The 119,807-nt window shown below is 37.8% G+C and overlaps 2 protein-coding genes across 8 annotated transcripts; one reads left to right on the forward strand and one right to left on the reverse strand.

Moving 5' to 3' along the window:
• Positions 1-8,389: 8,389 nt before the first annotated feature.
• Positions 8,390-89,735, forward strand: LIN54 (lin-54 DREAM MuvB core complex component). 5 transcript variants are annotated; one of them, XM_003414114.4, is made up of 13 exons: positions 8,390-8,529; positions 25,093-25,145; positions 31,384-31,507; positions 38,114-38,256; positions 68,287-68,503; positions 73,708-73,781; positions 73,938-74,135; positions 75,474-75,565; positions 76,315-76,386; positions 77,307-77,409; positions 77,556-77,693; positions 85,086-85,288; positions 87,445-89,735. In XM_003414114.4, the coding sequence occupies exons 2-13, from the start codon at positions 25,125-25,127 to the stop codon at positions 87,644-87,646; spliced, it is 1,587 nt and encodes a 528-aa protein (XP_003414162.1). In that variant the 5' UTR covers positions 8,390-8,529; positions 25,093-25,124; the 3' UTR covers positions 87,647-89,735. The 5 variants fall into 5 exon arrangements, with proteins under 5 accessions (XP_003414162.1, XP_010592397.1, XP_023409078.1 ...); XM_010594095.3 differs by having other exon boundaries at positions 8,397-8,529; positions 25,093-25,808; XM_023553310.2 differs by lacking the exon at positions 8,390-8,529 and adding an exon at positions 9,175-9,274 and having other exon boundaries at positions 25,093-25,808.
• THAP9 (THAP domain containing 9) lies at positions 89,687-109,866 on the reverse strand. 3 transcript variants are annotated; one of them, XM_064285659.1, is made up of 5 exons: positions 109,753-109,866; positions 103,377-103,572; positions 100,148-100,451; positions 98,987-99,137; positions 89,687-97,019 (listed from the first exon to the last, which is right to left on the reverse strand). In XM_064285659.1, the coding sequence occupies exons 2-5, from the start codon at positions 103,425-103,427 to the stop codon at positions 95,042-95,044; spliced, it is 2,484 nt and encodes an 827-aa protein (XP_064141729.1). In that variant the 5' UTR covers positions 103,428-103,572; positions 109,753-109,866; the 3' UTR covers positions 89,687-95,041. The 3 variants fall into 3 exon arrangements, with proteins under 3 accessions (XP_064141729.1, XP_003414163.2, XP_064141728.1); XM_003414115.4 differs by lacking the exon at positions 109,753-109,866 and adding an exon at positions 109,424-109,531; XM_064285658.1 differs by lacking the exon at positions 109,753-109,866 and adding an exon at positions 109,418-109,522.
• Between the last annotated feature and the right edge of the window lie 9,941 nt (positions 109,867-119,807).

Consider the following 119,807-nt stretch of genomic DNA (forward strand, 5'->3'; position numbering starts at 1 on the left):
TGGGACAGCTGATGCAATTGGAGTCACCACCTGGTTAAGTTTTTGATATTCCACTGTCATTCTCCAAGATCCATGTGTTTTTTTGTACAGGCCAAATAGGCGAGTTGAATGGGGATGTGGTGGGAATCACAACCCCTGCATCCTTCAAGTTCTTGGTGGCGGCAATAATCTCTGCAATCCCTCCTGGAATGCAGTATTGATTTTGGTTTACTATTTTCCTAGGTAGGGGCAGTTCTTCCACTTGGTTTTTCCTACCATGAAAGTCCTTACTCCATTCGTCAGGGATAGAATGTGGATGTTCTACCAGTTGCTGAGTATATCTATTCCAGTTATGTGTTCTGGAACTGGGGAAATCACTACGAGATGAGTTCAGAGACCCACTGGACCCTTTAGGCAAATCTGAACTAACACTCCATTAATACCCTGACCTTCATATACCCCTACTATGACTGGTAGACCACAGTGATGTTTTGTGTTTCCTGGAATGAGCATCAGTTCAGAGCCACTATCTAGTAATCCCCAAGAAGTCTGATTATTTCCTTTTCTCCAATGAACTGTCACTCTCAGAAAAGGCTGTAGATACCTTTGGAGAAGGTTGGGAGAAAGATTAATGGTATAAGTTTTTGGTAGTGTAGTGGCGTCCATCCTCAAAGGGATCCGGCCTCCCCCTCCCTCATTCAAGGAGTTGTGGGTCTGTAAACTGGCTCAAGTCTGGAAACTGAATGAAGGGCCATGACCTTCTGTTCTGGCAATTCAAGTTACACTGCCATTCACTTGACCTAGAAGTCTTCTGCTTGTACAAATCAAGTATTTAGTAGATTTATGATTTATTTCACTCCTAATGACACCATGACTAAGTAGTTAACAGCATAAGGCCATACAAGTCAGACTACTCTGATTACTGCTTTGATTCCACTGTGCATTATGGTAACTGTGCCCACTTTGCCTTTATTAATTGAGTGCTGCCTCTTCGCCCCTACCACCATGAGGTCCAATCAGCCCCTTTGTAGTTAGATGTCTTAATTCAGTTAGGGCAATTTCCACTGTCGAATTTGGTTTACATAAAATAGCAATCACAGCTGTCTTTAAGGACGCTGTGGCTCCCTTCACAAATTTGTTCCTCACTGTTCTGGCACAAGGTGTGTCCTCTGAGAACTCCATGTGTGGGTCTGTGGGTCTAACCTGATAAATCCACTGTAACATGCCAATTTCCCTAAGCCTTTGTATTCCTTTTTTTATAGTATACCAAAGCAGGTCTAGTACTTCAACTTGATTTAGTGTGGGTTACCACATATTTTTTGCTTCAGCGAACCAACCAAATAAACTATTAAATCCTTTCCCATCCTCTCAAACTGAAACATTAAATGAAGAATCTGTGCTTAGTGGGCTTATATCAATGAACTCAGACTGATCCAACTTTATGTTCCTTGCACCATTATCTCACACTCTTAATAGTCATTCCCACACATATTCCCCAGGTTTCTGATCATACATGTTAGAAAACTCAAGCAGCTCTTTTGAAGTACAGTGTACCTCCTCCTGAGTCACACTTTGTACTTCATCTTTTGGGGCTCACTGGGACTTAAGTCTAATTATAGCTAGAAGTAAAAATGGGTGGTGGGGGTGTGTTCTGAGAACATTCAGCAATGTCTTGTAAGGCACCTGCCTCAGGCGATGCCCCAGGCAATGAATCAGACACCTCCCCAGGGGGTAGCTCAGACAAAGGCTCTTCAGACACAGCGTATGGTGATGAAGGGGCTAATGATTTCACTGGGGAAGGTGGCTTCAATGGTTAAGATTGTTTGTCAACTTGGCTGGACCATGATTCTCAGTGTTTATATGTGATCAGTTCCATAATGGGATCTTCAATTTGTCATTCCTGGCATAGAAAACCATATGTCTGATTTAAAATGGCCAATACCAGTCCATTTCAGATCACAAATTTTCTAGGATATCAATTGTCATGGATTGAATTAAAATACATCACTAAGGTCAACTCTACTTTGAGGAGGCAGCTCTTCCTCAATTGTTTTTGAGTGCCTTCCAAAACCTAAGGGGCTCATCTTCCAGCACTATATCAGACAATGTTCTGCTACTGTTTATAAGGCTTTTACTGGCCAATTTTTTCAGAAGTAGATCACCAGCTCCTTCTTCCCAGTATGTCTTAGCCTGGAAGCTTTGCTGAAACCTGCCCACCAGGGGTGACCCTGCTTGTATTTGAAATACCAGTGGCATAGCTTCCAGCAACACACAAGCCACCACACTATGACAAAGTGACAGAGAAGTGGTGGAGCGGATGATAATTACTGAGAATTTTCCAAAATTTTGAAAGATGTCAAATCATACGTCCAGGGAAACTTAGAGAGCTCCTAAAAATATGAAACACCTGCCAAACATCAGCTGCTTTGGCACCATCACCTTTCTGGCCTGTACAGCACTGTTTGTCCAATTATTTTCATCTGCATGGCCCTTTCTCTTGTTATTTTATAAAACAATAAAAATTGGGGGAAAAAAAGATGAAATAGACACCTAGAAAGATAATACTCAACTGCTGAAAACCAAAGATAAAATCTCAAAGGTAGGCAGAGAAAAAAGACACTTTATGTAAAGAAGAAAAAAGACAAGAATTAAAAGAGACGTCTAGCCACAAATTATGCCATTCAGAACTCAGTAGCTTGGCATGTTGGCAGTGGAAGAGAAGATGTCTGGTTCTTACATCTTGATGCTTTTCCCTTGAGGCTTGCCTTCCCCTTGGGGATTATTCATTAAACACTGTTGACCCCATAAAACGGAAATTAATGGGACTGCTCTCCCTTAACATTTTGACACACATGTGAATATTCATCCTCCCCTTAGTTTACCTCAGCAGTGGTAAATAATGGGACCAGATAGCAATGGTTGCTAAGATTTTACTTAATGGTTGGGAAAAAAAAGAAGGAAGGAAATTACAAATACATGATGCAGCAGACTCAACATTGGTAGTGTACTCAGGGAAGGTAGGACCTTTCCTCATTCCCCAAGATGAGTCATGATAGGTCCAGGCCAGGGGTCTGTCACTTTTTCTGTAATGAGTCAAATAATAAATATCTTAAACTTTGTGGGCCACATATGGTCTTTGATATATACTTTTCTTCTTACTCTTCTTTTAACAATCTTTTAGCAATCCTATAAACACATTAAAAAAAAAAAAAAAACAACTCAGCTTACGGGCTTACAAAAACAGACCATGGGCTGGATTTAACCTGTGAGTCTCATTTTCGATCTCTGCTCTATGCCATTTGTGTAATTCCATTCCCTTTTGCTAGTGAGTGGTTTACGGAGAGATATATGGCCCAGGTCTGGCAATGTATTATAATGAGAAATCTGCTGGGGCACAGATTTAACCTGCTGATAAAAAGAAGTACAAAATGAGACTCAATGGGCACACCAGCCCAGGGGCAAGGACAAGAAGGCAGGAGGGGACAGGAAAGCTGGTAATGGGGAACCCAAGGTTGAGAAGGGACAGTGTTGACCTGTCATGGAGTCAACAACCAACGTCACAAAACAATATGTGTATTGATTGTTTAACAGGAAACTAGTTTGCTCTGTAAAACTTCTTCTAAAGTAAAATTAAAAAATAAATATAAAAAAATGCTTGTGGTTGTACACTAAGGAGAATTTTAAGATGTTTTTCCATAAAAACTCTACCCAGTTTCTAATAGCTTGAGGGGGAGATGTCTTCTTTCTCTTATTGGGCAAAAAGTGGGCACACTCCTTCAAACACATTAAAATCTTTGTGACCAGGTCCAAATGAACAAGGCCCAAAGAGAGGAAGTACTTTCCTCATTCCCCAATATTGAGACTCTCTTTCAAGATTTCATGCCCTATCCCAAGATGTGCCTCTTCTCAAAATGACTGACACTGGTACTATACTTCCTTCGAGAGGAAACCCCGTCTCCTAACCACAGGGATGATTATATCCCTAGCAGAACAAGTATATCAGAACATTACAGAGGATCTTTTATTTCCACCCTTTTAATTAAACAAATAAGCAAAAAAAAAAAAAAAAAACCAACTATCAGAGATGCAAAGAAATCTATTTACCAGAGGAAAAGTAAATAAACTCTGTCTGCAACCAACAGATAACTTAAGTGATTGATTTTGTTGTTTCAGTCATTTGATATCATTAACCACATCAAGTACCATAAGTGCAAAAATTTGGGTGTGTTGAAAGTGCCACAATCCCATATTCCTTATTTGAAATTCTTAAGACCAGATGTATTTTGGAATTCAGGATATTTTGGACTTTAGAAAAGAATATGCACCAACCATTTTTCAGACTCCAGTGTTTTTCTCTTTTAAAACAATGCTCATGGGGTATAATTTACTTACAATAAAATGCATCCATTTTAAATGGACCCAGTGAATTTAGACCAATGTCTACCCTCAAGTATCTACTACCAAAATCAAAGTTAAAAAAAAAAATTCCTATCACCCCAGAAAGTTCCCACGAACACCTTTTGGCTATACCATTTTTAAGACCACTCCTAGTGGTTTCTAGTGAAATATTCTATAGTCAAACACCTTCATACTTCTGCACTGACGCATAAGAATATTTATACCAAGTATAAAGTATATGAATAGCCTTATGTAATATTGGCCCAGGTTTTCCTGCCCAATGAGTTTGCCATAGCTTCCAAAACCCTTTCAGTTTTCAAAACATTTTGGATTTTAAAATTTTTGATAAGAGATTATAGGTCTGTTGTAAAAAGAGATAAATAATGATGAAAAAGAAATAAAGATGAAAATTACTCTTTTATAGATGTACACAAGTTGTTTGCTTGCATAAAGACATACTGGACTTCTAACAACATGGACTAATAAACATACGAACTTTGTGAATACTCTTTTGGAAACTAGCCTGTTTTTAAGAAAGTTTTATTCACTAGTGTACTTGGTGGAGTCCCTGGGTGGTGCAAACAGTTAGTGGACTCAGTTGCTAACCAAAAGGTTAGAGGTTTGAGTCCAGCTAGAGTTGTCCCAGGAGAAAGACCTGGCGATCTCTTTCTGAAAAGTCAGCCATTGAAAGCCCTAGGGAGTACAATTCTATGCTGACACACGTGGGATCACCATGAGTCAAAATCAACTCAACTGCAACTGGTATTGGCATACTTTGTACCTGGCAGTCTACCTGGTGGAAACCCTGGTGGCGTACGCTGCTAACCAAAGGGTTGGCAGTTCAAGTCTGCCAGGCGCTCCTTGGAAACTCTATGGGACAGTTCTACTCTGCCCTATAGGGTCGCTATGAGTCAGAATCGACTCGATGCCGCTGGGTTTGGTGGTTTTTTTTTTTTTTTTGGTCTACCTGTTTTATTATAGGACTTAAAAATAAATTTTACTTTTATTTTTTGATAGTTTTCACCACTTCACATCTCCATACTACAATCTTTTTATTATTCTTTTTGTATCGATATCATCTTCAGAAACCGCTTGTATTTATTTATTTAAATATTTCAGTTTTTTTTTCAACTTGTTTATAGTTTGCCACTTCCTCTAGAACTGTGTTGTCCAATATGGTAGTCATTAGGTACACATGGTTATTTAACTTAAAATTAGTTTACGTAAAAATAATTAATAACGTAGTTCCTCAGTTGCATTAGCCACATTTCAAGTGCTTGATAGCTACATGTATCCAGTGGTGGCTGTATCAGATAGTGTAGATGTAGAACATTTCCACCATTACAGAAAGTTCCACTGGACAGAGCTGTACTGTCTCGTTTACTGTGTTCCTAGTCTCTAGCACACTGCCTGGGATTCAACAGACAATCAAGAAATGTTTGCTAAATAAATGTTCTTAGACAATTTGAAAAAGCCATCCATGTAAATATACAGCTAAGTGTCTCTTTTGAAATACAGATTTTTTTTTTGTCTAAGCAAAATGTTTAGTTTTATTAATTGGGGAGATTGAGTAACTACTTTGTTGCAAGATCAAAAATACGGAAAAAAAAAAAAAATCCCTGACTCCAAAATTGCAACCATATTACACTCTACATTCCCTTGCTATATTAACCACTCTCTCCTAAAGTATATGATGCCATTTTGTTCTTCTTCTTTTTTTTTTTTTCTTTTGAAATATAGATGTTTGAATAGCAGTGGCTCTTAGGAGCTAAAATGCTTTCTTTGATAAAGTAGAAGATTATATTTTAGACTGTACTGTAGTTTTGATTAATAGCTTTCAGTCAGTGAATGCTTACTACATGCCAGGCACTATTCTAAGTTTTTTACACATATTACCTCATAAATCTTCACAACAACCTAATGATATATGTATTATTCCCAATTTAGAGAGGAAAAAACTTAAACAAGAGGAAAGTAACTTGCCTAACTTCACAGAGCTATTAAGTGACAGGGACAGGATTTGGCCCTGTTACAGACTGAATTCAGTCTTCCCCAAAATGTGTATCAACTTGGTTAGGCCATGATTTCCAGTATTGTGTGGTTGTCCACCATTTTGTGATCTGATGTGATTTTGCTATGTGTTGTAAATCCCAGTTTCTTCTTGTGGTTAATGAGGAAAGATTAGCATGTGTTAAAGAGGATTAGGGTAGGATAGGACACCCTTACTCAGGTCACATTCCTGATATGACCTAAGGAGACCTTCCCTGGGGTGTGGCCTGTATCACCTTTTATCTTACAAGAGATAAAAGGAAAGAGAGGCAGGCAGAGAGAGGGATCTCATACCACTAAGAAAGAAGCGGTAGGAGCGGGGTGTATCTTTTGGACCCAGGGTCCCTGCTCTGAGAAGCTCCTAGGCCAGGGGAAGACTGATGACAGGGACCTTCCCCCAGAACCAACAGAGAAAGAAAGCCCTTCCCTGGAGCTGGCACCCTCAATTAGGACTTCTAGCCTAGACTGTGAGAGAGTAAATTTCTCTTTGTTAAAGCCATCCACTTGTGGTATTTCTGTTATAGCAGCACTAGGTAACTAAGACAGGGCCCAATTGGTCTAGAACCCAAGGCCATGAACTTAAAATAACACTGAGCTCTTTGTGATTACTCTTAATGTGGATCATTTATCTCTTTTTTTTTTCAGTATTTATACCTCTTATTTTTCTTATTTAATTGCATTTAGCAAGGACACCCTGAAAAATGTTTAATAATGTCTGTGATCATGAAGCTTTTCTCACTAGCTTTGAAGGTTCCTCATAAACTGAGCTTACCTTACTGTTGATTCCCAACCACGCCTGTGTATCATTCAACTTTCTTACATTTCTTGCACTTGCCACAGATCTTCCCACTTCCAGGCCTTTGCTAAGTTCATGCCACTGGTCTTGCTAAATCCTAACAATTGAGTTTGGGATGGGTGGTATAGGGTGGTGGTGACTGTGGTAGAAAAGGAATTAACATCTGACACAGGACTGTGTAGCTGTTTGACATACCTCAGAATACCCTCAGAATCCTGGGAAGTTTTGTTATTTATATTTTATGGCTGGGAAAAGAAACTTGATGAACATGATACACTAAAAAGTTGAGGCGCCAGAATTTAAACCAAGATTGCTTGATGCCAAAGTGATTGCTGCTTCCACTACGTGTCTCACCTCCTCCATTGTGTTCCCTGTCTACTGCCTGTCACTTTGCCCTGTGCGTACTACATGCCCCAGGAGTAGTTATATAGACTGCACCACAACATTTAACATTTCATTACACTCTCGTGTTTTCTACTGTTTCATCTGTGTGCTTCTTGTCTCACACCGAGCAGTTATTAACTGAATAATCGCTCAGTGCCTGTTTATCAGACTCCAAATTTGGGTATTTTTTCTTTTATAATAAGGGGTACCGAGAAAAATAAAAGGGAAAGGTGAATGAATACGAAGAATTTTGATCGTGTTAATCTTAGCCATATACTGCAAAAAAGCAAAAAGTTCCTTTCAAAATAACTTTAAGTCTGTGTAGTGTCTCTGCGGCTTTTTAGCGATCTCTGAAAAATTAGTACTGAAAAAACGACGAGATTTGGCATTTGTAAGTATTGATCCTCCCCATTCTCCCCCAAGCACATCAAAAAGTGGCAAGATGCTGGAAATCGCACCTACATCACGGACTTCCTTACAAGGAAAGCTAGAAAAAGAGGGAGTCTCTTCCAACAGCTGGCACAAACCCTGACCTTCCCCTCCCAACCGCAGCCTGATGGAACATTCCATGCGAAAGATTTGACAGAGAAACCACTTGGAGTCACGTGGAGTTGGAGCGTACTCACGGCGCCTTGCGGAATGACGCGACCTTGGGTTGCCAAGGGGCGGGGCCAGGCTTCGCGGAAGGGGCGGGGCGAAGGAAGCCGACCGGGAAGGCGGGGCGGACGAAGTGGAGGGGCGGGCGAAGAGGGGCGCGCGGGCGGGGAGGGCCCAGCGTATTATGGGATGCGGCGGTGGAATGGCGCTGGGCGCGTGATTTTGAACAAACCCGGGTCTGTGTCTCGGAGGCGCCGCCGCCGCCGCGGCTACTGGGAGCCCAGGGAGCGCGGCGCGAGGAGGAGGCGGCGGCGCCGCCGGCTTTGGTGAGCGTCAGCCCCCGAGATGGGGGCTTTTGAGCCGGAGGGCGGGAAGGGAGCGCCGGCCCCGGCTGCGGGAAACGGCGGGGGCGGAGGGCGCCGGACCGCCCCCTCTGAGAGCCCGGGCGGGGAGCGGGAACCTGCCGGCTGTGGGCCGCGGCGCCCCATCCCTGCGGAAGGGTCCTCGGGTCTCAGCCCCTTTCCGCCGGCGCCCATAAGGGCGGCTGTCACCGGGCAGGGCCGGCACTCAACCGGCCGGCTACCGTTCCCGGCAGCCTGGAGGAAGGGCTCCCGTGGCTGTTGACACAGCGCGGCTAGAGAAGCCGGCCGTGTCGGCCCCGGGTTTCTGGGAACCAGTTTTGCTGCTGTGTCATTTTGTACCGGCCCCTCCTTTCTCTGCTGCCCGCCACCCCATTCTTCCTATGCTCCTTTGTATGCCACCTTCTTCCTGTGTGTCCGTTTTCCTCGCGAAGCCCACCAGCCAAATGTCATAATGTTCCCGAGGTGCATGGGGGAAGGGAGCAGACTGGGACTCAGCTTGGCCAGGCAACGGTAAACAACCAAGCGGAGTGCGAGTGGACCGGACAGCCGGTGGGGCCATAAAGTTTAAAGATAAAGAAACTAGGGAGACTTTACACTCTCAGCGTCTAGCAGGCTGCGTATTAAAAACGGCGATTGGGCTGGGTTGGTGGACAGCACTTGTTGAAGCTGGAATCTACCGACTTTTATACGGAGTTGCCATGCAAGCAAGGTAGGGAAATGAAATGATTTATTCAACATCTACCTCACTTTTCTTAAACGAACTTTTAAAAAAGGTAGTAGAGTGGCCTAATTTTCAACCCTAAATTTCAATTTACTCGTTTCAGATAGGTCTTCTAGATCTTAGGTTGTAGTTGAATGGTATGAATTTCAGCCTTTGAATGGATGATTACCAAATTTTTCCTGAAATTGACGAAGGTGGTCAGTTTAGTTTTCTTTTTTTATGCTCGTTTCATTAGAAGCCCTGTAGCCTATGCTTTCTTGTTACTTCTAAGATGATTAAAAAAATACCTGTCTATGTTCTGTTTTAGTTACTTATGAAACTGCATGATGGGAGGCGCTAGTGGGGGTGGGTGGTAACTCTGGGGTCTTGTTCCAAAGCAAGCTGTTTATTTTCACTGTATTGAACAAATATGTCAGCGGCAGATGGTTTTTTAATTTGGTGACTTGGATCCTAAAAAAGTTTGACAAAGAATTTTAGTTTAGAGCTATATTTTCTATATTTTTAGAAATTGATCATTCATGCATTTATTTCCATAATTGAATCAATACATTTTAAGCTTAGTTGCACTTTGACGTCTTAAACTAATGACAAATCGAAAGTCACGATGTTCCTGGACAGAAATTATCAGATAAAATTAAGTGAAGAGGAAAGTAGTTTGGAGTCTGTTTGTCAGACTGTGTGTTGAAATCTTTATTTAAAAAAAAAAAAAAACTGTTTTGACCACAGTAGTTACATGAGGATCAGTACCTGTAATTTAAAAAGCAGGTATCAGAGAGGTCAAACAGGCATATGGAAATAACTCATTCTGTCAAGGTAGTTCTGACGGTGGAGTAAAATGTCAAGAGTAGGTGAGTGACGTTAAAGGTCTCGATAATGTCTTCAGTGTCTGATACGGACATAGTGAAACGCATTCCATCATCTGTCTCCAGTTGTTTTTCCGAAAATGAAAGAGTTTAGATCCCTTACTGTCTTTATGCCACCCTCCGCATTGCGTTTGCTCTTCAAATAAAAATATGCCTGACTTGGGACCCCGCAGATGGCGGGGCTTCCTTTCGCAGCTCTGCGGGGCTGGCAGGAGCACCATTTTTCGTTCTGGGGTGAAAGGTCTTTGCGTAGGCTGTGTGTACATTTGTGTCTCCCGTGTGCATTTGAAGGTTGGCGGGGCCGGCGGGAGGTTTCCCCGGATATGTGGGTGTGTGCTTTTCGGGAGGGGAGGACCTGGGAGGGGAGGAGGAGGAAGGGGGAGGTGACTGGCGGCGGCGGCGGCGGCCCGGGCTGGGGCTGTCGGGGAAGCTGCTGAGCTGTGATGGTGATGACGAGGTGAAAATGGCGGATCTTTCGAAATACAATCCCGGCCCCTGACATACCAGAGGCGGCGGCTGCGGCGGCGTCGCCACACGGCTCCCTTACCGGTCTCTGGGTACCCTGTAGCGCTCCAGTTTGGGCAAACTGAGAAAGGAAGCGGCTGGCCCGAGCTATCTGGCAGAGGCAAAACAAGCACCGCCCGGGCTCGGAATTGCCCGGGACCTTCTGGAGCCCCCACCTTGGAGCCGGAGGGAGGAGAAAGCGGCAGCCGCTGGAGGTAGAGAAGAAGGGGTACCCGAGGGCCTCTCTGCCTTGAAATCTCTTCATGGGGGGGGAGGGGACATTTGTGTTGTGGATCAACTAATGACTTGTCTGTAGTGCAAAGAATCAGTAGCCTCATAATGACATCAACAGTATTCTTTGGGTGTTAAGAAGGCTCAAATTTGCTCTTATACCTAAGGCTGCTGCCGAGGCCTAAAGGAACCGCTAGCAAATATCTTGATTTCTTGATTTAATAGTTAACCTATCCACTCTGGTTGGTCAACACCAGATGATGTTTAGCAGTTTATGGAGTTGTACGTTTCTTTAAGGAGGCTGAGCATTGGCATTTTATTCTGCATTTTAGATCTGTGTGTTAGGTCATAGTCTATAACTTGTTGGGGTATGGACGGTCACATTTAAGCATATGGACCAGACCAGTTTTCTAACAATTAAAAATGTTGTCTTTTTTGTTTTTTTAATGGCTCTTTCTCCCATAGAGTGACCCGCTTTGCCCCTGCTATTTGGCAAGTAACAATTGAGATACTGTCAGTCATATTTCATACCCGTGTTTTTCAGAGAAACTCTTTCCTAGCCCCATCCATTTCATGAAGTCAGAGAATAAAAGTTTTTACAGTACATTTTATAATCCAAGTGAAATACAGTTCTGGGAATTCTGTTAGTCCCTTATTTTTACCTTCATTGTTAAGACGGGGAATTGCGATTATTGTTGAGGTACCATCTCCTTTGGCTTGATGCAAGCATTTGATGTGAGTACATTAAGTCGGTACATAGATAAATTGAGACCTCAGTTCTGTTCTAAATACTGGACTTGTTAGTCCTTTGTGTAGAGAGTTGAGAATTGCATTGACTGACTTTATGACCAAAAAAATAAAAGCCAAACTCATTGCTGTCGAGTCAGTTCTGACTCATAGCTTCATATTGTAGGTTATCTAAAGACACATGTATGTATTAGATTATTGTGCGAGATCTCTAATGAGTCTGTCTTCTTGCACACAACAGTTGTCATTCGGTGCTGTGGAGTTGGTTCTGACTCACAGCGACCCTGTGTAGAACAAAACGAAACATTGCCTAGTCCTGCAGCATTCTCACAATCGTTGTTGTTTGAGCCCACTGTTGCAGCCACTGTGTCAGTCCATCTTGTTGAGGGTCTTCCTCTTTTTCACTGACCCTCTACCAAGCATGATGTCCTTCTCCAAGTATTGGTCCCTCCAGATAGCATGTCCAAAGTATGTAAGACAAAGTCTCGCCATCCTTGCTTCTAAGCAGCATTATGTCTGTACTTCTAAGACGGATTTGTTAGTTTTTTTAGCAGTCCATAGTATATTCAGTATTCTTCTCCAATACCATAATTCACATGAGTGAATTCTTCTTCAGTCTTCCTTATTCATTGTGCATATGAGGTGATTGAAAATACCACAGCTTGGGTCAGGCATACTGTAATCCTCAACACACAACAGTAGTGTCCTTGAAAAGTAACATGTGAATCAAATTTTTATACATTAACTTGGGGCCCTGTTTTTTTCCCCCCAGCTCTTGTGGGAGAAGGTTGAGTTAGTGACTCTGAGTATATGAAAAGTGAACAGAGAGGTAAATATTCAAGACATGCCTACTGGTAATGTTTATAATTAGCAGTGAATAATTTTCCTTATCCTCAAATTGCCTACGAAGAGATGATGCCATAGCTATGTCATACAATATCATATATTTTGTATTCAGAGTATAATTGTTTTTTGTGTGTATAGCTTGCACATTTGGCTTCTCACCACTAAAAGAATAAAGGACAGAAAAAAAAATTAGGGGAAGTACCTGAGAGATACTTTAGATCTAGTTAATGAAGTTTTAAAAATCATTTGTCTGATGCTCTTGGATTATCCATTAGGAATTTGTTTTTATTTTACAGCATTTATGGTACAATTATTTGGGCCATAACAACCCAACTGTTAAATTAGTAGCAAGATTAAGAATTTTAAAAATAACTAAAATAAAAGATTAAAATCCCTTTTTATTGGTTTTCTTTTAATCACAGGGTTATTTTTGTGATTTTTTGTGATTGTCTTTAAAGCCAGTTCTCAGAATTATTGTGGTTAGAACAATTGTCTACTTCTTAATAACTGAAGCTGTGTTAGGAAAAAATGAAGGAAGATTCATGCCACTGGAGATAGTCTGGGATCTTTTTTTTCTTTTTGGAAAAATGTTACAGATTTTCATTACTTCCTTCAGGTACTTCTTTTGGGTGTCTGTTATGTCTCACATACTATACTAAGCCTCAGGGATAAAATAACCTGAATATTACTGCATCAAGAGAGCTTCCAGTTTAGGAATCACTGGAGGTAAATTTGGATGGTTGGATAGGGCCTAATGCAGAAGGCCTTGAGAGTTATAGAAAATTTTTGAGGAGAGTGACAGCCTCAGAGATGCACTCTAGGGAGATATATTCTGTAGCTGTTATGTAGGATGAATTGTAGGTGAGAGTAGATGGAGGTAAAAATACTCTAGTCTCTGAGGCTGTCAATCAGAAATTTTCTGTTAACTCTCAAGGCCTTCTACATTGATGGTGCAATGGTTAAGCGCTTGGTGGTTAACCAGAAGGTTGGCGATTTGAACCCACCACCCACATCCTGGGAGAAAAGACCTGGTGATCAGCTTCCATAAAAATTTCAGCCTAGGAAACCTTATGGGGCAGTCTGCTCTGTCCTATAGGGTCACTTTGAGTCAGAATTGACTCAGGGCATGCCACAGCAAGGCTTCAAGCTTTGCAGACTTGGCAGCTCTTGGTTGCCTTGGGGAGGAGACAGTTATGAAAGGGTAATTTGCACAATATATGACAGATTAATTATTTCTATGGAGAGAGAGACATCAAAGATGACAAGATCATAAACCTTGGTGTTTGATGAAATATTGAGTGCTGTTAAAGAAAAAAAAAGAGAGAAATCAGAGGAAAAGCTAATTTAGATAAAGAGGAAAGGAACTTACACTTGAATTACAATCAGAGCTTCCAACAGGTTTGAACTAGTATAGTCATGGCCAATAAAGCAAAACTGGAAAAGGTCCAAATTTTAAAAATTTGGGTGGTCCAGCACCATAGCTAGAACAGAAAAAATACGAGTCAAAGGCCTGGAATGGAGACTCTGGAGAGGCGTAGTGAGCCCTTTCAGGAGCCTAAGGTATGCGGTTGGGTCATTGCCATGACTGAGAAAAGCAACACGCTTTCAGAGCTGCGGGGTCGGCCGCCATCTTTGAGTGGGGCACCGCTGTTTTCGACTCTGCACAAAATCCCACCGCAAGGGATTTCGTTGCTGTGCAACAGTTACACTGCCATTGTTTTCTTGGGGGAAGATTGAGTTTCTAGCAGGGCTCTGACTCGTAATTTTTCCCATTCTGGTTATGGTTCTAGTGCACCCAAATTTTAAAAAAATTCGGGTCTGTTCTAGTGTCGCTTCCTTGGCCATGATTGAACTGGGAAGAACCAGTTTGAAGCCCTGGTTACAATGTAACTACATAGGTATCTTCACAGTAACCCGCAAGTAATCTGAGACAGATTGGTTAGGGTCACATGACAACTAAGAGAGCCAAGATTTAGAACTGGGTCATTTTGACTTGAATCTCCGTGTTTTTTCCACCATATTAGTCTTAAGCATGGATAGTGATCAAAACAAAACAAAACAAAAAAATCCATTGCCGTTGATTCTGACTCAGCGACCCTATTGGACAGAGTAAAACTGCTCCATAGGGTGCCCAAGGCTGTAAATCTTTACAGAAGCAGTCTGGAAAGTCTTTCTCCCTTGGAAAGAGTTCGAACCATTGATCTTTGGGTTATCAGCTGAGCGTCTAACTACTGCACCACCAGTGCTCCTTCAAACAATTATACGGTCCCTTTTTAAAGGAAAACCAAAATTACAGGTCATCAGTATCGGCCTCAATGAATTTTCTGTTGTATTAAAATATTTTATATAGAGAGAGGTAAATTCCATATATAGGCTTATGCTTATTGCTTTTATCCAAATATAAAGCAAATTAAATCAGGTTGATGGATGATGATGTTTTGCTGAAACTAAATCTTTCTTTGCATGGGGAATTACTAGTGTCTGCTTTAGCACAGGTGTGCTGTTTGTCTGTACTGTGATGACTCAATTCCTGTACCACTTTTCTGTCTAAACACTACAAAGCTTTCATCCTTAAATCACAGGTGAGGTGGTTTGGCTTTAGCTGCTGTAGAATCAGCCCTTGGCTCACGGTGGCCCCATGTACAACAGAGCAAAACAAAATGCTGCCCAGTCCTGTGCCATCTCTATGATCCGTTGTGGATGGAATCTAGATCACCAGGCCTTTCTTCCTAGGCTGCCTTAGACTGGAAACTCCAGTGAAACCTGTTCAGCATCGTAGCAACACACAAGCCTCCACTGATAGACAGGTGTTGCCTGTGCCTTGGCCAGGAATCAAACTCAAGTCTTCAGCATGGAAGGCGAGGATTCTACCACTGAACTACCATTGCCCTTCCTTGCTCTTTAGTGCACCCTAATTCTAGTACCATTGATTTGATTTTGGATATGCAGTGATTATCCAGATGATCCAGAAAACACTTTTTTTTTTTTAAGATTATCAGAATGAAAATGCAAACTTTTCAAATCTTCTTCAGGAGCTCGTGGCTTAAAAAAAGAACTCATGGCTTACAGTCTACTGCTCCAGTTTGAGAAATGTAATTGTGTACCTGTTTCTTGAGTTGCTGATGTTTGGTTTTAGAAATCAAAGCTAAAATCCAAATGGTGTAGTTACTAACCAGTTAGTGCTGGTGGTAAACTCTAGTTACAGAACTGTAGTTCTTGAACATTCCGATTATGTCTGTTTAAACCTTTGACATATTATGCTCCCATTTGTAATGTGATTGATCACCACTTCATATTATTATGTGCAAGAATGAAAATAATTAACCCAAATTGTCCTCCTCCTGTAATTAAGAACAGTGTTTCAGCTGTGGTAACATATCATAAGAAACTCTTAAAAACTGTAAAAGCATAGAGCATTTGTTATTTTTCTATTTTATTTATTTTATATTTAGTTCACGTCTTTTTATTGTCACCATCCTTAATTAGACCCTTTCATTTATCTGTATCTTGAACTAATTACTGTAATAGCCTTCTAACTAGCTGCCCTGCCCCCAACCCAACAAAATACTTAGATGAGGTTAATCCTCCCCAAGTACAGCTGTGATCGTGTCATTCCCCTATTGATTTCTAAATTCTTTAAGGCAAGGTCTTGGATTAATTTCCTGTAATGCCCTCCACAAAGTTTGGATGACATACATTTTTGTTAAACAATTGATAAAAATCAAGCTAGTTAAAAGCTAAAAGAACCTTGTAGATTTTAAGATGGAATGCAATTATAGTGGATGTTAGTTACAAACTAAATCTGAGTATTTAAAAAATTATTTGAAAGGGAGTTTCTTAGCTTGTTAGTGTGCCTTATGGTGATGTGGGCTGTTATTATTATTTTGAAGTGGTCCAGAGCATCATACTAAACCCATCCTACTCAAATATAGAAACAAAAGGCCAACATAAATAATTATGGAGTTTTAGATGACACTCCCTTTTCTGTGATTAGTTTATTCATTCTTCAGATTTGTATGAAGAGATTATCATTTTCTAGCTCTGCTCTAAGCCCTGGGAATAGGGGATACAGTAGTGATCAAGATAGACAAGTCTCTGCCCTCATGGAATTTACATTCTAAAGAAGTGGGAGAAATGGAATCAGACTATAAATAAATAAAAAAATTTTTTTCTGATTTTGAGAGCTGCTGTGATGGCTAAAATTTGGGTAATGGGATAGAGTGCCTGGGGCAGTGAAAGTGAGGGCTTCAATTTCTAGTTGCCGTCAAGTTGATTCCAACTCTTATGGTGACCTGATGTGTGTCGGTAGAATTAGGGTTTTCAATGGCTGATTTTTCAGGAATAGATCACCAGGCCTTTTTTCCAAGGTGCCTCTGGGTAAACTTGAACCTCCAACCTTTTGGTTAGCAGTCAAGTGCAGTTAAGTCTACCACCCAGGAACTCTGAAAGTGAGGATATGGGTGCTATTTTAGAGAGGTTTTATAAACTTAATACAGTTGAGCCAGATTTAGAAATCATTAGGCTTTCTGAAAGGAACGAATCTTTAATTCTCATTTGACTTAAGCCATTTAACCATGTTAAGCTGTAAGGGCAAAAAAACTCATTTTATTGGCTTCCAGGAACATATTTTGCCTTTAGAACTTTTGTCCTTTGAGTTAAAATATTAGAGACATAGAGAATGCATTATAGTCTCTGGATTCTTTCCCTACCATACCTTGACAGATCACCCCTCTTATAGGGGAGGTGAAAAGCTCCTTGGTTTCTTGTCCTGTGAAGGAGGGAAATATGGGATTCTCTACTTTTTTGGACATGGTCCTCAACACAGTGATGGTGATGTTGCATGTGCTAGTGCATATCTTCCATTCCTGAAGGTTAAAATTAGGATGATGATTCATGCAACTAGATGGTCAAACCCTTTCCTGCCATGCCACAAGCTCCTTTTGAAGGTTTTCTTTTAGCACAGGCTACCATGCCCTCCACGTGGCCCTGAATGAAACAAATATGGATGTCTAATCATAAAGCTGTCATTGTTAGTCTGTTCAGAGAGAGACCCTTAGCCCTGTAACTCTTTGTTTCCTCTAACAGCACAAATAAAAAGACATGTTCTTCCTAATAACTGAGCTTATGTATATATGAACAAAAGCAAAATATATGAAGTAGAAATAAGCCGAAGAGGAAAAATACACAATCATATTTGGGTATTTTAACAATTTCTCTCAGTAATTGATAGGACAATAAAAAGTCAGTAAGGATATAGAAGATCTGAGCAGCACTATCAACCAACTTGACCTAATTGACATTTACATAACGCTACCCTCAGCAACTACAAGATACACATTCTTGTCAAGTGCACGTGGAAAGTTCACCAAGGTAGATGGTATGTACACTGGGCCATAAAACAAGCCTTTAATTTCAAATGGTGGAAATGTTACATAGTGTGTTCTCTGACAGTAATGGAATAAATTAGAAACCAATAATAAGATCATTATAAAATCCCCAAATATTTGAAAATTAAATATCACACTTTATATTATCCATGCAGGAGGCTCAGGTTTGATTCCTAGCGAGTTCACTTCATGCAGCTACCACTCGTCTTGTTAGTGGAGCCTCACATGTTGCTATGATGCTGAACAGGTTTCAGCGTATCTGCCAGACTAAGAAGGACTAGGAAGAAAGGTATTTCTACTTGGTATTCTACTTCCAAAAACTAGCCAATGAAAACCCTGTGGATAACAACAGTGCGATCCCCAGTCACTCATGGGAATGGCGCGAGTCCAGGATAGCATTATGTTCCATTTTGCATAGGGTCACCATGAATTGGTGGCCAATGGCAGCTAACAACAATATCATACATGTGTCAAAAGAAGAAATCATAAGAAATTTAGAGAAGATTCTGAAGTGAATGATAATAAAAACCTTGAAATTAGTGGGATGTGGCTGAAGCAGTGTTGAAGGAAATTTATAATATTAAGTGGTTATATTTAAAAAGACAAAAGACTTAAAATTAGTGATCTAAGCCAGGGGTTTGCAAACTTTTTCAATCAGATAACAAAGATTTTAGGCTTTGCAGTCTGCATAAGCCTCTCACATATTCTTTGCCATTTTTTTTTTAACCATTTAAAAATGTGAAAACCATTTTTAGCTGGAGGGCCATACATAAACAGGCCATGGATCTGATTTGTACTACAGGCAGTAGTTTGCCAAACTCTGATCTAAGCTTCCATTTTAAGATTCTAGAGGGAAAAATTTAAACCTAAAGTAATCAGAAGGAAGAAGATTAAAAGTAGCAGTTGATAAAATAAAAAAAAAAAAATGGACAAATGATGGAGAAAATCAGTAAAACCAAAAATGGTTCTTTAAAAATATCAATAAAATTGAAAAATACCCTGTTAGACTGATTAGTAAAAGTGAGAGAGAGAGAAAAAGAGTGAAAACACAAATGACCAGCCTGAGGAATGAAAGAAGAGACATCTTTACAGATTTTACAGGTGTTAAAGAAATATTACGTGCAACTTTATGCTAATAAATTTGATAACTTTGAGGAAATGGAAAGTTCTTTGGAAGATATAAGCATTCAAATATCAAAGGTTATTCAAGAAGAAAGATATAACCAGAATAGCTGTATATCTATTTAAAGAAATTGAACTTATAGTTAAAAGTCTTCTCACAAGAAAGCTTAAGGTCTAGATAGCTTCACTGGTGAATTCCACCAGACATTTCAGGAAGAAATATTAACAATTCTACACAAACTTCCTGAAAATTGGAGAGGTGAGAACGTGCTCCAACTCATGAAACAATCATTATCCTGATACCAAAGCCAGACAAAGACATATACAAGAAAATTACAGACCAATATTCCTCATGAACATTGACAAAAATACTTAACAAAATATTAGCAAATAGAATCCAGAAATATATAAAAAATATAATACACCATGACCAAGTGGGATTTATCCCCGGAATGTAAAATTGGTTTAACACTCAAAAATCAATCGATGTAATTCACCATATTAACAGACTAAAATAGAAAAGCCATATGATCATCTCAATAGTTGTAGAAAAAGCAAAGGACAGAATTAACAGTGGCTCGATTTGACTCCTTGCCCCATAGGGCTTCCAAGGCTGTAAATATTTATGGAAGCAGACTGCCACATCTTTCTCACACAGAGCTCCTGGTGGTTTTGAACCGCTGACTTTTTGGTTAGCAGTCAAAAGCTTTAACCACTGCACCACCAAGGCTCTTACCTGGTAAGGGGAATCTATGAAAAACCTGCAGCTAACAGGTAAGATTGGGAATAAGTCAAGGATGTTTGCTCTCACTACTTTTATTTAGTGTTTTACTGGAGGTCCTAGCCAGTGTAGTAAGGCAAAATAAAGAAGTAAAAGGCTTACAGATTGAGAAGGAAGAAATATATTATTCATAGACAACATGATTGCCTTTGTGGAAAATCCTAAGGAATCTGTAGAAAAGCTACTAGAATTAATAAGTGAGTTTAGCTAGCTTACGGGATATAAGGACAGTATACAAAAATCAGTTGTGTTTCTACTGGCAACAAACAATTGAAAAATGAGAAAAAAACACCAATTATTATTTATCTTATTGTGCTTTATGTGAAAGTTTACAGAGCAAATGAGCTCACTCAAAAATTTATTCACAGATTATTTTATGACATTGGTTGTAATACCCACGATATGTCAACATTCTTCCCCTTTCACTCTGGGTTCTCTGTTTCTATTTGTCTAGTTTGCCCATTTAGTTTCATACAGATGATTGATCTAAGAAGCACCTGCCGTACATGTGTTTTTGATTGTTTTATAGGCCTGTCTAAGCTTTGGCTGAAAGGTGAACTTTGAGAGTGGCTTCAATTCTGAGTTATCAGGATGTCCAGGGGCCATAGTCTCAAGGGTTCCTCCAGTCTGTCAGACCACTAAGTCTGGTCTTTTTTGTGTATTTGAATTTTGTTCTACATTTTTCTGCTGCTCTGTCTGAGAGCCTCTATTGTGATCCTGGAAGAAAGACCAATTACAATAGCATCAAAAACCAAGAAATACTTAGGGGTATATTTAGCAAAATATGTACAAGATTTATACGCTTGAAGTACAAAACATTGCTGAGATAGAGAATATACTGTTGGGAGGCAGTTTTCTATGTATCTTCAAATATTTGCACCTCTTGCAAATGAGACAGACTGCTCTTGAAAATCTTTCAAGGATGCTTGTATAGCAAACAGCCTTGGATGACAGAGATTGTGTCTCCCATTGGAGCAGAAGGGCAGATTTGCTTATTGTCCAGTATAATAAAGGTAGTATTTTCATCTGGGCAAAGGGCAGATTTGCTTGCAGTCCATTTTAAAAGATTTGGGTTCCCTGAACTCAGGGTTCCTTAGTTGTGATGCTGGTCCACTGCATGCGCAGCATCTGCTTGAGTACCTCCACTTGACGCCATGAAACTTAGGGGCAGGATGGAACTGATATACACAAGATGCTCATGTTTCTTGCTGTGCTGTGAATAGTAAGCTTTTTGTCTCTGATCCGAGACTACTGTGTCTTCTGCCAGTACCATGAAATAATAGTACTGCTATAGGCAAGAAGGATATAAAATCACAGACTCCTCATGGCTCTTGACAGTTTTGGCAATGAGGATGGAGAGCTGACAGAGACATGGCTTTCTGAAAGAGAAAGGATGAGCGCCTTGTAGGCTGGGTTATAGGATATGTAAAGACTCTCTGGCATCCAGTAGTAAATATTGTCATTCAAGTGGTGGGCAAGGATGGGGGTAAGAGTCTCCCAATCTTCCCCTGTTAATGAATATTTAGAGGCAGGGTTGAAATAGGCCGCCTGAATGGTGGCTGAATACTCAACTCCGCGGCCCCAGCTGAAAAACAGTGTGGTTGTAGTTGCTGAGTCAAGGACTCCCCCTCCAGAATGGTGTCAGCAATGAGAATATAGAGCTGTGGGTGGATCAAAAATATTATAGGTTTGTTTGGTTGAGCAACAGAGGTGGGTGCTTGAAACTGAAAGTAAATGCACGACTGCCACTGTCTCCCTCCATGACCGACCTCTCCCTGCATCTACACTTTGACTTCAGGTACTTTAAGGACATAGATGAATAAGGGCTGGGCTAGGGTCTCCTTGTCCTTAAGGGGGACTGAAGGCCATCTAAATGTCTGAATACTCTGGGTAGCTTCAGGGAGAGGTAGGAGTCCAACTTGTATGACTCTGTTGGGTACAATGTCCGACTCGTCATCCTACCTGGTTCTGTGCGGGGAGGGGCATCCAGATTCAACTGATGGGGTTTGGCAAGGGGAAGGGAAGCCAATGTGACTTTGTGGGCGGGTCCTTTGGTGTTGTACACTGTTACTGTGCCTTCCATTGCTGAATGTATAACTGGTGTTAATGTTTTTACTTGCTTGTACTGTGACTGTCCATGGAAGTTTTTCTTGATCAGGAAAAGCCCCATGTAGAGAAGTACTAGTACTCTGGGGTCCCACAACCCTAGTGACTCCTTCAAGCTACATGTTATTGTGACTGATAATTTCGCAGCATATATAATTACTCATGCAATTCAACAAATAAGACAAAAAAAAAATCCAGTTTTTAAAAAAGGTCAAAAGACTTTAACAGACGCTTTGCAAATAGACAGTAGGCATGTGAAAATGTACTCAACATCGTTAGTCATCTGCAATTTCAAATTAAAACCACAATGAGATACTACTTCACCACTAACCAAACCCCAGTGCCGGCCGTCAAGTTGATTCCAAGTCATAGCAACCCTATAGGACAGAGTAGAACTGCCCCATAGAGTTTCCAAGGAGGGCCTGGCGGATTCGAACTGCCAACCCTTTGGTTAGCAGCCGTAGCCCTTAACCACTACGCCACCAGGGTTTCTACTTCACCACTAGAATGACTAAATTTAAAAAGGCTGACAATATCAGTTGTTGGTGAGGATGTGGAGCAGCTGGAACTCTCATACATTGCTGATGCATGCATGATATGGTATAGCCAAGTTTGGCAGTTTCATGCAAAGTTAAAAATAAACTTACCTGATGATCCAGCAGTTACACTTCTAGGTATTTACTCAAGAGAAGTGAAAACATATGTCCGTGGAAAACTTGACTATTCATAGAAACATTATTCATATTCCCAAACTGTGAACAATCCAAGTGTTCATCAGCAGTTGAATGAATGAACAAATTGTGATATATTTGTACAATGGAATACTATTCAGCAATAAAAAAAAGGAAGAGGACTATTAATAAGTACAACAATAAAGATAAATCTCAAAAAACCTGCTGAGACCAGACTTAATGGTCTGACTGAGACTGGAAGGACCCCCGTGGTCATGGCCCCCAGACCCTCTGTTGCCCCAGGACAGGAACCATTCCCGAAGCCAACTCTTCAGACATGGGTTGGACTGGACAATGGGTTGGAGAGGGATGCTGATGAGGAGTGAGCTTCTTGGATCAGGTGGACACTTGAGACTATGTTGCCATCTCCTGCCTGGAGGGGAGATGAGAAGGTGGAGGGGGTTAGAAGCTGGCAAAAAGGACACAAAAAGAGATTGGAGGGAGAGAGCAGGCTGTCTCATTAGGGGGAGAGTAATTGGGAGTGTGTAGCAAGGTGTATATGGGTTTTCGTGTGAGAGACTGACTTGATTTGTAAACGTTCACTTAAAGCACAATGAAAATTATTAAAAAAAAAAAAAACCTGCTGAGAAGAAAAACTCATTGTATATGTTTAATTCTTCTATGTCACCAGAACATAATATATGATTCAATTTATGTGACCTTTTAAAAGAGACAGAAAGGCAAAGCTAATCTATAGAGATAGAACAGATCAGTGGTTGCATAGGCTGGAGTTTCAAGGTGGGGTATTGACTGTAAAGTAATTGTTGTTAGCTGCTTTTGAGGAGTCTGACTCATGGCAACCTCATGTATGTAGAATAGAGCTGGTCTATAGAGTTTTCAAGGCTGTGACCTGGAAGCAGATCAGGAGGCCTGTCTTTCCAGGTGCCTCTGGGTAGGTTTGAATCACCAACCTTTCAGCTAGTAGTTGAGTGCTTAACTGTTTGCACTACCTAAGGACTCCTGTAAAGGAGCAGACTTGTTTTTCTCTATTTTTAAATGCCAGTGGTAAAAATTAAAGACAATATAATTTTATGATTAAAATAAGGAACTTTGGTATCCTGAATACGTGAGTTTGAATCCTGACTCTACTGTTTACTGTGTGACCTTGGGCAAATTCACCTTTTCAAGTTTCTTCATCTGTAAAATGGTAATGATAATGGTACCTATCTAAAAGAGTTGTTGTGAGGATTAAATAAAATAATGCCATCACTGGTAGATAGTAAGTTCTCAGTAATGATGATTAATTCTTGATAGTATTAGTATTTGATGATGCTAATAATTATAGTTTACTATTAAGGTCTGTTTCTTTTAGTCTTGGGATGGGTATTGAATTTTTTATATTTTAAAAATGGGAGTAAAAGAAAAAATTGTTAGATTCCTGTGCATCTTTGATGTTCTCTGGATAAATAACTTAGTGCTATTTAGTCAGTCATGAAGATAATGTGCTGTCTTTACTATGTGAAGATAATGGTATTGCTTCCTTTATTGGAAGTTTTGTATAACCTTTGGCTAAAGGTATTGCAGTCTGATTTGTCCATAATCTGCTTTGCTATTTTTACCATTTTTTTTTTTTCCCTTTATGTGATCTGGCTGTACACCTCTTAAATGATCCCCTATTTGACATTTTAAATGACTGAGGGGGATTTGCAAATCTTCTTTTCAAATGATGGTTTCCTTGGTATGAAGCTAATTGATCAAACTTGGGCCAAATAAGCCATTTGACCTGCAGTCACTGAGCTGGATTATTGTACAAACTCCTTTGACATTAATTTGGGTATTTAAAGGATTTTATAATGGGCATACCAAAAAAAAAAAAAAAAACCCCAAACCCATGGCCGTTAAGTTGATTCTGACTCACAGCAGCCCTACTGGGCAGAGAAGAAGCACCCCATAGTGTTTCCAAGGAGTGGCTGGTAGATTCGAACTGCTGTCCTTTTGGTTAGCAGTTTAACTCTTAACCAGGGTGCCACCAGGGCTCCATAAATGGTATAGTACCCTCATGTTAGGACTTAGCTCATTGGAGATTTGAAGATATTTTCTATTGTCTGTTAACATTTAAATCCGTATTTCCTTGTAAATCAGCAGTCTTCAGGTCTTTCAGTGTGGGGGAGAGACAAAACTGGAAAGAGATAAGATGGTCAGACACATCAAAGATTTAAAAGTTTTATGAGAGGGCATCAGAAAGCCATTTCCTATCATTACATGACTTATTGTTGCCTGAATGCAGTGTACTTTTGAGTTGAAACATGAGCAAATGAGAATGTTTGCTTCTAGTTTTGGGTCCATTATAACTTTATTTCAGATACTTGAATGCTGCGAATGTGTTAAAATGGTTTAACCCAAATAAGCATCAGGAATAGCCTTCATTCAATTATAGATCAATAAAAAGTGGTTATTTTGTCACTTGTGTTTTTCTTGAATAGTTTTTTTCTTTTAAATCTGTTTTGAACCAGTAAGTAAACTATTCATTTTCCAACTTTTATTGCAGCAGCTGATCAGCTTTCTAGCAGGAGAACGATCATGGAGGTGGTGCCAGCTGAGGTGAATAGTTTGCTTCCAGAGGAGATAATGGACACTGGTATAACGTTAGTGGATGATGATAGTATTGAGGCTGTTATTGTTTCATCCCCAATTCCCATGGAGACAGAACTGGAAGAAATTGTCAACATAAATTCTACTGGTGACTCTACAGCCACGCCCATTTCCACGGAACCAATCACAGTGTACAGTAACCACACTAACCAAGTTGCAGTGAATACCACAGTTACTAAAGCAGATTCTAATACCACAGTGAAACCAACTTTTCCAAGTGGCCTTCAAAAACTTGGTGCTCAGACTCCTGTGACTATATCAGCCAATCAGATTATTTTAAACAAAGTATCACAGACATCTGATCTTAAACTTGGCAATCAGACCCTTAAACCAGATGGACAGAAGTTAATTTTAACAACTTTGGGCAAGTCTGGTTCACCAATTGTTTTAGCATTACCCCATAGCCAACTACCCCAGGCTCAGAAAGTTACAACTCAGGCCCAGTCAGGAGATGCAAAGTTACCACCACAGCAAATTAAAGTAGTTACCATTGGAGGGAGGCCAGAGGTGAAACCTGTCATTGGTGTCTCAGCATTGACCCCAGGAAGTCAACTGATTAATACTACAACTCAGCCCTCTGTGGTACAGACCCAACAGTTAAAAACAGTACAGGTAAAAAAAAGGAGGCTTATTATTAAAATGCATGTTAAAAAATTGAATGGATTCATAGTTGTGTTTGTAGGGTGATTAAGTGCGTAGCTGTTACTGAATTCTTTTGAATGATGCTTTTAGTAATTGTACGGATTTTTTTAAAGTTTGATTATGTCCATTGCTTATGAAATTTTTTGCCAGAGAACTTATAGCAAATAGAATTTTGGTTCATTTTCAAATTATTTTCTGTATAGCCTTCTCCTTAAATCCATTTTATTTATAGTGGTAGTTTGATTCCATGGATATTTTACTGGGATGAAGTTGCCAGAATTGCTGCTGTGCTACTAAAAAATCACTCGAGACAAATTTTTTTTTTCAGTTAACAAATGGCCCAGGCAGGAAAACTTTGCTGCTTTGAGAAACCCTTGGAGCCAGGAATAATGCATATTAGCTAGTGCGGGCACATCTTTGGAGTTTATTGTTTATTGCCATCATTTATGTTTGCAGTGTGGAAAAGGCAGTACCATGTGATACAACGTAACAGGCTTTAGAGTTGGACCACCTGGGTTTAAGTTACCTCTGTGTTACCCTACCAGCTGTGGAACTTCGGGTGGTTTACTTATGTTTGAGTTTGTGACTTTAGCTATAAGATGGTTATTTAATCATAATGAAATATATGGTAAATGACAAGTATCCAGTATTTTTCTTAAAACTTCGAGGATCCTTCAAAATGCTACCTATTATTAGTATGAATAGGCCTCTAAAGTAGAAGGTTACCAGAGCATTTATTAAATGGGTCCCAATTTTTCATGCTCCAATAGGCGTTTTTAGGTTATCACTACTCTTAGAAATATAATTATCCACTTGATACCAGGGAACACAAATACCTGTTTGAAAGAGTTACCTCTTTGAAGAAAGAAGGCATGAGTTAAACTAATAAAAAGCCAGTTATAAAAGGAAGTAGGAAGGTTTGGGGAACTATATCCACTGTCAGCTGATATTTTCTTACTATATGGCAAAAGAATTAGAAATATTTTTCAAGAACTTGGTATTTAGAACTTTGTAAGATTTCTCAAACCTTGTAATTTGCCCGTGTCCCTTCAGCCACTGGCAAACATTCTTTAGTGCCCTTTTCTTTCTTGTTCATTATCATCTCCCACTTATCTCTGGCTTCCTTTTATTTCTTACTTTTGATGGGGGTCTCTTGACTGAGATACCCTGTCACTGTCAAGCATCTTGCCTCAGCTTGATTTTTATCAGTTTTGAAACTTGTTTTTATTGGTTTACCAGAAGTTTATCTGGCTTTGGCAGTGTGGATCATAACCGTGTTCATAAGAAACAAAACAGAAACCAGATTGTCACTTTTTTATTTATAAGAGCATTGTGTACATACCATTTTAATGACCAGTGTACTTGTGTCCACTAGTTTTCTACTGTAATCCCCTAAATACTAATAAAAACAAAGACTGGGGTCTGATTCTTATAACTTGTTTTATTTTTGTTACTTTTATAAAACTGATTCTTTTCGTATAAAAAAAAGAACTTCTATTTAACAAAACAGCAAAAACAAAAGAAACCCCAGTTTGGCTATTGTTCTACTTGTCCAGTTATTTGTAGGCAACTCAGATCTTTCCAACTCAGAAGTAACCTGCAGAGCTCTGATACACTGGGGGGAAAAAAGTGAAAAGCTACACATGTGTATTTTTCCTTTTTAGGCACCAGAATATTTGATCTAATATTACATGGTGTATATGATTCTCTGATTTTTCCCCCTAAACAGTCCTCAGCATTGTCTTAAGTTTAATCAGAGTGTTAAGATTGTTAGGGTATAGACGGCAGGTAAGGGTGGAAGGAGACCCATCTTGAAAAATAAAAGATGTGGCAGTGGAGGCCAGAGGCAATAACAAAGAGGTACGTTGTTGTTGTTAGGTGCCATTGAGTCAGTTTCGGTTCGTAGTGACCCTGTGAACAACAGAATGAAATACTGCCCGGTCCTGTGCCATCCTTAAAATCGTTGCTCTTTGAGCCCATTGTTGCAGCCACTATGTCAGTCCATCTCATTGAGGGTCATCCACTGTTTCACCGATCCTGTATTTTACCAAGCATGATGTCCTTCTCCAGGAACTGGTTGGTCCCTCCTAATAACATCTCCAAAGTACGTGAGACTTAAGAAGAGGAAGAGACAAGGTGGTAACATTCCTCAGTAAGATGGTCCCTACATAGTTAAACCTTAAACCAAAGAAATAGTCTCCATAGGCAGTCCTGTCCTGGCTTTTAAATGTTAACAGAGACAGATGAGAGACAAGAAGGGTATAAAACCGTAAGAGAAGGACTGTCGGGGCTCTCAGATTTTCTCTATATCTGAGTAGCCCGCTTGACGCTTCCTAGTCAAGTGTGCTTTTACTACTAACCCTCTGCTTGCTAATAAACCTCTGCTCGCTTGGCAAAAAAAAAAAAGTATGTGAGACAAAGTCTTACCATCCTCACTTCTAAGGAGCATTCTGGCTGTATTTCTTCCAGGACAGATTTGTTCCTTCTTCTGGCAGTCCATGATATTCTCAGTATTCTTCACCAACACAGTAATTCAAAGGCATCAATTCTTCTTTGGCCTTCCTTATTCATTGCCCAGCTTTCACATGCATACGAGGCGATTGAAATACCATGGCTTGTGTCAGGCTCACCTTAGTCCTCAAAGAGGTGTTTAACAAAAGCAAAAACCCAATGTCCTTGAGTCAATTCCGACTCACAGGGACCCCAAGGACAGAGTACAACTGCCCCATAGGGTTTCCAGGAAGTGGTTGGTGGATTTGAACTGCTGGCTTTTTAGTTAACAGCTGAGCTCTTAACCACTGCACCACCAGGGCTCCCAAAGAGGTATAACCTGTTAACCTCTTGCTGTTGAGTCCATTCTGACTCATAGCGACCCTATAGGACAGTGTAGAACTGCCCCATAGAGTTTCCAAGGAGCACCTGGTAGATTAGAACCACTGACCTTTTGGTTAGCAGCCGTAGCACTAAACCACTGCGCCACCAGGGTTTCCCAAAGAGGTATAGTTATACATCATTACAAATATGTAAACAGTGTCCTGTGTTTCATGTGCAAAGTATATAAGAAGAGTCAATGACTAGGAATCTGGAACAACAGGTCTTGTCCTGAATCTGTCCAACACAGTGCCAAAAAACACCTGAATGTGTTATTTGATGATATATTTGTCTACCTCATTTGCGAATCTCTTTTTTTGATTTGTTTTTGTCTTAATCAGCTGATTAGATAAAATTGTTAAAAAATAATCCTTTATGCTTTGTTTTACTTAAAGTAATTTTGTTTTAGGGTAGTTCAGCATTCATAATGCAAAAATTTATGGTTCCTGAATGGAACTGCAAATTGTTATTTTCAGCAGTGCTCTTCTAAAGAAACATTAAATACAAGGGTAAGATGAGATCGTACATTTGAAAAATTAATGTGCTTCTTGGCCATAATGTTGAAGTTTTTTTTTTCCTGCTTGGTAAGTATTCCTGTAAGTCATATAACTGTGAAAACAATTAAGAATGGAGGAATACTTTAAGCTGTTAATGTTTATAGCTAAAGTTATTCGGATTTCTAAGAACCTTTCTTGAAATCACTAGTACTGATAGACGAAATTCTAACTTTAGAGTTTTAGACCTGCGAATGCACTTGGGAAATATTTTTCCTGTATGTCTCCCTATATTGCATCAGCTTTTTAAAGCGGTATTTTGGATTTGTTTGGGTATGTAATAGTTTTATAAGCTGGGTGTTTTTAAATATAGTAATGATTCTCCTTGTTTTGTTTTTAAAGAAGTGATTTGTGTTTCATTTACACTTTATTTTGTCAATAATGTGTTCTGAATGTAGGAAACTAATATATTGTGAGTTTACAAAAATGTGTTACTTCAATTTATGATTTGAGCACAAAGAACTGATATTTAGTTAATTCCGTGATCATCCTTTATGCTTTGTTTTACTTAAAGTAATTTTGTTTTAGGGTAGTTCAGCATTCATAATGCAAAAATTTATGGTTCCTGAATGGAACTGCAAATTGTTATTTTCAGCAGTGCTCTTCTAAAGAAACATTAAATACAAGGGTAAGATGAGATCGTACATTTGAAAAATTAATGTGCTTCTTGGCCATAATGTTGAAGTTTTTTTTTTCCTGCTTGGTAAGTATTCCTGTAAGTCATATAACTGTGAAAACAATTAAGAATGGAGGAATACTTTAAGCTGTTAATGTTTATAGCTAAAGTTATTCGGATTTCTAAGAACCTTTCTTGAAATCACTAGTACTGATAGACGAAATTCTAACTTTAGAGTTTTAGACCTGCGAATGCACTTGGGAAATATTTTTCCTGTATGTCTCCCTATATTGCATCAGCTTTTTAAAGCGGTATTTTGGATTTGTTTGGGTATGTAATAGTTTTATAAGCTGGGTGTTTTTAAATATAGTAATGATTCTCCTTGTTTTGTTTTTAAAGAAGTGATTTGTGTTTCATTTACACTTTATTTTGTCAATAATGTGTTCTGAATGTAGGAAACTAATATATTGTGAGTTTACAAAAATGTGTTACTTCAATTTATGATTTGAGCACAAAGAACTGATATTTAGTTAATTCCGTGATCTGTTACAGCTTCTGGGATATTTCTGTTGCTCAAATCGGTCATGTTTATTCCTTTTGAGTCACTGTTGCCAGTAATAAATAGTAGTAGTCAAAGTCTCAGTTTCCATATCTGCCAAAATATGATATTTAGTGTCCGTGTTGCTCTAAAAGCCTATGGTTTTTATCAGAGCTAAATTTCTGCTTCTAATTTTTAGGGGAAGCTTTTTCTTTACATACTTCGATAATTTTAATCTGAAAATGCAGGTAACTCTACCTTCCTTGACTTGCGGCAAATTTTAGTTCAGGTCAGCAGTGCGCCAGTATATAACTTCAGATCAGAGGTGAACAATAAGGACTTTATAGCGTAGTAACAGTGTTTCAGTAAATAATATTTTAGAGCTTTGCTGTTAGAATAGCCTTTGTTCTAACCAAACTTGTCTCTTGGTACCAGAGGGCCCTAATTTGTACATTTCTTCCTTTATCTCCTCCTGATGTGTAGATCTGAAGTTGAAAATCTAATCATGAATTTATCTTTCATTTGTATTTATATTTTGCTTCCGGAGGCCAGTATGATTATATTTACGGATAGTTTCATTATTTGTGCAATATTTTCTTAAATAACTTATTCTACTCCATCTTTTTATTATTGCACAGTTTACTTTGAAAAAGGATATTGCTATGCCATAGTGTTCTGCTTATTATTATTAGTTCAGTTTTCTTCATATGCATATATCCCAGAAATTAAAAACAAGGATTTACAATAAAAAGCAGAGGTATTATATGTGGGCTTAAGAGTGGGATCACACTAATTATATTTTGATGAATGGCTACATTTTAAATGTTTTTAATGTTAAACCTTAGATATATTTTGTCAGATAAGCTGGTTTCATACGTAGTTTTGTGTCTGGATCTTCTGTCTAATTTGGATTGAATAGGTATTTTATAAAAACAAATGGTCTTCATGGTTATTTATATGTTTCAGATTGCTAAGAAGCCTCGAACACCAACCTCTGGTCCAGTAATCACGAAGCTGATCTTTGCAAAGCCAATTAATAGTAAAGCAGTTACAGGACAGACAACTCAAGTCTCACCACCAGTCATTGCAGGTTATATTTCTTTATGGTTTATTAAGCCAAATATTTACCATCCTATTAGGTTTAAAACAGGCTGTTCTGCCACCTTAAAATGTTTTAGTGCAACAAGCATAGCTTATCATAAACCAAACTAGTTAGTATTACGCTTACTAAACGTGTATTTCAAACAAAATGCCTTATCTCAAAATCAGTTCATTACTCTAGTCTTTTTAGTTTTTAGTAGAATTTTGTAATGAAAATATCAAAATTTTAAACTCTAAGAACACTAAATAAAAAATATATATATATATTGCTATCGAGTCGTTTCCGACTCATAGCGACCCTATAGGGTTTCCTAGAAGCGCCTGGCGGACTTGAACTGCCGACCATTTGGTTAGCAGCCATAGCACTTAGCCGCTACGCCACCAGGGTTTAGCTAACATTTATGTAGTGTTTACTGTGTGCCAGGCACTGTTCTAAGCTCTTTACACATAATGACTCATATAATTCTCTGACAATCCTGTTACATAAAAATAATAATATCCTGATTTACCAATGCGGAAACAGAGACGCTCAGCTGGTACATGGTGGAGTTGGGATTTGAACCTAGGCAGTTTGTCTTTAGAGTGCATGTGCTAAGTCTGGTAGATTTAAATTAATACACATGGGAGTAGAGTATTCCGTGGTTTCTGTTTGAAATTTTGGTTTCATTAATTTAATGCACACCATATGCAATTGTCTATGAATTGAAAATTGTTCCAATGATAGTAATTTCTTAAGTGATAACAAATTTTAGCTATATTACTTTTTCCAGCAAACTACTTTGGGTGGCTGAATTCTTTTTCATTATATACTTTAAAATTTGTCATCACAAATAACTACAATACCTCAGAAATCTTGACTTCAGTTTTCCTGCCCTTGGACTCCCAATCCAGCAGTTCTTTGACTTTGAAATCTCTGCTCTGTTTACCCTTATACTTTTTCATTAGTAATCACTCCCTTCCTGTCCTCAAATCCTTCCACCTTAGAGTCTGTGAACCATCATTATTACTTCTGATTGCAAATACTACTGATTGCTTTTCCTCTAGAAGTATAATGGTCTGGTCAAGGCCAGGAAGCCCTGTTGACATAATGGTTAAGAGCTATGGCTGCAAACCAAAAAGTTGGTAGTTCAAATCCATCAGGTGCTCCTTAGAAACCCTACAGGATAGCTCTACTCTGTCCTGTAGGGTTGCTATGAGTCGGAATCGAGTTGACGACAACAGGTTTGATTTTGGTTTTTGGTCAAGTTGCTCTCTCTGTTTTATCCTTACCCGGCTCAGAGGAATTTTTTATCATCCTTTCCTGAGAAGTAGGTATGCAAGAAGCTCAATACTTCCATAGAAAAATCACATGGCAATGGTGACTGGTCTTTAATTCAGAGCTGTAGTAACGTTACTGTTTTTACCTGTTACAAGATCAGTTCTCATTTCCATTGTGCTAAAGGCTTGTGGAAGGTGGACTTTTGGATAAAACTTTTGGATAGAGACTTCGAAATGCTAATCATTCATCCTTAGAATATGTCTTCTTGGTGAGGGGGCTTCAGATCCCTAGGGTATATATTAAAACCATATAACTGCTGTCTTTGATAAATTTACAGGCAGTATAACAGTAGGCAACTCTGAAGCCAGTGGCAGTGATTTGTCATTTTCTTTAGGCTTTGAATTGTGTGTAGTGTGGCTTCTCATTTCAGCAGTTGAGAGAAGGGATGAACAAAATCGTAGCTTGAAGGCAGTGTTGGGTGAGTATTCTCTTTCTTTTTTGGCCCTGAATAGAAAGGTTTGTGATGGTGAAGGGGGATGGTGTCTAGAGGGCTTTCATGGGACGCAGATATGGTCCCAGAGGAAAGATTTGAAAGGGTTTAGATTTGGTGCTGGTTCAAGAAATAGGCTGCTCTTGGCTGAAAGTGAGCAAGGATAGGATGTACTGAGGAAAAAAAGATAACAGTTCCCTGAGAGGGCTTGGGCAGGTGGGAGGTACTTAACTGGGAAGAGTGTTTCAATGCAGTGTTCTTTATTGTCCTTGTTTGAGAGAGCCCCTTAACATTTTTAGTTACGGGGGAAAATTGTGTGCTAAACAATAGTGGTATTTGTAGAAGTGTTTGAGTGAATTTTTGGTTAATGTCAAGAGTCTACCTTACCCCTCTTATATTTGACTTTCATGGATATTATTCCTGGGTCCTTGGACCATTTATAATACGTTGCAGAATAATTGTAGCTTCACCTTTTAATTGTAGACAACTCATCAGCCTTTCCAAAATGCATAGAAATAGCCTTCTATTAAGTTTCACTGGAATTACTGGCATTAAATTTGGTTTGGAGGGAAAAATTCTACTTTTAACTAGCTTTTTAAATTCATACAAGCCAAATTTTAAACCATTGAAGTAGTTGTGCTTATTGAATTGTCTTATGACAGGGAGGGTTTGTCATTTTTGTATTGCAGCTAATGCTTGTCAAAAGTACAGTTAGGTTGTTTTTGATGACTTTCGGGCTCCTTATTGAAGATGGGTATCTTTTTCTATCTTTCAGCCAAGATAAACGTATTTGTATATAAGTGATTTTTCTAGAATGTAAATCTTTAAATTTTCTTGGCCTTATCCATTTGTATCAGGGTCAAGTTCAAATGGCAGTGCTTTCTTAGCATTAAAGGAATTTATGATCTAATGCATACCTTTTTCATATTCACCTCCTATCAGCTCCAGACATGCTGATTTCACTTTAAGAGATTACCAAATGGACTGTGTTCCCTCAGGACTTAAGATCTTCGCATTGTTGCTTTTACTTGGAGTGCCTTTCTTTGCACTTGCTTGCGGCTAACTCATATTTTAATCTGTGATTTGTCTCTATGTGTCTTAGAAGTTTTGACCCCTGGGTTTCGTTAGGTACCCTTCCTCTGACTATCTCCGATATATTCCCATAAAACTCTTATTCCTACCAAATACATACCTGTAATTGACCTTCTGTTAAATTTCATACTAACTTTTAACATGTCCATTAGTCATACTGTTTTGTAATATTTGGTTTTCTTTTTTGTCTCCCTGTGATTTTCTGGATGGTAATTCTTTTATCTTGTTTCTCTACCTCTCCAGTTCCTAGCACAGTTTCTGGTAGTGCAGTGAGTACGTATTGTGGAATGAGTAAGTATATCATGGAGGCAGTGTAGTGGAGGTATTAGGAGACCTGGGTTTTAATTACGGCTCTCCTATTGATTTTTTCTGTGATCATAAGTAAATATGTTATTTGTTCATCTTATTTTTGTAAAATGTAGCCTCCAGCCACCTCACAAAACTTTTGAGTTGGTTAAATGAGATACTGAGGTCATGATTATCAGAGCTCCCAAGGTACAAGGTTGCTGCAGAGGAGCAAACTTCATCACAATGTGGAAATACTCACTAATGACCTGACTTCTTACAGAATTATTCCTTGCTCAGATACACTAGCTCCCTGCCCAATTTATCACATCCATAGCCTTTCGGGGAGTGTCTCTTTGGATTCTTGGAGAGCACCTGACAGTAGAGTGCAGGAGCCTTTCAAATTGATTTCGAGGTGAAATTGTGTATCATCCATACTTGCTTGAATCAGTCTGTGGAGCTAAGGATAAATGGGCTTCTGAAGGTTAGATGAGATCATCAGGAGACATGCTATCTGGGCCATAACCAAGTGGGCTCTTCAAAGAGAACAACTTGGATTTCAAAGGCTCATTGAGAATTTTGGGGAAAATTGATGAAATCCTCAGATATTTTGCAAAAATGTCCTTTTATATGATCACATCACACCTGTCACACAGAGGTTGTTATTGTGCTGTCGTACAATTTTCAGAAGAATCCCCTCCACAAAATGCAGCAGTTGATGTACTCTTTGTCCATCCTAAGAGTTATTAAATTTTTGTTAAATATAAGCAAAAAAAGAAACTACAAATTTTACTTTTAGCTTTCTTTGTTATTTACCATAAATTTTTTGTCCCTTTATAAAAGTGAGTTCACTTTAAGTGGTCTTTTCCTGCTATCAGTTACCCCCAGGAATTGAAGATTTTCTATATGAATGTTTTCTGGAAAGTATGTACAGGCAGTTCCAGGTTACCAGTGTTGGACCCATCTATGAGACAACCCCCCATAAAGACTGTTATATATAAAATTTGAGGTACATACAATGGTTCGTAACGTCAAATAGGCGTTGCTTTGCAGTGTGCATCAAAACATTGTTATTATTACTGTATTACTATGTTAAAGATGTCTTAGTGTACCTGAAAGTGTCTTTAATTTTTTTATGCACTGAAATGTACACTATATACTAAGACAAACATTTGACTCACTGACATTCGATAGGAACCGTACGTACCTAACCGTTCGGACTTAAGCACAAATTTGACTTTAAGATAGACTTAGGGATGGAACTCATTTGTAATCCAGGGACTGCCTGTAATGCCAGACAATTATGACAATATAGTAATAACTATAAATGATGAGAACATTTTATGGAACATGTGTCTTTTGATAAATTATTTTCTTAACATAATGATCATTGGGTTTCAAGCCCATCCCACAGGTATTACCTTTGGAAACCAGCACAGACAACCATGTTATTTTAGGCAGGCTCAACACTTCAGGGTGGCCTAAAAATATTTGCTGTAGTTCCTTTTAGTTTATGTAGTATTGATTTGTTTACTTTTAATGTAATTCAGGTAAAAACAGCATCCAAGGAACATTCAGCTGAAATTCATTGAGGAACGTCAATAAAATTAAATATAACCACATACTATGAAGAAATCGAAAAAATTCACTTTAAAATATTTCGTAAATATCAGATGAAACTTGATTCACCTTTTTTTTTTTTTTTATAAAGAAACTGTATACTTTGGCACTGTTATCAGGAAAAGTGGCTCAGAAGTTGCCAAATTCCCTTCCTTCCCTCTTTCCTCCCTTCTTCCTTTCTGCTTTCCTGCCTGCCTGCCTGCCTGCCTGTCTTTCCTCTTTTCCGATTCTCCCCCTTCTTCCTCTCTCCTTCATCTCTTGCTGTAATCTATAGGTTAAATCATAGCATCTAAAGTTTAGAGGGATTTTAGAGATAATTTAGTTATACACTTCCTCTGCTTCTCGGGTACTTAAATTCACTTTTTAGCCAATAGATTTGACTGTTCAGCATCTGCTTGGACTGCGTTCAGTGACTAGAAATTCACTCCTGTTGAAATACTCATTTCAGTTGGAAATGTTTGTTAGAAATTCTTTCTTGTACTGAGCTGAACTTTTTCTCTTTTTAGGCATCAGTTCTAGTGTTGTATCTGGTATGATACAGATCATTTCTAATCCATCAAGATGACAGCCTGGATCAGTCAGGATAATTTTGGTTTTGCTGTCTTAATAAACAACCTCTAAATCTTGGAAGCTTAAAAAAACCCAAAGTTTTATGTTTTTTTACTCATACTTCATGATTATTTATATGTCCTACATGGGCTGTTGTCATCACTGCCACTGAGGAATTCAGGCTGACAGAGGAGCCACCATCTCAAATGTGGCAGAGGAAAAGAAAGTTTTGGCTAAGTCTTACGTAGACAATAAATCCTCTGGCCCAGAAATGACACACACCACTTCTGCTCATAATTCATTGGGCAGAACTAATCACATGGCCCCAACCCAACCACATGTGGGCAGGAAGTGCAGTTGTACCATGCACCCAGAATACTTTATGAAGGGCACTAGTGACTATCACACAGTCTTTAAAGAATTTGGAGATCTGTTGTATCTGCTTTTATTTAGAATAAAACTCCTACTATTTCAACCTACTGTAATGATTTCTAATGCCTAAGCCACGCTGACATACTGTAGTTTTTCTATATTGTTTCTCAAGGATATTATCTAGAAGAGAACACAGTATTCATGGTGGGATCTGACCAGGGCAGCTAGAGGAAGCTTTTTTTTTTTTTTTCCCTTTTTACAGTCTAAAATCATTGTTAAACCAAACAGTGCTTGACTTAGGCCAGTAACTATCTTTTCTATAGTTGTGGATTTAAATTTTATCTTACGTGGCTTCAGTTCAAATCGGAAGACAGCTATAGTATAGTGTAATATCATATAGTATAATATAGTACAGAGATTGAAGTTTTAAGATTTGGCTTCGAGTCTTGACTTTCAGGAGCTGTGTTACACAGCCTGTTGCTTAATAGTCCTGAGCCTGTTTTTTTATATGTATAACTTAACAGTATTGGAAACCCTGGTGGCGTAGAAGGTCAGCAGTTCAAATCCATCAGGCGCTCCTTGAAAACTCTATGGGGCAGTTCTATCCTGTCCTATAGGGTCGCTATGAGTCGGAATCGACTCGACGGCAATGGGTTTGGTTTTGGGTTTTAACAGTGTTGATCGGAATATGAGTGCAAGTGTTTGTGTAGACTTTAGGTAAAGTGATACTAAGCATTAATCAGAAGCGTTGTCTTCTGCCTGGGTTCACCACAGTTTACTAGGAACTCACTTAAGTATTAGGTTCACCTGTTGATACATATGAAATAATGAACATATATACTACAGTCCTTGTGGGTGTAGATCATCATCACATAAATTTTATATTATCATTGAACAAGTCAAACTGATGTGCTGCCTCTCATTTACAGGTAGGGTTCTTTCACAGCCTACTCCTGGGACTCCATCAAAGACCATAACAATATCTGAAAGTGGTGTTATTGGATCAACTTTAAATTCTACAACACAGACACCAAATAAAATAGCCATCTCACCTTTGAAATCACCAAATAAGGTAAAAGAAAAAAATTGGCCACAAATGCCAAGTATTGTGGTTGATGCTTTTATTTTCTTACTAGTCTCTTTAGAGATTTCAGTTTTAATATATTCCCAAGCAAGTAATAGGCATTCAGTGAATACTGGATGAAGTCAGTCACTGCGGATATATGACAAATAATAAAATTTACTTTAAATACATAGTATAATCATTTTACATGTTAAGATGATTTCCATAGCCCAGGATAATGTGGGTACAACAAAAATCTTTTGAATGAAGTACATTATGTAAGTGTTCAGTTGCACTCCAGTTAATATTTCAGCAAAATTATTGTCCTTTGAGTAAGACACATATATAGAGACTACAGAAATACAGAATGTTAAGTGTTTTTAATACTTGGTGTCTTCTGCTTAGACTGTTCTAGGCTTTTTGGAGATCTGAGCTTTTGCTGGGTAACAGAATACCCAAAATACGAGAAATTGCTGTCAGATGCTGTTAACCATATTATCAGTATTTCTTAAGCTTAAGTACAGTTCATTCAAAGCATTGGAAAGCTTTTGATAGTTTGTTTCCTTTTTTTTTTTTTTTTTTATAATTTTACTCTCAGGTCAAATAAGTAGCCTTGGCTCACTTTACTAAAACATACAGATGCCATACCAGCATAATGTTTTAAAAACAGTACGTTTTAAAGGACATAATATTCAGGTGGAAACCAGGCAGTATTTTCTGTAAGGTGCCACCATTGTGAGTCTGGAAACATACTGCTCTTTGTACCCTCATCTTTCCTTAATTTGTTACTGCTCATAAATAGAGCAAACATTAGACATTTGCCTTACATTTTTAAAAGTCTTACTGTTGGTTTCTGTTTTGATGAGGCTTGTATATTATGTATAAATCTGATGTCTCTACGGTTTCTTAAGATGAGATTCTACCTGCATAATAACAGATAATTATTTACCTAAATGGAATGAATTTAGCGGATATTCAGATGCTTACTATGTGATAGACACTGGGGATGAAAGTTTGAATAGGATCAGGTTTTTAATTCTAGGAGTATGCAGTATGATAGGGGAGTTAGACGTAAATGTTAAAAACCGCTCTGGAGAATCATAATGGCCGCAGGTGGATCTATGTGCTCTGCTATAGGGTCGCTATGAGTTGGAATAGACGTGACGGTAACGGGTTTGGTTTTTTTTGTTTTATTTTTTATGCATATCAGGAGAGATTTATACAAAGGAGGCAATTCTTAAAAGGCCCTAAGCTGGTGGGTAGCATTTAGCTGTGGGTGAACAGAGGGGGCTTTCTGGATTGAGCTAATATTTGCACAAGAGTATAAACTGTGGCCCTTTCATGGAGCTACGTTGTTTTGGTAGTATGAGTGCTGAGTGTGCTGAGGTTAGGTGGAAGGTCTCATTAACTTCAGGGGAGTTTGGATTTTATTGTTTTTAGACTTTTCTGTGGGTTTCCATTGCTTCTAGGACAGCAGTTCTCAACCTTGTCTGCACATTGAATCACCTGGGGAACTTAAAAAAATACTGATGGCTGGTTCTCATCCCCAGAGATTCTATTTTAATTGGCCTGGAGTTTGGCCTGGTATCAGGACTTTTTAAAAGCTCTCTAAGTGATTCTAATAGGTGGTCAAGATTGAGAACCACTGTTTTAAGATAATGCTAGGTTTGAACTTTTAAAAAGAAGACTGTTGTGATATTGTGAAAAATACTTTGGGGAAAGGCAAGCCTGGGTTCTGGGGGAGACCAGTTAGGTTAGTGATTCTCAACCTTGGCTGCATTTGAGAAGCACCTGGGGATTTCTTGGAAACAACTAATGGCTGGGCCCTGCCTGACCTATTTACATCAGAATCTTCAGGCTGGGGCCTAGGTATTTAGTACAATATTTTAAATGCTAGAGTGTAGGCCAAGGTAGAGATCACTAAGTTAGATTATTATAGTACTTCAGGTTTGAGCTAGGTTAGTAAGTAGCGAAGGGTCTAGGGAGGAAGATATGGGTTGAGAGAGATTTCAGACCTAATGACTAGATGGGAGGGAAAAAGGGAGAATCTAAAATGACTCCTAGATTCTGACTTGAATAACAGGTAGGTGGTGGCACTGTGGACAGGTATGACTGGTATATTAGCTATACCTGCTGGCTTACAAATTGGTAATAGCTTTATTTTTCTCCCATCCTTGCTGACCTTACTTCCCCTGCCTCTTGAGAAGCGCTCACTTTTAACTGTAAAAATTAGTCTTACTTTACTGATTAGGATTCATAGTTATAAAAAATCCGGTGAAATACCAAAAGCTTACATCCTATTTAAATCCTCTCTTCCCCTCAACTCAGGCAAGGTGATTGGCTACATGGTCAATATAAAAAAAGCCAGTAGTATTTCTAGACAGTATATATTTAAGGTAATTATTGATAATGATTGGATTTAAATCCACTATGTTACTGCTTGTTTTTTCTTTGTCCCATCTATTCTGTGTTCTTTAACTCTTTTTCTGCCTTCTTTTGGGTTACCTGAATAATTTTTATGATTCTATTTTATCTCCACTCTTGGCTTATTAAAGGAGCCCTGACGTTGCAGTGGTTAAAGCACCTGCCTGCTAACAGAAAGGTAGGCAGTTCGAACATACTAGCTGTTCCGTGGGAGAAAGATGTGGCAGTCTGTTTCCATAAAGATTAACAACCATGGAAGCCCTGTGGGGTAGTTTTACTCTGTCTTATATGGTCGCTATGAGCTGGAATTGACTTGACAGCACACAGTAACAACACTGGCTTATTATGATTTTAAATAATTTTTTTAATGGTTGCTGTAGTATCAGATATTAAATTTGTATCACTTCACATAGGATAAGAACCTTATAACAGAGTACTTCCTATACCACCTTTTCATCCTTCGTGCTATTGTTGTGAAACATTTTACTTTTACAACTTCGCAATATATTTTACTATTTTTGTTTTAGGCAAAATTAACTTTTGAGACAGTTAAAAATAAGAAAAACAAGTCCTTTATATATACCTTCATTTTAACTGTATTCTACACACTTAATTTCTTTGTGTAAATCCAAGTTCCTTCTCCCTAAAGAACTTTTTGAAATATTTCTTTTAATGAAAGTCTGCTGGCGACAGAGTCTTTCAACTTTTGTTCATCTGGAAAAGTCTTTATTTTGCCTTTATTTTTGAAAGACATTTTTGTTGAGTAAAAAAAATTTTTTTTTTTTTTTTAAAGAATTTGGGATTGACAGTTTTCCCCTAGTACTTTAAAGTTGGCAGTTCATTGCCTTCTGGCTTGCTTAGTTTCGGGCAAGAATCTACTATCACCACACTTGTTGGGGGAAATCAGGCATGTCTAATGTTTTCTCAGTTTAAAAAAAAAAAAAAAACTAGTGCCATCGAGTCGCAGTTTACTTGCTATAATTTTTATCTTTGTTTCTGTGCTCTGGGTAATATGTCTTTTTTTTTTTTTTCTTCTGGCTGCCTTTAAGATTTTATATTTGGATTTCTGTGGTTTGACTATGATGTGTCTAGATGTATGTGTGTTTTTGTTGTTTTCTTTTTAAATATATATTTTTATCCTGCTTTTAAATATATATATTTATCCAAGCTTCTTGGATCTGTGATTGATGTCTCGTGTTACTTTTGGAAAATTTGGCCATTATCTCTTCAGATATTTTTTCTGCCCCATCTCTCTTCTCATTCTAGGACTCCAATTTCAGAGACGTTAGATTGACATAGTTTCATAGCTCTTGGATACTCTAGTCTGTTTTTTTTCCTTTAGTTCTTTTTCCTTTGTGTTTCAGTTTAGATAATTCCTATTGAAAAACCCATTGCCATCAAGTCAATTCTCACTCATAGAGACCCTATGGGACAGGGTAGGACTGCCCCACAGGGTGTCTAAGGAACGGCTGGTGGATTTGAACTGCTGACCTTTTGATTAACAGCCAAGCTCTTAATCACTGCACCACAAGGGCTCCAATTCCTATTGAAGTATCTTAAAATTTATCGATTCTTTAATTGTGTAGAGTCTACCAATGAACCCACTGAAAGATTCTTCATCTCTGGTAATTGTATTTTATTCCTAGCAGTTCCCCATAACTCTTCCTTCTAGCTTTCATCTTTCAGCTGAAAATCCTGTTCTGTTAATTGCATGTTGGTCTGCTTTTTCCACTAGATCTGTTAGCATATTAATCATGGTTATTTTAAAATCTGATGATTGCAACATTTCGGTCATCTCTGAATCTGGCTCTAGTTTTATTCTTGCGATAACCATCTGGAATTTTAACCTTATGCTACTAGGGTGGGGAAACCATATTGTATTACAGGCAGGTGACTTAGCACAAGAGTGAAGCTGGGCTGGTGATTCATATGAAGTCTCATCAGAAAGAGTTAAGGATAGTTGAACATTTGGAGAACCGAAATTCAAGTAAGGTACGGTTTCCAAAGCCTGAGTTCTGGAAAATTGGAACAAGAACACAAGGAATAGAATCCTAGAGAACCTCTTACTTGTACTAATACAGGTCTTTTCTTAGAGTAAGTAAATATTCCTAAAATGTAAATAAAGCCTGCTCACATTTTGTATAATGTTGATGGGTACTTTTTAAAAAAATGTTTTTGATGAACATGAGTATGTTTTCAGAAAATTCTGCTCTACTTTTGAGAATCTGAGCAAACTATCCTGGATATCTTTGAAAAACACCTTACAGTTGTCCTACCCTAGCAAGCTCTCTTCTTTTTTGTCCATTATTTTTGTAACAATCTTTCCTGTTTTCTCTGCCTGTGGTAAGAAATTGAATCATTATATAGCCATTTAGAATGCAAAGTGTACTTGACGACCATGTAAGAAATTTCAGGGCATAAGCTATGTTCAGATGGTTAAATTAAAAGTTTCTAACTTTTCTGATTTTTATGACCAGTGTAACTTCTTGAACATCTCCTACTCCTGGGTCTGCTAGCTTGGGTAGAATTCCATGAAGTTCGTATAGTTAGATTTTAGAGTCAAAAGTTAACTATACTTGCTTTATCACTTATCTATTCCTCTCATCTTATTTTTAAATGCATTCCAAAGTAAATTGCAAATATCCAGTATACTTCCCCCAAAATATTTCATTAAGCATATCATTAACTAGAATTCACTATATGTTAGAGAGTTTTTTTTTTTCTTGAGGTAATATTTACTTAAATTCAAATTCGTAAATCTTAAAAGTGCCATTGAATGAGTTCAGGCAAAATGCATACATCTGTGCAGCACAAGAAATCCTAGATGATGCAAGTGGTTAAGGACTTGACTACCAACCAAAAGGTTGGTGGTTCAAACCACCCAGAGGTGCCTTAGAAAAAAAGGCCTGGCAATCTGCTTGCTAAAGGTCACAGCCTTGAAAACCTGGTAGAGCAAAGTTCTCCTCTGAAACACACGGGGTTGCCATGAGTCAGAACTGACTAGATGGCAACTGGTTTGGGTTTTTTTCTGTGCAACAGAAACCTGTTAAGAATATTACCATCACCCTAGAAAATTAACAATTTTTGTATTTCTTTCAACCATTTCAGAATATATCATGATAAACAGGGACTTCTAAGGGAAAGACTAAGAGGTATAATTATTAGTCATTTGATAAGTTTTGATTAAAAAGCCTTTTTGAGATATTTCCTAGAAATTGAGAAATAATGACTCTGAAGATTATAAAAAATTCTTTTGCATGGAGTTCCGATAGTTGACAATTTTTTTTTTAACTCTAATAAATTGGAGGAAGACTTAAGTGAGTTGTTCACATCATTAAAAATAATTTTTGGTGGTAGAACATAGTGTGTTTTTTGGTATAAACCTCAAAAAATATTCAAAGTATTAATATATTGTAATAATAAATATCCTGTTAATCTATACTTATTTGTGAGAACATTGTTTTCAATGTTCATATTAATTTTATTTTTTTTATTGACTTTAGATGAAGGTTTACAGAACAAACTAGCTTTTCATTAAACAGTACACATACTGTTTTGTGACATTGGTTATCAACCCCACAACATGTCAACACTCCGTTTTCTCAACCTTGGGTTCCCAATCACCAGCTTTCATGTCCTCTCCTGCCTTCTAGTCCTTGCCTCTGGGCTGGTATGCCCCTTTAGTCTCATTTTGTTTTATAGGCCTGTCTAATCTTTGGTGAAAGTGTGAGTCCCAGGAATGACTTCATTACTGAGCTAAAAGGGTGTCTGGGGCCATACTCTGGAGTTTTCTCCAGTCTCTGTCAGGCCAGTTAAGTCTGGTATGTTTTTTGTGAATTAGAATTTTATTCTACATTTTTCTCCAACTCTATCCAGGACCATCTATTGTGATCCTTGTTAAAGCAGTCAGTGGTGGTAGCTGGGCACCATCTAGTTGTACTAGACTCAGTCTGGTGGAGACCATGGTAGTTGTGGTCCATTAGTCCTTTGGACTAATCTTACCCTTGTGTCTTTAGGTTTCTTCATTCTCCATTGCTGTCAACGGGGTGAGACCAGCAGAGTAATTTAGATGGCAGCTCATAAGCTTTTAAGACTCCAGACGCTACTCACCAAAGTAGAATGTAGAACATTTTCTTTATGAACTATGTTATGCCAGTTGAGGTAGATGTTCCCCAAGACCATGGTCCCCACAGCTCTAAGCCCAGCAATTCGGTCCCTCAGCGAGTTTGGATGTTTTATGGCGCGTCGATGACCTTGCCTTGTACAAATTGTGCTGGCTTTCCCAGTATTATGTACTGACTTACCCTTCATCAAAGTTACCACTTATCTATCGTCTATTTAGTGTTTTTCTAGCCGCCCCCCCACGTACCCATCAAAGATTGTTTCTTTTTGTGTGTAAACCTTTTCATGAGTTTTTACAATAGTGGTCTCATGCAATATTTGTCCTTTTGTGATTGACGTTTCACTCAGCATAATGCCCTCCACATTCATCCATGTTGTGAGATGCTTTGCAGATTCATCATTGTTTCTTATCATTGCGTAGTGCTCCATTATGTGTATGTACCATAGTTTGTTTATCCATTCATCTGTTGGTGGGCATCGAGGTTGTTTCCATCTTTTTGCTATTGTGAATAGTGCTGCAATGAATATGGGTGTGCATATGTCTCTTCGTGTGACAGCTCTTATTTCTCTAAGTTATATTCCTAGGAGTGGGATTGCTAGATCATATGATATTTCTATTTCTAGTTTTCTAGGGAAGCGCCATATCGTTTTCCAAAATGGTTGTACCATTTTGCATTCCCACCAGCAGTACGTGAGAATTGCAGTCCCCTTGCAGCCTCTACAATGTTTGTTATTTTCTGTTTTTTTTATTCGTGCTGTTAATACCGGGGTGACATGGTAGCTCATTGTGGTTTTGATTTGCATTTCTCTAATGACTGGTGATTGCGAGCATTTCGTCATATGTCTGTTAGCCACTTGAATGTCTTCCTTGGTGAAGTGTCTGTTCATTTCCTTTGTGTTTATTTTATTGTTTTAATTTTTATTGTGCTTTAAGTGAAAGTTTACAAATCAAGTCAGTCTCTCACACAAAAACTTATGTACATCTTGCTACATACTCCCAATTGCTACATACTCCCCCTAATGAGACAGCCCACTCCCTCCCTCCACTCTTTTTTCGTGTCCATTTTGCCAGATTCTAACCACCTCTGCCCTCTCATCTCCTCCCCAGAGAGGAGATGCCAACATAGTCTCAAGTATCCACCTGATCCAAGAAGCTCATTCCTCACCAACCTCCCTCTCCAACCCATTGTCCAGTCCAGTCCTGTCCGAAGAGTTGGCCTTGGGAATGGTTCCTGTCCTGGGCTAACAGAAGGTCTGGGGGCCATGACCACCGGGCTCCTTCCATTCTCAGTCAGACCATTAAGTCTGGTCTTTTTATGAGAATTTGGGGCCTGCATTCCACTGCTGTCCTGCTCCCTCAGGGGTTTTCTGTTGTGTTCCCTGTCAGGGCAGTCGTCAGTTGTAGCCAGGCACCATGTAGTTCTTCTGGTCTCAGGCTGATGCAGTCTCTGGTTTACATGGCCCTTTCTGTCTCTTGGGCTAGTAATTACCTTGTGTCCTTGGTGTTCTTCATTCTCCTTTGATCCAGGTGGGTTGAGATCAATTGATGCATCTTAGATGTCCGCTTGCTAGCGTTTAAGACCCCAGACACCACTCTCCAAAGTGGGATGCAGAATGTTTTCTTAATAGATTTTATTATGCCGATTGACTTAGATGTCCCCTGAAACCATGGTCCCCAAACCCCTGCTTCTGCTGTGCTGGCCTTCGAAGCATTCAGTTTATTCTGGAAACTTCTTTGCTTTTGGTTTAGTCCAGTTGTGCTGAGCTCGCCTGTATTGTGTGTTGTCTTTCCCTTCACCTAAAGTAGTTCTTATCTACTATTTCATTAGTGAATACCCCTCTCCCACCCTCTGTCCCTCCCCACTCTCATAACCATCAAAGAATATTTTCTTCTCTGTTTAAACTGTTTCTAGAGTTCTTATAATAGTGGTCTTGTACAATATTTGTCCTTTCACAACTAACTAGTTTCACTCAGCATAATGCCTTCCAGATTCCTCCACATTATGAAATGTTTCACAGATTCATCGCTGTTCTTTTATCAATGCGTAGTATTCCATTGTATGAACATACCATGATTTCTTTATCCGTTCATTCTTTGATGGGCACCTTGGTTGCTTCCATGTTTTTGCTGTTGTAAACAGTGCTGCAGTAAACATGGGTGTGGATATATCTGTTCATGTAAAGGCTCTTATTTCTCTAGGATATATTCCAAGGAGTGGGATTGCTGCGTTGTATGGTAGTTCTATTTCTAGCTTTTTAAGGAAATGCCAAATCAATTTCCAAAGTGGTTGTAGCATTTGACATTCCCACCAGCAGTGTATAAGTGTTCCAGTCTCTCTACAGCCTCTCCAACATCTATTATTTTGTGTTTTTTGGATTAATGCCAGCCTTGTTGGAGTGAGGTGGAATCTCACCGTAGTTTTGATTCGCATTTCTCTAATGGCTAATGATCGCGAGCGTTTCCTCATGTATCTGTTAGCTACTTAAATGTCTTCTTTAGTGAAGTGTCTGTTCATATCTTTTGCCCATTTTTTAATTGGGTCGTCTTTTTGTAGTTGAGTTTTTGTAGTATCACGGTGATTTTAGAGATCGGTTGCTGATAGGAAATGTCATAGCTAAAAACTTTTTCCCAGTCTGTAGGTAATCTTTTTACTCTTTTGGTGAAGTCTTTGGATGAGCATAGATGTTTGATTCCTTGCAAGCTTTTAAGATTCTAGACTTTGCTTACCATACATGGATGTAGAACATAAACTTTATAAACTGTGTTGTGCCCATTGACTGAGTTGTCTCAGTGATACTATGGTCCTAAGCCTTGAAACCCAGTAAACCAATCCTGCAGGGTGTTTAGTTATGTCTGGGAGGTAATTGTGACTGTGTCTCCTATGTGCTTTTTTATACATATGTGAATATGTGTGCAGCACACAAAACAAAATTTTAAGAACCATGTATATATCCATGTCTACAGATACACCTCTATGTGCACACGTACCACACATATCTTGCTATATGCATATATGTATCTACCTATGTAAACACATTTTTTTAATTGTTACTGCTGTTGTTGCCAAATTGTATATGTTACAGCATTTACCAATAAAACCAAAAAACAAACCCATTTCCGTCAAGTCAATTCTGATGCATGGTGACCCTGTGGGACAGAGTAGAACTGCCCCATAGGGTTTCCAAGGAGCAGCTGGTTGATTCAAATTGTTGACAACCTTTTTGGTTAGAAGCGGTGGCTCTTAACTGCTGTATTCTTGTGTCTTTCTTATCGTCATCATTTACTGCATCTAAGTTGTGCACACGTCACCCACATTTGGTATTGCCTCTCCTTTCGCCAAAAATGACAGGTGTCTACTGTCTAGAGAGTGATTCTCTCCTCTCTTCCCATTGCATCCCTGATAACCACCAAAGATCATTGATTTCTATATGTTTGCCTATTTTTGTCTTTTTATAAAAGTAGTATCATATAATATGTGTTTGTTTTTTGCTTGATTTATTTCACTCAGCATAATGTACTCCAGATTCATCCATGTTATGTTTTGCAGACATATAATTTATTCTTTATTCTTTATTGTTGTTGTTGTTGTTGTTGTTGTTAGGTGCCCACTCGTAGAAATCCTATGTACAACAGAACAAAGCAGTGCCTGGTCCTGTGCCATCCTCACAGTTGTTGCTATGTTTGAGCCCATTGTTGCAGCCACTGTGTCATCTCGTTGAGGGCTTTCCTCTTTGTCATTTACCCTCTGCTTTAAGAAGCATGATGTCCTTCTTCAGGAGTTGGTAGTATGTCCAAAGTCATCTAAGATGAAATCTTGCCATCCTCGCTTCTTTTATTCTTTATCGTTGTGTAGTATTCTGTTGTATGTATATACCACATTTTGTTTATCCATTCATCCATTGATAGGCACTTAGGGTGTTTCCATCTTTTTGCTATTGTGAATGATGGTGCAGTGAACATAGGTGTACATATGTCTATTTGTGACACTGCTATTAGATCTCTAGGGTATGTACTTAGGAGAGGGATTGCTGGATCATAAGGTATTTCTATTTTTAGCTTTTTAAGGAAGTGCCATACTGTTTTCCATAGTGGTTGTACCATTTTACAGTTCTGTCAGCAGTGGATATGGATTCCAATCTCCCTACAACCTCACCAGCATTTGTTGTTTTCTGTTTTTTTGATCAGTGTCATTTTTGTAGGGGTGAGATGGTATCCATTGTAGTTTTGATTTGCATCTCTGTAATGGCTAATGATTACAAGCATTTTTTCAGATGTTGGTGGCTTAAATGTCCACTTTGGCAAAGTGTCTATTTATGTCCTTTGTCCATTTTTTAATTGGATTGTTTGTCATTTTGTTGAGTTGTTGAAATTTTTCATATTTTTTGGAGATTAGACCCTTATCAGATATATCATTCCCAAAGATTTTTTCCCAGTTTATATGTCCCCTTTTTACTCTCTTGATAAAGTCTTTTGGTGAGCCTAAGTATTTGATTTTTGAAGACCCATTATCTAATTAATTTGTCTTCTGTTGCTTGTGCATTTGAAATTGTGTTCGATATTGGTGTTCTATTACTGAAAAAAATTAGGTCCCATAGTTTTGTCTCTAAATAAACTTCCAGGAACTTTATAGTTTTAGCTTTAGTTTTCAGGTCTTTGATCCATTTTGAGTTAGTTTTTGTGTATGGTGTTAGGTATGGATCCTGTTTCACTTTTCTGTAAATGGATATCCAGCTTTGCCAGCACCACTCGTTAAAGAGTCAGTTTTCTTCCCCCATTGAATGGACTTTGACCCCTTGTCAAAAATCAGCTACCCATAAATAAATGGATTTACTCTGGATTTTCAATTCTATTCCGTTAGTCTATGTAAAATCCTCACAACTGGACCAATAGGCAACATCATGATAAATGGAGAAAAGATTGAAGTTATCAAGGATTTCGTTTTACTTGGATCCACAATCAATGCCCATGGAAGCAGCAGTCAGGAAATCAAATGACATATTGCATTGGGCAAATCTGCTGCAAAAAAACCTCTTTAAAGTATTAAAAAGCAAAGATGTCACTTTGAGGACTAAGGTGCACCTGACCTGTCATAGTATTTTCAGTTGCCTCATATGCATATGAAAACTGGACAGTGAATAAGGAAGACTGAAGAATTGATGCCTTATAATTAAAGTGTTGGTAAAAAAAATATAGAATATACCATGAACTGCCAGAAGAACAAGCAAATCTATCTTGGAAGAAGTACAGCCAGCATGCTCCTTAGAAGTGAGGATGGTGAAACTTCATCTCACGTACTTTGGACATATTATCAGGAGTGACCAATCCTTGGAGAAGGACATCATGCTTGGTAAAGCAGGGGGTCAGTGAAAAAGAGGAAGACCCTCAACGAGATGGATTGACACTGGCTGCAACAGTGGGCTCAAACACAGCAATAATTGTGAGGATGGCACAGGACCGAGCAGTGTTTTGTTTTGTTGTACACAGGATCGCTCTGAGTCAGAACCGACTCCATGGCAGCTAACAAGAGCAGCAACATGCGTCTGTCCTTGAACCAGTACCAGGCTATTTTGATTACTGTGACTAGTAAGTTTTGAGATCAAGAAGTGTGAGGCCTCCTACTTTATTTTTCTTCAGTATTGCTTTGACTATTCGGGGCCTCTTTCCCTTCCATATAAAGTTGGTGATATGTTTTTCCATGTCAGTAAAGAATGTCGTTGGAATTTGGGACATTGAGAGTAATGTTGGCTGCTGGTTTTGCATATATGCTTTTGATTATGTTGCAGAATTTCTCTTCTATTCCTATTTTGCTGACAGTTTTTATCCAGAAAGGGTATTAGATTTTATCAAATTCCTTTTCTGCATCAGTTGAGATGATCATGTGATTCTTTGTCTTTTCTTTTCTTTTTTTAACGTAGTGAATTACATTAATTGATTTTCTAATGTTGAACCAACCTTGCATTCCTGGTGTGAATCCCATCTGATCATGATTTATGATTTTTTTGATATGTTGTCGGATTCTGTTGGCTAAAATTTTGTTGAGAATTTTTGTGTCTATATTTATGGGGGAAATTGATTTGTAATCTTGTGTTTGTGGTGTCTTTACTTGGCTTTGGTATCAGGGTAATTCTGGCTTCATAGAATGAGTTGGTGAGTATTCCTTCTTTTTATGTGTTTTGGAAGAATTTGAGTAGAATTGGTATGAGTAAAAAATGTTTTTTAAAAGCATTTATAGTACTATGAGTTCTATAATGATTTTTGTCTTCTTCTAGAGAAGATTTTCATTTGTTTCCACAGGTGTCAGGGTACACTTGTATTTTGGAGTCACTGTAATTCAATGTGGGGAATTTCCTGGATCATGTAGATGATACAAAGCTTAGGTGCATTCTGTATAAGTGTTGGTTTGCTTTCTATTCCCCCCATTCCTAGCCAAAATATTAGGGGTTTACAAGTGCCTCCACTATAAGTAGGCCCAGAATCTAACTTTTGTTCCCCTATCCCAAAAATGCTTTCAAAAGCTTTCATTGGCCTTTCAGCTTCATCTGTGTATGATAAATGCCCCAGGGAAAAAGGAGGTCCAGTGACAGGCTCACTTTTCTGGATTTCCGTCTTCTCTTAGCCTTTGCCTGTTAATTCTTCCCTATTAGTTCTTTGATGCATTCAAGCATATTAAAAAAATATGTATTTTATTCAGTTTTTCTAGTTGTCCTCTGTGGGAGGATTGTTTTGAATTTTCATTACTGAAAGCGGAAATCTCATCAAGGGGTTTTAAACAAGTCAGGTTGGTTAAGATCAGGTTTGTGTTGAGGAAACGTTATTCTCCTGGCACTATGGAAGGTACACTGGAGGCTGTCAGTGACATTGAAGACCATTGTACTGGCTAATAATAGTAATTATTAACATTTTTCATAGCATGTATTAGATGTCAAATGCTCTTCTGAACACCTTACGTGTTTCAACTTCTCTAATCTTCACAGCAGTTCTGTAGTGAGGTACTACCATTATCCTTGTTCTGTAGAAGAGTATTTGGAGGCACAGCGAGGTATTTTGTTTAATCTAGCTGTAGGTGTCAGCTGAGAGCCCATGCTCTTTGTCACTATGCTAACTATACTGCTTCTCAGAAAATGTCTGCCTAAAATTCAATTAATGGCAGTGATAACAGAAAGGAACAGTCAGATGTAAGAAATATTTAGTACATGAGATCAGTTGACTAGGTAATGAGTAAGAGCAGAGCCTAGTATGATCCTAGCATTCTGGCTTATATTACATTTAGATGATATTTTATTAATCAGGATGGGGAATAGAAGAGGAGGAACAAGTTTTGGGTGGATGATGAGTTCAGGTTTTGACATGTAGTTTTAAATGCCTTCTAGTACATTCAGTTAGAATTGTTCACTTGCTAGGATACAGAATTGTCTATATAGCTTGAATACACTAAGTGAAAAAAAAAAGCATATATCTGTACATATAGATATCTGTTAAAATGATAAAATATTTGAACAATGTACTCTAAAATGGTCAAATGTGTTTTTGTTTTGTTTTTGGAGTGACAGAATCCTCATTTTTATTTAACTTTTCCATTTCATTTAGTTTCTGAATTTTCTTTAATGAGTATATATTACCTTAATAGTAGAAAAATAGATTTAAAATTTTAGAAGGTAATTTAAAGACCATTTCAATACTGTACTTTTAGCAACCTTAATTTACTTTTTTTTAATTGTAGTTAAAATATATATAATAAAACGTTTGCTGATTGAACAGTTTTTAAACGTACAATTCAGTGGCATTGATTATGTTCATCATGTTGTACAACCATTGCCACTATTCTTTTCCAAATTACTTCACCTCCGTTAACAGAATTTCAGTGGCACTAAGCAATCATTCTCCCTTTCCCTCTCCCACCCACACCTGGTAACCACTAATACTTAATTTACACTTCATTGAATTTTTATTAACTTGAGATTCTCTATGTTTTCCTGAGTTAGTGATTTGTCGGGGAGTGTTGCAGGGATTTAACAGTGAACACCCTATTTCTTCTCTGTTTACCTGAGAGAATGATTAATTTAGGCATCTGGAGTCCCCTGAAATAGGGTAGGGTAAGGGATGCTATCAAAGTATAAAAAATGAATAATTACACACGATATGTTTATTTCTTGCCAGTTTTGGGCAGGCAAACAGGTCTGGAAGGGTGGCCCTCCTCTATACTGTTACCTAGGAATTCTAGCTGAGTGATGCTCCCAGTCTCCCTGCAGGCCATCTTCATTCCAGCCAGCTGGCGGGGGGAAAAGACATGGAGAAGCACATGTTGCACACTTTCATGGGCCAGACCTGAAGTCTGCATATTATATCCATTCACTCCCTGGCTAGGACTTAGTTGCGTGATTTTACCATACTACAAGGGAAGCTAAGAAATATAATCTGGCTGTATGCCTGGAAAGCAGAAGAGAATATAGATTTGGTTAGCAGCAAGCAGTCTATAGCATAATCTTCCATATATATACATAACAGCTCTACATTAACACAGGTTAATGGGCATTAGATAGACAGGAAACTGGGAGCCTGACAATGATGCTGTAAAGAGACATTCTTCCATTCTGTGTTTTCAGTGGTTGCCAAATACTTATTGAGGTCTGTGTATGCCCTGTGCTGAGGCTGTGGAAACTATAGCAGAGCCTACAATGGCTGGGCAGGCAAAACTGAACGTAAATAAAACAATAATGAGCAATAGAATGGGTGCTTAGCTGTGCAATGTAGACTAGGTGTTATGAAAGTACAGAGGAAAGACGAAGAGATAAGTCCTGATGCCCTTCATTTATCCATTTAGCAAATATTTATTGAATGTCTGCTGTGTATTCATGCCTGTGTTGCGAGGGCGTACAATAGAGAGAAAAAAAAAGACACATGAAACTTAAATATGGAGAGGGGACAGAAATTAAGCCAATAATTTCACAGACATATAAAATTGGAAAGCCAAGAAAAGATTCATGGTGGCATGAGATCCTGTATAAGGGGATTCAGCCACAGTTGGGATGATGAGAGAAGGCATCCCTGAGCTAAGATTTTACATGGCTATGATTTAGAGTGGTGTTAGCCAACAAGAGTGAAAGACTGGAGGTAAAATAGATATGATGTGCATACCGGACAGTAAGATGACTAGTCTGATTGGAGTTAGTAAAGCTTTGGAGGGAATGAAGAGAAAATAAAGATAGGGCACATTATGGCTAGTCTTCAAAGCCAATTTAGGCATTAACTAGAGACTCATGGAGTGTTTCTGAAGCAAAAAGGGATATAATAAAAATATGAAAGTAAAGTTTTTTTTTGAAAAAGTTAGGCAGTATCTGTATGATGAATTCAAGACAGGTAGAGACTAGAGTTAGTAAAGCTGATTATAAGTTTGTTTTGCAACTATCCAGGCAGGAAGTGATACGAGCAATGACAATATTGAAAAGTTGGGAGTTAAAGCAAATTTCGGGCAGTGGTTTCAGAAGTTGAATGCTGGTGCTGTTTCAGAAACTCTTACATGGTTGGTTTAGGAGTGATCATGGTAACAATGAGTACGATTTGATGTGAAAGGGGCCTGTTTTTCTAATAAACTTTGACATTGTTGTAAGATTAATGAGTTGGAATTGATATATAACTACAGGTTATATATTAATTTGTTGTTGTTGTGTACCGTTGAGCCAATTTCAACTCACAGCGACCCCATGTGGCAGAGTAGAACTGCCCCATAGGATTTCCTAGGCTGTAATCTTGACGGGAACAGAACACCAGGTCTTTTCTATCTTGGAGTCACTGGTGGGTTCGAACTGCTGACCTTTTGGCTAGCAGCCAAGTGCTTAACGTGCCACTAGGGCCCTTTATATTGATTTGGCTTTATGCTTTCACATATTGTGTTGATTGAATACTTGTGAAGTCCTATTGCCGTATTTAAAAAAAAATTTTTTGTGTGTTAAAAAAAAAAACAAAAAAACATTGCTTTTGACACTATTCCGACTCATAGCGAACCTATGACAGAGTAGAACTGCCCCATAGGGTTTCTAAGATGCTGCTGGTGGATTTGAACTGCTGACCTTTTGGTTTGCAGCCAAGCTCTTAACCACTGGGCCACCAGGGCTCCTTATTGTGGTATGTATATGTATGTATATATGTGTGTGTGTGGGTGTATGCACGTATATGTATACATGTGTCTCAAAATATTTGCCATTTCAACACTTGTTTTACATGTAAAATTCAGTGACATTGATTTTATTTGTCATATTGTGTGACCATTACCTCTGTCTGTTTCCAATTTTTTTTTCATCCTTAGTAGAAGCTCAGTGCCCCTCAACAATGACTTCCTCTATCTCCTTCCTTCCATCTCTTTCCCTCCTGCTCCTGCTAACCAGTAATAAACTTTGGTCTCTATATACATTTGCCTATCCTGGATCTGTCATATAAGTAAGTGGAAAACTCTTATCTCTATGTGTTTGCTTATTCTAGATATTTTGTATAAGTGAGATCATACGGTATTTGTTCCTTTGTGTCTGGCTTATTTCACTCAGCGTAATGTTTTCAAGGTTCATCCATGTTGTGGCATGTATCAAGATTTCATCTCTCTTCATGGCTGAGTAATATTCCATTGTGTATATGTAGATCATTTTGTTTATCCATTCATCAGTTAATGGACATTTAGGTTGTTACCATCTATTATGAGTAATGCTGCAGTGAACATTGGTGTACAAGTATCTGTGTTCTTGCTTTCATATCTTTTGAGTATAAATCCAGGAGTGGAATTGCTGGGTTATATGGTGATTCTGTGTTTAACTTTTTGTTTTCCATAGCAGTTGCACCATTTTACAATCCTGCCAGTAATGCACAGCAGTTTTATTTTCTCCACATCCTTGTTAACACCTGTTGTTTTCCTTTTTTTTCATAGTCATCTTAGTGGGAGTGAAGTGATGTATCCTTATGGTTTTGATTTGAGTTTTTCTAATGGTATTAAGCATCTTTCATGTGCTTATTGGCCATTTGCTTTTCTTTGGTGAAATATCTATTCAAATCCTTTGTCCGTTTTTTGATTGGGCTATTTGTCTTTTTGTTGCCACATTGTAGGAATTTTTTAATATATTCTCAATACTAAACTCTTATCAGATAGATTGTCCCCAGAATTTTCTATGAGTCTGTAGGTTGCCTCTTCACTTTTTTATTAAAGTCCTGTGATGAACAAAACTTTTTAATTTTGATGAAGTCCAATTATCTATTTTGTCTTTGTTGCTTGTGCTTTTGGTGTCATATCTAAGAATCCAGTGTTAAAAACTAGGACCCAAAGCATTGCCTATATATTTTCTTCTAAAAGTTTTATAGTTTTAGTTCTTACATTAAGGTCTTTGATCCATTTTGAGTTAATTTTCATATATAGTATGTAAAACATTTTTGCTGTAGAAATTTTAAACATCTTAAGTTAGAATAGTATAATTAACCCGTATGTACACTTCATTCAACTTCAAAATTATCAATTTACCTTGCTTCATCATCTACGACTCTCCTCCCACTTGATTTTTTCAGGCACATCTTATTATATCTGTAGATATTTCTTTATATGTAAAAGATAGGGACTCTTAAAAAACAAGACATTCTCTTAATGTCATTGAATACCTAGTGTTCGTTTTTCCTAAATCATCTTATTAATATATTTTTTACACTTTCAATTGTTCTCTGGTTTTTCTTTTTTTCAGTTTTATAGTGGATCTGATTTCGTTCCAATGTAAATATAGTTCTACTGCCTTCTTTTTAATGGTTGCATCGAGTATTTTGGTGTATACGGATGTACTATAATTTATTTTTCAGCTCACTATGATGGACATGTAAGTTCTTTTTAATCATTCAGTGTTAAACAACAACAACAACAAAAAAACCTAAAACTTTAATGAACATTCTTTTGCACATAACTGTGTAAGATAAATTCCTGGAAATGAATTACTTAGCTAAAAAATATTTGCATTTAAAATTTTGATATTGCCAGGTTGCTCTCTTAAAAAGGTTGGACTAATTTTTTCCCCAAATTCTATCTATTTTTTTGTTGTTGTTGAGAATACACTGCAAAACATACACCAATTCAACAGTTTGTACACATACAATTTAGTGACGTTGATTATATTCTTCGAGTAGCGCATTCTCGCCCTCCTTTTTTGAGTTGTTCCTTCCTCATTAACATAAACTCACTGCTTCCTAAGGTTCATATCTAATCTTTTGAGTTGGTATTGTCAGTTTGATCCCATATAGATAGTTCTTGAAAGAGCATAATGCTCAAGGCAGACCTTTTTTTTATTAGTTATGCTAATTTGTTGTTTGATTTTAAGATAACTTCAGGAGAAATTTTTGGTTTAAGGTTTAAAGATTATCTCAGGGCAATAAGATTCAGGGTTTCATCCAGCCTCCATAGCTCCCGAAAGTCTGGATTCCATGATAACTTGAAATTCTGTTCTGTAGTTTCCCTCTTTTGATCAGGATTCTTTTATGGAATCTTTGATCAAAATGTTTAGTAATGGTAGCCAGGAACCATCCAGTTCTTCTAGCATAAGTAGGAAAGGAGGCAGTTGTTCTTGGAGGCATTTAGCTACACATTCCATATCCTTCAGGTGAATCGAGACCAACTGTTGTGCCTCGAATGGCCACTTACAAGCTTTTAAGACACCTCAGGCACTATGCAGCAAACTGAAGGTAGAACAGAAGCGCTAAACATGTTACTAGGCTAATTAATTGGGATGTCCCATGAAACCACACCCGTAAACAAGATCCCATGAGGTGTTTGGTTGTATGTAAGCAGCCTCAGCAGCTACTCTTTTGTTGTTGTTGTAAATATATTTATCACACAACTTTTGCCAGTTCAACTTTTTACAGGCGTACGATTTATTGACCGCAATTACAGTAATGGGCTGTGGAACCCTACCCTTAATCAATGCAATTATTCCTTCACTGTTAATCCCCTTTTTCCCACTCCCTCCCTCCCCTGGTAACCACTGATAAACTTTGGTTTCTATACATTTGCCTTTTCTTGTCTTTTTAGGTAAGTGAAGTCATACAATATTTGTGCTTTTTGTGATTGACTTATTTTGCTCAGCATAACGTCTTCAAGCTCCATCCATACTGTAGCATGTGTCAAGACTTTATTTCTCCTACTGGCTGAGTAGTCTTCCATTTTATGTATTAACCACATTTTGTTTATCCATTTATCTGTTAATGGGCATTTAGGTTGTTTCCAACTTTTGGCTGTAGTGAATAGTGCTACAATGAACATTGGTGTACAAGTCTCTGAGGCTCTGCTTTCATGTCTTTTGGGTATTTACCTAGGAGTGGAATTGCTAGATCATATGGTAGTTCTATTTTTAGTTTTGTTGAGGAACTGCCACACTGTTTTCCACAATGGCTATACCATTTTGCATTGCCACTAGCAATGATTAAGGGTTCCAGTTTCCCAATGTCCTCACCGACATTTGTTACTTTCTGTTTTTTTTTTTTTTGTCATAACCATCCTAGTGGGAGTGAAATGGTATCTCATAGTGGTTTTGATTTGCATCTCTCTGATGGCTAATGATGCTGAGCAGCTTTTCTTGTGTTTGGTGGCCACTTGAATGACCTCTTTGGTGAAATGTTTATTCACGTCCTTTGCCCATTTTCTAAGGAGTGTCTGGTAGATTTGAACTGTTGACCTTTTTGGTTAGCAAATGTAGCTCTTAATCACTATGCCACTAGGGTTTCCTGTAGGATCACTGTGAGTTGAAATCAACTTGATGGGAATGGTTTTTTTTTTTTTTCCTTGGTTTTTGTCCATTTTGTGATTGGATTTTTTGTCTTTTTGTTGTTAAGTTGTAAAAGTTTTACATGTGTTTTGGTTATTAGATTCTTATTGGATATATGGTTTCTGAAGATATTCTTCCCGCCCATAGCTTATATTTTAACTTTTCTGGTAAAGTCTTTTGATGAACAAGTTTTTAATTTTTATGAGGTCCCACATATTTATTTTGTCTTTTGCTGTCTGTGCTTTTGTTATTAGATACTCCATTGTCAAAAGCTAGGCCTGACAGAGTTGCCCCTGCACTTCCTTCTAAGAATTCTATGGTTTTAGTTTGCCTTCTTAGGTCCTTAATCCATTTTGAATTTGTTTTTGTGTATGGCATGAGGCAAGGATCCTATTTCATTTTTCTGCGTGTAGAAATCCAGTTTTCCCAGCACCATTTATTGAGAGATTCTTCTTTTCCCACCAAATGGACTTAGCACCCTTGTCAAAAATCACTTGACCGTAAATGTGTGGGTTTATTTCTGGACTCTCAATTCTATTTCATTGGTAGACCAACTTTTAATTATACCAACAATTGTGTAAGAATGCTTTTCTCTCCCTGAAGTTGAGAATTATTTGCCATTTTTAGTTTTGGTCAATCTAACTGATAAAAAGTTATTTTAATTTGTATTCAAAAAATAAAATCTTTGAGTCTTTTGGACTCATCTTCTATAAACGCTGATACCCATTGCGTTCTTTGTCTTTTTTTCCTTTTGGATTTAAAAGGACTCAGAGTGTATTGAGGAAATTACTGTTTTGTTTTTTAATTGTGGTGAAAACATGCCATCGTAGCAATTTCTACATGTACAATTCAGTGACATTGATTCCATTCTTCAAATTGTGGGTCCATCCTTGATTTTTCTAAATCACTGTATCACCATTAACAAAAACTCAATACTCCCTAAGCAAAAACGCCCGTTTTCTACCTCTTTTGAATTCCCAATAACCACTAATAATGTTTGGTTTCTATATATTTGCTTATTTCATGTAAGTGAGATTATACGATATGTGTCCCTTTGTGGCTTATTTTGCTCAGCATGATGTTTTCAAGGTTCTATCATGTAGTGCACACAACAGGACTTCATTTCTCTTGGTGGCTGAGTAGTACAGGCAGTACCAGGTTACGAAGGAGATCTGCCCCAAATGCATCTTTAAGGATTTGTAGGCAAGTCGGAACAGGTGCATACAGTTCTTATTTAGCCTTACTTTGGAAATCCTGGTAGCATAGTGGTTAAGAGCTATGGCTGCTAACCAAAAGGTTGGCAGTTCGCATACACCAGGCGCTCCTTGGAAACTGTATGGGCAGTTCTACTCTGTCCTTTAGGGTCGCTATGAGTTGGAATTGACTCGACAGCAACAGGTTTGGTTTAGTGCAAGAAAAGCCTTGAAACCCTTTCAATGATTTAAGAGCTGCAGGGACAGTGAGTGAAGGTGATTGTGATGAAGAATTTTGTTGAAAGTAGGAGTTGGTTCAGTGGTTTCAAAGTGAGGGCAAATTTGCATAACATCAAAGGACAAGTATGAGTTGTCCCTAAGTCAGACATTTGTAACCCAGGGACTGCCTGTATTTCATTGTGTGTATAAATACTGCATTTGTTTATCCATTCATTTGTTGATGGACATTTCAGTTGTTTACATCTTTTGGCTATTGTGAAAAGTGCTGTAGTGAACACTGGTGTAGAGGTTTCTGTTTGCGTCACTACTTTGTTATTAATGTGGTTACACAAATTTTCCTGGCTTGTTTTGTCTGTTTTTTTCTTGTAGAAATTTCACATGTTGAATTAATTAAAATATCATAGTTTCTTCATGTATGAATTTTGAGTTTTTGAACCTGCTTACACGTCTTCCTTACTGTAATATTTAAAAAGTACTCATCCATTTTTTTCCCCCAGTCACTGTTTGTTTTTGTTTTGTAGGTTAAATCTTTGATCGATTTGGAATGTGTTATAAGGATTGAAGTATGGGGATCCAGCTGTTTTCTTCAGCCCAGATGGCTAGCTGGTTGTTCCATATTATTTATTGAATAGGTCATCATTTCTCCACTGATTTGAGATGCCAGCTTTTGTTACAAGCTTTCTATATATGTATTCTTTTTCGATTCCTTTCATCTTTAGTACCCTGTTCCTGGGCCAGTCCCACACTGTGTTATTTATCCTATCTTGATAATATGTGTTAATTCTTGGTAGGGCTAGTTTTTGATCATGATGCCTTATTTTGCAGATAGTTGTCTAATTTTGCCCTCCTATGGTCCTTTGACCCTTTGTCTGACTGCTTCCATAGATATTAATACATCACATTTAAATTATTCATCTTTGTCACTGTAATTCATAACTATGAATAAAACATAAATTGGGTTAATATCCATGACAAAACAGCAAATGAATGCCCTATACCTATTTTGTAATGTTCACAAGTCAGTTAATTAATGCTGAAAGGCCTGTTATCATCTCAGGGGTTGACTACTATTAGTCATAGAACATGTATCTTTTCGCACTTTCTCATTTGTCTTTTTTGTCTTTAAAGCATTTTAAAGCTAATAAATTTGGTTCTTGGTAGGTATATTTATTTTAATAACTGAAAGTTTGGGAGTTAGGATTATGTAAACATAGCTTTTCCATGATGATATACAAATTGTCACAGGTTTTTTTAAAAGCGTAGGGCAATATAGATCCCTACAAATTTACAGTTTTTCAATATTGGTTGAGGCATACACACACACGGACACACACATAGGTGTGTATGTGTAAACAAATTAAAAAGCAAATCAAACCTGTTGCCAGCAAGTCAATTCTGACCCATAGCAACCCTATAAGACAGAGTAGGACTGCCCCATGGGGTTTCCAAGGAGCAAGCTGGTAGATTCGAACTGTTGACCTTTGGTTAGCAGCCAAACCACCTGACCACTGCGCCACCAGGACGCCAAACAAATTCAGGCTTTCCCAAATTAAGGGAAAAAAATCTTCATCTTTAAAACAAGAAGAGTATTTAAAGTTGCCCTTGTTTTTTAACGTAAGTCTGCAATTAGTCAAGGACATTTGGCCTTTGCTAATTGGAAAATAATGATCAAAGAAATTTTTTTAATACATAACTACAATATTAATCTTTAAATAGAAATGGCTTAGTAAATAGTACAAATTTTTAAAAGTCTTCCAAGTAAATGGAGCCTTGGTGGTGCAGTGGTTAAAAGCTCGGCTGCTAACCAAAAGGCTGGCAATTCGAATTCACCAGCTGCTCCTTAGAAGCCTTATGAAGCTATTCTCCTGTCCTGTAAGGCTGCTATGAATCAGAATTGCTTGACAGCAACAGGTTTTGTTTTTTGGTTTAAGTAAATGTTCTTGAGGTTAGCCAGCTATTTTGAATTTAAATTAAGATAGTATTTGCTTTTGAACCAAGCTCTCAAAGCTGTTACTTAGGAAATAGAGATAACTCCGAATGAAGATTTTTACTGAATGCATTTGAACTGTTTCTCTGGAAATGTAATATGCTAGGGGAGCCATTCACGTAGGCTTTCACAGGTCACTGTAATTCAAGGAAGGGACCTAATCGTGAATTCTTTCAAGCTATCATATTCAATTATTTTATCTTTTACACATTTTAAGTAGTAACTTTTAAGTGTCATTCAGTATTTTAGATGTTTAAAAATGTCCTTTAATCAATGATTGCCATGAGCTAGAGTTGGTTGAAGAGTGTTACTGTAAAGGATAGCACAGGAATAATTTTGTATCCTGAGTGTGGTGCTGGTTACATGAATCTATATATGTGATAAAATTTCATAGAACTACATATTAAAAAAAGTGCATGTAAAAAGTGTTGAAGCCTGAATTAGGTCTATAGTAAATAGTATTGTACCAAATGTCAGTTTCCTGGTTTTGATAATGTTCTGTGGTTATATAAGATGTTCTTCTTTTGGGGAAGCTGGGTGAAAAGTACAGGGAAACTCTGTATTAGTTTATTAATTTCTTGTGAGTCTAAACCCCTTATTTGAAAATAAAAATGTTTTTTAAAATACTGCTTATTCTTCCATTCAGTATACTAATTAAAAAAAAACCTTCCACATTTCTTAGAGGAAGATGTGGGAGTTCAGTTCTTAACAGAGTTCTTAGGACTGGATGCTATTTAATTTTATTCAATCATTCAATAAATATTTACTGAGTATCTACAGTAGGAAGCAGTACAGTGTCTTGGGCTTTGGTGTTAGATCTGGTTCAAACCCTGGCTCTGCTACTTTTTAGTTGTGTAACCTTGGGAACTTAATCTCACTGAGCTTCAGTTTCCCCTTGTATTATGGGTGTAATAATGATAATGATACAAATAACAGCTCACATTTATTGACCATTGTCTTAGTTTCTTAGTGCTGCTGTAATAGAAATACCACAAGTGGGTGACTTTAGCGAACAGAATTTTACTTTCTCATAGTTTAGGAGTCTAAATTCAGGGCGCCAGCTCTAGGGGAAGGTTTTTTGTATCCCTGCTGGGGGAAAATCCTTGTCTCTTTCAGCTTCTCTTCCTCTGTTTCTTGGTGATCTCCAGGTGACATCAGTCTTTCTCCATTTATACTTCCTTGTTTCTGTGCCTAATCTGCTCTTTTTATATCTCAAAAATGGTTGCTTTAAGACACAACCTACACTGACAATGGCCCATTAACACAGCAAAGAAAACCCTATTCCCAAATGGAATTATATCAACAATACAAGAGTTAGAATTTAGAACACATATTTTGGGGGGACACATTTCAATCCAGAGCAAGCATTATATTATGTGACAAGAGCTATTTGCACTTCATGTAGTTTAATTCATTTAATCCTCACAACCAAACTCATTGCTGTCAAGTCAATTCCAACTCACAGCAACTCTTCAGGACAAAGTAGAACTGCCTTGTTAGGGTTTCCAGGGAGAGACTGGTGGATTCGAACTGCTAACCTTTTTTTTTTTTTTTTTTTCAAATTGTGCTTTAAGTGAGAGTTTGCAGTTCAAGTTAGTTTCTTATACAAAAATTTATACACACGCTGTTATGTGACCCTAGTTACTCTCCCTATAATGTGACAGCACATTCCTCCTTTCCATTCTGGATTTCCCGTGTCCATTCAAACAGCTCCTTTCCCTTTTTGCCTTCTCATCTCACCTCCCGACAGGAGCTGCCCGGTTAGTCTCACGTATCTACTTGAGCTAAGAAGCACTCTCTTTATGAGTTTCATTTTATGTCTTATAGTTCAGTCTAAACTTTGTCCAAAGAGTTAACCTTGGGAATGGTTTCAGTTCTGGGCTAACAGAGAGTCCAGGGGCCATGTCTTCCGGGGGTACCTCCAGTCTCAGACCATTAAGTCTGGTCTTTTTACTAGAACTTGAGTTCTACACCCCACTTTTCCCCTCCGTCAGGAACTGCCATGCTAACCTTTTGATCGCAGCTGAGCTCTCTTAGCCACTGTGCCACCAGGGCTCCAGTTTCCACAACAGGGCTATGAGAAAGTTCTTTACGTTTTCAGATGGGGAAATTTAGGCACTGAAAAATTTAGTTACTTGCCCAAAGTCATAAAAGTAGGAAGTGGTTGAGCCTAGACTAAAACCTAGGCAGTCTGGATTTTTTTTTTTTTTTTTTTTAAATATACTGAGCAGGCTTGTTGCAGAGCAACCTTTCCACCAAGAACACAAAAAACTGAATAAAAAATATTTTAAAAATCTGTTTGAAGACATTGGAAACCTACCAAGGAATTAGAAAATCAAAGGCCAGGATCCTGGAGTAGGGGGAAGCCTAGAGAGACCAGCCTGAAGGTCAATGTGGCGTTTCCCCATAGGGCATATGCTGATTTGTAAATTGTGGCTGAGAGACTGAAAGTGAACAGAAAGTAGCCACAGAAAGGCTGAGGAGCTGAGCAGATAAGAGGTTTGAGGAACACAAATGGGCGGGAAGAAGGACCTCTTCAGTTGGGGCCACTGAAGAGTTATATGGGGGAAGAGTGAACCATAACTAGACAAGGCCTCCCAGTGATTGAAGGCCAGCTTCTGATCAGTACTGTTTGTGGTTGGTTTAAGATTAGCTGCCCCTATGCTAACTGCCAGCCAGAAACCAAAGTGAATTCTCTCTGAAGGAATATAACCTCATTCAAAGCCTCAAATTATCTTCTTTAGTTTTTAATAAGCAATATTTAGCATTTAGTTAAAGCTTATCAGGCATACCAGGGACCAGACCAAATTATTCAGAACCAAGAGATACAGGTATTGGAGTTACAAGACACAAACTTTTAAAATAACTAAGATAAATGTACTCAGGACTTTAACAAGATGGAAAATTTCAACAGAGAACTGGAAACTATAAAAAGGAATGAGATGAATATTCTCAAATTGAAAAATTGAAACAGATTAAGAATGCAGAAGGTGAGTTTAACAGTAGGTTAAATACAGATAAAGAGAGGATTAGACATTTTTGGAGAAACAACATGGAGAGGGTTTCTCTTCAGCAGACCTGCCCTTAATGAAATCCCATAGTAAGTTCTTCAGGAATAAGGAAAATGATGCCAAAATGGAAGCACGGGGATGTAGGAAAGACAGAAAGGGTAAATTTGTAGTTATTTCTAAATGAGTATTTTATGGAGTTTATATGGAGAATTACTGTAAAATACTTGACAGTAATAGCACAAAGACAGGACAAGGATAAATGGTACTAGTGTTGTGTGGTTCTTTGATTGTCTGGGTTGTATATAAAGTATTAATTTATATCCCTGTATAGTACATTGTAATCTCTAGGGTAACCACTAAAAGAAAAGTAACAATGAAAAATAACAAACTAATAGAGGAGAAAACGAAATAAGAAATTACTTAATCCAAAAGAAGGCAAGAAAAAGGAACGTAGGACAGGTGAGACAAATAGGAAATAGTACAATAAACCCATTGCCCTTGAGCTGATTCTGACTCGCAGTGACCCTTTAGGACAGAGGAGAACTGCCCCATAGTTTTCAGTGAGCGCCTGGTGGATTCAAAATGCCATACCTCTTAACCACTATGCCACCAGGGTTTCTCAAATAGTACAATAAAAAACCAAACCAAACCAGTTGCTGTCAGGTCAATTCTGACTCATAGCAACCCTATAGGACAGAGTAGAACCGCCCTATAGCATTTTCAGGGAGCACCTGGTGGAGTCAAACTGCCGACCTTTTGGTTAGCAGCCGTAGCACTTAACCAGTACGCCACCAAGGTTTTCAAATAGTGTAATCGTAGCCCTAAATTAATTAAATGTAAACAGAATTGTATGCTGATTAAAAATGACGTTTATAAGTTATACTAGTTTAAAGTTTAGGATACAGAAAAGTTGAAAGTAAAGAGATGAAAAAAGAATACCATGCAAACCTAACTAAACCAGCCCAGGTGGTATGGTTCCAGCCATGGTATACCTACTGTAAACTCAAAAAACCACACCAGCTGCTATCCGCTCAATTTGGACTCATGGTGACCCCAGGTATGTCAGAGTAGAATTGCACTCCATAGGATTTTTGGTGGCTGTGATCTTTCAAAAGTAGATTGTCGGGCCTTCTGAGATGCCTCTGGAATTTGAACTGCTAACCTTTTGGTTAGTAGCCTAGCACTTAACCATATGCGCCACCAGGTATACCTAGTATACCTGCCTCATAATGTGATTGTTAGACTTAAATCAGATAATGTTATATAGAGTTTTTAGCATTGTCCTCTACACATATTCAGTACTCAGTAAATGGAATTATTGTTTGAGATACCTTGTTTCCTTTTTTTTTTTTTTTTTAATTGTGGTAAGATATATGGATCCCTGGTGGCTCAGTGGTTAAGAGCTCGGCTGCTGACCAAAAGGTCAGCAGTTTGAATCCACCAGCTGCTCCTCGGAAACCTTATGGGGCAGCTCTACTCTGTCCTGTAGGGTCCCTATGAGTCAGAATCAAGTCAGGTTTTTTTTTTCTGGTTCTTGATAAGATATATATAACAAGATATTTGCTATTTTAACCATTTTTAAGTGTACAGTTCAGCGACGTTAATTACATTCATTATCACCACTAACCATTTTCTAATGTTTTCCATCCCCCTAAACAGAAACTCAGTACCCTTGAAGTAACAACTCCCCATATCCCCCTTCTGCAGCCCCTGGTAATCACTAATAAACTAATATGCATTTTGAGGCACCTTATGTCTTAAGGTAGTATTTTTTTCCTCATTTTCAGCCAATATATATCAAGGACTATGTCTCATACACCATTATACATACTGTTTCATAGATTGCTTGGTTTTCAGTAGGTTCTATATGTACACATTTTATCCCTTTTCTCAATTTTCCTATTTTCATCTAACTTACTGACTGCTGTGGCTGTTGTTATTTTTTACCTTTATTTTGAATCTGCTTTTTGGTGCTTTTGGTGGTGCAATGGTTAAAGTGCTCGGCTGCTCACAGAAAGATCAGTGGTTTGAACCCACCAGCTGCTCCCTGGGAGAAAGATGGGGCAGCCTGCTTCCATAAAGATTACAGCCTTGGAAGCTCTATGGGGCAGTTCTAGTCTGTCCTATAGGATCACTTTGAGTTCAATCAACTCAGTCGCAATGGGACCTAATGATAATATGTGAATTATTTTATATTAAAGTAATCTCCTTTGGCTATTGCCTGTAGAGTTTCCAAACTTAGTGTGGTATTCCTCTATTTTTTTCTTGAGTTTTTATAAAAATGTTCATATTCTTCAGAATTTTTCTTTTAGAAATTATTATCCACATAGTGAATACAGATTTTCTTGATCATATGTTAACTGCCTGTTAGGATGAAGGTATTTTGAGGAATAGATAGGAACTTAATTCTTTAATAAAATAATACTATAGAACTAGTCAGAGAAGCTTTCTGAACCTTTGTTTTGTATGTCATTCTGTTGTACATTGGCTAAATATCAAATTTGGAGACATCTCAAAGACTGCCTTTCATGTTTCATTTATGTCTCTGGAAAGTCAAATTGCTTTCTGACTGAGGGAAAGGATTAAAAATGATTAAAATGAAAGTTTTGACTCAGATCTGATTTACCCAAATGTAGTTAGTTCCCTAGATGACTAAAATCAAGGTAATTTTGGGCTGAATTTGGCCCCCTGTCTGTATATTAGTAGATACATGTATACCTGGGGAATATTATAAGCTGTTCAGAATTGACTAGGCTTAATAAGATGGGCTTTTTTTGTGGGCACTATCTCTTCTAGGACATGTGAATACAAAACTTGTCAGTTAATATGGTGGGTGACAATAAAACCAAATACCTGTTTCTTCTCTGTGTTGAATATGGAGCTTAACAGTGGGAGATTTAAAATAATCCTTTTTTGAAATCAATTTTAACTGATGATAACAAAACTTATGTAAGTTCTTGTAAATTAAGTAATAATTTCTTCATAGCAAGTCATATGACCTGGAATATCAAGGACGTTAACTGCTAGAGATGGAAGGTAAACAAACAAACCAAAAAAAACAAACCCACTGCCATCGAGTCGGAGATGGAAGGTAGAACTTATTAATTTTAACTTCACTCCTGTGTCCATTACTACTCTTTTCATTTCTCTTTGAACAGGTTGTTCCTTTCAGCAGCTTTTGATGAAATAGAGGAACATACTTCTTACCTGAGCAATTATCATAAGTAAAAAAGAGTAGAAAAGTTAAATCCCAGATTACTGATAGCAGTGTTGTATTGTTTAATAGGCAGTGAAATCAGCTGTGCAGACCATCACTGTTGGAGGTGTGAGCACATCACAGTTTAAGACCATTATTCCTCTGGCAACTGCTCCCAACGTCCAGCAGATTCAGGTGCCCGGCAGCAAGTTTCATTATGTCCGCCTTGTCACGGCCACGACAGCCAGTAGCTCAACCCCGCCGGTTAGTCAGAACCCCAGTACAAACACTCAGCCTCTTCAGCAAGGTTAGTAACCTTTTTTTTTTTCCCCCAACAGTATTTAATGTTTTTAACATTATTAAAGAATTTTGGTCCTTTTCTTGCTGAAATCCTGATTAAGTGTGGTATTTCAGTTGAGAGTTTGAATCAGCAGCTGTTGCAGAAGGCAGTGAAATAGAGTCACAGTTGTATGTAAGTGTGGTATTTCATTTTGTTGGAAGCTGGTACAGAGTGTGCTATAATACCCGGTAATCATAATTCCCCATCAGTTTGTGGCTAGCCATTTTATTGTTGGTTTCAAACCTACCATTTATGCTAGTGATCTTAGATGGTATAGATTTAGATGAAACCAGATTATTTGTCTTATTTTCTAAAACCATGAAGCCCTTGATAGGGTTATGGTCAGTTGAAATGTTAATTAGGTAAGGTGTAAATAATAAACAAGAACTTTGTATCACATTCAACCTTTACTTATTTTTAATCTGTAACTGCTAATAGAAGTTGATTAAAATGCCCTATACTTTTGCTCTGTTGTATTTTTCTTAGAGGATGTTCCTGTTTATAGTCCTGCCCTTTTCTGTTTGTTTAACCCTTCCCCCTACCTAGTATACAAACACACACACATAACCTTTCCCCATATTTGTCTACTTTTTAAAAAATTAAATGATGTGAAAAGATCAGGATACTATCAGAATCTGGTAGTTTGCAGGTTAGACCATAATTTTTCCCTTGGAAGACTGCTGTCTCTTCCAGCGATGTCAAAAAGCAGTTGATGGCATGTGAATGGTTTATTGTTTACCAGAAGTAAATAAAAGACTTAAAGGCTAGTTGGTTACTCTTTTGTTTTTATTAAGAGTTCAGAGGTTTGGGGCTATTAAAAAAAAAAAAATTTTTTTTTTTTTTTTATATTGCTGATAGCTAATTCACCTGAGGGCAACTGTGGAAAGAAAAAAAATACCCCTCCTCTTTTTTTTTAAATTACTGAAAGGAGAAAATGGAGGAGACATGGGAGAATCAGTATGCTAGCATATACCCAGTGCCATTGAGTCGATTCCGGCTCATAGGGACCCTATATATATTCTGTTAAAATTAGACATATCAAGTAATTATGGTTTCCAATTCCTGTTTAAATGGGTTTTAGAAGAGACTCTTTTATCGTAGTGTTCTTACTGAGAGGAGAAGTGAAGCTTGCTTACTGCTGACTAAGGGAATCAAGTTTTATATTCTCCTTAGTACTTAAACTTGTCTGGGTACTAAGAGAGGTGCTACAAGTCCTTTGTATTAGGTGTCATGGTGATTATAAGGCAGTCAATTAGATACAGTTGGTTATATTTTATACATACGTGTTTCTGTTTATATAGTACACTGAGTCTCTGGTTCTAGTATGATGTTAACACTGATTGTCTCATTAGCAAGAATTAAATCTTTGGTATAAGTAGAAAAGACAGGAAGGTCCAGGAAGAGTAGAAGAATGCCCTGGGCATTTCATAATTATACTGTATGTATTTCTTGGTGCCTTCTTTTCCAAGTTTATGTCTGTCTGCCTCTCTCTACCTGTCTGATTCTCTTTGCCTCCCGGCAATCCATTGCTGCACCTTTTGCTCTCTTGCCTCTTTTTTGCTTTTCACCTTCAGCTTTTCTTCTGTGTTCTCCCCATGATTTCTCTACCTTCCTCATCACCCTCTCTCTGTATCCTCCTCTCGCACACATACATGTACCACAGATGTGATTTCCTTTATTATCACCCTGTATTTTTCTTTTGGTCTTTCGCTCCTGTCTCATGAAAGATCTGGGTATATATATTTCACAGAAATAATGAGTTAATTTTAAAATTTTTATCGGAGATATACTAAATATTTGCTCCACTTAATCAAATGTACTGATATGTCTAAGAGCCTGATTTTCTATGATGGATTTACTTAAATGCCAAAGGGAATTGAGCTCATCTTGTATACCCCCTCCCAAAACAAACAACCAATGTTCAAAGGCTCTACCATATTAATTGCTGGCTTGATAGCTGGCAATAAGTAGAAGGGCTCAGAGGAGTGCTTGGTTAGCCTTTTCAGAATATGATCTCCTACCATCTTGGTGAGGGAGGGAATAAATTTAAGAAATTAAAAAGCCTCAAACTCTTGCAGATATGATTTCTGAAGCTTGGGAGGAGGCTGTTTCAAAGGCTTTGTGCAGAATTCTTGTTCTAAGAGTTGTTTGAGACAAAAAAATAAAAGATTATGTCAGCTTCTATGAAAACCGTAGTAGGTAAAAAAAAAAATTTTTTTTAATGAAAACTGCAGTAGTAATGTGGAAATGTTCTGTAAGGTGAGGGAGGAGGAGGAGAAATACAGACCTCTACTTAGTTGTATAACGTCGCCACGACACCTTCCCCTTCCTTAGGTATTTTATAGTATCTGTTTTCTGACCACTTCATTTTATATTTTCTGCATCCCTCAGGCTTCAGTTAAACCTCAGCACAGAGATGCCAAACCTATATAAACCTAGGGAGTTCCCAAGTTTTCTAGCCGTGTGTGTGTGTGTGTGTGTGTGTGTCTGTGTCTGTGTCTGTGTCTGTGTGTGAGAGAGAGAGAAAGTGGAGGGCTAGTACCCTCTCCTTATTATCCAAATAAGAATCATGAGTCCATTATTGGATGTGACTGAATGCAGGTCATACCCCTCCCCCTTTATTTCTCAGGACCACCAGGAAGTTCTTAAATTCCTCTGGTTATTGCTCTCACTTCAAAATTGTTGCTCTTGGAAGGGTGCCCATCATCTCCCCTCCAAGGAGCAGGGAGTCCACTGTCCTCTGCCCCAAGCATGAATTCAGGCACACACTTCAATTCCTTAAAGTATTGCTGAGACCAGCCAACAGTGGTTGATTATAACTTGACTAAATCTTGAAGGTAACAGAATAATCAAAACAGAACTGGAAACAATTTCATATCAGGTGTCAGATGTCACTTCTCCTACAACTCATGGCCATATACTCTGTTTTTATAACAACTTTACTGAGATATAGTTCACATACCATAAAACTCACCGTTTCAAAGTGCACAATTCAGTGCTTTTTAGTATATCCACAGTGTTGTGCAAACCACCACTACTGTCTAATCCTGTACTCTTTCTGGGCATCTCCTGCTTTCCCCCTCCCACCTTCAGCTTGTTACCTTGCTTCAGGGGTCTGCTCCCTTTTAGATCAGAGTAACCTCTCTCTAATATTCTCCTCTTTGAGGACTCTCAACTTTTTGTCCTCATACCATCAGTGCTTCCATTCCCACCAAAAGTAAAAAATAATATTGTAGCAGACTTTCTATCCAAGAAAGTCTGTTATTTTTCTTTGATTATTCAGAGCAATCTAGATTGCATTATATCAACCTCTGTCTTTCAGACCAGGCTCCAGCCTTACCTTTGCATAAATAAAATCTGAAGAGATGTCCTTACTGTCTTCTTAAATCCCTCCCGTAGGCTGTGGAAATGACTGCAGACCGTGTAAAAAAGGACAGTTCTTTTGGTCCAAACATAGGTCTAGTGCCAACCTCTCTCCTGAATTCCCTCATAAAATTTTTCTACATCAGCTTTCATCTTCCCTTCAAATCAGCTCATCCTTGAATTTTTAGTTCTAATGACTGTAGTTTATCCAGTCACTTGAAAGCTTTGTGATGACTTACACTTTTTCTCCCCTTATACCTATGATTCCTACCATCCATTTGGTTGATAAGTCAGGTTCCTTTCACTTCCACTGTGTCTCTTGCATCTGCGCCCTCCTTTTTATTCCCCTGGCTGTCACCCTAGATTAGACTCTCATTTTTTGCCCAGACTAACATGATACACTTTTGACTTGTCTTGTTTCTTGCAGTGCCACTCTGTTTTACACACTGCTGCCAGATGCCATTTCTTTTTGTGCTGTTCTAATAATATATCTGTACTTAAAAACCTTCAGAAACTTCTCATTGTCTTCTGAGTTGAAAATAACAGATTTCTGCCCTAACCTTCAAGGTCCTCAACAAAACAACTACAGTGTGCCTTTTTGCCTGTGTTTGCCGACTTTAACCTTAGGTTCTAGCCAAACGAGCCTGTTCATCAGCGTTTCTTGTGCCTTGCTGCTTCCCTGCATCAAGCCCCCGCTTTTCATGCTTCTGCCTCTGCCCAGAATGCCTCCCTGCAGTCACTGTGCCTTCTTTTCAGCCTGGCTGTTGGGTAGGACCTATCGCAGACACTTGTCTTCCATGCACTCTTTCCAGATTCCCATCCTCTGAGCCTCTCAGGTGTATATTCTCTCTCCTGTGGACTCCCACAGCACTTCATCTTCTTTAATAGTATTTTTCTTATTCCGGTACTTGCCTCATCTACCCTACTAGACTGTAATGTCCTTGAGGGCAGATGCCTTGAACCTTAGTTCATTGGAACAATGTCTGCAATGCCATTTATATAACAGTGACAACAACAATAATGTCAGCTAGCATTTGTTGAACACTTCTTGTTAGGCACTGCTTTAATTGATTTTCACAAACTAACATACTCTATCTACCTGTAAGAGATACTATTATCATCCCCATACTGCACATGGGGGGATAGGCAAAGAGAGTTTAAGTAATTAGAAAGTGGCAGAACTGGGATTTGAACCCCCAGGGTCTTATGGCTTCAGAGCCCATATTTTTAACCTTTATGCTGTGTTGCCTTTTTGTAGGTTCTGTAAATACTGAATTATGCCAGAATAATAAATATTTTTTCTGGTTTAAATAGAGTCACGGCAGTTAGAAATGGTATAGAATGATGTTGATACTCAAGTTCATGAATGGTAGTAGTCCTTTTATTTATACAGCATTTCATTTGGCTAGATTTAATAGAGAATGTGTAAGTCATCTGGATACAGTTTGAAGTACTTTCAATAGCATGTCTTGAGCCTACAAATACACCATCATAAAGTAGATAGACTATAACTACTTTAGATATAAGTTCCTTGGTATATAGGTTAAGGAATTTTGAAAGGTACCTATCCTGATTGAATATCACTCAAAATAGGAAACACATGAGAATTCTGGAAGCTCTTTCACGAGGATAACTTGGGAGAGCTAACATATTTCTGTTTCAGATACTATCTTTTATAAATATTGTATTTACTCGTTAGCTAACCAGACAATAAAGTATTTCATGTCTGATGGTTTCATAAGGATTATAACTCTTCATGGAAATTTAATTGGAATTATTTCATAAAGCATTTTTTTTTCTTTTTAAAGCAAAGCCAGTGGTTGTTAATGCAACCCCAGTACGAATGTCAGTTCCGATAGTCCCAGCGCAGACTGTCAAACAAGTGAGTATCACATAAATTCTTTCCCTCAGTCTCTCCCAAGCAGACAATTTACTCTGAAAAACTCAAAGTTCAGATTTAGGTACAAGAGATTTATACTGAATGGAGCAGTTGTAAATTTTATTTTTGTAATCTCTGATATACTTCCCATTTTTTCAGGTTGTTCCAAAACCAATCAATCCAACTTCACAAATAGTAACTACTAGCCAGCCACAGCAACGGCTTATCATGCCTGCCACACCACTGCCACAAATCCAGCCAAACCTCACTAACCTTCCACCAGGCACTGTCCTGGCACCAGCTCCGGGGACAGGGAATGTGGGTTATGCAGTGCTTCCAGCTCAATATGTTACTCAGGTATGTGCAAAAAATTAAGTCATTACATTTCAAAAAGGATAATTAGGTCCAAGAAGTCTTAAAAAAAAGAAAAAGAAAAAAAAAAAAAAAAAAAAACCAGTTGCCATTGAGTTGATTCTGACTCATGGAGACCCTGTGTGTTGCAGAGTAGAATTGCTCTCCATAGGGTTTTTCAAGGCTGTGACCTTTTGGAAGCAGCTTGCCAGGCCTTTCTTCCAAGGAGCTTCTGGGTGGGTTCTAACAGCCATCCTTTCAGTTAGTAGTCGAATGTAACCATTTGCGCCACCCAGGGATCCTGAGAAGTCTAGTACTATCATATTCTGGAACTACTCAAAAAAAGCATCTAATTCAGTATTAAAATAGCTCTTTCCAAGATCTTGAGAAGTTAACTAAAGCTTCTGTGTATCTTTATCATTCAGAAATATATAGCACAAGTCAAATATATAAGTCAGACAATTTGAAGCTCAGGGTAGCTTGGTGAGAGGGCAAGATTATGCAGGCTTAAGAGAGAATAGGTTGAAGTTAAAATCAGCAGAGTTCATGTCAATTTAGAAGAGACTGTGGCTGTAATAGACCTCTCCCTCACACGTGAACATGCTGCCACTGATTTGCTCTTGGAAAACAAACTCTGTGATGCATTTCCAGGTGAAATAGCTTTACCAGTCTGTCCAGAGACTCTCATCTGGCCATCTTTAGAGTCAGTGCCATTTATTACCCAACAGGCTGGCTTGGGTTGGGGAGTGCTGCTTTCTTTGTCATGTTAGGATCAAGCATGTTAGACCATGTTCTAAGCAGTTGTATTGATCATCTCAGATTATAAGAGAGGGAAACAAACCCATTTATGTACTTCAGTGAAATATACTTTTGGGCTACTGATAAAAAAGTAAAGTTTAGTATTTTTAACATTGACGTCTCTTAAAAATTAGCATAAGATAGAAACTTAATTATTGCACATGTAACTTCTCATTTTCTATGATTTGTAATGTGATGAATGATCAGTATAGTACCTGTTCTATCTGTAAGTAGGCCTCTTGAATTTGTCCAGCTAATGAAAGCTATTAGAGTAATCTCAGGGCATGCATCTAAAATTTCCCGTAATTCTATAAAATGGTTTCTTATATTTGAATAATGTAGTACTTTATAACGTTCACATTTTTTTCACCTCTACTATTTATTTGGGTCTTTAAAAGAGCTCTGTGAGGTAGTATGTTTCTATGAAATTCTCCGTTGTGTTTTCCCTATTTTAGTAGGAGAATTTATATTTCTTACCGATTGTTATATCTGAGAGTATTGTCCATTTTTTGCGAGTATGGTCTAATTGCCTTTCTTTACATGCAGCTACAGCAATCTTCATATGTGTCTATAGCAAGCAACTCTAACTTTACTGGAACATCTGGTATCCAGACCCAGGCAAGGCTTCCATTCAATGGGTGAGTATTTTGAAAACATGTAAATTAAGTTGTTATATCAGCTTAATTGCAACATAAAATATATATTTCAAAATACATCCTATTTTTTTTTTCCCCCTCAAAGCTATATGAGCATGCCTCTAAAGTATATTCTATTTTGAAATACTTCAGACTTACAAAAAAGTTACAGGAACAGTCAGAACTCCCAAATAGCCTTTACACGCTATTCACCAATTTTGCCATGTTTGTTTTATTATTCTGTCTCTTTCTCTTAAGAGTCCTAAATATGTTTTTAAGTTACTATATTAGGTCTTTGTTTTTGTTGTTGTTGTTTTAAGTCTGTTAACTGCTGCTTTTGCAATATCAGTGTTTAGTCAGTTTATGTGGAATTAGCTTAGCCCCACTCCCCGAATTCTTCCCTCACACACCCCTCTCTCCTTACTGTCTTTTACATTTGGATTCCAGGAGCTTTGAGGAAATTTCAATTTTGTTTTCTCAAAATGAAGATTATTTGTGGACTGTTACTTAGTAGCTATTGATAACTTCATCATCATTATTATTCCATATCTTCGCTCCCTTCCTCTCTTTTCATGTTACAGTTTGCATTTGAACTTAATGTAAATGGAACAACATAGCAAACTTTTTCTAGAGATAGATATGTTTGTTAAAGCTTTATTTTAGGAGGAACTTACAAATTGGAGACTTTTCTATTTTAAATGGCTACTTTTAATTGATTAAAATGTATATCTTTTATGTGTGTGTCTGTATAGCATAATCCCATCAGAGTCTGCCAGTCGGCCCAGAAAGCCCTGTAATTGTACAAAATCGCTGTGTTTGAAATTGTAAGTGTTTTTGCTACTGTTTGCTTATTTAATATAACTGGAAATGATTGTAAAAACAAATGGAGTTAACTAAAAAAAATTAACAGATAATTTCATAAGTCTAAGTAATTTAAATAAATATACAAGTAAATATTTGAATACGTACACCAAAAAATACCAAACCCATTGCCATCGAGTCGATTCTGACTCATAGTGACCCTATAGGACGGAGCAGAACTGCCCCATAAGGTTTCCAAGGAGCACCTGGTGGATTTGAGCTGCTGACCTTTTGGTTAACAGCCATAGCTCTTAACCACTACACCAATAGGCAGTGTAAAACTACTTTTTCATTCAGAAAGAAATAATTTGAGTCTTTGCTGTCCATAAGGCACTGGAGTAGGGGTTAGGAATGCAGCAGCATGAGACAGGCATAGTCTCTGCCTTTAATAATAAGTTTTATCTCACGACCCTTGTATGCGGTCTCCTAAGTGAGGTGATGTGCTGAATAGTTTTAAAAATAGTCAGATGATTAATTTGTCTTTTAGTATTAAACTAAGAGATTTGACGAGACAGTTAAATGAAAAGGGGATTTAGCATCTAAAGAAGCACTATTGTAGTTCAAGTGAGCAGATTTTACTAATAGAATATAGACAGTGTTTTTCTTTTTTAATGATTTTGAAGTAACTTAATTTGTGGACAGGTAAAATCATATTAGCTCTTGTGTTGATACCTGTTACTAGTTGAACAAGTTTGTAGGCCAAAATTCTAGGAGCTAGTGACTTCAATTTTGAGCCTTCGTACATGGTTGAGAATGTGTCTCAGTAGGTGGCTCTGAGTTTATTTCTAGAATGTTTTACCATAATATAACGCTATTAAGTCAGTTTCAGGGTTTGATTGTACTGACGTTGACTTTTTACTTTATGCTGATTTTTATATTCCAGATACTGTGATTGCTTTGCAAACGGTGAATTTTGCAACAATTGTAATTGTACTAATTGTTATAACAATTTGGAACATGAAAATGAAAGGCAAAAAGCAATAAAGGTGATTATTTTTTATTTGATTTAACCGATAAATTTTTCTAATTTTACCTGTCTTTTGAAGTGCTTAATTGTTTTAGTAAGAAAAAAATTAGTTCCCTTTGCAGTGCTTAAATTTAATGCCCACTGGTATTTGATTTGTTTTGATAGGCATGCCTTGACAGAAATCCCGAAGCCTTTAAGCCTAAAATAGGCAAAGGAAAGGAGGGGGAGTCAGATCGACGTCACAGCAAAGGATGTAATTGCAAACGATCAGGATGTCTTAAAAACTACTGTGAATGCTATGAGGTGAGATGCTGGTTGGGTAGAATAACCTGACCATCTTTTGAAAATAACGTCAGCAAAACCAAATCAAACCTGTTGCTGTTGAGTCGATTCCAATTCATAGCACCCCTATAGGACAGAGTAGAACTGCCCCATAGGGTTTCCAAGGAGTGGCTGGTGGATTGGAACTGCCGACCTTTTAGTTAGGGCTGAGCTCTTCGTCACTTGTACGTGTATAAATTTACTTGAAAACTAACGAATACTGGGAAATTGCCTTGCAGTTTGAAAATATGCACAGCAGCCTGAAGGCCCTGGGTTGGAAAGACCTTCTGGCCTCTCAAGCAGGACTTCAGAGGAGCAGTGCCTTGGTCTTGTCAGTACAGTTCAGGTCTTATTAGCTGATTTACCAGCTCATAACTTCTTGGTCATTATACCTGGAAGTATAGTTATTAGAGTATATATTTATTGATTTTCATTAATAATAATAACCATCAAAATGGATTGAAAACTGCAGCAGTGGTTCTCAACTGAGGGGCAGTACTAACCACCCGCCTCCACTAGCATTTCGAAAATAAATGTGGATATAAAATAGCTTGCATTCCAGGGAGCAGTCCAGTAAGTTAAGGGTTATCTTGCTCAAAGTCCTTGTGGTTAATAGTTCCCTGTTGAGAAACACCTGCTCGGTGAGAAACCAACTTAATATTAAGCAGATTACTTTGTGAGCATGAAAGTTGAAAAGAAGGACTATGAAGTATTGCTGGATGTGATTATTGGCCACTGTGAGGTGATTGTGTCTATTTTCACTGTGTTACCATCCCACTCAGCTGGTCATTTTTATTTATGGGTCAGGGCATCTTCTCAGGAAATTCTGCTTTGACAGATGCCATGTAAATCATCCCTATCTTACTTCAGAACAAGTACCAGACAGATCATTATTTTTATTTTAAAAGCTTAAATACAGCAATCTAGTCATATCTGGGATTAACTCTAGTTTACCATAGTTGGTTTCTTGTTGTGTCTGAAAGTCTTTACTGACAATCTTTTGGGTTTACTTAATCCCTGCAGTTGACTCTTCTCATCTTTTATATTTTCATTTCATTCTTTCAAATTTCATTCTCAGAGGGGGACTGTATTTTAAGTTTTAGCAGAAGGTCTAGCCTTGCATCTGGTAAAGTAACTCCACAAGGGGCTGCACATGTGTCCCTGGTAGGGAGCATATGTATATGCCTGCAGCTCAGTGCCCTCTCCCATACAAAATGTGTCATACTAAAGATTCTGTCTACTGGCTGTTCTGTGTAATGAATTCTTCCTCAGTTCACTGATTTCAAAGGTACAATAATCTTCTCAAGAAGTAAAGAAGTACAGTGGAGTAATATCTTGTCAGTTCTAACACCAGTATGAGTGTAAATTGCATATAATCAAGATTACTTTTGAAAGTGTCTTAAATAATATCTCCTAGTCCAACAAGCTAGTATTGGAATTTTCATCCAGTATTGGAATAGATGACTTTCTTCTATATGAGCACCAGATTAAGTAGGTGGTTTGTGTTCATAGGACATACCGTACAAAAGTTGTTGTGAATATATAAAAATTAACCTGTAGACAAAACTTTTTCTTTTGTAAGCTATCAAACCAAGGCTACAAAAAGAGAGAAGGTGTAAAGCTGGGTCAGAGGACAAAGTCACCCTTTAATGTACGTGGCATTGAACAGTCAGTACATGCCAGACATATGAAATTCAGACATACATGAAATAAGCATTTGATTGAACTGGTTAACAAATACATAAGTTAATAGAAATAGAAAAGGCAGTATACTGGTTAGAAAGTGCTAGAAGAGAGAAATCTGCTCTATCTGTTATAAGAAAATCTTTGTCATTCAAAGCATACCCAATTTCTAGTAATCTAAGAAATTTTTCATGAGCCAAGAAATGGAAAAACCTAGAATACACTAAACTTAAAGTCCCTAGGTGACACAAATGGTTAAGCACTTAACTAAGAGCCAAAAGTTGGTGGCTGAAACTCACTCAGGTGCTTCAGAAGACAGGCCTGGCGATATGCTCCTGAAAGGTCACAGACTTGACAATCCTGGGGAGCTGTTCTGCTCTGCACACATGGGGTCACCATGAGTCAAAATCAACTTGATGGCAGCTAACAACAACATGACTAAAAAACCAGTTGCAGTCAAGTTGATTCTGACTCCTAACAACCCCATGTGTGTCACAGTAGACTGATTTTTCAGAAATAGATTAGTAGGCCTTTCTTCTAAGGTGCTTCTAGGTAAACCCAAACCCCCAACCTTTTGTTAGCAAACCCAGATCTCCTGTGTGGGAGGTAAGAATTCTACCACTGGAACATCACAGCTCTCCATTACCCACAGACTAACCCATTACCATCAAGTCAATTCTGACTCATAGTGACCCTATAGGACAGCATAGAACTGCCCAATAGGGTTTCCAAGGATGTAATCTTTATGGACCACCACTCATCCGTCAGTTTGTCCTACTCTGGTTGCTTGTGTGTTGCTGTGATGCTGGAAGCTATGCCACTGGTATTTCAAACACCAGCAGGGTCACCCACGGTGGAAAGTTTTCAGCGGAGCTTCCATACTATGACAGAGTGGGAAGAAGGATCTGGTGGTCTACTTCTAAAAAAATTGGCCAATGAAAAACTTATTAATAGCAGTGGAACATTGTCTGATATAGACGTGGAAGATGAGCCTCTCAGGTTGGAGAGCACTCAAAATGTGACTTCTCAAATTAGAGTCAACCTTAGTGACATGGATGGAGTCAAGCTTTTGGGGCCTTCGTTTACTGATGTGGCACTATTCAAAGATATAAGAAACAGCTGCAAACATCCATTAATAATCGGAATGTGGAATGTATGAAGTATGAATCTAGGAAATTAGAAGTTGTCAAAAATGCCATGGAATGCTTGAAGATAGATCCTAGGCATTAGTGATCTGAAATGGACTGATATTGATGATTTTGAATCAGACAGTCATATGATCTCCAATGCCGGGAATGACACATTGAAGAGGAACAGCATCACATTCATTGTCAAAAAGAACAATTCAAGATCTATCCTTAAGTACAACTAGTCGGTGATAGGATAATATCCATACAACTACAAGGAAAACAAGTTAATATGACCATTATTCAAATTTATGCACCAACTGCAGATGCCAAAAATGAAGAAATTGAAGATTTTTTACCAACTTTTGCTGTCTGAAATTAATGAAACATGCATTCAAGATGCATAATTACTGGTGATTAGAATATGAAAGTTGGAAACAAAGATCAGTAGTTGGAAAGTATGGCCTTGGTGATAGAAACAATGCCATAGTTCGCATGATAGAATTTTGCAAGACCAACGACCTACTAATTGGAAATACCTTTCTTCAACAACAAACGTGACTGTACACATGGACCTTGCCTGATGGAATACACAGGAATCAAACTGACTACATCTGTGGAAAGAGACGATGAGGAAGCTTAATATCATCGGTTAGAACAAAGCCTGGGGCCGAGTGTGGAACAGTCATCAGTTGTTCCTATGCAAGTTCAAGTTGAAGCTGAAGAAAATTAAAACAAGTCCACTAGAACCAAAGAACGACCTTGAGTATACCCTATCTGAATTTAGAGTCCATCTCAAAAATAGATTGGACATGTTGAACACTTATGACTGAAGACCAGATGAGTTACGGGATGACATCAAGGACACCATTACCGAAGAAAGCAAACGGTCATTTAAAAGAAAGAAAAGATCAAAGTGGATGTCAGCAGAGACTCTGAAAGTTGCTCTTGAATGTAGAGTAACTAAAATGGAAGAAATGAAGTAAAAGAGCTGAACAGAAGATTTCAAAGGGCAGCATGAGAAGACAGAGTATTATAATGAAATGTGCAAAGACCTGAAGTTAGAAAACCAAAAGGGAAAAACACACTGAGCATTTCTCAAGCTGAAAGAACTGAAGAAAAACTTCAAGCCTCAAGTTACAGCATTGAAAGATTCTATGGGCAAAATATTGAACAATGTAGGAGCCTCAAAAGAAGAAGGAAGGGATACACAAAATCACTGTAACAAGACAAATTTATGGACATTCAGTCATTTTGGGTGGTAGCATATGATCAAGAACTGATGGTACTGAAGGAAGAAGTCCAAGCTGCACTGAAGGCATTGGCAAAAAACAAGCCTCCAGGAATTGATGAAATACCAATTGAGATGTTTCAACAAACTGATGCAATGCTGGAAACTCATCTGCCAAGAAATTTGGAAGACAGCTATCCTGGTAACTGACTAGAAGAGATCCATATACGTGCCCATTCCAAAGAAAAGTCATCCAACAGAATGCGGCAGTTATTGAACAATATCTTTAATATCACATGCAAGTAATTTTGCTGAAGATTATTCAAAAACTGTTGCTGCAGTACATTGACAGGGAACTACCAGAAATTCAGAAGAGGAGATGGAATGAGGGATATTACTGCTGATGTTAGATGGATGTTGGCTGAAAGCAGAGAATACCAGAAAGATACTTACCTGTGTTTTATTGACTATGTAAAGGCATTCGACTGTGTGGATCATAACAAATTATGGATAACACGGCAAAAATGGGAACTCCATAACACTGAATAGTAGTCACGTGGAACCTGTACATAGACCAAAGGCAGTTGTTCGAACAGAACAAAGGGATACTGCATGGTTTAAAGTGAGGAAAGATGTGCATCAGGGTTGCATCCTTTCTCCATACTTATTCAATATTTATGCTGAGCAAATAATCCAAGAAGTTGGACTACATGAAAAAGAACACGTCATTAGGATTAGAAGAAGACACATTAACAGCCTGCAATATGCAGATGGCACAACTTTGCTTGCTGAAAGTGAAGAGGACTTGAAGCACTTACTGATGATCAAAGACTACAGTCTTTAACGTAGATTACAGCTCAACATAAAACAAAAATCCTCACAACTGGACCAATAAGCAATATCATGATAAACAGAGAAAATATTGAAGTTATCAAGGATTTCATTTTACTTGGATCCACAATCAGTGCTCATGGAAGCATCAGTCAAGAAATCAAACGACATATTGCATTGGGCAAATCTGCTGCAAAAGACCTCTTTAAAGTGTTGAAAGCAAAGATGTCACTTTGAGGACTAAGGTGCATCTGACCCAAGTCATGGTATTTTCAGTCGCCTCATGCATGCGAAAGCGGGGCAGTGACTAAGGAAGACTGACGAATTGATGTGTTTGAATTATGGTGTTGGTGAAGAATATTGAATATACCATGGACTGCCAGAAGAACAAACAAATCTGTCGTGTAAGAAGCACTACCAGAATATTCATTAGAAGCAAGGATGGCGAGACTTTGTCTTACATACTTTGAATATGTTATGAGGAGGGACCAATCTCTGGAGAAGGACATTGTGCTTGGTAATGTAGAGGGTCAGGGCAGAAAACACTGGAGAGGGATTTACATAGTAGCTGCAACAGTGGGTTCAAACATAGCAACAATTGTGATGGAATAAGACTGGGAAGTGTTTTGTTCTTCTATGAGTTGGAACCAACTCAGACTGCCAAATCTTTCTCCCACGGAGTGAGCTGGTGGGTTTGATCCTCTAACCTCATGCAGTGATTAACTACCAGTGCTCCTACCCAGAGACCAAAAACCAATTCAAATCAAACCCATTTGCCATCGAGTCAATTCCGACTCATAGCAATCCTGTAGGACAGAATAGAACTTCCCTCATAGGGTTTCTAAGGCTGTAAATCTTTATGGAAGCCGATTGCCACATCTTTCTCCTGCAGAGTGGCTGGTGGGTTCGAACTGCCAACCTTTAGTGGCAGCTGAGTGCTTAACCACTGTGCCACAAGGGCTCCCTACCCAGAGACTCCCATCCCATCACTGTCAAGTCGATTCTGACTCATAGCAACCCAGAGACTAGCGTTGTCATTGTAAGTTTAGATTTAAAAATTTTAGATATTTTTAGTACCTTTATTATGGCTTCTAATTCTTAGTACAAATTATTAATCTGTCTTTTTCCTTTCTGAGGTCAGGGATTTTCTCTTGTCATTAGTAGATTCTTACTAAGTGTTGCTTGAGTTAGTTCCCAGACTGGCTCACAGTAACCCAAATAACCCAAAATGTATATCCGTTTATTCCCATGGTAAATGATTTGTGTATTTTAAGAAAGGAGCAGGGCAAATGTGTTCATAATATGGTCCATTTTATTTTCTTGCTAGGCCATATAGAAGGAAAGGACATGTACCCTTTGACCAGTAAGCCCAATTCTAAAGTCTATTGCATAGAAATGAAAGTACTAATGTATATATACAAAAGGGAGGTCTGGTCACACAATGGTTAAGCAGTCAGCTGCTAACCAAAATGTTGGCCTTTTGACCCCACCAGTTGTTCTGCAGGAGAAAGAGCAGTCTACTTCAGTAAAGATTACAGCCTTGGAAACCCTATGGAACAATTCTGCTCTGTCCTGTAGGGTTGCTATGAGTTGGAGTCGACTCAATGGCAGTGGGGTAATATATATGAAAATTATTTTTCTGCAATTTTTTTTTTTTTTGTACCCAAGAACTGGAAACATTGAATGCCCGTCAATAGGGGGATGAATTCCCAAATAAAATATGGTACATCCATAACGGGAATTAATACCCCGCCATTAAATAGAATTGTTTCTGGCGATTTTATGCCAGACAGCTGGGAGGGATTTCAAGACATGTTCAGTGTGAGGAAAGCAAGATGTAGAAAAGTGGTTATAATGATGATCTCATTTTTGTAAAACTGAAAAAAAAAAAAAGGAATTCTGTATTTGCGAGTTTTTATCTCAATGGCACTGGCTTTGGTTTTTCGGTTTTATGTGTATATTTAGGTCTGTTTTTGCATAAATATACATATTTTTATATGAAAGACACACTGGTTTTATGTGGATTATTGAAGGGATTGGAGAATCCAGGAGAGGGAGTACAGGAAGGGAGTTACCCATAATAAAAATACCATTTTTGAAATCCTTTAATGTGAACTTAAATGGAGGTCACCAACATGCTAATGGTGGTTTGATTGAGGTGTTTGGATTCTTGATGACCCTTATTTTTTAATATTTTAATGTATCATTCATATTCTTTATAAAGGACATTGATATTTCTATCAGGAGGAAAATCTGTATTCATAATGGAAGGAAAGTTGACACAGAATGGCCTGAACACAGACATTGGACAGCCACTCGCAGACTTAAGAATATCTGACCTAGCTAAATGAGCAGTTAGTCCATACAGTGTTTGTGTTTCCATCTAATCTTATGTCAGTTGATCAGTTAATTCTATTGTATGTTGATCTGATGGTGGAACCTACTTGTAGTAGCATGTTTTTTGGTTTTGATTTGGAAATCTTTCTTTTGTAAATCTTTTAGGCAAAGATAATGTGTTCCTCAATATGCAAATGTATTGGTTGTAAGAATTTTGAAGAAAGCCCAGAAAGAAAGACTTTGATGCACTTGGCAGATGCAGCGGAAGTAAGGGTACAACAACAAACAGCAGCAAAGACTAAGTTATCCTCTCAAATTTCGGACTTGCTCACGAGGCCTACCCCAGCTTTGAATAGTGGAGGAGGAAAGTAAGTCAATGTTTTTTTCTCTTTTTTATAGTGTGGCTTGAATATTTATTTTTGGTAACGTTTCTTTTTTTTTTTTTGGCCAAAATAGAATTAATGCTTTTGATTGATGCAAACCTGAATTTTGCATTTTCTTTCCATCTTTAGTTACTTGTTGTAAAGGAACTTAAAGGTAACAGAAAAACCATTGTCAGATATATTACACCATTCTAAAATGCTGTGATACATTAGTTCACATTTGAGCCTTAATTTAATTGGATCTCTCCTTAGTAAGTTGAGGTAATTGTGTAATTTGACAAACCCTCAAGAAAACGGAATTTTTTATACCTCTTTCTGGTGGTATCATTACTCATATTTTAGATTTTGCCACTTTTTCCCTTCCCTCCTGTTCCATTTTTTGTGTTCTGGTAGCACTTTTTATTATCACTTTCACACATTGTGTTATTGTAATCCTTTATTGCTACGCCTTTCATTAGACTTTCTGAACTCCGGAGTAGGAAAAGCTTGAGCTTTCAAGTCAGGCAGACCCAAGTTAAAATGCTGTTTGTGCTACTTAGTGGTTTGTGAATTAGACAAGTGCTTCATCTCTCTGAGCCTGTTTTCTTAGTCTTCATATAATCCTTACCAGGTGCCTGTGAGAAATAAAGCATCTGTCTTCTCGGTGTTTGGCAGGGTGTGATGCTACATAGTTTGTTGACTTACTTAGACTTTTATTAGAAAGTTTGTTAGAGGTTAATTTGAAGAATTATCAAATGGGATGAGCTTTGCAAATGATGTATTATTTAAAATACTAAGTTGAAATAAGACCCAGTGCTTATAAAAGTAGGCTTAATTTGTATAAAATATTTCCGATATTAGTTTTAAAGCACTGTTAAAGCTGGATTATAATCATCAAATCATCCTTGAATGAGTTAAAGGCAAATGGGCAGCACCTTAATGAGGGTTACAACAAGGGATTCTTTCTGGACATCTGCTTTTAATAACAGTCTATTAGATTATTTAATCAAATGTTTCCATTAATTTTCCAACTTGGAAAAATGTTTAAGCTATTATAAAGTGAAAAAGAATAGAAAATTTTACACTATAATCAAAACTATATGTAATAGAAACACTATAAAAAAGGTTATACCAGGTTGTTAACAAGCTATTTCCTTGGTGACAAAAACCTTGAGTTTTTTTTTCTTTTCTTCTACTTTTCTGTAGTTTCCAAATATTTTATAATGGGCACTTTCATTATACAATGTTATTACTCATACAATCTTATAGTAATAGTAACATTATAATATTGTAGTATGATATGAATATTTTCTAATTTAAAGCCCTTCTTTGGCAGTGTGAAACTTCAGCTACCCTCTTTTGTCAGAGTGGATCTTAATTTCAGACTTTATTCTGCCTTGCAGCTAACTTATACCAGTGACTTGCTTACTTACAGGTTGTAGAGTTAGTAGTTAGATTAGGTTGCCTAATTTAATCCCTTGAAGACTTTAAGGCTTGACTTGGCTACAATATAGATTGCTCTCATTTAATACTCAATAGTTCTGGTCTTTATAAATGAAACCCTGTATGCATCCCCAAACAGTGGTTTTCCTTTTTTTGTGATGGAACAATGTAAATTTTTTTCTTTTATGTATTTTTTTTTATAGACAATATGTAGGAATATGGTATGTGCTTTATTTTCAGTGTTGCCAAAGAAATGATGCTTTCAGTTCCCAGTATCATTCATGCAACACATATTTATGTATATCATTATGTGTCAGACACTATTCTAGGCCCAGGAGAAACAGTGACTGAAACAAAGACTACCTCATGCAGCTTCCATTCATGAGTTGGGAGGAATTTAGTTATAGCAACTTTAGTCTACATGTAGAATTACATCTTTTGGTTAACTAAATAGCCTTGACTGGGTAATAACTCATGTGCTTTATGTAAAATGCTGTATTTCCTGATAAATATATTTTAAAATATGTTCAATAATAAAACCAAATCTAACATTTTAAAGCTCTTCAGGATGTGCTTGTGCTCATTGTCAAACTGCGATGCTCAGTACACTGATGAACATGAAAGTGTCAGTAGAAATTTCCAGGTGAATGTCAAGTCCACTTTTGTTGTTACTCGGTCATCATCATCTCTCTCTCTTTGTCTCTCAAAAATCTTTTCAGATTGCCATTTACGTTTGTAACTAAGGAAGTAGCTGAAGCCACATGTAATTGCCTTCTTGCCCAGGCAGAACAGGCAGACAAGAAGGGAAAATCAAAGGCAGCGGCTGAACGGATGATACTCGAGGAATTTGGACGATGTTTGATGAGCGTCATCAACTCTGCAGGAAAAGCAAAAAGTGACCCTTGTGCCATGAATTGCTAACTCTTGCACAAAAGACTGATAAATGGAAGTGTACAGAAAATTTAAGGTGCAGGGACACTTGATTTTCTGGAAGATTAACAATTATTGTATTGTTAATTCAGTCCTTGTTTTAAGAGACCTCAAATTATAATATTGAAAGAGGAGTAATTTTAAATGAGACATTACTGCATTTTAAATCTTAGTTAAATCTGCTTATACCCCTTCTAAATTGAATTTTTCCTTATTGTATTATAGAGATTTTTAATTTGCTTGGGTTTTCTGAGAATTAGATGTTCTATCATTCTGATTCTATTGACAAAGCAAAATTTATAAATTATTATGATATGATTTAAAATGTATGGCGTTGTATGACTTTGTTCTGGTAGAAGCGGCCAAAGAACACTGGTCTTACCCAGTTCTTTGGTACAAAACCTAGACTATAAGCAGATAGGATGTCTATGAACATACTCAGTTGACAATTTGTATTTAGAAAAGCACCAACTTTTTAAGAAAAATTAGCTTTTTAAGGATGATTCTGGAGTAATGTCCCACTTTGGGAATGTCAGAAGGGGAAGTAAACCATAGGCACACTTTTAAAATAAAAAAGTATTTCGTTTTTAACAAAACATAAAGTGTTATGGGATAGTAAACTAAGTCTCAGAGGATGGGCAATATGTTTCTATAATAAGTGACTAACAAGTGCTCTGGGTTGTCTCCATTTTCTTGCGGAGAGGTGGTATGTATTTGAAATGATAATAAATTGTCAGTGATTACTGGGTACTATTAAAATGGAAGGGTGCATCTGAATAGAAGTAAACGTACTGTTATATAGTGTAATATAGAATCTTACATAATTATCAGGTATAAAATTTGACTTGGATGGAGAAATAAAGAATATTGAAGTTCTAAGAGATGATGAATTTAGGGAAGGATTTTTCATCAATAAGAAAAGTTCTCTTTAAAGACTTGAATTAAGAGGTTTCAAAACCAGTATGTGACTCTTACGTGATTTACTGAAGTGGGCCTCCTAACAAAGCTTTCTAAATTGTAGTGGGATTTCTTTTTATAAAGAGAGTTTAATATGGCATTATTTTTAACCAGTGCTTTGGTAAGCTGAAGTATGCGTGTTTACAAATAATTTCTAAAACAGCCTAAATCATTTTCAGTAATTCAAAAGCTTTATGAATTTAAGAGCCTGCTGTAATAGGACTCTTGATTTTATGGCAAGAAAAAACCATGTTGGAATTCAGGCATTTTGTTAGGTACCTTAATCCTTAGTAATTACTAGTATATAATTATTACATTTCCTAGAAGGAATCTATAATTGTATGTATTAAGTGTGTATATATGTTCATATGAACACACAGGTGTAGACAATAGAAATTAATTCAGAAGAGGATTCCGTTATTCATTATCTTCCTTTTGAAATTTGGATTTCAAAATTATAGTGCAGTAACTTTAAATGTAGATAGTACAGAGATTCTTAGCACCTCAATCTAGTTGTTTAATTAAAATTTGTATAAATGTAAATTAGTGTAAGAGGATAAAATAATATCTAATCAAGTTATTTTTCAAAAGATTGCAATACCTTTTTGGTCTAAACCTAAACTTTGTTCACTTTGTACATATTCTGTGTTTAATTCCAATTGCACCTTTGTGATGTGTATTTATATACAGTGTGCAGAAAATGTTTGTGAAATTTGGATTACAATTGTAGATTATGTATGATGGCATTGCTTGACAATGTTTTGCTTGTAAAAATTTGAAGGTGCAATCAAATGCTACTAGTTTTTCTGATTTTCAAGAAGCTATCTAAAATAATAAGCCTTTTCCCTTCCTGTGCAGTACTTACTAAACAACTTCTTTTTGTATTTAGGCATTTGCATCAAATTGCTGAACAAGATTAATAGCCACCTTCAACAATTTTAAAAGACTATTGGGGGGGGGTTGGGTATATAATTTTTTAGCTCTATTTACATCCCAAAGTAGAAAGATTAAATTTATATTTACTAGAGCTATTCAAAGAATACACTTTTCTATATTGTAATAACAGGACAGCAAAGTAAATCATAAGGAAAATAAACATTTATATTATTCTGTAAAAAAAAAAGGTTTTGAATTTTTTCTTTAGTTTAATACACCACATTTAACATGCAAGAAACCTTTTCAAAGATCGGATTTTCAAGTAAATTTGACATTATCTTAGAAAGCAAACAATTAAAATCTGTCATTTTGCTCAGTCTCATTAACAAATTGTCTCAAAAGAATATATGTCTTCCGTTCTTTTTTCCTCTTATAAGGGCAGAAGCTCAATCTACTGTTCTTTTAATGTGTGATGTTCTTATGATGAGCACCTTTCTTAGTTCCCTTTCTCTCAAGAACTAAAAGCAACCTGTAGATCTTATCTCTGGACTCTACAGGAAACAGAACCTTAATGTTACAGGTAATAAAACAAGCAGAGCAGCGACTTTGGGGATGGTGATGACTTGGGGCGTAGTGATGGTGAGTAGTGCTTTAGTGTTCCCATTTATATGGACAACTGACATTTTTTCAGTCTTATGTAAAATGTGAATAAAAACACTTCTAGAAAAGTTTTCTATTTTTATTGTTCTGTAACACAAAAACTAAGAAATTGAATATTTATTTTACACATGAAGCTTGAAACCAGGACCCCAGCCTTACCTTTGATCATATTCCATTCTTTAAGCATTCTACATAGAAATTCTGGAGCAGCCATCCAAAGCAGAGAAGCCCATCAGCTAACAAGACCTGTATTATCGAAGTTCTTTCCTACGGTGTAAATTACTTAAGGCTTTTTTTTCTTGTTAGCACTTCTTGAATGCGTGCTTTACCATTATCTGTCTATTGCCCTTTGTCTTTGACTCAATTAAAGACCAAATTTGAGCTTCTTATGATCCAAGTGATTTTATAGGATGAAAGTTATAAAGTCTCAGTATAATTCACTGGAGTGACAGACAATAGAAGAAAAACCATGTGATCTCAAAAGATACAGAAAACCATTTCAAATATACTAAAAACCCTGAATCGAATAAAAGGGTGAATATTATGGTTTGCAAATTATATTTAAAGATTTTAATGCAAAAGAAATACCTGACAAAATATGACACCCATTTATGATTAAAAAAAAATTTTTTTTAACTCTCAGCAACTTTAAGAATAGAAGGGATTGTTAACCTGATAAAGAGCGTCTACAAAAAAGCCTACAGCTTCTTTGGTGAAAGAGTGCTTTCCCCTTAAGATTGGGAACAAGGCAAGGAAGTCTCTCACCACCTGCAATCAAGGATATATTGGAGTTCTGAAACAGTTCAATAAGGCAACAGGGAGGCCCATAGACTGGAAATTAATAAAACTATCTCTATTTGCAGATGATATGCTCGCCTATGTAGAAAAACCAAAGAATCTAAGAACAGCTATTAGAACTAATAAGTGAGTTTAGCACGATTAGTATGCAAAAAACCAATTCTGTTTTCCCATACTAGCAATAAACATTTAGAAACTGAAAAAATTTTAAATTACCATTTACAATAGCACCAAAAAACATGAAATCTAACAAAAATGTATACAAGGTCTGTATGCTAAAAGTACAAAACACTGATGGGGAAAAAAAAAATTCAAAGACAACCTGAAAGAATGGAGAGGTATATGTCCATGAATTAGAAACCTCACTATTAAGATGCAGCTTTCCTCACATTGATCTATATATAGATCGAGCACAATCTAAATGAAATCCCAGCAAGCTATTTAAAAATTTATATGAAAAGGTAAAACAACTACAATAGCCAAATTTTTTTTAGAGAACAAAGTTGGAGGACTCCCACCGGATTTCAAGACCTAAAAATACTAACTGTTGAGGAAGAAGTAGGACAACTGGAACTTTCATACATTGCTGGTTGGAATGCAAAATGGTAGTCACTTTGGACAGTTTGGCAGTTATAAACTCAAACATATACCTACCATATGACTCGATTATCTGGGTATACCACATTTTATTTATCCATTCATCAGTTGATGGACATTTGGGTTTTTTCCACTTTTTGGCTATTACGAATAATGCTGCAACTCTATGTTTAATATTTTGAGGAACTGCCTGGCTGTTTTCCAAAGTATCTGCACCATTTTACATTCCTACTAGCAGTGTTCGGGAGTTCCAATTTCTCCACATTCTTGACATTTTTTTCCTTTTTTAAAAATTATATCCATTCTTGTAAGTGTGAAGTGGTATCTCATTGTGATTTTGATTTGCATTTCCTTGATGGCTCGGAGCCCTGGTGGCACAGTGGTTAAGAGCTCAGTGCTAATCAAAAGGTCAGCAGTTGCCATCTATCAGCCACTCCTTGGAAGCCCTAAGGGGCACTTCTACTCTGTCCTGTAGGGTTACTATGATGATGGCTGATGATGTTGAACATAAACATGTTTATTGGCCATTTGTAATCTTAGAAATGTCTATTCAGATCCTTTGCCCATTTTTTAATCGTTTTGTCTTTTTATTATTGAGTTACATGGATTTTTTGTGTGTGTGCTTTAGATGAAGGTTTACAGAGCAAATTAGTTGTGGTTGCCAACCCCACGTCAACATTCTCTCCTCCTCGACATTGGGTTCCCCATTACCAGCTTTCCTGTCCTTTCCTGCCTTGTCCTTGCCCCTGGACTGGTGTGCCCATTTAGTCTCGTTTTGTTTTACTGCCCTGTCTAATCTTTGGCTAAAGGGTGGACCTCAGAAGTGACTTCAGTACTGAGTTAAAAAGGTGTCCAGGGGCCATACTCTCAGAGTTTCTCCAGTCTCTGTCAGACCAGTAGGTCTGTTTTTTTTGGTGAGTTAGAATTTTGTTCTACGTTTTTTTCCAGCTCTGTCCAGGACCCTCTATTATGATCCCTGTCAGAGCAGTCAGTGGTGGTAGCTGGGCACCATCTAGTTGTGCTGTACTCAGTCTGGTGGAGGCTGTGGTAGTTGTGGTCCATTAGTCCTTTGGACTAATCTTTCCCTTCTATCTGTGGTCTTCTTCATTCTGCCTTGCTCCAGGTGGAGTGGGACCAGTGGAGTATCTCAGATGGCAGCTCACAGGCTTTTAAGACCCCAGACGCTGCTCACCAAAGTAGCATGTAGAAATTGTCTTTACAAACTGTGTTTCGCCAGTTGAGCCATATGTTCCCCGAGACCATGGTCCCCAGCCCTCAGCTCAGTAATTCAGTCCCTCAGGAAGTTACAGAAATTCTTGTTATGTTCTAGATACAAGTCCCTTGTCAGATATATGATTTGTAAAATTTTCTCGTTTTTTGTGGGTGGGTTGTCTTTTTTTTGATAGTGTCCTTTGAAGTGCAACAATTTTTAATTTTCAGGAAGTCCAATTTATCTGTTTTCTTTTGTCATATCTAAGAAAGTATTATGTAATTTAAGTCACGAAGATTTACTGTTTTCTTCTAAGAGTTTTATAGTTTTAGTGTTTACACTTATGTCTTTGATCTATTTTGAGATAATTATATGTGGTGTAAGGTAGGGGTCCAACTTCATTCTTTTGCATATGGCTATCCAGTTGTCCTAGCACCATTTGTTGAAAAGTAGGATGAATACATTTCGGGGGGAATGTCTGCTTCCTCTGAAAAGAGCAAAGAAAAATGCAAAGTAGAAATCATAGCTGAATTGCCCTAATCAAATATGAATAATTTATAGAAAAATTCTTTCATTATAAAGCATATCATATCAAGTAAACATGATATCAAACTTGGGACCCTTTCACAAGGGTAAGAATACTTAATTGTGCTAAAGGCAGTGATAGAAATATTCAACATTTGTATGCTCCATTTTATCCAGCACTGAAATAATGCAAACACTAATTTCTGAAAATACAGAATACTATTAGTACATTAGTCTAATATAACATCAAAGACAGACACCACAGATACTTACCTAGTTTTAAATACATATTAGTTACAAAGTTTGGATTTATATAAACAATAAATTAAGGGGGATTTTTACAAACAGGCTTCCTTTAAATAAGATTTATCCTGGTACATCTAAGTTCATTCTATCTGCAAACAAAAAGCAATATTCAGACATCTCAGGAATAGCTCTTATATAAAATGCACTACACCAGGGGTTACATTTCAAAGCTTAAGCCTTGATTTGAGGTAGAATAAAGAGAATACCAATATATACTTTTTAAGGGGAATTCTGATGATAAATCTCAATTTTTACCTAATCATTAATCTTTTGCAATTTTAAGATTTCACATTAGGATTAAGTGTACTTTGTGAAGTCCTTCAGGGACAGAGTAGATGTTTTATATACACAGGTGAATAATGTGCCGTTCTTTCTTTTATCCATTAAAGTACCCTTATTTGTGAAAGTACATGCACCTATATATTTTTCTATTTATCTTTTCAGATCTGGGTGAGAGAATGGAGAAAACTGTTTCCATCTTTTATTATTTAAGCTTCTCCTAAATTTATGGAAAACCCATTATATAATTAAGAAAAAAATTTTATATCCATTGCCTTCATTGACTATCTCTTTCCAGTTTAACACATGCTATGAAGTCCCATTATTCATTCAGTATTGAAAATGCTTCGTTATTTTAGCCTCCCTGCAAGCAAAAGCAGAAGATGAAATAAAGGCTTCTCCCCATTCTCTAAAGAGCACTGAGCTTTTCCAACAGGAGTAAAGTGAGTATCAACCCTATTACTGAAAACAATATTTTCAAAGTTCAAGGATGATGGATTATGAAAATCATATGTCACCTATGTCCTTCCCAGAATGCTTTCCCCAGCTTGCCTGCAGCACAGGGAACCATCTGATGGCTCATGTGCTTACTTTGGGCCTGACAAAGTTTGATTGCTTCTGTATTTTGGGGTACTGGTAAGGAGATTTTTGTGGCATTTCATATTTTGCTCTAGCTGAATTTTAAAACCAGAACTTAATTTTTATATTTAAGTAAAAAATATATTCAAGGTTTTATAGGTGTTCAGTCAAAATTCTTAAGACCCATGAATCAAAGCTCTTTTAGTGTGTACAACATATTTATAAAAGAAGTAGATATTTTGGCCACTCTTAGTTACTGTTATTCTCCCTGGTTTTTAAAGTAGACTAAGTTAAAAGTAGGTCCAGTCATACTACTCAGTCTTAGAGTAGTGAATTCAAAGATAGCACCTGTTGCATATAGTCTGCTCCTACTGACTTAACGCTTTCTTCAATGGGTAACTCTAAAATGCTGTAAGCCATACCAAAGTATGGGCAGATTTTATGAGATGCATAATTAAGAAATTCTAATGAGACAGAATCACAAACTTGCCACCTGCACAGTGGTCAGTTTATAAAATAATGGTAAGATGAACTTTTAAAAATGAAACCATGTTGACCAATTACTCTTAATAAAAATTTTTTAATATATTTTAGGACTCTCATTTGAATGGATAACCATTGTTACTTGGCAAATGCCTGAATTTATTGGTTTTGGTAAAACTTGAGTATTTGTAATCTTGAAAAGATGACAAGTGTTCCTTTGATAAAGTTTTCATTTCAATTCTTTCTGAGTGGTGTTTTAAAGGATGCTGAGGTATGGCTTTAGCTCTGATACTTAAGAAACAAATTATTATATCCTTTAGCAACTTTACAAAGTGGTTGATGGCAAACACTTCTCCATCAAAGAGATGCTCATCTAAATCTACAAAAAGATAAATATGCCCAGAAAGCTCACATAATATCTTCTGCTGAAGATACAAGTCCCTCATTTTAGGAACTATTTCATAAACTGCTATTCTTGAATGGGTTCTTAGAACTCGCTCACAAATATCTATGACCCGACACAGACTTTCTGAAGGAAAATGCAAACCATCCCTCTTCTTAACACATAACAGTGATCCAATTTTAAAGGCTTTGGCATCTGATGCATACAGTGCCGCAATACAATCCTCACAGGTTAAAAGAGCCGATAACTTATTAGCAATATAGCCAGCACAATAGGTGAGATTTCGCCTGTGATCTGACAGGTCTAGTAGTGCCTCACTCAGTGAACAACTCGACCAGTCTTGGCTAATGTCCTCCTTCTGAAAAAGAGCATTTATAACGCTGCCACCATACTGATGCTGAACTGTCCAAAGGGCCAAGTCTGTCCTCCGGGCAATTGAAATGTCGAGGATGCTTACTTCATTTTGGAAAACTTCATCTTGAAATCTGTATCTGGTCTCCAAATGATGGTAAGCTTTCTGGAATGCCATGCAGGTAGGGCTCGAACTGGTTACTAATACCTGTTTAAGCACCCTTAGAAATAATTCCAGATGATCCTGACTGAATTTGTAAGTCAGAAGATATGGAAAAGGCATGACCTTTGTGAAAACATAACTTTGGTAGAGCCATTTTAAGCTCTCAGCATTAAGCAAAAATCCCAGGAATCCTAATTTTCGCTTACCTTTTATTATTTGATTATTGTTAGTATCAGATAAAGTAACAAAAATAGTCTTGGCCTCAATTAACACGTGATTTATCTTACTGTAAGTTTCAGGCAGTAACGGTCCCTTAAGTTCCTTTCCGTAACGGTTTCTACTATTAAAAACATCAAACAGATTGTTAATTAAGCGTAAAAAATGGATGGTACCAATACAGTTCTGAAAAGGAGGCAAGCCTATCGACAGCAAACATTCTAACGCGCTGGCTACACTCTCACTGAAGATTTGGGCAGCACAATTCATTTTTAGTACATGATTTTTCAAATTTGGAAGTGCACTTGGTATTCTTTCCATACTTGATAATTCCTGTTCCTCTAGTGCTACTAAGTCCACAAGGTGCTGCCAATGTGCTGTGCCATTAATGAACTGGATACTCTGAAAATGCTGAAACGCGTTTCTTATTAATCTAAGCAAGTGGCAAGAATCAAAAAAGTATGCAATCTGTTGACCAGATGATGAAGGATGTTGAAATGTACACTTGATGTTGTCTCCATCGATATGTATCCCCAATGCTTTTGCCATCTGAACACTGTGAGCTGTAGCATCAGATGTAACAGCCAGCACTGTGATGCCTATGTCACTCAGTTTGCCGATAGTCAGACGAAGCAGCTGAGCCTGCAAATAGCCAGATGCCCTGTTTACAAAAAAATAACCAAGAGGTGTTCTCCAGTGACCAAAAATACCCACTGCCATTAACAGAACAGTTTCTGAGGCAAGGGGTGTTTCATCAGCATCAAGTTTGCCAAGACCAAAGTCCATAAATCCTTGCAAATGGTGACTGATGGGGTCCCACTGAAGTTGTTGCTTAAGGGAGATACCCTTTATTATCAGTGAACAATACTGATACATTTGGTATCCATTCTCTACTCTTTGTTGAAGAAAAGAAAAAACGTTGCTGTTGAAACCTGGACTGGGTTTGCACTTGGATAACCAACTGGAAAATATGAAAAGTGAAAAATAAACTCAAATGAAGTAATAAAAAGAGGGAAAATATCTTAAATGGTAGCCTCAAATCTCTGGATATAAACCCAGATATGTAGCCAAATTCTATAGACATTTTCAAGATACATGCATATGGTCACGATGAAATAGTAAGATATTAAAGAAACTTAGTAGTGTTTTAACAAAAAACAAAGTAGTATTTTAAGAGTCTAATTTACCACAAAATAACTTCCTCCTAGTCTGTCCTAGTCTGGAAGCTCCACTGAAACCTGTTCAGCATCACAGCAACATGAAAGCCTCCACTGACAGATGGGTGCTGGCTGTGCATGAGGTACGCTGGCTGGCAATCAAATCCAGGTCTCTGGCACAGAAGGCAAGAAGTCTACCAATTAGCCATCATCTCCCCCAACCGAAAAGTGGGGGCGGGGAGGTAGAAGGAGAAAATATCAACATAGTATCCATTATTTGGTATACAAAAAGGCTTTTGAAGCTATGGGAAAGGAGGAGGGAGGAGTATGAGAACAATTTATAAAACAAACAAAAAAAAGGCCACCGTCGTCAAGGCAATTCTGACTCAATGACCCCACAGGACAGAGCAGAACTGCCCCATAGGATTTCCAAGGAGCTGCTGATGGATTCAAACTACTGACCTTTTGTTAGCAGCCATAGCTCTTAACCAGGGCTCCAAAAATTACATGGTGCTTATATATTAAGAAAAATGGGGAAAGAATAATTTAAAAAAGAATTTCTCTGGCTCAGCAGAAGGTGGACATTTATAAATAAGTATAATACCTAGCCTGACTGGTAATACCATATTATGGAAAAGACTGAGTAAGCTTTATATATAAATGTTCATTTCATTATTATACAAAATAGCAACTACAGTGAAAAAAATCAAAACAATATAAATGTCCAATAGTTGGAGAAAGCCAGCCATTAAAACTTGTTTGTAAAGAGGTCATAATAACATGGTTAAAAAGTCTTATATTATAGTCATAAAAGGCAGGTTAAAAATGTATATACAAAAGATCACAACTATGTAAAAACTAATAAATTTAAGCACAGAACAAAGACCGAAAGGAAATACCGTAAATGCTAACAATAATTTTTTATGTACAATATAAAGGAACAATGGGTGATTTTTTTTCCCCTTTTACTTCTAAATTTTTTATTAGTAGTATTATTGTTATATAGTGTATGGTGGAAAATCTTCAACATTTTTTAAAAAAGGAGTTTATAAAATCAATGATAGAAAACAGTAAAAATTAAGAGAATTAAACTTATATGGCGACCCTATGTGTTGCAGAGTAAAACTGCTTCATAGGATTTTCTTGGCTATAATCTTAATGGAAGCAGATAGCCAGCCCTTTTCTCCTGTGGTACCACTGGATGGGTTCAAACCGCCAACCTTTAGGTTAGGAGTCCAGCACAAACTGTGCCACACAGGGACCTTGTGTCAACTGCATCAATTGTGGTGCTTACTAAAAATGCAGATTCCTATGCTATGTCTCAGAACAATAGTATCAACCCAAAATTATTCTAAATTTTTCAGAATAGTCAAATATTAAAACTACCAAAGTGTACTTAAAAAAAAAAAACCCAAACCCGTTGCCATCAAGTCGACTCCAACTCATAGTGACCCTATAGGGCAGAGCAGAACTTGCCCCATAGGGTTTCCAAGGAGCATGGTGGATTCAAACTGCTGACCTTTTGGTTAACAGCCACCAGGGCTCCACTGAAGTGTACTAGAAATTACAATATTTCAGGTTTCAAATTTTCCTACCATCTGGAAAACACAAAAAATTTGTCAGACTACATGTCGTTTTTGTCAGTGAAAATATCACTGTTGTAATAATATGCAAATACCATCTAGAATTTTTTAGAAGGAAATGCACTCATAAGTGATAGTGTGAATATTAATAACCATATATATAAAATTCAGTAAAACAACCCACTTACGTTCTGAGGATGGAAGAATGAGGTAGTTTAAGAATCTTTCTTACGTAATCGTAGACTTTGCTACTGCACAAGTAGAGTGTACCTGCAAATTGTTTCATTTCTGTGGAGTACTCGGCTGTTTCACTCCAGTTATACAACTCCCACTTAAAATCTGTTGAAATAAATTTATTTATTCTTGGTGATAAAAAATACGTATAGTAATATTTTCAGGTAAAGGTCATAGCATTTGGATACAAAATACACTGGGAATCAAAATTCAAATGTAAATAAAATTCACATTTTAACTTGTTCAGAGATTACTGTCCAATTTTAGGGCCTCTTGACCAATTTACCCTATTCACTTTGAATCGTGTCACTAGAGATAGGGAAAAGAAAAGGTTCACCTTGAATCACTATGTTTTACTATCCACTGGCAGACTAGGTAGAAATTTTTTGAGGAAAAGGGAATAAAATGAAATAACTGTTTGTAGTGAGACCCTATTTATTCCTTCTAGTCTCCTCTTTGAAAAAATTTTCTTCTCCTTTGGAGATATCTACGTCTTTCTAGTAACACGATATAACTTTTCTAAAATAAGTCCAAGATCTCTACTGCTTTCATTAAAACATAAGTTGGCAATTCATGTTTCCTCTCTTCAAATATCCTGGTTCACAAAGAGGACTGGGTAGTATTTTTCCAATAGATTTTTATATCTACTCTATAGAATATTAAAAAAAAAAAATTCATAGACTCCTACAATTTCCAAGCTCAGAGGAATTTGATAAACTATAAACTCCATTGCAAAAACATTTTGGTAATAAATTACGTAGCTGTTATAACTGTTGATAAAGAATTTGTAGTAGCATGGGTAAGTGCTACTATAAAGAGTGAAAATATTGTGTAAACCGTATGATCTCATCTCTGGGTGGTGGGATTATGGGTTATTTTTATGATTTACATATTTTTTTGCTTTTCCTAAAATAAGTATATTTCTTTTATAACTGGAAAACTATAAAATATAAAAGGCTTTAGGTTATTACTTTTTTTTCTTGTTTATGCTACTGAGACTTTATATTTTCCAGCTAAAAGCATATTTTCATAGGCAATAACAAAGTAAACATTTAATGCTATTAGAGAAAAATAAAGAGCATTTTGTAAGTTTTACAAGTTTTTGGGAAAAATACCTGAAAACTGTGCTCGTAGCAGACACTCTGTTTCTTCAGAAAGTAGTTTCTCTTCTACAAGTGCATCAATTAATTGCAAACCCTTTCTCTTCTTTATCATCCTGTAGTTTTTGACAGAAATAAGTCTTTTTTTGGACACCTGTAACATCTGCTGCACTTCGGCCAGTCTTTCTGCACCTACCGTCAAGGGTCTCCTTAAACTATAGTTATGGTCCTCAGTAGTAACCTCGTCAGAATTATCTGGAAGTGGCTGTCTTAAAATTTTCTGTCTTGCTTTACCTTTCAGGTGTGCAGCTTGAGGGACCTATGCCAGAAATATAGAATTAAGATTATTTTATAAATATCACAAAATTGATCAGCTATAAAAAATACCAGTGAATGCAATACACTCACCTGGCTACTGTGGAGAGTTATGAAAGAAAAGATCATAATGTCTGAATTTTTTTTTAAAAAAGTATTATCTATAGAACAATGCAAGTAAAGAGATTTTATTGTACCTATGCAGAAATATTAACATGCTGCTGAAAAGTTTCTGAAATGATTAAATACGAAAAAAAAAAAGAAAGCCCCAAACCCACTGCTGTGGAATCAATTCTGACTCACAGTGGCCCTATAAGATAGAGTAGAACTGCCGCATATAGGGTTTCCAAGGCAGAAGCAGACTGCCACATGTTCCTCCTGCAGAGTGGCTGGTGAGTTCAAACCAATGACCTTTCAATTAGCAGCTGAGCTCTTTAACCACTGCACCACCAGGGCTCCTTAACTAGAAAAAGGTGGTGTTAATTTGGGAAGGCTTCATAGAAATAAGTTTTGAAGGAGCAATAACATGATATAATGTAGGGGATGGTTATTTGCGCTAAAGAAGAAAGCATAGTGGAAAGCACACAGGCTTTGGAATTAAGACTGACCTGCTTTAAGTCCCAGCTCCATCACTTGTTAGCTGTCATTTAACCTCGATAACCCCTTGTCTCCTCTTCAGTAAATTGTGGCTAATACACGCATGTTTTGAGAATAAAGTAATTTATGTAAATCTCCTAGTACAATGGCCAAATCATAATATGTCACAATAAATTACTGATTTGGGGTCCCTGAGTAGTGAAAATGGTATGTGCTTGACTACTAACCTAAAGGTTGGCAGTTTGAACCCACCCACCTGGCAGCACTGCAGAAGGTGTGGCAATCTGCTTATATAAAGATTACAGCCAAGAAAACCCTATGGAGCAGTTCTACTTTGTAACACGTGGGGTTGCCAAGTTGGAATCAACTTGATGGCAACAGGTTTGGTATTTTTCGCTTATTACTGATTTATACAAAAGCATGAAAGCAGGTCAATTTTTTTACATATTTTTTTGTTGTTGCCAAGAATATTCACAGCAGTACACCAATTCAACAGTTTCTACATGTACAATTCAATGACACTGATTACGCTTCAAGTTGTGAGACCATTCTTACCCTCCTTTTCCAAACTGTTCCTCCCCCATTAACGTAAACTCACCGCCCCCTAAGTTTCCTATCTAATCTTTCAAGTTGCTTTTGTTAATTTGCTCCCAGATAGATAGATCTTAAAAGAGCATAATGCTCGAGGCAGACATTCTTTACTAGTTAAGCTAACCGATTGTTTGGTTTTAAGACGACTTCAGGGGATATTTTTTGTTTAAGGTTTAAAGATTATCTCAGAGCAATAGTTTCAGGATTTCATCCAGCCTCCATGACTTCATAAGGTCTGGATTCAACGAGAATTTGAAATTCTGTTCTCTATTTCCCCCTTTTTGATTAGGATTCTTCTTCAGAATCTTTGATCAAAATGTCCAGTAATGGTAGCTGGGCACCATCCAGTTCTTCTGGTCTGCAATGGAGGCAGTCATTCACACATTCCATTTCCTCCTATTTCTGACTCTCCTCCCTTGTTGCTCCAGGCAAACAGAGACCAATGGTTGTGCCTCGGATGGCCAAAATCGGGTCAATTTATCACAAATAAACCAGTTGCCATAGAGTCGATTCCAACTCATGGCAACCCCATGTGTGTCAAAGTAGAACTGTGATCCTTTGGGTTTTCAGTTGGCTGATTTTTCAGAAGTAGATTGCCAGGCCTTTCTTCCAAGGCACCTCGGTGGACTTGAACCTCCAAGTTTTCAGTTAGCAGATGAGTGTGTTAACAATTTACACCACCCAGGGATTTCTTATCACACATACAGCAGGTAAATATTAAAAAAAAAAAACTGCTGCTGAGTTGATTCCAACTCATAGCAACCCTATAGGAAGAGCAGAACTGCCCTATAGGTTTTCCAAGGAACAGCTGGTAGATTTGAACTGCTGACCTTTTGGTTAGCAGCTATAGCTCTTAACCATTGTGCCAACAGGCAAATATATGTGGTTCAAAAAGGCAGTTAGAAATCTACAAATCAATTAATAGGAAGCATTTGAAATGTCTAATTAAGAGTTTGAATTTGACACCAACTATATACTTCTGAGGAAACCCTGGTGGTATAGTGGCTAAATGCTATGGCTGTTAATCAAAGGGTCAGCAGTTCGAATCTGCCAGGCGCTCCTTGGAAACTCTATGGGGCAGTTCTACTCTGTCCTATAGGGTCACTCTGAGTATTTTTTTTTTTTTATATATACTTATGAATAGGGGAATGACATAGAACAATAACGAAGGAAGGAAACTCCAACAAATAAGAGGAAGATGAGGCTAGCGTCAGGATTGAACAGTTAGATGATTATTGTAGACTGTACAGAAAGCAATTAAGCCAGGAACCAGCTTTGTGGCTAAGGAGTGAAAGAATAAAATAAAAACAATCAAAAGAAACACAGAAATGTAACACCAATACTGGTGACCACCTTATAAAAAGTCTCCTATTTCTATGTACTTCTTTCTGTATCAATGCTAGTAATTACATTTTTGGTCGTGATCAGTAACATTATTGCAAAGAGCCCCCCCAAAAGTGTAGATAATTTCAATTACCACAGTTCTCTTGGACTTAACAAAAGCCTGAATTCTAAGGCTATGTATATCCATTCATTGTAGACAAATGATTTGCATTTATATATCTTTTTTTTTAAGGTTCAAAGCAGAATTCTAATATTACATATAAACTTAAACTTTTCTCTAAGCATTTTAAATCTAATATTGAATTTAAGACTTTTTTTTTACTCTAAAATTCTAGCTATAATGTGTATACTTTTTTAAAAGTTCTGTGAAATTTAGCTTTGTTTTCACCTATTATACCTTGTATAGAGAAACAGAAGGCACAGCTCCTTTCTTCAACTTTCTTCTCATGCCATATGACTCAAAGTCACTTTCTTGAAAATGTTTGGAACACAGTATAGCACCTGGTCCTGGGATCCAAATCTTTTTGCTTCTGGGGTCCACACGATTAACAGCCCTGATCCATTTTGAGCGCTGTATGGTATCAGTTGGAAATCTATAACAATCATATTAAAGTTCTATTAACATGAAAATAGTCTAGTAATATTTGTTATATGATCCCATTTATTACTTAACTGTTTTATACGGAAAGTCCAGCCAGGTGAATTTACTTATCTGATTTCATTTTTATAAGCTCTTTAATTTTTTATCCCAAAGATTCACTATCTATGTGATCTTGTCTGTTTCAGTTTGTATGGGGGCAATTCTCATATGTCCTACCACATTCTGTCTTCACGGCTTACACTTAACAGAAAAATCTGCTCCAATTTAACTGGTTAAAAAACATATGTGGTATTTTCCTTTCCTGTAGTGATTGTGGAAACTCTGGTGGCATAGTGGTTAAGTGCTACGGCTACTAACCAAAGGGTCAGCAGTTTGAATCCACCAGGCGCTCCTTGGAAACTCTATGGGGCAGTTCTACTCTGTCCTATAGGGTCGCTATGAGTCGGAATCGACTTGACGGCACTGGGTTTGGTAGTGATTTTAACACACATCTACAAATTCTTTGATACTCCTCCTTTTAAGAGTTGGAGTTGAATTACTCACTCCTTAAATGTGGGCTGGACTCTAACCATGCAAGAGCCATCAAAAATCTGCACTCCACCAAGTTCTACATACCAGCCTCCCCACTGGTATGTATGCCTGGTGACTACAGCAATTGATCTCAGCCTATAGGGTGGTCTGGAACACCTGGAACTCCTGAAGTAGTTAACTTCTAGCCAGCCCCAAACAGCTTTGTCAGTTTGCCCCCAAGTACTAAACAAATATTTTCTATGTGTAAAATGACTTGAAAAAAGTTGGGAAGTACTGCATTCTAACCAGTTTGACTAATTTTGAGTTCTGGATAAAATTAAATCTGTAATAATAAACTGATATGACTTTTAAAGCATTTACCTTGTTATATATATGTTATAAAGACTTGGTATTAGTCTTAAAAAAAAAAAAAAAAACTGCATGGCAGGTTTTTATCCTCTTAAACAAGATGAAACCAGGAAAGACACAAGTAAATATCCAACCAGTAAATAAAACAAAAACCAACCAGTAAAAAAAAAAAAAAAAATAGCTCGTTAAAATTGGAATTCATGTCTCTACTATAAAGCCACCTCTGGCAGAAGAAAAATCCCAAACCAATCATCTCATATGCACAATAATAGTTGGATTTCACTGTACTAGAATATATTTTCCTTTTCCTATTGATTATACCTTTTTACATTACCAGCAAGAATTTACCTTTGGCTCTTTGTACATAAAATACTTCCCAGGAAAATGGCTAACAAAACTTCTTCTACAGTGGATACCTCTGGAGAGGAAGAGAAAGGACTGAAGAGTGAGGCTTTAACTATACCTGTAACTTAGCTCTGTTCTAAAGGAAAAATAAATCTGAAATAAGGCAAAATGTTAACATCTGCTTAATCCTAGTGGGGGGTATACAGGTGTTTGTTATATATTATTGTTGGCCTGTTAGTGTGTTTGAAACTTTTCCTAATTAAATGTTTAAAAATAAAATCCATTATGACAATTCAGGCAAAAAAAAATACTCCAAATTATCATGCATATATTTGTATGTGAAATTAATTTGCTTAATCTTGTTACTGACACCAACAAAAGGAATGAACTAAAAGGTCACTTTAATTTTTAACTTGCCAATCTCCCCTTTGCATATAGACATTTATGGTTTTAACAGGGCACCAATGTTTCTATACCTTTGAGTCATTTTTTTATTTGAAAGTTTACAAATCAAGTCAGTCTCTCATACAAAAAGTTATATACACCTTGCTATGTACTCCTAGTGACTCTCCCCCAATGAGACAGCACACTCCTTCTCTCTACCCTCTATTCCCCATGTCCATTCAGCCAGCTTCTGTCCCCCTCTGCTTTCTCATCTCCCCTTCAGACAAGAGTGGCCCACATAGTCTCATGTGTCTACTTGAGCCAAGAAGCTCACTCCTCACCAGTATCAATTTCTATCTTATAGTCCAGTCCGATACCTGTCTGAAGAGTTGGCTTTGGGAATGATTCCAGTCTTGGGCTAACAGAAGGTCTGGGGGCCATGACCTCCGAGGTCCTTCTAGTCTCAGTCAGACCATTAAGTCTGGTCTTTTTAAGACAATCTGAGGTCTGCATCCCACTGCTCTCCTTCCTCCCTCAGGGATTATCTGTTGTGTTCCCTGTCAGGGCAGTCATCGGTTCTAGCTGGGCACCATCTAATTCTGATCTCAGGCTGATGTAGTCTCTGATTTATGTGGCCCCTTCTGTCTCTTGGGCTCATAATTACCTCTTGTCTTTGGTGTTCTTCATTCTCCTTTGCACCTTTGAGTCATTTTTGATTCATTCTCTTCACCAGAGCCCCTTACCTATGTATGTCCTTACTACTTTTTTCACAGCTCTGGTGATGGCACTGGGGAACTTCGGAGAAGGCTTCAGAGATCATATCAGAACTAGAGTTGAAGGGGCCATAGGAGCTTGCCATGCAACAGTGGCGTCACTAGGGCTGCTATCATTCAGTGCAGTAATTCATGGTGTCAATACCCCCCCTAACCCCCATGATGGCCTTCTTCCTCTACCAGACCATACAGAACCCTTAGTAATGTTTTTTGTACTAATGTTACTTGTAAATTGTAATTTCTATATTATCACTCCTTTTTTCATTTAATTACTATTTAATTCTTAAAAAAGTTATTGATATAGGTTCACAAATACTAATTACAATAATATAGCTAACCAAAAACCAAACCTACTGCCATCGAGTCTATTACAACCCATAGTGACCCCACTGGGTTTCCAAGCTATAAATCTCTGCAGAAGCAGACTGCCACATCTTTCTCCTGCTGAGCTGCTGGTGACTTCAAACTACCGACCTTTTGGTTTATTTAACCACTGCACCACCAGGGTTCCTTTATTATAGCTAAAACAAAATCAGGACAATAAAAACACTGGCAGCAATGAAAACAACACTGCTTATGGCATTTGCAGATGAAGTGAAGTAATTTAAAGCATCATTGTAATTGTGTAATGATGATAGCTCTGACTGGAGCACGTTAGAAGGTTCAAAAAGTAAGTTAGCACAGAGTTTATTGATACATGTAAGCTGGGTTTGAAAATGTTTCCATTGTTATAACTAACTACAGGGATATTTTAATAAAAAATAATAAATTTCTGCTGAAACACAGCACAAAAAACTTATAGACAGTCATTTTGGTGGCACCCCCTCTGACAGTATCACCGGTGTGGTCCGCAGCCCCCCAATGATGCCACTGCCATGCAGACAGAGGCCATTCAAAGCAGATGCAAAAACAGAGGGACGAAATAATGCCTTGAATATTACTGGCTTATAAAGCATTTAAAAAGAGGTTAATGTGGATGCTTAAGAGCAATGAGGTCAAGCAACATGACAGGTGAGAGTCTTCTAAAGAAAGAAGGCCACTGACAAATTACTGAAAGTTTAAAGTACTTTCAAAGACAGGGATATTTAAATTGTTTTATCCACTATTATAAAATAGAACCAGTAAAACCATCAAGCAAAGGATTGGGGCAAAGCCCAGCAAAAGCAGCTGAGGCCAAGGGTGAAGCTAAGAGTGCCACTGAGAAGCCTACCTAGCAATGAACTACAGGGGCGTGAAAGAAACCAAAAATGTAATCGAGGAAGATGAGGCTGGGAGGGCAGGGTAGACGGTATGTTGTGGCTGAAAGGAGTACAGAGGTAGCAGAGAGGTTAGAGATGGCCTGGAGAGGTAGCTACAGACCCGATCACAAAAGGTCTTGAATGCTAATTAGCTTTGGATCCATCCTTTAGGTCAGTGGCCACTGAAGCATCTACTGAGATTGGAAGAGAATATCAGAATTTACTAATTTTACCCCATCCTTTAATTTTGTATTTTACAATGCATATTAGCACACAGAACTGACTTCACTATACATGTAACAGGGACATGTACTCAAATTTTTTACAAAGAGAACCCCAAGATCACAAGGGTGAGTAAATTCTCTCCTTCCCATATTACCTTTTTGCTGAGCCTTTAGTTCAGATGCATATGCCCATTAAATTTAGCCAGATCACATAGGACCCTCTGTCCCTGCTGTTTCATTGGAGCTGTGGTGCCAGACATCTAGCTACAGAAGGTTGAAAAGTCAATGGAAGGCAAGGAAGTAGTGTATACTCTTGGTTTTAGGATGCTGCCTATAAAGGGAGGGAGAATGGTAGAGTACTGTAGAGGTGCACACTCAGGGGACTAAAGTGAGCATGCTTACTAGCTTTAAGCAAGTAACTAATAGAAAGAGCAGTTTAAAATAAGAGAATTAATTGATGGGAAGAAAGTCCCAGAGAAGATAGAAAGGATATAGTCATAACAACTTAGGTGGAAGAATCAGCCCTATTTAAATAAAAAAGTGACTATAGAGTGAAGACTCCTTCACCTGGTTATTTTTTTTTGTCCCCAAGGTACCTTTTCACTCTTGTACATTATCTGCACTCTCCATCTCTTTACACTTCTCCATGCTATTCCTCCTAAAGTGATAGAGGTAGTCTATTCAAATGTGGGACCCTGGTGGTACAGCGGTTAAGAGCTCAGCTGCTAACCAAATGGTTAATAGTCGAGTGCAAACTATTCGTGCCACACAGGGACCTTCTTGGCTATAGATGAGTTTTCGTTAATTGTACAGTCTACAAACCAAAAAAACCAAACCTGTTGCTGTAGAGTCAATTCCGACTCAAAACGACCCTATAGGACAGAGTTGTTCTCCCCATAGGGTTTCCAAGGAGAGGCTGGATTCAAACTGCCAACCATTTTGGTTAGCAGCTGAGCTCTTAAAACATTGTCACCAGGGCCCCACCTTTGAATAGGCTATCTCTTTTTGAAGTAGATTTCTTCCCTTGAGTGAGGATCTGTTTACCCACTTCTCTACTTCTCATTGTGCCTTGAACATGATTTCAACCACCTGTACCAGTCTGTGGAAATAGCGGTGGCATAGTGGTTAAGTGCCATGGCTGCTAATCAAAAGATCAGCAGTTTGAATCCATCAAGCGCTCCTTGGAAACTCTATGGTGCAGTTGTACTCTGTCCTATAGGGTTGCTATGAGTCAGAATTGACTCGACAGCAATGGGGTTTTGGTTATACCAGTCTGCGAAACCCTAGTGGTGTAGTGGTTAAGAGCTACAGCTGCTAACCAAAAGGCCGGCTGTCCAATCCACCAGGCCCTCCTTGGAAACCCTAAGACAGTTTCACTGCCTTTTAGAGTCGCTATGGATTCAACATCAATGGGGTTTTGGTTATGGCAGTCTGTACCATCCATCTGTGTTCCAATTACATTGGTATGAAATTTTGCCCCACGCTTTATCCAAAAAAAAAACTTCCTTGCTGTGATGTGATCCACCTAGAATGTGACCGGCCTTACAAAGTTCGACTAACGCTGCTGAACAACGTGCAACGCCAGGCAGTACTCGTGGAAACTCCGGTCTGTGCTCATGCTCACGACGCTATATTGGGATGGTAACGCCCTCCTTCAACAGTTCTCCCAAACTCCCTTCCTTTTTCTCTCCTCACTTTAAATAAGAACTCGAAAGATGGCAGGAATCCTTTCATTTTTTTAAGAATAGTTCTCTTTAAAAGCCACTAGGGAAGCCGTGAGGCAAGCTGGAAACAACGAGAAAAACTAGAAATTTGGAGGGAAACAACAAGCGACAGAGAACACTTTCTCTCAAAGTTCTCGGCCCCCGCCTCACACTACGCACATCGCGACACGTCACGTCGACGGCGCGACGCACTCCCCGGCCCCGCCCCACCGTGGCCTACTCCCCAGCTAGCGCTGCTGGGAGTTAAGACTGTTCGGAGGCTGCTCTCACACGCACTGGTGGAAGGAGAGGCCGCGCTCCCTGGTCAGCACGGTGTCGCGGGTGCTGCAGCCCACTGCAGAACAGCTTCGGGTCATCTTGCTACGTCGGGCTCCCCTGTCGTAGTTGCCGGAACAGCATGAACCACAATAAATTTAGCTCCGCCTGTTTACTCGGCGACTACGACCTTTATTTATACAGAAAGGCGGGCCTTCGAGGCACGGGACCCCCCCCCCTTTCCTCTCCGCGGGCGCTGCGTTAGACTCCGCGGCCAATCGTTGGCTACGTCGTGCCGCAGCAGCCAATCGGAAAGGCCAGGGGCTTTAAAACGGAAAGGCCGTTCATACCTGCTTTTTCGAGGGTGTTTTGTGGGATTTCTTGGAACATGGTTCCTTTCTTCGTGGCTTCACCCACCTTGGCTCAATCCGTTGCCATCACGCCGCATATAAAGCTGAAGCTGAGAATGCGAAGCGGAGAGTCAGGGCATAAATGGAAGCGAATCCAGGACCATGCTGATGAGTCCCCGGGTGCGAGCTCTAAATCTGGCAGGAGGATATGAGGGGAGGAAGGGGGATGAGGGGGATAAACGCGGTGCCCTAGAAACGTTGAAGACAAAGTCGGGCCAAGAAATAGGTGATTTACTAAGACGTCATCTCCTTGCCTATTATTTTGTAGCGTCATGATGTGGAGATGATGTAGCAGCTCTTGGCATGGCTGGCCGTAAGAATGTGACCCCAGAGAAGAGTCTAATATGAGGATACATCCACGAACCCTTTTCTCTAAGGTATCTTGCCGCAATGGGAAAATTCAGAAGGAACTAAGGTAAGGTGCTTGGTACCCTCGGGGAAGCTCACGGACTGGTGGGGTGGGTACAGCGACCGTAAAAAGGGCAGGAGAGACGGGGCGTTGAAGTGGTTTTGATTGGGGGATCAGGCATCGTGAAGACGTAGTAGTAAGATCTTGAACAACGTTTTGGTTAAGCTCTTTACATTTAAGGTGTGGAGTTTCAATTTTCATACAAAAATGGGCTAACGAGGGGGTGTAGTTTCTATTTTGTATCTTTGAGAAGATACTTAGCATATTAAGTGACTTATTTTTCTCATACCTAAGGTTAGAAAATGGAGACATGTTTTTTTAACTTTTTTAGTTCCTTATCTGGTTCACAAAAATGATTCCAACATTTCCAGGGCTTAAGAAAATTGCTTTTTTCTCCCCCAGCTGTATTTTGTTTCCTTTGCCCAGATTCCAGCCAAAAAAGATTCGTATCAACGTATTACTTATTCACACTTGTCTTCTGTTGTACCGTTACGGGGGTGAAATAAAAAGAGCTTTTCCTTATGTAGTTTGCTAAGTCACGTGGCCTAAGGATAGTCTATGAATCTTGGAAAAATTGGTCCCTGGGGGATATGCATGGAAAATAGTTACCTGGCTGTAAGATGTTCAGAGCGCAGGACCTGGATATAAATCAGTGTCAGTTGGCTAGATTATTAGAGCCTTTTCTAGTACTCAGTCAATTTTAACACATTTTTATCACTCCAAAAAGTAACCTAGTATGCACTATCAGACACTCCCTGGGTCCCTTTTTCCTCCCAACCCCACAAGACCTTGTGAACCATTAATCTATTTTTTCATACAGATTTGCCTATTCTGGACTTTTCATATTAATAGAATCATACAGTAATACATGGTCTGTTGTGACTGGTTTTTTTGACTCAGCATAATGTTTCAAGGTTCATTCATATACTATCACGTATCAGTACTTTATTCATTTCTGTTGCTGGATAATATTCCGTTGTATGGATACACCAGATTTTATCCATTTATCAGTTGATGGACATCTGGATTGTTTACAAGTTTTTGTGTGCACATACGTTTTTGTGTCTCTTGGGTATATACCAAGGAGTAGAATTGCTGGGCTGTGTAACTCTCTTTTAGTCATTGGCACACAGGTAGAGATAAATGTGTTTCTGCTATGTTAACGTGTTCCTGAAAAACCTCACGTTCAGCAAAATTGTGCAGTTTAAAAAAGCAGAACCTATGGGAAAAATGAGTTAGGGTAGATTACTCAAAATTTATCCTATTTGATAATCAGAACATTAGAATTAAAAAAAAAAAAAAAACAGAACTTCTTTAGTACCTGGGAAGTGCTATCCCTAGGTGGCACAGATGTTTAAGAGCTCAGCTACTAAGCAAAAGGTTGGTTGTTCTAATCCAACCAAAGGTGCCTTGGAAGAAAGGCCTGGTGATCTTCCAAAAGATCACAGCATTGAAACCCTATGGAGTGCACTTCTTTCTACTTATATGCACATGGAGCTGCCATGAGTTGCAGTTGCCTTGTTGGCAAGTGGTTTGGTTTGGTTTTACTTGGAGAATACTTCTTATGCCACCCTACCCTTCAATGGTATTTATGTGCGTTTTTTTAAATAACATATTTTGTTTACATGGTTTTACAGGTGATATCTCAATCGTTTGGTTATATCTTTCCTTTCTCCAGTAACTTCATATCCAGTGATTAAACCTTTTCACTGCTGTTCACATAATGAACCGTTGTGATTACTGAATATTTAAATGAGGATATGTAAGTTATACTAAAGATAACGTCATTTGCAAAAGTCATTCATCACTGCACAAAATAATTTAAAAGAAAATATCTTTCTTCAGGAATTATATTCTTGGAGATGCCGGAAAAATAGCTGGACTGTGGAAGATAATTACTTGAACAACGCAGGGAAGGTAGGATATCTTTCTGTTTTCAAGGTCTTAAAGTAATCCTGGCACAGTAACAGTGAGTTTGAAATGGAGGATTGTCCACACTCAAAATGAATTTATGAATCTAATTTCTTATTTTATGGTTTAAAATCTCATTAACTGGCCTCTTGGGGGAAAAAATAGCTAGTGCTTATTGAATGGGTACTACATTCCAGGTGTTGTGTGAAGCATTTTATGGTGTGTGTGTGTGTGTGTGTTTATAAGCAATATTTATTACAACAGCTTATGAAAGCAGGTACAGACTTTTGCTTTTTGGACCGGTGTCGTCTTTGTTGAGCACCTGCCTGGGTAGTTCTACTAGAATCTTTCATTTGATGTTCCAATATAACGAAATATGTTTCTAGCAACTGGCCCACATTCTTGATGAAGTTTTCCCGCTATGAGTTCTTTCTGTTTTTCGTTTAAGAAGGTTTTGGGGTTTTGAAATTATTGGTGACCAAATCCAAAGATAGTCCTGAATCTGACTCTTTTCCCAAAATTTCAGACCTTTTAGTTAGTTCATACATTGTGCATTTTCACTTTTTGAGTATGGATTGCGATTAGTTAATTATTGCCATGTAACAAATTACCCCCAAATTTGGCAGCTTAAAACAAGAAACACTTGATATTTCAGAGTTTCTGTGGGTCAGGATCTCTCACAAGGTTACAGTCATCTGAAGGCTCAGCTTCCAAGCTCTCTCACTTGGCAGGCTTCAGTTCCCTGCTGGCTATTGGCTGGAGACTTTAATTCTTCTTGGCCACGTGAACTTCATAGACTGCTTGAGTGTCCTCACAACATGGCAGGTGACTTCCCCCAGAGCAAATGATCCAAGAGAGAGAGGCCAAGATAGAAGCTTCGGCCTTAAAACCTAGTCTTGGAAGTGACATCATTAGCTCTGTATCCTTTTAGTCACAAAGACCAGTCCTGGTACAGTGTACGGGGAGACTGTAGAAGGGTATGAGTACCAGGAGATGGAGATTGTGGAGAGCCTTGTTGGAGTCTGGCTACCACACTTTAATTGAATACTCTTTTTGTGCATCAGGGGATTTTATGTTTGACCATCAAGTAAATTGGAAGTATGAGAGCATGTACATCCAAATAAGTACTCCCTTTGCTAAAGTGTGCAGTTTCTTTGTTGCTAATATACACACACAACTTAAGCGATGCTACATAAAACACTTGAATTCCTTTTGGAAAGTTTCTAGGGAGTTTATAAGAAAGCTTATTTTATAGTCAACAGAATACTGTACCTTGGCGGTATATATTTTTATTGGACCCTTTCCACCTTCCTAAGTTCTTCCTAGGTGGAGGTGGTTAGAGAAACTGATTAGAACTAGATTATACCTAGAAACTGGGTGTCGCTGCCTCTAGTGCTTTGCTGTGGGAGCTAACTCACGTGAAAAGGTTGAATCTTCTGTAAATTTAAGGGTTTTTTGAGGAATATAGTATGATTACTTATTAGCAGTTACACAAATATTTGCCTTAGAATGGAGTCAACATATGCAGCATCATTGGAACAGTTTGACCTTATTCCCTAAAGCTTGGTTTTATCTAAGATAATGATTACCCTTTATGTTCCTCCCTTCTCAATCAGTATTTTACACACTTTTTTTTTTTTTTTGAACTTATATGTCCGTTTTGTTATTTAATTGTACTTTAGATGAAGGTTTACCGAGCAAACTAGTTTCTCATCAGTTAGTACACACATTGTTCTATGACACTGGTTAACAAGCCCACAACATGTCAACATTCTCCCTTCTCAACCCTGGGCTCCCTATTAACCAGCTTTCCTGTTCCCTCCTGCCTTCTAGTCCCCACCCAGGGGCTGATGTACTCCTTTAGTCTTGTTTTGTTCCATGGCCCTGTTCAGTCTTTGGCTGAAGGGTGAACCTCAGGAGTGACTTCATTACTGAGCTGAAGGGGTGTCCAGGGGCCATACTCTCAGGGTGTCTCCAGTCTGTCAGGTCAGCAAGTCAGGTCTGTCTTTTTGAGTTAGAATTTTGTTCTACAGTTTTCTCCAGCTCTGTCCAGGCGCTTCTACTGTGATCTGTCAGAGTACTCAGTGGTAGCTGGGTACCATCTAAGTTGTACTGGACTCAGTCTGGTGAAGGCCATGGTGGACGTGGTCCATTAGTCTTTTGAACTAATCTTTCCCTTGTGTCTTTAGTTTTCTTCATTCTTCTTTGCTCCTAAAGGGATGAGACCAGTGGAGTATCCTAGATGGCCGCTCACAGGCTTTTAAGACCCCAGATGCTACTCACCAAGGTAGAATGTAGAACATTTTCTTTATAAACTGTGTTAGGCCAGTTGAGCTAGATGTTCCCCAAGACCATGGTCCCCACAATCCTCAGCCCAATATTTCAGACCCTCAGGGAGTTTGCATATGTCTGTGAAGCTGCCATGACCTTGGCTTGTACAGGTTTTGCTGGTTTCCCCAGCCTTGTGTACTGTCTTACCCTTCACCAGAGTTACTACTTATCTGTTGTCTATTAAGTGTTTTTCCATCCCCATCTCTCCCCTTCCTCGTAACCATGTTCCTTTTTTGTATGTAAACCTTTTCATGGGTTTTTACAGTAGTGGTCTCATATATTTTTCCTTTTTTACAGTCCTTTATTTTTAATAATTTTTATTGTGCTTTAAGTGAAAGTTTACAAATCAGGTCAGTCTCTCAGACAAAAACCCATATACACCTTGAGACGCACTCCCAATTACTCTCACCCTAATGAGACAGCCTGCTCTCTCCCTCCACTCTTGTTTGGTGTCCATTTCACCAGCTTCTAACCCCCTCCACCCTCTCATCTCCCCTCCAGGCAGGAGATGCCAACGTAGTCTCAAGTGTCCACCTGATCCAAGAAGCTCACTCCTCACCAGCATCCCTCTCCAACCCATTGTCCAGTCCAATCCATGTCTGAAGAGTTAGCTTCGGGAATGGTTCCCGTTCTGGGCCAACAGAAGGTCTGGGGCCCATGACCACCAGTGTCCTTCCAGTCTCAGACTGTTAAGTCTGGTCTTATGAGAATTTCAGGTCTGCATCCGACTGCTCTCCTGCTCCCTCAGGGGTTCTCTGTTGATTACACAGTCTTTTGATGGTTCAAAATTAGTACAAGATTTATCAGCAGCTAAAATGAATTGGCACCATAGAAATTTCATGACAGTCCCGGTATTTTTTTTTTTTTCCACCTATTTTCTAAAATCCTAGCTAGCTCCCTTCTCTACCCTTTCTTCAGATAACATAGAGAGATGGTCCAGATAATTTTCTGCTGCTACTACGACTGCTGCTTCTGCCTCAGATTCTTGCTTCTCTTTCTGCTGCCCCCCGCCACCCCCATGGTCTTCTGGTCCTGTTTATGAGCAAAATAGACCTTGTCAGACAATGAGAATGTTCCTAATTGGCAGAATGTTAAATTAGTGCCTGAGATTTGTAATCTTCTGAGGCTTCTTTTTCCTTCATCACAGCTCAAAAGGTCTTTGTTAGCAGAGACATTCTCTACCCCTTTTCCTTTAATGTTTTAGTGCTTTTTTTGATAGTTGGAAAACGCTAGTAACAAAGGTATTAATAAAGAAAGCATGACAAGTTTTGGAATATGTTATGGTAACCCTTTCCATATCAGGCTTGATGCTGGAAAGAAGACACCTCCAAGTTAGCATAAGATAATCTGTGCAAAGCAGGTATAATAATATACCTGAAATCATTTTTGTTCTGAAGTTTTTCTCAGTCATGGTAAATTGAAGGTCTTACCTGTTCTACCTTAGATGATTGAAATCTTTTATAGAAATGTAAATGTATATCATTTTAAAAGAGCTAAGCAATGAAAACCTCATGACTGGAGCTTAAGATCACAATGAGAAGACAGTATGTGTCCAATGATTAAACTCTTTCCACTGCTGTTCACATCATGATTTGCTGTGATTAAGGTATGTGGATGAGGACATTATGAAAAAATGATTATTAGGCTTATGTATATGATGTGGTTTCTGTATATTGATATGTCTGAATGTTTTTCTTTTTAGGAATAAAATTGAGTGGTGTTTTTCTTAGAGAACAGCATTTGTCACATTTATCTGACCAGTAATTTGAAGATTTATATATAAGGTAATGGGTTTATAAATTTGTTATTTTTGACAGAAGAACACAGGAAAGACACGATCTGAGTGCAAAAAACTGACATTTAAGTATGATGTGGGCATTAGAAAAGTTTTCCCTTAATCTTTCACCTTTCAAAGACAGTAATATGTTTTCAAAGCTAATATTATTTTCCAAAACAGTAGATTTGGTTTAGAATAGGCATGGGGGGGGGGATTTTAACTTTTATGGTCATCTTTTCCTAGAAATACTGATGTAATCCTTTTAGCCCTTGAAATTCTTAGCATATGTTCCAAGTTTCAGATTTGCTGAACTATTGGATATTCTGTAAATGACTCTCAGATGTGCCTGTGTATGCAATCATCCTGTAACTTAAGGTTTGTTCAAGAATAGGTAGAAAGTTGGTAGGAAATGGTCAATCTCAAGTCTAATACTGGTTCTGTTATTAATTAGGTATGCTATCTTGGAGTGTTTCACAAATTTGAGGAATGTGTACACCTTGTATGAGGGGGAAATTCTTACGAATACTCACTGTTGACCTAAGTTAATTATGTGTTTATTAAATGTATACAAACATAAAAGTTGATATAAACTTTGTTTATAGCCCTTAACCAAAAACAACAAAACTGAAAGAGCATTCATGGGATGCATGCTGCTGTTTTACTGAGATGTAAGCGTGGTACTGGCTGCTGTGGAACAAGTCGTTTATGTATATGGTTTTGTGCCTTAATTGTTTTTTCCACAGTTTCACTCTTTGTAGACCTCTAGTGCTACTGTGAAAGCACAAGATTTTCAAAATGTAGGGAAAGGGTCTAAATTGTCCAAGAATATATCTTTGGACTACCTGCAAATCTTTACTTAAAGAATTCTGAATTATAATATCTATAAACATCTTTATAGCTCTAGTGAATAATTCAGTCTTGAGACTAGCATTCCATTTAGAAATTTTGATTTGATCTAGGATTAGACTTGCCTAGTAGTTAAGTACGTTGGATTAAATGTTAACTTTTGTGAACTAATACACATTTCTCTTTTTAGGTACAGGTAGCCCTTGGATGGTTCCAGTGTACATTACCCCAGGTTAAATAAATAACACCAGTCTTCCAACAACAGGGATAAAATTTCAGTGACCACAATACTAATTGAGTAATTGCATTAAATACAAACTTTGCTGCTAGTTGTTTAGTCCACAAATCATTATGCAAAAAATAGATACGCATCATCATATGTGACCAATCGTAGCACTTATATCAAAGTATGTTGGCGATTGTTCCACTGAGCATTAGTTACTCAGTTCAGGCACAAACAGCATAGTTGTGCCTCCTTATCTCCCACCCATAGGCCCATGTGCCATTTCATAAAAATGGATAACCAAACAAGGGAATTGGTCAACAAAGATAAAAGAGCAGCAGAGAAATGAAAAGTGGTAACACTGGAAGTCAAATTGGATGTGATTAGAAGATTTTGAAAATGGCAAAAGCGAAGCAAAGATAGAACAAGACCTAGCTAGGTCTTCACGAAGCTACAGTACAAACCATACTGAAAAAGTGATGAATATAAAAACAGGGTAGAGTCACTTAAACATTTTCTTTTAATTGCACTAGGAACTGAAAGCCACTTAGGGTTGAAATGGAGGGTTTACTTCTACTTTGCGTTGAAGACTATAATCAAAAACAGATCCCCATCAGTTTGGCTAGCATTCAGGTCCAATCATTAGAAGTTAGTTGCTGCATTGAAAGAAAACGGTAATTTCAAGGAGACTGAATGAGAACGTTTTACTGCCAGTAAAGGCTGGTTTCATCATTTCAGAAGTTGGCATAACTTGATTGATGTTAAGCTGTCTGGTGAAGCTGCTAGCTCAGATAACAATGCTGCTGGAAATTTGTACCTAGATTCCCAGCATTACAGGCAGTTCTTTTCACAGTAGAGCAAGATTGTACTGTACCCAAAACTTTTGCAGAATTCAAATGGAATGTGAATGGAGAAGATAGGGATGACCATTGGAATGTTGACACTGCCATTCAGGAGACTTTAGGTATGCAGCCAGAGGAACTTAGGAAAGGCAAACTTAACATAGATGAGGAGAAGGGGTTGTGACAAAAATGATGATGTTTCAGAGGCAGTGATGCTGGCAAAAAGTAGCACATTAAAGGAGCACTCATTCGTTAACGTTGAGAATGCAAAGGATAAAATTTTGGAAGGTGACCCAAACTTAAAAAGGAGTATGACAATTTCTCAAGGCATTGAAAAGATTATGTGATGAGAAGGCAGCCAGCAGCATTCAAGGTATTGATAATTTTTTTTTACAAAGAAGTAGAATAATTGTCAATGTTCTTAATGTTTTAAATGTTAATGTATTAATATTTTGCTATGTTTTTATATTTATAAATTAATTTTTTGACAAAAAAATTTTAAGGGTCATGGGACAGTCATAGATTATTAAGATTGCTTTGCAGAATTGCAGCTTGCATGGTCAAAGCAAGGGTTGTGTGCACTTAGAACAAGCCAGAGAGTCTTCATATTTAACCAAAAGTGTACGTCAGATACGGGGACAACTGGATTTTATCCTTAATCGGTTATATTGACATCTACTTTTCATATTGCCTTTGTATGCTATCATCTCAAAGCTTTGAAATAAAAAATTGTAATACTGAATGTCTACAATTTGGGCTTTGAATATTAGTGTATTTGTAGGCAAAATCCTGTCTAACAGAGTAAGGGTTTTTAACTTTCTGTAAAGGGCTACATAGTAATTTTAGGCTTTACTGATCCTACAGTCTGTGTCACAACTACTAAATCTGCCATTATACCACAAAAGTAGGCATAGACAATACATAAAACATTGAGGGTGGCTATGTTCCAGTAAAACAAAATTTGGATTTCACATAATTTTGACATATCACAGTATTATTTTTCTTCTGTTGTCCTTCCTCACCCACCACCACCGTGAAAAAATGAGAATCATTCTTAGCTTATGGGACCTACAGAACTCTGGAGAGGGGAGATTTGTTGTTTGCTGACTCTTGTAGTAGAAAGTTGAACTGTAGGTAACTGTAAGACTGTATCAAATGGCACCAGAGAATGTAACCACTGCTTATACCATTGTTTTTGGGAAAACTGGCGTTTCAATGAACTCTTCTTCCATGCCACTGCGTACTTTCAGGTAAGACAGCAGGAGGACTTTTGGGAATGGGGTGGTAGAAAGGGAAGAAGAAGAGTTCAGTATTTTCTCTTGGCTAAAATTATGGTACCACTTTTAAGTCGGGCATTTATATTGGCACTTATTTAGATAAACTAATTTCCAGCCATAAATAACAGTGGAAGGCTTATTCAAAACAAACCCACTGCTGTCAAGTCAATTCTGATAGTGACCCTATAGGACAGAGTGGAACTGCCCCAAAGAGTCCAAAGAGTGCCTGGTGGATTCGAACTCTTGACCATTTGGTTAGCAACCATAGCACTTAACTGTGCCACCAGGGCTTCCACTGGAAGGCGTATTAGAAACTAACCACTTTGGGCTAGTAATATGCTTGAGCCATCCTATTTTAATCCTACTGAAATACACTTTT

The sequence above is a fragment of the Loxodonta africana genome, chromosome 5 (assembly GCF_030014295.1).
Source record: "Loxodonta africana isolate mLoxAfr1 chromosome 5, mLoxAfr1.hap2, whole genome shotgun sequence".
NCBI classification, from domain to species: Eukaryota; Metazoa; Chordata; class Mammalia; order Proboscidea; family Elephantidae; genus Loxodonta; species Loxodonta africana.

Bases quoted from the DNA above. Each gene is read 5' to 3' on its own strand.
- LIN54 (XM_010594095.3), top strand. From the start codon at position 25,125: ATGGAGGTGGTGCCAGCTGAGGTGAATAGTTTGCTTCCAGAGGAGATA. The intron at 25,809-31,383 runs GTAAAAAAAAGG...TATATGTTTCAG, and splicing joins AACAGTTAAAAACAGTACAG to ATTGCTAAGAAGCCTCGAAC. The intron at 74,136-75,473 runs GTATGTGCAAAA...CTTTACATGCAG, and splicing joins CAGCTCAATATGTTACTCAG to CTACAGCAATCTTCATATGT.
- THAP9 (XM_064285658.1), bottom strand. From the start codon at position 109,503: ATGACCCGAAGCTGTTCTGCAGTGGGCTGCAGCACCCGCGACACCGTG. The intron at 103,573-109,417 runs GTGAGAGCAGCC...TGATTGTTATAG, and splicing joins CTCTCCTTCCACCAGTGCGT to ATTTCCAACTGATACCATAC. The intron at 99,138-100,147 runs GTATTTTTCCCA...TTATTTCAACAG, and splicing joins GCTACGAGCACAGTTTTCAG to ATTTTAAGTGGGAGTTGTAT.